Below are 144,179 nucleotides of genomic sequence, written 5' to 3' on the forward strand. Positions count from 1 at the left end.
GCTATAATAAATAATTAGCAACCTATTAATTACAAAAAGTCTTAATTATGCCTAGAGCAACCAGAGCATTTTCATACATTTCAAATCCTTTTTGTTACTGTATGTGAAGTCATTAAGAAAAGCCTCTGGTTTTCCAGTTTGGTAACAAATGGCTTTTTTTTTCTGATGCATAATTAATAGAAACTAATGATGACTATGTAGCTCTTCCAGAGTTTTTAAAGGCAAATCTATATTGGCCTACAGTTAACATGCAAATTCATCCAACAAGCAACACAAAATGTATTGTAGTCATCATTCATTGTTATCAACATTCAAGAAGATCTAGTCAGCAGTACATCTCTCCTATGTCGGAAACACATTATAACATGGTCACAACTGAAGTCAGAGCACACCTGGTAAGATACCCCCTTCCTAATTCATCCTCAACTTCCAGCACAACACATGAACAATAGCAATTAATACTGTGGTACAAAGGTAAATACAGACAAGAGTTTGGTGTGCTAGCATACAGAGTTTTAAAAACAGTGACAAACGAACCCAAACATCTTGCCCTGTTCTCTCTCCTTTCCCTTGGTGAGACTGGAATTCTCACAGTCTTACTTAAAACATTCAATTTGGGGAACTGAGTCCAATGATCGTAGCACTGAAATTATTCCCGTGGAGGGAAATTTGGCCACAAGGGGACGCCATACCTATCTGAGAGAGGGCACTCTGGGGACCACCCTGCTGTGCAAATACTGGCTTGTGATTAATAGCCTTGAAGGAAAATTTGATTTTTCCCCATATTTAGCTTTATCCCAAGGAGTAGCATGGTGGCATATTGTGGCTCAAATTTTATTTTATTATTTTTGGTTGGATAAGTGAAATGTGTGCCTCCATCACCATCACTCTTAATTCTTCCTCCATCACGTAAGACACTTGTTAAGATAAGAAAGATATTCTACTAAAGCTGACGGTGATTGAGAGTCATTCAGTATTCAAAGTTCCTAAAGAATCGTTGGTTCTCTGAAAGGGATAAAAAAGTAGGAAAGGCTTTTGTTCAAACTCTTGCTAGTAAACAATTACTTCAACTGATACAATGGCTACGTGACATCAAAGTACTATAAATTATCAAAACTATCGTACAGAAAAATTACAAATTCATTGCAAAATACATTACACTGCTACCATTAAGAAAAAAGTGCTTTTTGTTTTCCTTTCTTTTTTTTCTTTCTTTTTTTTTTTTTTTTTTTTTTGCCAGAAAAGTATTCTTTCAATATAGAAAATCCTATGCGTTACCCTGCATGTGGCTAGGATATATCGTAACGGAGTTTGTACTGAGTCCTTCTGATTTGCTGGATGAAGGGCTGAAAAATATAATAATGACTTATTAAAGCCTTGTTCCAAATGATCACGCCAGCTGTCGGTGGAGAGATGCCTATTTAAGACACAAGAAGATGCCCTGGTCTGTTGAACCCTGCCTGTCATCACATTGTCCCACCAATCAGCTGGGTAGAGTCTACAAGACTCTTTCATGTTCCTCATGTTCTCCTGAATTATTCTTATGTCCTCATCTAGCGCTTCCACTGAATCCTTTGCTCAGTGATGTCTGTATTGTCTCATGAGGGGAACGATGCAAGATGGCGGACCTGCCAGTTTCAAGAATGGATGTCCAAGGAGTTCCTGGGCTGTGGCTCTTTGTGAGGGTTCCCTCACCAGCATCAGGTCTAGGAATCCCCGGAGCACTGAAGAAACCTGTGAGAACACAAGATTCCATTCTGAGGACTAACACAGAAATGCAACTAGTTCCCCTAGAGTGGTTTCCCAGCCAATTTCCAGTAAGGTCATTCTATCAAACAACATTGAATTCTAGAAAGTCAGCTTAAGAAGATAGAAGTTATGTAAGCAAAAAGCAGGTACTGCCTTTATTAACATAAGATGTTTTCTTTACCTTCTTCAGGTTTGAAATAATATGAGCAAATGACATGGCAATAAAGAATGACAATCTGCTGACTAAAATGAATAATAATAGAAATAACAGCATTATGAAGTGCTTACTATTTATAAGGACTGGTCACACACATATGATGAAATGTGGTACAAACATGGAATAGTTTTATTTTTCTAACTGCAACCATCTAGGCTTTGTGGACTCCCCCTTCTTGAAGACAAATAAGCTTCTGTAGGGTTACCTGACACAGATAACATGTTTTTCTGTAATTCATTATAATTCACTTTTTGAAGTATATCTTACATACATTCCAATGTATAAATATGACGTGTATGTTTTACAGTAGTATTTTTCTATATATTTACACCTAATTACTCTCCAGCCCCACCAAAATACAGACCATTTCTACCACTCCAGGGGCTGACCTCCGGCCCCCTTCCTGTTAATACCCATCTCCCTGAAAAGGATTACCACTCTCCTGACTTCTAATAGCATGAATTAACATTGCCTCTTTTGTCCTTTATAGAAATGGAGTCATATACCATCAAGTCTCCTCTTTCACCCTCTTTCACTGGTTTCTTTCACTCAACATTGCATCTGTGGGATTCATCCTGATGTATGTGGTAAAAGCTTTCTCCTTTTCATGAATGCTGTGTAACATTCACTGTTAAATTGTACCACATATTATTTATCCATTTGGAAAACAACCTTGGGCAGTGTCTAATCTTTGACCATTAGGATTAAGGCTGCTCTTCTACATGACATTGAAGAATATCACACCATTCTTTTTGGATGTGGGACTCTTTTGATGTCACGCTATTTTAGCCATTTTTAATTGTGTAAACTTATTCCAATTTGGCCAAGGTTTTAACCTCCTGTTCGTTTCAAACAGTCTCCTGGTTGTTTTTTGCTTGTTTGTTTGTTTTGCAAGTTCACACAACTATAGGGGTGATTCAATTGGGAGCTCTTCTCTAAGACTTCGGTGTGGGGGAAGAGGGTAATACTGCCCTAAAAGGCAGCCTTACTTCCTCTCAGTGCCATGAGGCAGAGGGCAGGGGAGGTGTGTGTCTGGGTCAGTGTTATATCATCTCGTGGGAATGGTCCCTCCCAGCAAGCCCTGTCCCTCCACCCGCACCGGCAGCTACCAGAGTGGTAGTTTTTGTTTTTCTTTATTTTTAAAAAAGTTTATTTATTTATTTTGAGAGAGAGAAAATGTAAGTGGTGGAGGAACAGAGAGTGTAGGGAGAGAAAGAATCCCAAATGATCCCCACTATCAGCTCAGAGTTGAATGCGAGGCTCGAACCCATGAACTGCAAGATCATGACTTGAGCCGAAGTCGGGTGCTTAATCTACTGAGCCACCTAGGTGCCCCAGACTGGTGGTTCTTTGACTCAGCATCATTTTTTTCTGAGCTTGACCCTACCTGGCAATCCTTAGGAAACAGGAAAGATCCTACTTGGTCCCTTAACCATGCCCTTCATGGCCCGTATGATCCAGTCCCTGCCCACCTCTCTGACATGTCTTGTCTTCCTCCTTTCTCTGGCTCACTTTGGTCAGCCACGGAATCTTTCCATTTTGGCATAAGGCCTTTGCACCTGTTGTTCCCTCTGCCTCAGACATTTTTCTCCCAGATCTTTGCATATCTTGCTCCGTCTTGCCATTCATATTCCAGTTCAGTTAATCTGTCCTCAGAAAGGGATTCTTTCACCCTTCAACCTAAACAAGCTCTGAATCCTCTCTCCTGCATACTCCACTGCATTACAGTGTTTTATTTGCTTGATAGCATATACACTGTCTGAAATGAATTTTGTTCCTTCATTTGTTTATAGTTTACCACCTGACTCCCCAACTAGAACACAAACTCTATGAGACTCAGGAAATCTGAGGTCTTGAGCTACAATATCCCCAGTAATTAGGACAGTCCCCAGTATGTCACAGGTGCTCAGAGAGGGAGTTCTTGTGGAGTGCCCGATTTACTCTTCTAGCCAACCCTACAAAAGAGGAGCCAACTGTATCCCATTTTACAGATAGACTTCAGAGATGGAGAGGCTAAGTACCTAGCCCAGTGAGTGAACAGGAAGAGCAGAGATTTGAATCCAAATGATTCGAATTCCAAAGTTCATGCCCATAAACCAGGATCTACTCCTGGGGAGGATAGGCAAGTCTTTGAAACTACAGAGAGAATGGAGAAGCTAAGAATGACTTTGAACTTCAGCAACACATACTGTTTCTCACCTTGTGTAGGTCCTTTACTCTTGGAGGTAAACTGTCCCGAATCCTCCGCATTGCCTGGAGGGGGGGCTCATTGAAATAGGGGGGCTCGCCATCAATCATTTCTATCACCATGATTCCGAGGGACCAGATATCCACCTGTTAGGGACAATCCAATGGTTATCTCAGGCCAGGAGAACATTCTGAAATTCTGGATGTGTCTAGGGGACCCAACAGATTCATACCCATTTATAAATTAATGTGGTATTTGTAAACTCTCAAAATTTACAACACAGATTTATAAACTGAACTGTTGAGTTATAAAGTTTTTGCTAATGGTCTTCATTTCTTTCTAAATGTGACTTCAGTGAAGATTCTGTCATTTAGGTACACATGAATATGTTAACATTCTGGACCTCAGGAGTCCAGAACTTTTTTTTTTTTTTTTTTACTGTTAACTTTGGTGTTTACAGGCCTATCAGGACAGATGAGGAAAACACCCAAAGTTTTATACTATGAATGTAGAGAAGAAAGTTGCATTTAAAACCATAAAAAAGGGAAGCTGACATATTCATAACAAACTGCAAAAAGCTACTTTACACAACACGATATTTGCTGATCCTTTTATTAATTTGATTTTTAAAAACAGTTCTTCTTTCTCTACTTTGGAGTTATTCCCTTTGCATTTTATCATTTTGAAGCAGCATGCATAACACTCTGCTTTGTAAAAACATTTTCAGGGAATGGAGAAAAGAAAAGGAAGGGATGACAAGCAATTCTTTCTGAGTAAAGAATGGGAAGTCAGGACAACGAGAAGCCATCGCTGTGCTATAAATTCCCAGTTACAGCCACTTCCCTGTTACAGCCTCATTATACCTCTTATCAGTTAGCTGCATTCCTGTTATAACCCTTGCTGTAATCTTCACTGAGAATTTATGCTCTTGGGACCACAGTGATAAAAACAAGTACTCATTCAAGGGCGAGCAAACAAGGAAAGAGAGCAGAGTCTGCCTTCACTTCTGCCAATATCCTTAGTTCACTGGTCCATGCTGCCTCTTCATGCTTCTCCTCTCTTAGAATCACCTTCTGCACCATAATGTGTGGAAATGTTGTGTGCCTGGCCGGAACGAACTCTTTGTTTCCCTGTGTGTAGACTTGTGTGTCTCAGAGCTTCACTCATGCTACTCCCTCCCTAGAAGGCTTTTCCTCCACTCCTTCTGGCCCCTTATTTTCACATTTCCAAACCTTGTCCCTTAATAGATTAAGAGAAATTGTTTCTTTTCCAAGGGAAACAGAAATTGTGCCATATTTTAAAATGTTATAATATTCATACGTAATTTTTTTCTCTGGGAAAACATTTGTTCTCTGTCCCTCTATGACACCTGCTCATCTGTGCATCTCTGGCTACTTTTCAAGTTGTACTGCCTTGCTTTGAGTGTGCCTGCCACAGAGGATGCGATTGGAGTTTGTGTGATCTACCTCCCTCACCCTCAGTGTCTGTTTAGGACCTCAATAAATGCCCCTGGGTCAATGTTGTGGTGATTTCGTCAGTGACAGCTAGTCCCCTTCCTGCCACAACCTCCTCTGTGACAAGTCTAGTGAATGGGGTCAAAGGTGGAGTCCAAAGTCATCACCCTGATCTGTGGTCATTAACTCTCCCAGAACCACTGAATCCCTAAGCCTGCTGTCCTGCCACTCCCAAACAATGACTGTCACCCCCTTACCTCTGTCCCATAAGGTAGCCTAGAAATCACCTCAGGTGCCATCCAGTAAGGAGTGCCAACCAGTGATTTCCTCTTCGGCACCTCTTTAGAAACTTGAGCACAGAAACCAAAGTCAGATAGCTTTATCTGAAAAGGAAAGGAATATAACAAGGTAACAATCTAATAATACCAGTTTCCAGATGGAGAAAGAGAATTTCAAATTCAAAACAAAATAGTCTCATGAACAGGCCTTGGAAATATGGGAGGTGGTCAGACCCTTTTATTGAAAAGGCACGAACCATTTTAATGGAAAAACCTCTCATGGCTCCACCATGACTTGCAAATGTGAAACCAGAAAAATTTACAAATTACACTCCAGACAACACATTTGTTAAAATTCAAACACACAACTCTAATACTTAATATACAGATGATGGCTTAGTGTTAAGTGAATTGCTATTCTTCACGTGAGTTTTGTACAAACTGCTGGAATTTAGGTTGTTTTGCATTGAACATATTTAGATTTCCAAGTACCATGAGATGATTAAAATCGTCAACCCCATTTCTATATTTGAATTAATGCAAGGCCCCATTTCTATAGAATGCTGAATATTGGCTCTTATTTTTGTTTTCCTTTTTTTCTCATCACAAATTGAATTTGCCAATGTGAACATCAGTGCAGGTAGAAATATGGGTATAGAAACTGGATGTTAGCACTTGTACTAAGGCTTTAAGGTGGTCATCCTAATGACCCAACCAACATATATATATATATATATATATATATATATATATATATATATATATATATTTACCTTAGATGTCATTAAAAAAAAGCCCTGAGAACTCTTGCACAAAGCTTTCAAGATTACTCTTAAGAACATACTGCACCATTAGGCACCCTGCAGGTGTGTATACTTCAGAGAACCAGGATTCAGTTCATTTGTGGGGGCCATGATTCCTGCTCATGATGACTTGATCTGAACTTCAGATGGCCTTACTGAAGAGGACTGCCACTTAGGGCTGCTGGTGATGACAGAATACACGCAAAGAAAACAATGGTTCAGAATGGGCATTTAAAATAAAAATTCTCATAGATTAAAGGTATAGTCTCTATGGCACAAATTCTCCCTTAATTCTCTTTAGAACTCCCTGAATTGTTTCAACCCTTTTCCCTGGCTGTCTCTCTGCTGCCTATGCCTTAAAGACTGGGCTTCCTAGGGTTCAGGTCTTAACCCTCATCTCTTCTCTCTGTATATGCTCTTGCTGGGTACTTTTCTTCCTCCCATGCTTAATTAAGATCTCTTTCTCCTCCCTTCTAAACCTAGATTTCCATCGAATATATGTTTCCACATGGAGTTATATGCAGGGTATAAGGTCTGTGTCTAGAGTTTTTTTCTTGTGGATGCCCAGTTGTTCCAGTACCATTTGTTGAAAAGACCATCTTTGGTCCATTGTATTGCTTTTGTTCCCTTGTCAAAGATCAGCTGACTCTATGTGGGTCTATTTCTGGGCTAATTGGTTCCACTGGCCCATTTGTCTATTCTTTTGCCAATAACACTGTCTCAATGACTACAGCTTTCTAGTAAGGCTTAAAGTCAGGCAGTGGTAGTCTTGCATGACTTTGCTCTTCTTCTTTAATAAGCGTTGGCTAGTGTGATGGTATTTTGCCTCTCCACACACACTTTAGAATCAGCTTGTCAATATCTACAAAATAATTTGCTTGGATTTTGACTGGGATTGCATTGAATCTATAGATTGAGTTGGGAAGAAATGACATTTTGGCAATACTGAGTCTTCCTATCCATGAACATGGAGTATCTCTACATTTATTTAGTCCTTTGATTTCATTTGTCACTGTTTTCGTATATTCCCTCATATAAATTGAGTATACATTTTGCTAGACTTATACCTAAATGTTTAATCTTAGGGTGTTAGTGTAAATGGCACTGTGTTAATTTCCAATTCCTCTTGTTCATTACTAGCACATAGCAAAATGATGTAATTCTGTTTAAAACCATATATCCTGCAACCTTGTAATAGTTTTAGTTTTTCTTTTCAATTCTTTTGGATTTTATACATAGATGATCATGTCATCTATGAAGAAAGACAGTTTTATTTCTTTCTTCCCAGTATGTATAACTTTTATTGTTCTTTTTTTTTTTTAAATTACTGCATATGCTAGTATATCTAGTATGATGTTGAAAAGGAGAGGTGAAGGAGAACATCTCTGCCTACTTCCTAATCTTAGTGGGTAAGTATATTCAATTTTTAAGCATATTTCAAGGCCCTGGTCACTTCTCACTTCCTCCAGATTTTTTCTCAGAAGCCCATATTGATCTCTCTCCTCTCCAGATGTGAGAGAATTTAGCACTCACTCAATCTTGAACTATTTTCTGATGCTGATTTTGTCCCTCTAACTAGAGATGACAGTCCTCAGAGGCAACGGTTCTACCTCTTAATTGTGAAGCCTCACTGTGTTCCTTAAAAGCTGGGAAAACAGTAGGTAACAAAAAAACACATGTTACTAGATTGATTTATTTTATAATGACATACACATATATGATAGCAGATCATGTGGTAGCGGACACATTGGTACTCTTTCTGAAACCACTATTGACTTACTGAAGACAGCTGTTACTAGCATCAAAGTTGGAACACAGATGAAGTGGGAGTAATGTTTCAGAAATTATTGGGGCCTTTTTCTATTTCCTTGTTCATGATCTCCTCTCTAATCAGGCCAAGGTTAGTGTTGGTATGGTTTGGGGTGGGAAGAGATTGAAATGCTTCAGATGGAATGCTATCCAAAGCTGGTTTAATGGAGAGATGATTTTTCTCCACTGCTTTGGCATATCAAGCATCAAACCCATATGAGTCAGATCATAGACTTCCCATGTGGTATAAAGAGAGACCTGTGGCCATAGTAGCTGGTCCATAATCCTTGCTGCCCTATTGTAAAAGGAATCTACAATTCAGAGAAGTGAAAATCCTATAGTCCAATCCTTTTTAGCCTGGGATTATTTGCAGAAGAAGACAAAGAGCAGTGATTTGATTATGGCAGGTCCCAATTTATTATATATCACTTCCATCACCCAAGCAGATGGTGGTGGCCTTCAGAAATATCTAAGTAGCATACACCACCAAACAAACAAGGGAGAGGAGAAGCCACATGTATCTGTGTTCAGAGGTAGTGTTCAAAATATTTAATAACCAGAATCATCTAGATCAATTGGAATCTAGACATAAAGTTGAGCTGTGTCCTGGAGTTATCTTAGGGCTTTACTATCTTTAATGAGGCATGGGCATCCCAGTAAAGGGCTGTCATAATGGGGGATACTCCAATGACTTGAAACAGTGGCTATTAACTAACAAGCATGAAAATATTGCAATATTTTAATATGGGTATAGACATAGTAGTGAATACTGGCTGAACATCAACCTTGGCTCTGCTCAACGTGGCCCCCGTGGAGAGATGGCACAACAGAGTGGATGGCAGAGAACCTGAGGCAATGCTTCTGGCTTCCATGGTCTTGGTCTACTGTGCAGGGGCCCAGAGCTCCTGCAGATCTCAGTGAGGGAATGAGGAAGTGGTTGACATGAGAAGCTTCAGGATGGCTTTCAAGACTTGAAGAAAGAGGCTGGATTTGTGAAATGCTGCAGAAGACACCTTCCTGAAAAATCCAGTAGCTGTGTGACCTGTTAATCATCAGTAGTCACCAGTCTTGGTAGAAGAAGCCAGTTATGCCAAGGCAGGGACCAGAATGGAACAAAATGGGTCTAATATCCTTTACTTTGAATTCCCATAAGCCACATTTGTCCCTTATTCTCCCAGACTCTTTGAGAAAGAGGGGGGTAGGAAGTGGTAAGATGGAGTAGATGGTGGCCAAATCTGAAAGACTGAGGTTCTAAGGTATCAGCTGAAACTTATAATAATGTGGTTGAACTTTGACAGACAATGTTTAAATTATTTAAGCAGGCTAAATTTAATGGACTGAATTAAAAGTCTTTTTTATTTTCTTTTCTTTTCATCAATGGAGCTTTGTGAAGAAGTGCAGATCAGTTTTAAGAAGCAGAGAAATTAGGGGCACCTGTGTGGCTCAGTTGGTTAGGTCTCTCTTGATCTTGGCTCAGGTCATGATCTCACGGTTCATGGGATTGAGCCCTGTGTCAGGCTCTGCCCTGACAGTGCAGAGCCTGCTTGGGATTCTCTCTCTCAAAAATAAATAAGCATTTAAAAAAAAAGAAGCAGAGAAACTATAATTGATGGCGCATGCATGTGTGGTTATTTCCAAAGCTTTGGCGTGAATAAATTTGCAATCCTACTATACAGACAGTGGAGGAGGAACAATTTTGCCAAAGCATTTTTTTTGCCTGTAGATTTTAAAAAATATGAATTAAGGAGGTGAATGTATCAGCATTTTGGTATTGGCAGCTTTTAATACCTCTAATGTGGCTTTCTTCTTCTAGACATAAAAAAAAACCCCAAAACTGCCAGACTAATAATTATCTCGGCAATATGTAAGGTGAGAAACTGAAACTCAACACTAGGAAGCTAGGCCTGTTCCTCTGTTGAAGTGCAACTGATTTTACATGATTTTTTTTACTCATCCAAGGACATAAAAGAGATAATTCTCTAAAAGAACATAATTGCACACAACATTCTTCCAAATAAATCTGAAAGTAGATAATGGGAACTTAAGTAATGAGTATAATAAAGTACTGTAGGGAGATCTTCAAAGCAAATCACACAGACTCTAAGCTGAGCCTTATTTGAGATAGAACTGTACAGAATGGTGTATTAGGAAACACTCTGTCTCACTAATGCAGTTAGGCTAAGAGACTTGTAGCTAGAACATGGCCAACCCCTAAAAAAAGGAGGAGATGCAGCCTGTTCCCCATGGGCCAGACAAGAAACCAGAGCTCAGAGCTCAAAGTTGCTCTTTAAAGTTGACATCTTGTTCATCTCAGTGTGCCCTGGCTAGGAATCAGGGGCTGCATAAAAACATGAGTGGTGGCTGGGGGGAGAGTCTATCTACAAGATAGCTACAGGTTTAAAAGAGAAGGTAAAACCCTCATTTTGTAAATTGCATACACTCTAAAGAATTCATGCATCTGCTCTAGGTTTTGCTAAGGCAAACAGATGGATGCTTTTTGTGCCTGGTTCCTGGGTTCTTCCTATAAGGCAATGGTACTCAAAATGTGTAGCATCAACATCCCCTGGGAACTTGGGAGAGATTCAGGATCTTGGGTATCATCCAGTCTGGCTGAATCAGAATCTCTGGGGTGGGGACCCAAGAATTTGGTTTTTGGCCAAGGTTTTATGCTCGCTAAGGTTTGAGAACTTCTGTTTTAAGAAGAACAATGGCGCAGGGACAAAGGAACAGAGAAGGGTAACAGAAGGGGCCAGATGGATGAAGGTGTCTCCAGCTTCTTCAACTCCTCAACCAGAGAGGAGAGGGAGGCCATCACAGCAGCTAAGGTGGACCAGTATAGTGGCCTCAGCCGGCTCCTCTGCCATTTGACTAAGTGGGACAGGGTGGGAGCTTGCCCAAGACTGTACAACGGTATTAGAGGAGGACTCAGACCCAGTCTCCTGACTTGTCAGGCTGTGTTTCCTATGTAGGAAAAGCCACCTCTGTGGAGTAGCAGGGGAGAGAGAGCACACAGAGCCTGGGTATATCTCAGAGACTATGGGAAATGAATGAATTTATGCAAGGTATGGAACATGTTCCCATCTTTCTTCATTTAGAAAGAGCTTCTTGGAGATAATCTTCAGGTCTTCTAATTGTTAAAATTCCAGTTATTTGAGAGACAAAAACACTCAAATGCCTAAGGGGGCCAGGCAAATTATCAATGAATTTAATGGGTTGGGTGGAGACCATGGAAAACTAGGGGTACATGCCTCTGGTGAAGAGACACTGACTTCCAGATGATTGTCAGGGCATAGTACAGGGGGTGTGGAATAGTCACAGGCCCTTGTTGACATCTATGGCCACTTTTCTACCCTTTACCCTCATTTTAAATCCTGTGAAAGAGAGGGTACAAACACATTACATTATCTCTGGAGGCTGGATTAGTTCAGCCCTTGCCCCCTCTGAGCACATTGTGAGACAAGGATTCAGTGCAAGTCATTTATTGGGGAGACATAGGAAACACTGGTAGTGAAACGGAGATATATAGCAGGGAAGGGAAGGCAGTCAGTCAAAGGTTAGTTACCACTGTGGGAACTAGAGCTCATTCCTGATGAGGAAGTCTGGGAGACCACAGAACATGTGCCTCAGAGCTAGTCCACACAAAGACAAGAGAGCTGGGTATTTCTACAGCAACTCCCATCACTTAATCCTGGGCTGCTCCTAGGGAACGTGAATGTTAATTCTCTGGAATTTCTAGCCTTCTGTGTACTGGGAGAACAGACTGCAGTAGCTGGAGAAAGTCCCCAGAAAAAGGGATGCCAGTGATGGCACTGGGAGGTAGAACTAGTGAGCACTGAAAGACGGAGTCTGGTGAAGATATGGGTGTGGCACCAACAGCATTCTCCAAGGTGCTATTCACCCTCATCACACCATCGCCATTACTGCCATGTGTGAATTCAGGCAAAGTGTTGTCAGATACTTAGATTTTTTCAAATGTTTATTTATTTTGAAAGAGAGAGTGCCTGAGAGCAGGGGAGGGCAGAGAGAGGGAGAGAGAGAGAGAATCCCAAGCAGACTCTATGCTGTCAGCACACAGCCCAACTGGGGGCTCGATCCCATCAACTGTGAGCTCAGGATCTGAGCCAAAATCAAGAGTCGGATGCTTAACTGACTGAGCCACCCAGGTACCCCAGATACTTAGATTTTTTATTTTTTTATTTTTTATTAAAAAATTTTTTTTCAGTGTTTATTTTTGAGAGACAGAGAGAGACAGAGCATGAGTGGGGAAGGGGCAGAGAGAGAGGGAGACACAGAATTCAAAGCAGGCTCCAGGCTCTTAGCTGTCAGCACAGAGCCCAACACAGGGCTCGAACCCACGAACCGTGAGATCATGACCTGGGCCGAAGTCGGTCGCCCAACTGACTGAGCCACCCAGGTGCCCCAAAGATACTTAGATTTTTTAAAGGAAGACAGGAATCTGAAATTTTATGTGAAACATCCTGATTCGTGAATTGTGGCAATCAAACTTTAGTTAAAAAAAAAAAGGGCCATAAAAATCACCGTGTATGTCCCTTTTCAATATAGGCACTTGGCTTAATAGATCATGGGTTTGAATGCCATTCTAGCCAATGAATTTGGTAAAAGTTAAATCATTCAGTGTCTAGTGGCTCCTAAGTATCATCTCTCAAATGTAAGTCTTGGGCCAAAGAAAGATCATAGATGAATTTAATTAAAAAGGGGGTATCATCCTCTCTGAGCATCTACCTTGTACCTGGTTTTCTTTGACCAGTTTTACACAGATTACTTCATGTAATTCTTGCAACTGCTCTATTCATTTTCCTTTTCAAACACCAAATACCACCCCCCCACTTCCCCCTGCTAAATGCGAATTAGTGACTCACTAGACATTATTTCTGCCACAGAAAAACAGCGAACAGTTTAACTTTGATAGCAAATCATTCCCTTCTAGTCTTGGAAGAGGCCAGAAAGGATTTATCCTTTTAAAAGAAACCTGAGCAATTCATTGTCTCTTCTAGATTTTTTATTTTGAAATAATTCTAGATTCATCAGAAGTTGCAAATAAATGTGCACACAGTCTTCCCTCCTGCTGGCATCTTATACAACTGTAGTATAATATCAACACAAAGAAAGTGGTATTGGTACAGTCCATAGAGCTTGCTAGGATGTAATCATTTGTACATGAACTCATTTATGTATGTAGTGTATGAGTGTGTGTAAACACTTTGCAACTGAATCATATTGTAGGCTTGAGTAACAACCCCCACACTCAAGGTACCCAACTGTACTGTCACCATAAGACTCCTTGTGCTGCCCCTTTACAATCGCCCTGTAGTCCCTCACCCCTGCAACCACTAAGCTGTTGTGCATCTCTATAATTATGTTATTTCACAAATGTAATATACATGGAATTATGCAGCATGTATCTTTTTGAGATTGGCTTTCTCCCCCCCCCCCCCCCCACTTAGCACAATTTCCTTGAGGTTCATCCAAGCTCTTACATGTATCACTCATTCATTCCTGTTTCTTTTTGCTGAGTGGTATTCCATGGTATAGACAAATCACCATCTGTTTGACCATTCACTCTGTGAAGGACACTTGGGTTGTTTCTAGTTCTGGATTTTTATAAATAAAACTGCTATAAACGTTTGTGTGGAAATTTCTGTGTGAAAATAAGTTTCCATTTTTTTTCTGGAATATATGCCTAAGAATGCAATTGCATGGAAAGTCCATTTTTAGTTTTGAAAGGAACTGTTTTCCAGAGTGTCTACTATTTCACATTCCCATAAGTGGTATTATCACTATTTTTCATTTTAGCCATTCTTCTAGGTATTAAATGGCATATCCTAGTTTTAATTTGTACTTCTCTAAGGGTTAATGATGCTGCACATCTCCCACCAAGAAGAAAACTCAGTATACAGCTTATGTGACAATGTTTTCCAGAAAAAGCCAACAATAATATCCCCCAGCCCATGAGCTCTTCTGACCATATAACTCGATCCTCCTCCCACTGGAGAGGGTTTTACATTCCCTCCTCCTGAGCTGGAAGGCCTGTAGCTGCAGGAGAAGTGGCCTTCGGGGACTTTGAGGCTGGGTCATAAAAATTCCACGTGCTTCCATCTTGTTTTTTTGGAGTCCAGCCTCCATGCTGTAAGGAAGGCCACCCAGAGAGGTCACATTGTAGGTGTTCCAGTTGATGGCTCAGCTGAGTGCCCAGCCACCAGCCAGCCCTGACTACCTGACATGTAAGTGAGGAAGACTTCTAGATGCAGTGTCTCACCACGAGTCAGGGCAGTCCTGGCTAGTAGAGCCCAGCCAACCGCCAGAGCCATGTAAAAACACTGAAGTGACTTTCAAGACCCTAAGCATTGGAGTGATTTGTTACAACAACAATAAGTAAATGAGAATGTTTTCTCCACTGCAAAACTTCATGCTCTAATAAATTAGTATGAAACAAATTAGTACAAAATTTTCTTGGAGTAGCCACACTCTATCCTGATTCTTATTCTTTTTTCAAAAATTTTAAGTAATTTATTTATTTATTTTGAGAGAAAGAGTGCACATGAGCAAGCCGGGAAGGGACAGAGAGAAAGGAAGAGACAGTGCAAGTGGGACAGAGGCAGAGAGAGGAAAAGAGAGAATCCCAATAGGCTCTGTGCTGTTCCAATCCCCTGAACTCATGAGATCATGACCTGAGCCAAAATCAAAAGTCAGATGCTCAACCAAGTGAGCCACCCAGGTACCCCTTGGCTCTCATTCTTAAAAAAAAATTCCTTTCTCTACGGAAACTGAAGAAGCCCACTAAAGTCAATATGGTGTGTGTGTTGTCCTGAGGTGTGAATGAGCACACTCTGGGCAACATGGCCAAGAGCCACAATATCCACTCCACATGCTGCTTGTTGCCTCTTCTGGAACACTCTCACCCTGACAGCCATTGCACCTACTCCCTCAGTCTCTGCTGTAGCATCATCACTTCAGGGGGACTTCTATGACCCCACACCTCTATCACTTTCCACCATATCCTTTGCTTAAATTAATTATCGAAAACTTAGTGCTTATCACCGCCTGCCTGGAGATGATTTTATTTGTGGATTTATCCTACCCCCATGTCCCAAATAAGCTAATGAAAGTAGCAGTTTTGCTTTGTTCACCTGTAGGACCTAGAACTCCCCTGGCACAGAGCAGATATTCAGTGAGTATTTGTGGAAGGAGGGAGCGAGCAAACCAGTAAGACTAAAAGCACTTACCATGTGCCAGCCCCCATGAACACTTTGCTGGGTACATGGAAATGCAGGACATGTTTGAAGCATAGGTCCACCCTCAAGAATGACACTGAATGATTTAATAACCTTTTGTACATTGTGGGGAGGGGAGATCTTTAAGCTGCTTTAAATGAATTATCTTAGTCTCATGTCTGATTTTGACATCTGACATGTACTTGTAGCAAGGAAGTCTTTGTCAGCAGTCTCCAGAAATAAGGGGCAAAAGCCTGGCTTGAAACGGCCCAGCTTTTTCTTTTTCTTTTTTTCTGTAAGCACCAGTCCTGAGGGCCAAGCTGTGGACCAGTTCAGTGCTTTGTAAATTGTGTTCTGAGGTCATGGAACCTCGCATAAGTACTTTCCTGAGTCCGGCCAGGGGAAGGTCCCAACCCATTTCCCATAGCACCCTGTCTGGGAGAATGTGCAACATGGCCACATACCTTTCCTCTCCTTGAACCCACATCCCTTTGCAATGTGACTCTGCATCTTCTCTCATCAACAGGTAGAGTCTACTTCCCTATCCCACGCATCTAGGCTTGACTGTATGACTTATTTTGCCCATAGGGACATTAGCAAACAAGATATAAGCAGAGGGTTCAAAAGTGTGCATTGAAGCTTGCCTCCCTTGCTCCTGCTGGGAATCTTGTCATAGACACCATGGAAATAAGCCTGTGATAGTCTGCTGGGAGATGCAGGACACATGGCAAGTGCCGGTCGAAGGAGTGAGGCCATCAGCAGCAGGCTGGCCACAGAAGCAAGAGTGAGCTCAGCTGATGCCACATGGAGCAGAGACAAGCTGTTCCAGCAGAGGGCAGCTCAAATGCTGACCCAGAACTGTGAGCGAATACATGGTTGTCTTTTTAAGCCACTAAGTGCAGAGTGGTTTGTTACGTAGCAAAAGCTGACTAAGGCCTACTCCCATATCCTCTTAAAAAAAAAATTATGGGGCACCTGAGTGGTGCAGTAGGTTAAGCGTCGGACTCTTGATCTCAGTTCAGTTCAGATCATGATCTCACGTTTCATGAGTTCAAGACTGGTATAGGGGCTCTGTGCTGATGGTGCGGAACCTGCTTGGAATTCTGTCTCTCCTGCTTAGGTGCTCTCTCTCTCTCTCTCTCCCTCACAATAAATCAATAAAAACTTAAAAAAAATTCAGCCAGAGTAATGCAAAAAGCAATACTTAAAACCGCCCATTAAAAAATAATTCCAAGTTTGCAAGTATGCTATACAGGGAAATGTGGGGGAAAATGGGAAATGGTATTAAGGGTGATCTCTTTCTGTCCTTTTTACTTTTCTGAATTTCCTGAATTTTCCACAATAGAATTGACAATCTCTTCAAAACAAGAGATTTCAAAACAATCTTTTCCCTTGAGAAAAGCCAAAGTGCTTCGGCAGTTTCTTCTGGCTGCCCTCTGATCATTCTTGGGCAATTCTAATGCAACATGAACATTTTCCACATGGCTGAGGTTTTAAAAGACAGGTATATTAAAGGGACAGCTGGCTCCCTACATGCCATGGCCATTACCTCTGGGGGGAGTTTCAGGGAGGTTAAAAGGGTCTAGATGATGAAAATCTATGCTTCAAAACTCTTCCATCTAACTAAGACTGTCTTGAAACGTCAACTCATTCATCCCCTGGCTATTGTACTGTATATCCTTTTGTAACCCAGCATGGTTGATGAGTTTCAGCAGAATCCCTTGAGCAGACTGTAGTAATGGGAAATGCAGAACTCTGGGCCTGGGGATAAGCTAGTGTGATGGATATCTTTTGTTTGCCTTTCCAGATCTATTCTTCTCCCTTCTCTGAGCCCTGGGAGGCCAACCTGTGTTGACCTTACTGATGGCTTCTGATTGGGTTCAGCCAATGAGGAGAACCCATAAGGGACCAGAAGGAAGGAATGAAGTAAGGTTGGGCATTTATCCTCCCAGCTCTGATCATGCAGATTTACCATGGTCTGTCTTCCACCAAAGATCAGAGTTCCTGCCAGGCATCCCACTTCAGACAACAATGTTTATTTTCAGATTCCAGTAGCCAGTTTCCTGTCTCACTTCCTCAGGCAGGGGGTAGTAAGAGTGGCACTCCATTCTAGAGTACCACACTAATCCTCATGTTCTCTTCCTTATGACTTGTCTACATCTGCCGACACGGTTATTAAACTCGCCTCAAGTTGTCTGCTGGAGTTTGTCTCGTATTTCCCTCAGGAACTCGGAGAGATATTACAGACATGCACAACCCCACAACGAGGGTGGACAAATCCCCAGAAAAGTCCTCTCTTCTCCCCCAACAAAAATAAGAACAAAGAAGAAAAAGAAATTTTCATAGTTTCTATTACTTCCTACACTCATTGTTAAAGGGGAAAGTCATCCATCAAATTCAGATCACAGAGAATTCTGACTAACAGGATGACACAGAGAATAGTAATTTCCTTTTGGCGAGCCTTCTGGGAAGGGCAGTGGGTGACTTGTGAGCAAGGAAACTTAGAATTATGAGAAAGTATTCTTCGGAGGAGAATGCCCATGACAGACAAAGTGACAAGGTAAACCATGGAGAGGCCAAATATGAAATCTTACCCGGCCATCACTTGTCAGGAGGATGGAGTCACTTTTTATGTCCCTGTGAATCACTCCTTGATTGTGAAGGTAGGAAAGAGCTCTCAGAACTGACAGACAGACGGTGGCTATCTGTTCTTCATTCATTCTAGAAAGGAAATAACACTTAAGGAGTGAAGACAGTTTTAAGAACATCTTTGAAATGATCAAGAGAGGCAGTTCCCTTGGTTCTATTGTACCAGTCCATGCTCTCCAGCCCATGTCTGGAAAATCTACAGGCAAGTACAAAGAAATCTTAGAATGTGACTCCCAGAACCTAAGGCTTGGCACTGATATTGACAAGGACCAAATATAAGCCAAAGGAAAGAGACCCCCCCTACTGCTGGCTTTTGGGTCATTAATGCAAATGTACTTCCTTAGACTCTCATGGGTAATTCCTTAGGTATTGTACAAACCTCCAGAGTCCTACAGAGAGAGTGTACTGAATAGAGCCAACGTTTCAAGTATGCCCGTTAGGTGACCTTGACCAAGCCCTTTTAACTTCCTTGGGTCTCTTTTTTTCTTCATCTTGGAAATGGGGACATCTATGGTTCTCTTCAAGGCTGTACTCAGACAACACAGTCTTTGGATCTCAAAGATGCCCTAGCACTAGCCCTGTCTCTAGGGGCTAGAGATTCCTGTTGCTCTAGGTCCTTCCATCAAGAAGAAAACTGGCCTTAGTTAGTTACTAATAACTGTGAATGGATGACACTTGAACAAATGGATCATGGGTATGGGAAAGGCAAGCACAGCACTGGATAGGGGCTCCCACATGTCATCGCTGCACCCTTCCGAAGAAAGGTTCTGGTTTCAGAGGAGATTGAGGTCAAGTAACCTGCGTTAGGTGTCACACAGCTAAGAAACTGACCAGACCATGATTCTAACCCCACTTGTTTTTGAGTTCAGACCCATGCATTTCCACTGTCCCCATGGCATCACGCTGACATTGCAACTCATATGAATGGCTTTCAGCTACTGAAGAACCTAAGTGGGAAGAATTATTTGAATAGCAGGGGCTTCTTGGTACCCTCAAAATGACGCAGGGAGGTATCTGCCTAACTCATCTGGGTATAAAACTTCCTTCCTGTCACACACAGAGTGAGGCCTAGACCAGATAGCAAATGTGGAAAGAGCTCCTAAAACAAACCGCCATACAAAAAGAGAACACTGTCAGGAGAGATAGAGGGTGTGACTGACCAGAGCCCAAATTTAAGGACTGACTTGAAAAATAATCCCGAGTAACTCTTAGCTCAGCAGGACAAGGAAATGGATGACCCTGAATTTGTGTCAGTCTTGTTGATGCCAGCAAACCCTGAGTAAAATTAGGATTCAAAGTAAAATCCAAAGAGATGACCAATTGGGAGAATGTTGAGCATATAAAGTGGATGGGTACCCCTTCTCTTCAAAGAGACTTCTTCCAGTAATGCATCAGTCTGTTACAAAGGCAGGCAAGAAGAAATGGTCTTGTCTGGGAGAGTGGAAACCTACAACTTCTGTGTTCTCAGTTTTGTATGAGTGGGCTAGTTGTTGCGCTTTATTGTTTTCAGATGACAACTCTCCCATCTGCCCACAGCAGAGCCCTCAGAGGTCTAGAGCATCATCAGCAGGGATAAGCTCAAATATACCTTAAAAATAATTCAAAAGCAACAATCACCTTCTCTAGTAAAATTCATTCTTCTTGGATTCCATGGGATTCGAGTTATTTGAAGCAGGCATAAAGATTACTTACAGGTCAACTACAACAAAAATTAATCAAATCTGAGCCCCTATCACTGACTGAAAAATCACCTTTAACTGGCATATGTGACAAATGCTCCTGATTCTGAATTCAGTGGCTTTGAAATTTTTGTACAGGATCCACTGTAGAAAGATTGTGCTTTCCTACTCTTGCAGGAAGGAAGCCTGAATTGGGATAAAGATGCCTCAGTTCTGTAGTCAATTCCAAACTCAAATCTTGGCTCTGTTTTGAAGAGGTGTGTGGTTTGAAAGATTACATGAGTTAATGTATGAAGTGCTTGGCACTTCCTTTTGCCTTCTAGAAAAATCAGTAGGATGTAATTTAACAAGATGCTAGGTAAGGCCAAAACTTTGGCATGCATAGGAAATTCCTGAGATTCTGCATTTCTAACAAGCCTCTAGGTGATATTATGCTGTGATTCTCCAGACCACACTTTGAGTAGCAAGGGGTTAGATATTTAACTAATCAGTCAATCATTCAATCATTTATTGAATATCTTGTATAGGAAACTCTTTGAATGATTTAAGGATTAAAGTCTAAATTCAGGATTAAAAGGATTTCAAGTTCTAAATATTCAGTGTTCCTTGACATACAACTTCTCCCTGCTCTCTGGAGCTACTCCACTTTCAATGGAATATTATTGACAAACTGGATGGAGAGAATAGGAGAACATAATGGATTCCAGAGAGGCTAGCTCTTAAGTGGATCCCACTGACACACAATAAAAACTGAAAAAAAAAATCCCAAAAAACAAAAAAAACAAAAAAAAAAACACCCACCTTGACAAAGAGAGGGCTCTAGAGAGACATGCATAGCTATCTGAAGCTCTCCAGGACAAGAAAAAAAAGTTCTCTCCTTTGGACATATTCTTATTAATTTAGACATAAGTCACATTTGCCTTATGCTTAGGTTTCTTCAGTATATTTTTTTTCTACAAGTTAAGATGATCTTATGTATTTTTTGGGTGGTTGTGTCCAATGGCTATACCAACAGAGATCTGCCATCTGAAATGTTGGTGATAAACGTTCTGTGTCTTCCCTCATGTTCTTTTGTTTTTACATAGTCTACTACAGACCCAGAGCTGTAGGGGGTCACAATAACACATCATTTGATTTTAGTGGAGAAACAGCAGCATATTCTACCCCTCACAGGGCCTCCCAATACCTTCTTGCTATTTTGCTTCCCACCTATTGTTCACTTGGATTCACTTATGATGTAGGCACCGTCAGCTAACATTCAATGCCTCTCCTTCTTTAAAATCATCCCCTAATACTTTGGAGTTTTATTTACTACCAAGAACAAATTTAAGTTTCCCAAATGTAATGTGTTTTTTCAAAAAATAGGTCTGTTCCTTAGTCCCTTGCTTCCCCAAGGCAGTCCATGAATGAGGAGAATTGGTGTCATCTGGGAGCTTGTTAGAAGACAGTATCATGCCCCTTCCTATTGAATCGAGATCTGCATTTTACTAAGACCCACAGGCACTTTGCATGCACATTAAAATTTGAGGAACACTGTCTTAGCACACACTCTGCCTCAAAGCCCTTTTCCCCCTATTTGCCTTCCTAGAAAACTCTTGTGCATCTCTCAAAACTCATCTTGGTTATCACCTTATATTGGGAATCTTTCTTTACTCTCCCTGTTAGAGATATTCAGGTATTCTTCTTTGCTACTTGTATACATCTTTCTAATTCTGCACAGGTATTATAATGTATTTATTTCTAATCTGTGACTTCCTTGATGGAATATCTTTGAGACTTAATCCTTTGTATTTTTGTATCCCCAGCACTCAGGAAACAGCTTGGCACATCAAAGGTGATCAATAAACACTTAATGAAATGACCACAACTGATACATCAGGGAAACAAGGAGCAGAGGTAACAATGACAATTAACCATTGTTACTTGCAAGACTATTTAAAAATAGAATTGAAGAATTTCTATTATGTAGGTTTCTTATTATGACATAAAACTCTGACTAATTTCCCACCTGCCTCCTCCTAACCCAAGTACCTTTGGTGGCATGAACACATAGCGATAGCATGGCAACTCATAATAAAATTAAGTTTTTTTAAAAAAATATGTAGGAATGGTAAATTCTATTATTTGGCACCAGAGCCCATTCTCAGCAGCTTTCTGATTTTAAATCATTGGGTATTAATGAATTTCTGGAGCGCAAGGAGAATAGAATGTTAATTGAATGAATGAACTACATACATGATATTACAATAGGCACTTAGGGAACATAAATAAAAAGGGTCACCCTATTCCCTGACTTCCAAGGGCTCACAATTTATAGAGTTCATAGAGATAGCCATTGAAGACTTACCCTGGAGTAGATAATAAGCACTTGGAATTTTTTGTCTGGATAATGAAGAGACATACCTGGTATGAGTGACAATGTCTGTCAAGGCACCGCCTTCTAGAAATTCCATGACCACCCAGAGCTCGTCGCCAACAAGGTAGCTGTTATACATGTCAACCACGTTGTCATGGTGGTAATCCCGCATTATCACAACCTGGGCAAATGGAAAGATGCTTTTTGACTTGTGACGGTGAAATTTGGCTTTCTGTTCTCTTGTGGCCACATCTGTGCTGTGAGTACAATTGATTAAGAAATACTGATTTGGGGGGAGATTTATTCAGGAGTCTACTATAGACAAAAAGACAGCATTGAAGGTAGCTAGTAGCAATAGAAAGGAATCAAGTTAGTAAATTCAGAGAAAATGGCAGAGCACCCAGGCACTGGGTTTGGGGATAATAAGAGTGAAACAGGCAGAACCCTGGCAAGATTTGTACTCATAAGAGGGAGTTTTGTTGACTGTTCTGGGGGGAGGCTATTAACAGGGGGGACAGGATTCTAAGAGTCTCCTTCAGACTACTCTACTATTGGTTAACCTGGCAAAAGCATCACCAACTCTAAATTATAAATGAGTGAATGATAAGTAGGTCTCACAAGTGAATGAAGTAAACAGTAGGTGTGGGGCCACATGAGGCTAACTTAACATCTTGGGAGAAGATCTGGGTTGAGTGTGAGAGAGGTTTGGGCTAAATACTAATGACAGGTCTTGAGGGTAAAAGCAAATATGACTCAGGCACATAAAAGGCTAACTTGGGGGCGCCTGGGTGGCGCAGTCGGTTAAGCGTCCGACTTCAGCCAGGTCACGATCTCGCGGTCCGGGAGTTCGAGCCCCGCGTCAGGCTTTGGGCTGATGGCTCAGAGCCTGGAGCCCATTTCCGATTCTGTGTCTCCCTCTCTCTCTGCCCCTCCCCCGTTCGTGCTCTGTCTCTCTCTGTCCCAAAAATAAATAAACGTTGAAAAAAAAATAAAAAAAAAATAAAAAAAAAATAAAAGGCTAACTTGAACTTGCTTACTGGGGAGAGTGTCCAAGAATTGCTGCCCTGTGGCTGCTTCTGGTGACATTTTCAGAATTAGTGCTGAATAATAAATTACAAAGTTATCTATGTTATATTGCTCTGTCTGCTCTAGCACTGTGATTTGGAAATAAGTTCCAGAAATCAGCATTGTGGAAGTGACAAACTGAAGCCCACCCACCTGGTGTTCTCTATGAAATGTGGAACACAGGAAAACATGAACCCATGGGGGCTGAAGACATGTGGAGGCCAAAGACATGTGGAGGCCACTGATGGCCTCACATGAGCCTCCATAGAAGAGGAATCCAAAGTCACATGTGATTGTATTTTTATAATGTCTGTTAGGTGATATGGGTGGTATATCCTTTGCTAGAGACTGACATATTATCTAACATTGGAATCCTGACTTGCTATCTTTAAGACTTAAATTTTCCATCCACAAAAGCTTATCTCTCTTCCCTAAGCTCTCATAAAATCAATCGATGAATATTACTACAGAACATTTTGTGTCCTTAGACACAGGAACTCATGTTTTTCCACCTCTGTGCATTTTAGAGCTCTCAAGTGTAAAAGGGGGATGAAGAAGTGGAAAATATTTGAAACAAACACATAGAAAAAGGTTAATTCCTTAACATATCAATAGTTCTTACTTATCAATAAGACAAATGCTACCACCCTTATTGAAGACTGTGCAAAGGACATATGGTTTAATGAAGAAATAAAAATGGCCTATTAACACATAAAGATAAATTCAGCCTCACTAGTAATAATAGTGTTAATTAAAGCAAGAAGATTTATTTATCTCTATCAGATTAACAGAGATCACATGACAGTATCCAGTGCTGGTAAGGATGACATAAGACTATATCAGTGAGGGCCCTCATTGTTACAAACTTTCTGTAAGTCAATACTTTATATTACTTTCTCTAAAGAGAAAAAATATAGAAATATTGAAATATTAAAGTAGCTATTTCTTGGTTGTGAGATTATGGGACATTTTCTGTATTTTCCACAGGAAGAATTCATTATTACTATAGTTAGGAAAACATACCTTAAATTTCCCAAAGAGTGATAATCTGTCACTAAGCTGACCTCTGTTTATTGAGATTATTTTTTAAATCTTTAATTAACAAAAAATTTAATGTCTATTTTTGAGAGAGAGAGAGAGAGAGAGAGAAACTGAGAGATGGAGACAGAGCTGTCCAGCATAGAGCCTGATATGGGGCTCGAACTCATGAACCATGAGATCATGGCCTGAGCCAAAGTCAGACACAACCGACTGAGCCACGCAGATGTCCCTGTTTATTGAGATTTTAAGAAAATGGCTATAAAGGGTATATACATGGTATCACCACCATGTGTAAAATGTATATATACATCTACATAGACAGTGTAGCATGAGGCTTTGGAATCTGCTAGAATTCAAATCCCAGATCTATCATTGACCTGCTCTATGACCCTGGGCTAGTCACTTAACCTGAGTCCAGGTTTCCTTGTTGCTATAGCAATAATGTCGGTCTCATAGGGTTGTTGTGCAAATCAGGCCATATCAGTGCTTAGCATAGTGGCTGATTCACATGAAGTACTTTGTAAATGTAGCAGCCATACATGCATAGAAAAAGACCAGAAGGATTATGGGGGCACTATTTTTGTATTTATATTTTCATTGCTTTCTAGTATCCTACACTGTATGTGTAATATTTTTGCACGGGAAATAAATGTTACATAGGAGAGAAATAATGATCTCAACACACCACATACCTCATTAAAGAGGAGTTCTCGTCTCTGTTGCTTGCGGAGGTCCATTTTCTTCACTGCAACTTGTTTCCCTGTGTGTTTCTCAGTTGCGATGCACACAATGCCGGTTGACCCTTCTCCGATTTTGATAAAGTTGTCCAAGTATTCTCTGGGGTCTCCGGGGCTGACCACCAGCTGCAGAGCAGCCCGAAACTGTTCATGGGACACCCTGGAGGGCTGCTGGTCTGAAGAGGAGCCCCAGCTGGGTGGGGGGTAGGTACTGGATGAGATACTCAGAGAGCTCAGATAAGAAGCTGTGGAGATGTACTGTGAACTGGTCTGCAGGGAGGGGTGGTGGTAGAGGGTGGCTTTGTGGTACCCAGATGGGTACTGGTGGCTGCTTGAGGAGTAGCCTGCTTTGCTTTGACTTTGAGGTAGTTTGGCGGGCCCCCTGGGGTAGGTGTCAGACCCTGACAGCGGAGGGCTGAGGACCATCTGTGCTCGATCGTAATCCACCTGGGAAGACAGACACGGATGGAAAATATTCACATGCTAGATCTGAATGCCGCAGTCAGTGAGCCAACCCACAGTTGGCCTGAATGAAGAGTGCCATTATACAACATGGTCGTGGATGACACATACCTTGTGAGGTCCCAGGTTGTCCCTGCTTCCACCATTTACCTACCCTCTACCCCCATCCAGCCTCTTTCTTCCCCTTTCCCTACTAAAATCCCCAGAAGCAGACTATGAGACCTGGATTTGAATATAAATGGTGAGAGGTGATCCCAGGAGTTATGAAGTGAGACAAGGAAGGGGAAAACCAATAAAGGGTGAGTCATAGACTATGATGGTTAATTTTATGAGTTAACTTGGCTAGGCCACGGCATCTGGTTGTTTAGTCAAAAACTAGTCTAGATATTACTGTGAAGGTATTTTTTAGATGTCATTGACATTTAAATGAGTAGATTTTGAGCAAAGCAGACTGCCCTCCATAAAGTGGGTGGGCTGCATCCAATCAGTTGAAGGCTTTAAGTGAAAAGACTAAGGTCATCCACAGAGGACTCATTTTCTCTGTGTGTGTGTGTGTGTGTGCGCGCGTGCACACACACACACACACACACACACACACACACACACACACCCCTACTGGTTCTGTTTCTCTAGTGAACCCTAACAGGCACAGCAAGTTACCAATGAAACAGGGAACCTAATACCACTAGGTAACTCTGCATCCTCAGAGACTATATTAAGCATGTACCTGGAAGTTATCCCATCTGAGGGACAGAGAGCTGGAATATTTATGCACCAGCTCCCTTTAAAACACTGTTTAACATCTGCTTCCATGGATATTAGTTTCCTGGCACTTCTGGCCTGCCATGTTCTGGGCTGGGTAGGCTCCAGTGGGTAGAGAAAGCTCTTAGAACCAGAATTTCTCAATTTTGGTACTATTGATTTTGGGGTCCAGATAACTGTGTGGGCGACTGCCCTGGATATTGCAGGATGTTTAGCAGCATCCCTGGCCTTTACCCACTAGATGCCAGGAGCAGCCTCTTCTGCCAGTCATTACCAGCAAAAATTTCTTGAGATGTTTTCAAATATCCCCAGAATATGGGTAAAATTGTTCTTGGCTGCGAACTACAGCTTTAGACAAAGGAAAGCAGTGTTGGCAGACAGAAGCAATAGGTGATGAAGGGATATGGCTGGGCAACAACTGTACCCACTGCTCCTAGGAGAGGGCTTTCTCCCCCCTCATCTGAACCACACAGAGAGTTTTAGTTAAAATGTGCCTTATCCAATGTGTATTTAGGCCTTGTTTTCTTTTTTGGGAATATAAGATCCCATTTGTCATTAACGGGTGTTAGTCTTCAATGAGATAGGGATAGAAGGCCTTTGTCCATGCTTTTGAACCCATCTACTGGAGGGGGGAATGTACTATCCACACATATAACCTAGCAGATATATGTAAAAGGAAAAATATGGTTCCCTGTGCTAAGCAGCTTTTCAGTATGGACCATAAGGTAAGTACAATGCTCTCATCAAATATGTAGAAATATAATTGAGAGCAGCCAAAATTTGCAGGGCTGTATGTGTGAAAGGAAATTTGGTCATCCATTCTGGCAGAGAACACTTTACTCTGGTAATTAAGGATGGATTGAGGGAACTCAACAGAGGAATATAGGGAGGGAAGACAGAACAAGGGTAGGGGAAGTCACTGAGGGGTTTATATGATACTTGATGTACAGCCAGCAATTGCTCCCTGAGAGGTATCAGGAAGGATCTTTGACCAACCCTGGAATGGCTGAGGTCATGAATATACCACATCATGCCACATTCACCTCCTTGCTCAGGATAGAATGCACTAATTGATCAATGCACTCATATATAATATTCTGATGACAACACAGTGCTGGGTACACAGAAAGCTCTCCAAAAAGATTTTTGATTATACTAACACAGCACCCTAGGAAATCTCTACCACTCTACTGGGATGTACAGGAAATGACACGTATATGCCCCCACCCCCCATCTATCTCAAGGATCTATATCTACTCTAATATATGGATACTGGCTACATGTAACTACTTAATTGAAATCAACAAAAAAAATTAAAATAAAAAATTCAGTTCCTCAGTTACATTATTCAGATACATTTTAAGTGTCCAATAGCCACACATTGGACAGCATGGATATACAACATTTTCACCACTGCAGGAAGTTCTACTGGGTAGTACCTTTCCAAATAAATTCATTGCTCCCATGTAGTACATTCATGAATCCCACTGATTAATCTTTGAGCAACTGTTAGGTGCTAGGCACCATTTTAGGTGCCATGGGAAGGTCCAGCAATAATAAAAATGGATGGTATTTCTGCCCTCTTGGGGTTTACATTCTAGAGGAGACAGGTAATAAACAAGAAAACCAATAAATATACAGTATGCAGTCCAGTATTAATAAAGACATGAAGAAAATAAAACAAGGCAAGGGGCTTGAGATTAATGAGATGCCATCTTGGATGTAATGACCAAGGAAGGCCTCTCTGAGGTGGTGCCATTTGAGCAGTAACCTGGCTGACATGAAGAAATAGGCCCAATGTCTATGTGGGGAGGTTTAGTCTGGGGAGAGGGCACAGCACACACAGAATTCTAAGAAAATACAGGCTTGAGGAACAGCACAGAGGTTCTTCTAGAGTGCAGGGGAGTCATTTTGGAAAGATGGCCAGAAAAGCAGCTAGGAGGGGATCATGTACACCATGGCAAGGGCACTGGCTGTCACTCTGAGTAAGATGGGAACCATTGAAGGTTGCTGAGAAGAGAAACATGAGCTTGATGTTGATCCTGATCTGCACGCTGGAGCAGAAAAGACCTTTGTGGCAAAAGAGGAAACAGGAATGCCTGTTAGCTTATTGTGTGAGTTGAGATTAGATTGGCTATTGTAGTTGGGGTAGTCCCCTCCTACACTGTAGCAGGCTCATCTGTCTGGCCAAAAGAATATAGTGGAAGTGATAGCAAGTGCCTTCCATGACCAAAAAAGATATTGTGGCTCCTCTGCCTTCTCTCTTGGATACCTGTCCTGGTTTTCTCTTGCTGCCATGTCTTGAGGAATTCAATAGAGAGGTCCAAGTGCAAGGTCTCTTGCCAAGAGTCAGAAACTGAGGTCTTCCACCAACAGCCATATGAGCCATCCTAGAAGTGATCGTCTGGTCCTAGTCAAGCTTTCAGATGACTAGACCTGGCTGACATCTTGACTGCAACCTCATGAGAATCTCAAGGCCAGAATCATCCAGCTTAGTAAGTAAGTCACAGAGAAGTGACCCAAAGAAATGGTGTGAGGTAATAAATAAATAGTAATAAATGTTTATTATTTTTTTACATCATTAAGTTTTAGAATAATCTGTTACACAGCAAGAGCTAATTATTACATAGGGGAAACAAAGAATTCCAGCATGGCTGCGTTAAGTTTGGGAGAACCATCAAGCATCTACGCAGAGATGTTGCTTAGGTGACTTAGACATGCTTTGCGTCTAGGAAAGAGATGAAGCTAAGACATGCATCTGAGCATCACTGGCGTTTAGTTGGTATTAAAGCCATGATGTTGTATGTGTAAGAGAAAATCCAAGGACCCCAACATTCAGAGACCAGAAAAGGCAGGAAGATGTTGCATAAAGGAGCGTAGAAGAAGTAGCCAGTAATGTAGGAGAGAAAGTAAGGGACTAGGTGGTCCTGAGTCAAGGTATGAAAACATTTCAAAAAGGAAGAAGTAATGAAGCATGTCAAATGCCATGGAGAACTGAAGTAGGATGGGGCATATTGCTCATTGGATCTGGCAATATGGTGGTCACCTGGAAGACAGCAGGTGTTCCAAGCTCCTGCCTCATCACACATCATCACACACCTATTCCAGAAGTCTGGCAGCAAGAGTTGAACACAGTTGGCTCCTTAAAATTCCTACCATGGCACCATTCTCACTTCTTTTGCACTGTTAATTGGCTCCCAGATGACAGTGCTGGCCTGTGCACATCCAGCAGTGAAGTCTTTCCTAGTCATGAAAACACCAGAATCTACTCAGGTGAGTTCACCACTCAGGCAGCCTTGCACCACCCAGCAGGAACAAGGGTACTGTGAAGCCAGGGCCCCATCCTGGCTGTTCAGCAAGAGAACACATGCTTTTGAGGGACATACTTAGGGTTCAATTCTGACTCTGATGGCTTTAGTCAAATCGCTAAGCCTCTCTGAGCCTCAGTTTTCTCATCTGTAAAATGGGGATCATAAATACCTCCCTCACAGGGTTTTGATGAGGCTAAACCTAGAGCAACCTAATGTCTAAGAAAACAGGCTCTGGGTTCAAAAATGTTTTCTGCCATTTACACATTGTGTGACATGGGGCAAGTTATTTAAACTTATGCACCCCAGTTTTCTCATCGGTAAAATGGGAATTGTGACAATAGTAACTACCTCTTTAGGTCATTGTGAGCTCTGAAGGACTGAATGCACATCAAAGGATTTGAATAGTGACTGGCCAATATACTCTACATGCTGGTATCATTATAGAAAGTCCTTAGCATAGTGGGAATGCAAGAGAAAAGAAATAGTAAAATATTTTTTTAAAAGCCCAGCTAGCACTTATTGAATATAATATACTGGTAGCATATGTATTCCTATACTAATGTATAATGTATCCTCAAAACAATCAGCAAAGATGGTTTTAATTATAATCTACTGAATACTGTATTATAATTAAAATGCTGTATTTGAAATCATGCTGAATTTGTGCTATACTCAGGGAAAACTGGTTTGTTTCTGTGATGTGGGGAGGGGGAATAAAATGTCAGTGTGAATTAAACAGCTGGGTTCTTCCCTTAAATTAAGTTTGAGATTAGCCAGGCCCAGGCTAATTACAAGGCCAGCATGTGAGGGGAAGCGGGGTCTATGACTTTTATTTTTGAAAGTATGTCCTGGGAACTATCACATGGCCTCATCCCGCGGTGTCTTCCATGCAGGCCTGGCTCCTGTACTCTAAGCGAAATTGAATTCATTCCCCACAAGCATGTGTAACTGATCTCTGAAGATATATTAAAAATAAAAATCCAGTAGGAATCGCAAACACTACTCCGTACCACATCAGGCCACTTCTCTCCTTTACCGACTGTCAACAGAATTATCCGAGTCTACTCTTAGCAGCCAACGTGTGGCATAAAGAAAAGGAGGCCTGCCCACACGAATGGGACCATTTCCAGTCAGAGAGGGAAGGCTGAGTTGTTCGCTGGGAGCTAAAGATCTTTGAAATTAGGTCTTTGAGACTAAACCGTGCTACTGTTTTTCATGCCTGCCGGTAAGAGGCACAGACTCAAAAAAAAAAAAAAAAGTGATGGGTGAGGAGCAACCACTCTCACAAGAAACAATTTTTGAATGAAACTCGAGGTGTACCTGTAGAAGGAGAATTGACTGCTTCCAGGGAGAGAACATGTGGTCCTCCCTCCAGGTTTCCATCGGTTCAAGGAGAAGATGACAGACAAACAGCTGACTTTGGGAAGGAGAAGTGAATGTCCTGGCTCAGGGCCACCATGTTGCTGACCTATAGCCTTCAGTTGGGTCATTAACCCACCCAACTGTGGGTTCCATGATGGTATTGCTGGCCTATTTGTGCCAGCCTCATTCTTTTTCACTCTGAGACTCAAGAAAGGGGAAATTTATCCCATTTTATTGTGGATAAAATGGAGCCTCAGGGAGGTGAAACTACTCCCCCAACCCCCGCCACTAGCCATCCAAGGCAAATGGCCCTCCATTCCCTCAAGAGGATTGCACAACCCAGTTCTTCTTCTGCTCAGGTCAGTCTTTCACTCCAAGGGGGAGGATGTCTAGATGTCCCAGGTGCTAGGCACATTGGCACTACAGGCCTGCATTCTTGCCTGTCTTGACATTTCTACCATTACTTGTCACCTCCCCGCTCTGTGTAATCAAGGCTGAGACACTCACTCCTTGAAAGAATGCAGGGGCATGTTAATGGGAGCCAAAGCAGAGCCCCTTCCATTAACCAACTGTTCTTTTAGAAGTCTATCCCTGTAGGAGTGATACATATAAATGTTAATAATAATAATTGACATTTGCTGAGTGGTTTCCATGTGCCAGGGACTGTTTTAAACACTTTATATACATAGATGCATTTAAACCTCAGGTTACACAATGAGATAGGCCCCATAATTGTTCCATTTTACAGATAAGGAGACTGAAACACAGTGAGTTCAAGCAGCTTATGCAAAGGTCTGAAAGCTATTTAGAAGTAGAGTTGGTTGGGGCGCCTGGGTGGCTTAGTCCGTTAAGTGTCTGACGTTGGCTCAGGTCACAATCTTGCGGTTTGTGAGTTCAAGCCCTGTGTAGGGCTCTGTGCCGATAGCTCAGAGCCTGGAGCCTGCTTCGGATTCTGTGTCTCCCTCTCTCCTTGCCCCTCCCCTACTCTCTCTTCTCTCTCTGTCTTTCAAAAATAAACAAACATTAAAATAAAAAAAGTAGAGGTGGGATTCAAATTCAGATAATGTCACTTTAGAACTTGGGCCTTTGATATGTTGTCAGAGATACCTTTCAGTGATAAAAAGGTAGACATGGTCAGAGCAGAGGTGGGCATGGTGTGGAAAGACAACTACAGAGCAAAAGCATGGTTAAAGTGTTTCACCAGGGGCTCAGATGTCTGGGAGGCCAGGAGCAGAATGCTAGAAATACAAGGGCCAGAAAATGATGAATGATAATACCTGGGGTGGTGAGGGAGGTGAAGATAAATTAAGTTTTTTTTTTTTTTGAAGTGTTGGCTTAGAGAAATCAGCTCAAAATACACAGCAAAGAAATAACCATCACAGCAAAATGAGCTGATCATCTATGTACAGAACTCATCACTTTCATTATTGCGTTGGCCAGACCAGAACTTAGTGTTCACCTATAGTAATGTCCTTTCTTTTGCTAAGAAGAAAGCAAGCCCAAGCTTTCTTCTGTAACAAGCCCTCGTGGCCCTCTTACATGGCCCTTAAACTGCTCTAATTATTTCATTGTCTCACTCTAAATAATCTTTCCCATGATACCCTATATTTGGAAGTGGGTGAAAAAATCTGATGAATTTGTTCATGTATATTGTTTTGCACAGACACGTTTGTGCATGTAAGCAAGGCTTTCAAAGGAGTAAAGCTTGACCTGTGTGATCTTTTTCACAACTGATCTACAAATATATATTCTAGAAAAAAAAAGTACATTCAGAGTGTAGTATCTTGAGACGGATATAGATTTTAATCATTTAGTGAAACCACAATGCAGTAGAAGCAGGCCAACGAAAAGTACAGATATTTAACAAGCAAATCCAATGTACCTTTCCAAAACATCTATGTAAGTGGTTCACCTCTGAGGACATTGCAAGGGCACAGGACTAGAAGCAGGGGTGGAAAACAACACCAGAAAGGCTTTCTTCCCACCTCTCCTGAGAGAATGGTCCTGGGATTTTGTGAAAGAGTAACTTCATAGAAATGAGACCATGGTCCACATACTTTTAAGGGGGGGACTTCCAAATGGCAAGATGTAATAAGAGCAGACTAGACCATTTTGCAAATTATCACCGAACCTGCCAAAGTGCTTAGCTGCAGTGCTATGAGACCAGTAATTATCATTGAAAATTGAATACGTTCTGAAAAGGAATTCTCTCTACGGGATTCTTTAAAAACACTAAAAGAACTTATATGCAGTTTTGGTTTGCCTCCTCTTTGAAATGCTTAATAACATGCATTCGTAGTTTAGGTTCCATTTTTTAGTTGCCTTCAAGTATACCACACAAATTAATTCTTAAAGAACTGTGCCCTTTCATGTCTCTATTCAAACTCAATCAAAACATAAGGGCACAAAACAAACAAAAGGCTATATTATAAGGGCATAAATAATCCAGGGCTAACAACTCAGCTGGACTACCCTTCGACAATGAGCACAACGTCTCCAAGGATAGGGTCAGACACAGGCTTGCGATGTATCAAAATTATAAATAATTATAGCAATGAATTCATTTAATCAATCAATTTCACTAGTGGTACGCTGGGGTGGATGGGCATAAAACTCCACACAGCTATCAATTGCTCCGATTACAGCTGGCTGTCAGCCAGAATTCCCCTGATCCATGTTCGTTAAATGCACATTAATCTGAATTTGGCAGTGTAATCAAGGACCTAACTGAACTGTGAAATTGAATTCTGCAGTAGAACATCATTTGACCATTTTATGCCAAGGCTGGAAAAAAAAAAAAAAAAGGTTTGGTGGGGGGAGGGCGGGAGAAAGAAAAGAAGGGAAGAAAAGTCCTGAGGCAGCATCTATATGTTCACCATGGTCTTCCGTACTGGTGACAGGGAGGCTGTGGCTAGTTTGTGCTGGACTGGGTGTGTGTGTGTGTGTGTGTGTGTGTGTGTGTGTCTGTGCCTGCAGAATGGGGACTGCGGAACGCTCAGTGAAAGATGGACAGTGTCTCTTTCCACTTCCCACAGAGCTACAAGGGATGGGAGGCAGCTGGTTCCAGTGCCTGAGTGTGATGCTCCAATACACCTTTGCGGAGTACAATAAAGCAAAGAGACTGCTCCTCTGAAAAATGAAAGAGCCAGACTGGGTGTTGTTTGTTCTACGTAAATCAAATGTGGGATAAAAGTGAATCACAGACCTCTATCATCTGAACAAGGAAAGGACGTCTGAAATTGTCCTTCCTTGACTCAAAGGGAAGTGTAGCAGTAGCAGCCTCGGCTTTGGGAAAGGAGAATGACTGCCCGTAAGAATTCCAGGGAGAATCAGTAACTAGCTTTCTCTGTAGGGACATGTTAGAAGCTGGCAATTAGGGGAAAGGGATTCATTAAATCCTGTGACTTGAATATGTATTTACTCTCATGTATCCCTCTGGTTGTTCTCTGCCACGCCAATTCTCCTTGCCACGAGCAGGAATGGCACTGATGGGAGCTATTCCCCATCTGCCCTCAGGTGGGGGGAGGTTACTGCACCCTAATACAACTCTTGCTTGAAGCAAGACTTCGACAATTGCCCAGCCATGGTCAGTTTCCTCCGATTTACTTATTTCCATTTACAAAATGAAATGGCCCTATTTCATATTTGCCCTGCCTAGATGATGAAGGGACACAGCACACAATATGAGCTGCCATTCAATTTTGGTAAGAGAAGCAAGCATATGCTATCACCGCCAATGAGCAGTGGTCATGAGCAGGTCCTATTTGGAACCTGAAGAATCAAGGTGTCTGCTTAAGGTTCTGATGCAGGGGCCTTGGGAAATAGGTTACCTTCTGGATAGTCAGACACTTGCTGGATTTCCAAACTGCATGTAGCAGGGAGCCATGCACCATATGTGTTTTGCAAGGAGATCTCCCACGCCATGATACTGGATTCCTATTTAGGCATGCAGGCAACTTACACCTCTTATGACATGAAGGAGGAAGAGTCGTGCTTTACCCTGCCTTACAAAATATATGGCAAATGCACACTGAGACAGTGTGGACAAGTGGCTTATGACCTCTACAAGTAGGGAAAGCTTAAGGAAGTGAATAAATCTGTGATCAGCAGGCTTAAGCATACAGGTATTTCAGGCTCTTCCTCCACCTCTGAATTGGTGTCTTCAACCCTCACCCCCTGCCCCCGCCCCCCTTGCTCCTCCAGACACAAAGAATGCATTTTCTGTTCAAGAGCAGATTACTAAGACCTGACACTGGCCACCGCCTGCAGCTACAGGGGTGGGGAGGGGGTGTCTGCACCTCTGGGGATTGGCTCCCTGCTGCAGAATATGGTTCAAGTATGTCAGGGCCTCCAAGACAGCCGGAACACATATTGCCAGGTTAGATGAATTTCATTTTAATTTGCTAATGGCAATCTCACTCATAATTTACTTTGAACCATAGGAATATTCATGGGAAGATATGTCCATTCATATACAAACAACCCCTATAGTCTTCCTGCCAAAGGGACAGGTGTCTGAGATGCTCTGAATCACCCTTTTGGATGTTTTATGAGCCGGAATCAACACCCTATAAGAGCCCATATGTAAAGAAAAAAATCAAAATAATACCCATTGTTATATTAAGCGATTAGCACCTCTCTTTCCTTCCCTCTCTTCCCTTGACCTCTGATTTTTGTTGCAGCTCATAAGAGTTTACCAGCATTCCCATTGCCACAGGATCTCTGAAAGTGTTCAGCTGGAATCCTTAGCAGATAAGAAGCTGAAGTTTTGTTCCTGAACCCTGGCAGAATCTCGGTGTACTAGTGTGTCACAAAGAACAGTGAGTCATTCAATTATTGATGCAGGAAGATGAAGCACACTAGTTCAGCTTTTTCCTTCCAGGTAAAGCAAAGGTACAGCTGAGCAGTGAAAAACCATTGCAGTGGTGACCCCAGATCTGGAGAATCATGCCAGTTTTCTTGCACCCTCTCTCTCCACTCAGAACTCCTTAATATGTCATCTGTTTGGGATGTCCTGGATTGCAGCACTGGTCACTTTGCTGCCCAGTGTAGACCAGATGCTTCGGTTAACATGGAGGGGTTGGCTGGCAAGAACCATCATGACTGGAGATGTAGTTACCTATGATGATTCTTGTTTAAATGCTGCTAAATACTCTGCTCTCTTAACATCTGGCCTCTATGGGGAAGTCTGAGAATTTCATGTCCATCCTACAGAGTAGAGCAATTGGTAAGGTGGCGGGATTGGGGTCCTTCAGCTAGCTCCGTCACTCAGGAGTCGCAGGGCCTTGAGGAAGGCGCATAGCTACTCTGGCCTTCTGTGACCTGCACCTCTAAGGTGAGGGCATCAGTACTTATGAGTCTGTGAGGGCAAAGTCACATGGAACTTGTTCCCAGGTTTTGAAAAAAAATGTAACAGATTACACAGAGAGGATGTTTCTATGGCTGGTGTTAGCAGATATGGAGACATGTTTTCCAACCAAAAATATTCCAGGGAATAAGGGTTAACACTGAGTGCCTGCCATGTGATAACTCCTTTACATTTACTGATCTTTTTTAATCTGTAGAAGAAGTTCAAAGTAGGTATGGAAACACTCTACAGATGAGCGAACTGAGGCACAGACAAGATCATAAAGCCAGTAAGTGCTTAAATCCAGAGAATCGGATTTTAGAATTTGTGTTCTTAAATGTCTTTTGTAATGGGTGAGAACATCTGGACTGTCATTCATAAAAGAGAATAACACCATCACTCAAGGTAGAGTGAGTATATATGAGAGTCTCAAGGATCATTACTTTTTTTTTAATTTTTAAAACATTTATTCATTTTTGAGAGAGGGAGACAAAGAGAGAGAGACAGAGACAGAGACAGAGACAGAGAGAGAGAGAGAGAGAGAGCGCACACTGGGTAGGGCAGAGAGAGAGGGAGACCAGAATCTGAACCAGGATCAAGGCTGGGAGTTGTCAGAACAGAGCCCAACATGGGGCTTGAACACATGAGTCGAACTGCAAGATCATGACCTGAGCCAAAGTTGGATGCTTAACCAACTGAGCCACCCAGGCGCCCCTCAGGGATCGTTACTCTTAATGCCTCTTTTTGACCAGTGATCCCAGTTTTTTGGCCACAAAATCAGTCTGGGTGACACTAAGGAGCTTCTCAGAGGACTTCACCCTACCCTACCCTACCCTACAGAGAGAATAAAGGACAGTTCCCATGTACCCCAAATCCGTCTGTGACTCATCACCCATTTCTCACCAGCAAGGTGTGGGCTGACTATGGCATATCTGAGCCCTGAGGCCTCATATCCATCGTTTTCCTCCTCAGTTTTCTTCTGTGGAAACAGGAATGTTCTGGAATATATCGACTTTGGAGTCAGATGGACCTAATTTTGGATCCTGACTCAGCTGTTTACCTTCATATCCTTGGGAAGTCGATAAAGACTTGGCCTCTGTCTTTCAGCTTTCTCAGGGTAAAAGGGAGATGATCCTGAAGTCTTCCAGAATCGTCATGAGGGCTCAATGGGGGTAATGCTTGCAAAATGCTTGGCACAGCACCTGGAATAAGGTAACCCTTGGCTTCATGTCACAGCTGCCATCTGGTATGCTATACATACAGATACATGTGTGTATTCATAACCAGGCTGCCGCAATTATTAATTTATATAACCCTCACACAACGTGATTGTCCCCATTTTATAGATAGGGAAGTAGAGTTAAGCAATTTACTCACCCAGTTGTAAGTGGTAACGTCAGGACTCAAATCCAGGCAGTCTACCTCCAGAACCTACACCCTTGAATGCCAAAAGGTACTTGACAAATAGTTAGCCTTGAACTGTGCTTCTCAGCTGGGACTGATTTTCCTCCCTGCTGCCCCAGAGGTCATTTGACAGTGTCTGGAAATATTCTGGATGTTACAGGAAGAGATGCCACTGGCACTTAGTGGTAGAAGCCAGGGATGCTGTTAATCATCTTACAGTGACAGCTCCTCCCCTGCAACAAAGAACTATCAGGCCCAGAATGTCCACAGTGTTGAGGCTGAGAAACCCTGCTCCTGAGTGGGACAGTACCGTACAACCCTAGGGCACTTCACTGTTAAAGGTATTCAAAGGAGCTTGGAAGGAGGCAGGTTGAAGGCTTGGTGCCTGCAGAATTCCTGTGCCAGTGGGGATATATCCAAGGTCTAGCAAAGGGGCTGAGCCCGGACAGCTGGATCCCAGCTTGGCTATGAGCTGACCTGGCTATTACCGAGCCTCTCAGAGCCCCAGTTTCCTCATATGTACAAAGCAGGCAAGAATTGCTGTCTTCCGGGACTGTGAGGCTCAACAAGGCAACACATGTGTCTGGCACACGGCAAGTGCTTAGTGAACTGGCAGAAGTGTGATTACACCAGGGGCTTCTCAGAGGCTGGAGCCAGAGCAAGAAATGGATTGCTGGGTCAGCACTGATACATGCGAGCTGGCAGCTGCCTGCTCCCTGGAGAGCCCGGGAATGAGCAAAATCAGAGGCATGGTGACAATACCTTCAGTCAGTTTCCCTCCCTGTAAAGCAGACTTGTCTGCAGGGGAGGGTGGAGGGCATTCTCCCTCCACATCAAGCTTTTTTTTTTTTTTAATTTTTTTAACGTTTATTTATTATTGAGAGACAGAGAGACACAGAGCATGAGCAGGGGAGGGGCCGAGAGATGGAGAGATACAGAATCTGAAGCAGGCTCCAGGCTCTGAGCTGTCAGCACAGAGCCCAACGCGGGGCTCGGACTCACAAACCGTGAGATTATGACCTGAGCCGAAGTTAGATATTTAACCGACTGAGCCACCCAGGCTCCCCTCAAGCTGTTTTTATAGTTGTGTAGTATGAACGGGTTTTTTTTTTTTTTGCTTTATTTACCCCCCAAGGTTTCATCTGCCTTGTGGCAGCCAAAAACATTCAAAAGTAGGGAGACAGATGCTATATCTATAGATTTGTAACATCCTTGATTCCTGTCATGTCAACAGGAAAATTAGGTAGGCAGATAACACTGGAGGAGTTATTTCTGTGAGTTAATGTTAGTATTTTTCCTCCTTTAGGCCAAAATGTAAAACTGGTCTCTCTCTCTCTCTCTCTCTCTCTCTCTCTCTCTCTCTCACATACACACAACTTTCCTCCTCATATTTGCTCTATCTGGAAACCCACACAAATTTTATCCTTTCTCTTATTATTTGAGATATGAACATTACCCACCAGCCTCTAGGACTTTCCATAAGGCAAAGCCAAATTATCTGAGTCGTGATCTCTATTTCTTCCCTCAGCAGGAAATCCAAATGTGATTGGTAGATTTTTAAGAGTACAGTTCTAAAGACACAGGCACCGAAGTCTTTTTAGAGAGATGTTATATTTTTAATCAAGTAAATGTTTTAATTACTAACATGCCTCCCACCACCTACCCTCCCACAAAACCTGCCCGTGAATTTCTCGTGGGTCCCGTGTGACATGGAACAGCAGCTTGCTCCTTCAGAGCCCTTGATTATAAGGGCTGAAAAACTCTTGGTAGAAGTTCCCAAGTGTGAATATGTTGTCTTTTTTTTTTTTCCTGAGCCACAACAGTTTCCTCATTATTTCTGTTACAGATATATCTTTTCTGAGCCACAATAGTTTTCTGCATTGTTTCTTACACTGTTACTGGGTTTAACAAAACCAGATTTCATAGTAGGTCTGCTTTGCTTTATAATTGGAAGTCTGCAGGAAGAAGGACCCAGCAAGGAATGAAGCAAATTATCCCTTCCCTCCATCCTCTTCCTACTCCTCTACCTAGCTGAGACTTCTGGCGGCCACTGGGGCCCCTCATGGGTTTTAGTGGCAAATGCAATTAATCCCCTGAAATCACCTATGCCCTCATAAGGGGAAGAATATGGGACTAGGAAAAACACCAGACCTGGATTTTGTCCTTGTTTTGCAACCAACTAATTATGAAACCTTAAGTATGCCACATGACACTCTGGACCTCAGTTTTTCCTCCTGTGAAATGGGTGGGCAGGCTGTTGGGGGTTATATTAAATCCCAAATGCCTCTAGGATTAGGTTAATGAGAAAAATGAATGAAGTGGACTGAGAAGGGCCTCTCTCCTCTAATGGGTCAGCCTTTGCTTCCAGCCAGTTCCATTTCCAATGCTATGTGAAAATTGTGCCCAGGCATGTCAGATCATCCCATTTTTTTTTTTTAAAGAGAAGGCTGAAACCCAGAAGTTGAAGATACTAAATGAAATATCTTGATTTTTCAGAAGCTGGAGATGACTATTTTGTGGACCCAACAGGTCAATGGGCCAAATATGGCCCCAGGGCTGAATGGTTATTGTCTCTGGACAAAGCTTTTTCTACGACCTTGACACAAACAGCTTCCTACCATAAGTGTGCAACTACAGCACACATGCACAAATCACATTTGACCCTAAACAGCCGAAGCGGTCCTGAGAAAGGAGAACAAAGCTGGATATTTCAAACTATATTACAAAGTTATAGACATCAAAATGTATGGTATTGGCATAAAAGCAGACTCATAGCTCAAAGGAACAGACCAGAGACCAGAAATAAACCCACAAATATACAGTCCATCAAATTTCAGCAAAGGAGCCAAGAATATACAAATGCAGAAAGGATAGTGTTTTCAATAAATGGTGCTGGGAAAATTGGACAGCCACATGTAAAAGAATGAAACTGGGTCCCTATCTTACTCTATACATAACAACTCAAAACATTAAAGACTTGAATGTAAGACCTGAAACCATAAAACTCCTAGAAGAAAAAGAGGGGGGTAATTTCTTGGCATTGGTTTTGGCATGATTTTTTGTATTTGACACCAAAAGGCAACAAAAGCAAAAATAAACAAGTGGGACTACATCAAAATAAAAAGATTCTGCACAGCAAAGGGAAACATCAACAAAATGAAAATGCACCTATGGAATGGGAGAAAATATTTGCAAACCACATATCTGATAAGAGGTTAAAAAATATAGAAGGAAGTCATTCAACTCCATAGCAAAAAAAAAAAAAAAAAAAAAAATCCCAAATAACCCAATCAAAAAATGGACAAAGGACCTGAATACACTTTTTTCTAAAGAAGATACACAAATGGTCAACAGGTACATGGAAAGAAAGGTTCTAAACATCACTCATCATAAGAAAAAATCTAAACCACAATGAGATATCACCTCACACCTGTGAGAATGGTTATTAAATTAAAATTTAACTCTAAAATAAACTTTATTAAAAACTTACCATGTAATCCTGATTATTTTTTTCCTTTTCTATAGATCCATGTAAACTTTGTTAGAATATAGGAACCACTGTAATTACTCTATCTAATGGTTTATGATCATATGCTCCTTAATAGAGGACAGTACAATATGAGCAGACTACTTATTAGTAGTATATCAGGACATCTTTCAAATAAATATTTTTTTGTCTTTTAATCAGAAACCCTGTAGGGGATCTCCAAAGACTTGGATTTTAATGAATAAATGTGCCTTGCCCTACATCCTCTGCCCTTGGGGCTCGTGGATAGAAATCAGGTAGGGTTTTGATATGGACTCTCACTTAAAAGGTGAAGCATCACATTAGATCTCTGTGAGAAGCTCATGTTAGCACCACCTTTGTGGGGTGCCTGCACATAAGGAGGAAGGAGGCAGTGAACATAACATTACCTTTGGAATGCACATTGTGGGCTCAGACAGGCGAGGGTAGGTGTAGGAGTTGTACGAGTGTCCTTGGGGGTGGGTTTTAAATGCACTTGCTCCGAAGGGCATCATTGGTTCCTGGAGCCCCGAACCTGACCTGGACCTTTGCCGCATGGTGGGCTGAGGGCTGGTCTGATTCAAGTATGATGACTTTGGCCTCCTATCATAGTCATCTAGGCTGGGTCCCCACTCGCTTTCGCTGAACACCAGACTCTCCTTGGAACACCCGCTGGTCCCCGCAGTTCTAGAAGGCGTGAATTGGAATGGATAATCTAGAGGGGAACTGCTTGAGGCTCTCTGGTACTCCCACTTGAGCTCATTGTATTCACTTGGTTTGCTCAGTGAGTCCAAGTGTGTGTGATAATCAACGGGAAATCTGGCAATATCGGATTTCAAAGGCTTCATCTCAGAATAGTAGGCTTCCCCGTGTTTGGTCTTTGTGACATGCCCATTTTGCTTGGCAGCATGGCTGCCTTTATAAAACGGATCCAGGTCATCACCATAGAGACTCTTTTCTCGATACTTCTCAGTGCTGTAGTCAGCAGTGGTATCGGACTCGCTGGAATACTGCGAGAAGGTGATGAAGCCATTTTCTTCCCGATGGCCTTGACCGTAGCTGGAGGCTCCCTGGTCTGGGGTGGGCGGGCTTTCTTTCCTTAGGGAGTTGGAGCGAGTCACAGAGATGTTGTCGAAGTCCTCCAGCAGGCCGTTGATGGAGGTTTCTTTGCACGGTTTATTTCCTCTAACGATTGTCTGGGAACAGTAAAGGGAATGCCATTTAAAGAAATCATTTCATGCTTTCAAACTGATATTGCAATCCCACCCCTACTCCACTGAGGAAAAAAGACCCCAGGAATATCCCCTAAAAAGTGATAAAAATTGATCGTTTCAGTGGTGAAATAAGTCAAATATTATATAACCTTAATTGCAAATTTGCGTTTACCTATCTCAATAGAGATACAATTAAACATCAAAAAGCCATTTAGAAGACTAAGCAATCACTGTCTTATTTACTAGTTAGGGGAAACCTCCTCCCTGGTTCCTCTCCTTAAATAATAAGCCCTAACCATCTAATGATAAGCTGATTATAATTTTAAGTCTATAACTGGTTTTAAAAAGCATATTATTTCTTACATTCATTATTCATATTATTTGCAAAACGAGTAAGTATTGTCACTTGAGTATTAACATACCCAGGAATGGGCGCACATTTTTTTTACCCTTTTACAGAATTCAGAAAAATTGGAGTTACTAGATTTTATAGAAAAGGAAGGCATTTTCTGAACTACACTGAACAGCTTGAAGATCACTTATGAGATTTTATATGTGATCACCTGTGATATTTTCATTAAGCATCTAACTGTAATGCTTGCTAGAGCCACACTTCTGTATCACCATGGCTGAGGTCTGGATGGCTTAGTAGTTGATGTGGTTGTTGTACTTGAACCTTAGTGACAAACTGCCGAGCCCAAATGTTCCCCTTAACGAACCTAAATAACACCAGAATACCAGGAACAGAAAGAAATCACAAACCACTTACAAAGCCAGTCAGCTGTGCCTTGACAATGACAAGGTTTGCAGCAAAATATGATGGGGGTGGATAAAAGAACAAAGAACAAAGTGTTGTGACTTCAGACTTCCAGAATTTTAGGAGAAAAATACCTTTGAGCAAGTAGCAAAGGAGTTCAAAATCATCTCAGTATAATAGAGGATTTCAAACTAGAGGCAAAACTCAAATTTGTCCTAGAACATATGATTTATAGATCAGTGAAAGACAAGGTTTTCTTTTTTTCCTATCCAATCAGTCCTGGACTAATACTTTTTGTCTATACACCTTTCTTTTAAAGTTTTTTAATTTTTTTTTTAACATTTATTTATTTTTGAGAGACAGAGACAGAGCAAGAGCGGAGGAGGGGCAGAGAGAGAGGAAGACAAAGAATCTGAAGCAGGCTCCAGGCTCTGAGCTGTCATCACAGAGCCCAACGCAGGGCTTGAACCCACAAACTGCGAGATCATGACCTGAGCTGAAGTTGGTTACCCAACCGACTGAGCCACCCAGGCACCCTTAAATAAACTTTTAATTTTGGAATAGTTTTAAATAAACTGAGAAGTTGCAAAGAGCATACACAGAGCTCTCATGTACCCCTTACTGTATTGTTAATATCTTGCACTACTATTAACTAAACTCCATAGTTTATGTGAATGTCACTAGTTTCTTTCCCCAGTATTCCAGGGCCCCATTCATGACACTACAAACTTATTTGTCATGTCTCCTTAGTCTCTTCTGGTCTGTGATAGTTTCTTGGATTTTCCTTGTTTTTGATGACCTTGACAATTTTAACAAGTGGTGCTCAGGGGTTCTGCAGAATGTCCCTCAACTGGGTATGTGTGATGTTTTTCCCAGGGTTAAACTGGGGTTATTGGTTTTGGAGGCGATCACCAATTATATCACATCGTATGCAGGGCGCATACCATTAACATGGCTTCTCCCTGATGATACTGACCTTGGTCACCTGGCCCAGGTAGTGTTTGCCAGGTCTCCACACATAAAGTTACATTCTGCTTCCTTTGCTGCTTTCTCTACTGCACCCTTTGAAGTAAGTCACTCTACCTCCTTGAGAGGTATGTCTACATAAAGTACATGGAATTCTTCTGCACAGATTTGCATACTCTTATTCATTCATTCATTCATTCATTCATTATGTTCATTTATTTTTGAGAGGAGGAGGAGAGAGAGAGAGAGAGAGGGAGAGAGAGAACGTGTGCATGCAAGTGCCTGTATTCATGCACAAGTGGGGGAGGGGCAGAAAGAGAGGGAGACACAGAATCTGAAGCAGGCTCCAGGCTCTGAGCTGTCAGCACAGAGCTGATGCGGGGCTCGAACTCACGGACCGTGAGATCATGACCTGAGCTGAAGTCAGACTCTTAACTGACTGAGCCACCTAGGCACCCCCCCACCCAGTTCTTTTTAAATCACTGAATAGTCTTCCATTATATGGAATGTTATGGTTATTTGTGGAGGAGGGGTATAAATGGGTTGATTGCCCAAATAGGTGATGTTCTGTTTGAGGATTTCTCAGAGAGAAAAAGAACCATGTATCACATATACATCAGAACCTTTTCTCAGAGTAACAACATCTATGCTGACCCCAATGGATGAACTGAAGAAATAATACCTTTGAACAGAGAAGGGGAAGTAGCTGGGAAGAGGAAAGGAGGAAATGGACATCTTTTGATACATTTAGTATGAATGCTAGCTAACTCATCTTCAAAAATATCAAGCCCATTTGAGTAGCTTTCTAGTGCATTTCAGTTGTATCTTACCTGTTTATTATTATTTCTCTCATTTGCTCAAAGTGCGTTCTCTCTCTCTATATATATATATCTATATATCTATATATATAGAGAGAGAAAGATATATATATATCTTTATATCTATCTATCTATCTATCTATCTATCTAAGAAAGATATATATCTATATATATAGAGAGAGAGAGAGAACGAGAATGAGTGGGGAAGAGAGACTGATAATCTTAAGTAGGCTCCACACTCTGCATGGAGCCCCACATGGAGCTCGACCCCATGACCCTGGGACCATGACCTGAGCTGAAATCAAGAGTCGGATGCTCAGCCGACCGAGCCACCCAGGCACCCCCTCAAGGTGCTCCTTAAAACCCTTTTAGACATATATACTCTTATTTTCTGTGGATTTAAACAATTGGCCTCTCCTCTTCAATAATGTTTTGTACAAATTTTTAAGAAAACAGTATTAATTTGTTTATATCACAGTGGATAAAGTCTTTTCAGCCAGCATTCTAGACAGAAATTATACTCTTGCACATTCCTATTCTCTATCAACAATTAGCAGATTACTTAATGAAATGTTCTCAGTAATTCATGGTCTTCCCCAAAAGTAGCTTCCTGGTATTTCCAATCCTGGGCATCTGTGTTGACTGATGTATAACATGAATAAAGACTGTAAGGTATGCCAAGGTCTTCAAGTAACTTCTCAGTTACTGGACCTGCTTGGATAATCCTTTAGCAAAAATGTTATCAAGACTTTCTGTGAGCTTGACAAATAATAGTTAACTATATTAGAATTTTTCATGGTCAGTGTTATCTTTGGGTATATACTGCAGGGAAAAAAAACTTCTCTAAATTCTATCCATCTTAAACAATATTTCAGTCAATCTTTCTTGTCTGCCTTCACACCTCCCATCTCTGAATACATGAAATATTCAACTCTGGGACCACAGAATCACTTCCAGTTTTTTAATGTTGGAAGGAATCTAGAGGGCAGCTAGGTAGGCATCCTCCTTCCTTTACTGAGTACCACTAAAACTCAGAGCTGACTTTGCCCACTGATATATAACAGACCTGGGATTCAAACTCCAAACCTCTCCCTTCCAGTTTAGCATGCTCTCAGTCTCTCTCTCTCAAACCGAAGTATGGCTGACACACAATGAATGTTATATTACTTTCAGGTCAGTCTAGCTCTCTTTCCAAGGTACTCTTCAGACTCATTTGAATAAAATAGCACCAGCTGGCAATGCAAAGGTTTGGTGTGTGACATAATCCATCAACAATGGGTTAATAAAGTGCACATTTTCTATTGTGCACTCCATCCCTCTAGCGATAAATTGTTCAGTTTACAGCACATGGACAATTGCAGGTTCTGGTCTCAATTTCACCCACATTTGTTATGTGATTTACTTTCATCCTTCTTTCATTACCCATTCTCCAATTTATAAAAAGGATACTATCACTTGATATTGATACTGATTGATACCCAGGAATCGTAGAGGCTGATGGAGGGAGGGGTTACATAGAAGTTTTGAAACATACTAATGTATGCACTTCCTTCATGTGGACACAAACTTGTAAATCTGAAACAAGTTAGGAATATTAAACACAACTCCTAAATGAAGGCAAGTTAAAATGTGAAGATTATATAGTAAAGAAAAGATCAGAGAAGAACAGACTAAAACTCTTGGAAAGTTTTCAGGGAGGGGAGAATTGTGAGCTAGGTCCAGGAGGAAATAATAGATATACTTGGATGGTGACAAAAAAAAAAAAAGAGGTAATTACCAGCTCATCACTTACTAAATGATTGAGACACAGAGATGATCAGAATATGTTAACATGCCACCATCTTTGGGGCTATGTGGATAATTATGGTAACAGAAGAAAGCATTCCCCACTCATATCAAATCAGCATTTCAATCACTTGTCCTTTGGAATTTATATCCAGAGAACTTGTTAGTTTATCTTCAGCAAATTAATAAATGGCTACGATGGGGCTGAACTATCAGTTTTAGAAATTCACTACCAAGACACAGATATTTATAAGGGGGGAAAAATCCTTCCCTGTGTGATTCTTTTGTGATCAGAGCATTGTTGAGTACCTCCTTTGAAACTGCTCAATCCTTTAAATCTTCCAGTTTTCCAACTAAAATTTTCCAATTTCATTTATGAGCTGAATGGGCAGACGTGAAACTCAGTCACTTGGTTTCTGAGGAATACTGAGAGAAATGAATTTAGATGTCACAAAGAGGCACCCATCTATGTGTCTATCATCTATCAATGTATCCATCCAACTGGCTATCTATCCACCCACCCATCCATACAATAACATCAAAAGCTATAATGGAGATCTGTAATATGTCTATATCCATACTATCTGCAAATATTTTTTTAAATGACTAAGTGATAACATAATGAAGGCCTGTTTGGGAGAGAGCCCTTTCTTTCCCTCATTAGTTGTGCTATAAATATACTACATTTGGAAAATGAAAAACCAAACAATCATAAACACCTATTTCACAATTTTGTCCCCCAAGTAAGTTAATTTAGATTTTTTATGGGAGATTAGAGGGTCACTGTTTTAAGACATGAATTAATCTGTGACCTCAGAATTGGGAAGTCTGCTGTTTCTGTGCACTTATCACTGCATACCCAAAGACATGTTCAGTTCAGATGCAGAATTATAGCAGTAAACTCAATAAACAGAATTCTACATACTTGTTGATGTGGAAGGAGAAATATATGGTTATGAGATAACTACTATTTAGAAGAAAAAATAAAGACTATCATTGAATAAGAAACACTTTTAAAAAACAATGTAGTTTTTTATCCTAGTTTTGAATCAGGCTTACAGCATTTATCAACTGTGTGATAGTGGGCAAGTTACCTAACCTTTAAAAGCCATGGTTTCTTAATCCATAAAATGGCAAGAATAAATCTTTGTCTCATTGGGTTAATGTGATTTAATACAATAATGTGTAAAACAGCTGGCATGATTCCTGGCATACAGGAAGCACTAATAAATGGTAGTTATTTAACTATTTTATAAGTTAATTTTTCTTTAAAATTAGGTTGATAATAAAGAAAAGAAGAAAGATGTAAACAATGGAATAAATCAATCTCAGCCTTATGCAATGGAAGGAAAAGAATTGATGTTTTAGACTTTTAAAAACAATTATTAGGGGGAGCCTGGGTGGTTAGTGTCTGACTTCAGCTTGGGTCATGATCTTGTGGTCCATGGGTTTGAGCCCCGTGTCGGGCTATGTGCTGACAGCTCAGAACCTGGAGCCTGCTTCAGCTTCTGTCTCCCTCTCTCTCTCTCTCTCTCCTTCCCCTGCTCTCACTCAAAAATAAACATTAATAAAATTTTTAAAAATGATTATTAGTAACCTTAGATGCAAAATACAAATTTCCTGAGTTTAAAGATATATCTTCAGCTAATTACAATTGTTATATATTTCAAAGAAATATTCCTTATTAGATATAAAAAATGGAATACTTTCAAAACATGATCAGCACTCTACTGTAATCCTTCTTAAAGATGTAATATCTGAGTCCTAAAAATTAACAAAATTAGACTTCCTATTATTTACACTGAAAGATACATACGGAAAAGGAAGATTAATAGAAATACAGTAAAATATTGACAGTGGTCATCTCTAGGTGGGGAGATTAAGTGTGACATAGATTTTAAACCCGCACTTGTCAAATCTTAATGTGCACACAAATCACCTGAGGATCCTGTTAGAGGGAGAGCCTGATTCAATAGGTCTGAAGAGGGGTCTGGGATTCCGCATCTTGAATGGGCTCCCAGGCAGTGATAATCCTGCTGGTCTGCTGTTCACACTGTGTACTCAATGGGGTTAGTGCATTTTCCATATTTTCTACAACTAGGGTACTTTTATAATAAAACATATTAGACTGACATATATTTTTCAGTATAATACGATCCAGGACTTTATATATATATATATGTGTGTGTGTGTGTGTGTATGGCACTAAATATATATTTTATTAAATATATAGTATAATGTTAAATTTGTATTTTATATCTATATAACATATATCTGTATACATATATATAGTATTACACATATATGTATTGTGTTAAAATTATTTGATGTTACAGTTGGCTGCTGGGAGCTACACTGTTCAATGTTTTCCCATTCTCTACAAAGGTGAAATATTTCCTATGTTTAACCAAAATGAATACTTTGAAAGATTTCACTATTTTGGCACACCTGCTTCTATAGCATCCTGATCTTATTATGAGGCTATAAATCTCAGAGTTATTGATGAATAAAACTCGAGTACTATGGAAGTGAAGGTGTGGTTGCAGACATTTGCAAAGAAGAAAATTTCATCTATATCAAAAACAAAACAAAAACCCAAAGACACTATAATAACAGGCTATAGAAGACACAGTCTTTTCTTAGATCTCCTTTTTAACATTTGGAGATGTTTACAGATGGTGTAACTGTATTACTCTTAAAGGAGCACATGCTTTTCTCTCAGTGAAAACTAGTCGGTGTTAAAAAGCAAGGGCTTGCAAAATGTAAATATCTGTTAGAAATAAACTGTTGACCTGTCTAAAAAGAATAGAAAAAAAGAAGGGTTTGGTAACCTTATTTAATCAGGAAGACCAGTGAAACTAGAACTGAGGTAATATTTGTTTCCCTAACACAGGTTTCACTTCAAGGAATCATAACACCAAAGCAACAATAGTGAAATCCAAACATGCAAAATTTTACAACATGGTTTAACCAGGCTTCAAAATGTAAGAACTTCTATTTATGGCTGTCAGTATCTGATGTTTATTAAAGCAAGATTGTGCAGTTTTAGAGATCAATAATATAACGGCAAGAGTATCGCTGAACTTCATGCTGCAGAACAGCCAGGCATTAAAAATCAATGCAACCCAACCTATTTGAGTTTGACACCCTGGTTCTCATTGCCTTTCTTTCCATTGTGCCTGGACCAGCTCAGCGTCTGCTCTCTTGTTGACAGCGGCCATATTTCATGGTGCTCCTTCCCCAGGCTGCCGGCCAGTGATAAGCTATAATGGATCTGTCTGTAAGAACAGCTGTCTCCCCTTGTTCTGAGGAAGAGATGAAAAAGTGCCTCTGCTCTCACAGACTGTATTAACCTTGACAATAATGAAGTGTGTAATTAACAGCTTTGCCCTAATAAGACCTTGCCTTTCTTTTTAAAAAACAATGTCTTCTATCCTCTTCAAGAATGCGTTTCATTTTGTCTTTCTGGGTAAACACTTCTCAGGAGGTCAATAAGCTAAACATTCCCATGACTCAAGAACAAACCAAGACTCTCTCAGAAAGTATCTACTTTTAACAATTTATCTGAATTCTCATGCTGTTTTCAGAGAATCAGTTGCCTTGTTTTTATTAAGGAATGTGGTGGCAAACAGCTGTGTATGTAACAACAACAAACGGATCTGACATACTTGAATCCTTATGGCAAGAAATGCTAATTCTCAGCTGGATTTTTATACACCAGAAGACTCAGATCTTCTATTTTCTTTCAATGTAGAAAACACTTTTTTTTTTTGGTAACCACAGGGGGTAGGGCTAATTGAGTAAGTAGGTGGAATTCCATATTCCTGGAAATGTGAGAATAAGGGCAGAACATCTTCAAGGGGCAGCAGGGGTGCAGATTCTTTTAAAAAAAATTTTTAATGTTTATTCATTTTTGAGAGACAGGGAGAGATAGTGTGAACAGGGGAGGGGCAGAGAGAAGGAGACACAGAATTTGAGCCAGGCTCCTGGCTCTATGCTGTCAGCACAGAGCCTGACATGGGGCTCAAATTCACAAACTGAGATCATGATGCTTAACCAAATAAGCCACCCAGCAGGGGTGTGGATTTCTAATCATTAAGATCTTTTCAGTAAATATGTAATGATCATATAGAATACAAATAAGTCAATTCCTTTATTAACTAAACGTTATATTCTGCACAGATTATAATAAAGCCTAGTGTATCTAAGAATGACTTTGTGAATTTAGTAAAAGGCAAGATTCCTCATTAACTGGAAAACAGTCTGTTTGCCATTTTTCTCTACCTCGTTAAACACAGTGAATCTAACACATTTAGTGACCAGTTTCGTACAAGGATAATCCCTAAAGCAGACTTTCCATTTATTGTTAATCTGGCAAAGCAAATGCAATTTATGGCCCTGGTTCTTGCTGCTTAGAATGTAAAGCAGTCATGCTGAAGTCAACTGAAGTCAGTTTGATCAGAGGTGATATAAGTGTTTCATGGATGGGTTTGAAGTCGGTTTGAGACTATGAGTGTTATAGCTGGGAACTTCTCTATTATTTACTTGTGGTGTTCTGGTTTAGAGTGTAGGCAGCAATGAAGTAGGACTATAGAAGTATCTCTGTTCATTGATTTATTCATTTACTGAAACAAAAAATTGTTTCTAAGGGCAGGGAGTACTTCGAGATGAGACAAGTTTCCACCATGTATTTCTTGGGTAGTACATATAAGAATTTAATGTTACTCTTAAACCTCTCATATGCCATATTCACATCTTAGTCTGGGTTCCTCAAAAGCAGATCTGAGGCAAAGGCCCGCACATGAGTAGTTTATTTTGGAAAATGAAGTTAGGAACTGTAAGGGGGTGAAACAGAAAAGGGGAAGCCCATTCAATGGTATGTTATCAAGCTATCTGTGGACAATTGGGGCTCAGCTCTCTTGAAGAGCTGTGAACCTGTCTCAGAACTGGCCACTCAAGGGACTGAGGATGGAAGTGTTCATCCACCTGCTCCCATCTTCTGTGTCAGAATGGCTGAGGGGACTCCCATGTGTGTCCCACAAAGTGGCAGTGAAGAAACTGCCATGTCTGAAAGCAAAGGTAAGTGGTGCAATGGGAGTGAACAGCAGGTTGCCTCAGCAATGGCCGGAGTGAAAAAGGCTGGCCTAAAAGACATGAGATGGGACACAAGAGGCATCAGGCATACCTTTTTTAGACAAAGATTTCACAATAAAAAAATTGAAAATGAAGATGGATGGGGTCCCCTTCTTGTAAACCAACGGGCATGGATACCAGTATGCTTGACTGATGTGGCAGATATTTTAAGTGGCCATCACAATGGGTACTCCCCTTCCATTGTGTAAAGGCATTGCTGCAAAGCTGTTCCCAGCCAGGGACCACATTTACCAGGAGCCTTTGCAACTAGACAGACAATGGGACCAATTCTCACCCATAGAATGGGAGCAGGACGTGATATTTATCCTTTCCAGGCCAATGCCACAGAGAAATGCCTTTTCTTCTCTTTATTTTCCTGTCTGCCAAATGAATGGAGAGGACCTGGCAGGATCCTCTCAGTTGCTAGGGGATGCCAGGGCCACATGGTAGAATCTTCCTTGCTAAATGACCACAGGGGATACCATGCTCTGGTTAGGAAAATCCACACTGGATACTAAGTGAATGATAAATAAACTTCTATTTTGTTGACCTTATTTACTAAGATGTATGGGTTAGTATGTCACAGTAGCTGGAACACCTTAAGTAGTATAATAACAATGATGATGACAGTGAATCTAGAATTAGAAGGCAGACCAGGAATTAAAGAGAGCAGGTAGGGACAGACTTGATCTTGATGTTCCTATCACGTGTGCCCACGCTGACTCTCTATAACTGGCATCAGTCATGAGGCACAGGACATCCACAGCAGCTCCAGGAATACCAAGGGAAGCAATGTCAGTTATGAACCTTAACCTAATTTTCCAAAATAAACTCACATATAAGCCTTGGTCTCAGCTCTGCTTTTGAGGAACCCAGCCTAAGACATGCCTATAGTACACAGAAGGCTTAAAGAACAGTATTAAATTCTTATATGTATATGCACTGAGATTGTCCTGGTAGAAGAAATGACATTGAGCACCTGAGTCCTGAGACAGAGCACTGAAAGCTGTGAATGGAAGTGCTTGTCTCAGCTTGATTTCAGGTATCAACAAGAAGGTGACCATGTCTGAACAAATGTTTTATTTTTCAGTATTTCAGGTTGAGATATAAACCCACACAGGGGAGAGGAAGAAGCACATTCATTAGAGCATATCACAAAACCCAACCTTGTAGTTTGATATTAATCTCTGTGATAGCTTGTGAAATGGGAATAATTACCCCTCCCCCCCTTCTACGTAATGTGACTTTATAGTTCTTCATACTGGAAGCTGGTGAAGACTGTGTCTCCACCCTTGAATAGGAGATGGCCATATGGCTGGCTTAGACAATGGAGAATGGGCTTAAGTGACATTATCAATGCTTAGTCTGGGCTATCAGAAGCCTTGTCAGCTGCTACCCTCTCCATTCCCTGCTTCTTCCAGGTGAACAAGCTTGGGCTGGACCACTGGGAGATCCGAAATGAGCCATCCTAGATCAGCCAGCCCCAATTCACCCATGTGCCCCTTTCCTCCATGATGGCTGGAGCAGGGAGGGGATGTATAAAAGCTAGGAGCTGGGCCCATTTATACTAGAGCAGGTAAAGCAGGCTACGGGAGGAGGAAAGGTCTGTGTGCCTGTGGGCAGGGATGGCAATTCTTAATGTGGCCAGAGAAGAAGGCATTTGTCTGAATAGAATTTCGTGAGAGTTGAGTGATAGGGTGGCAGGCTTCTCTTCACTTGATCTTAGCCAAAAGGACGAGAAGCGATGCGGGCTTCTCTTAAGTGGGGATAATCAGGAAGCCATTCTCCATCTGCTTTTGCCCACAGAAGGATGAGTCAGTACGAAGTACTAACAGGGGCATGGCCAAGGCTTATCTCTGAGTCGCTTTTAGTTTCTTGTGGCTAAAATTATTTGAATTTGGCATAGCTTCATGGTTAGAATTTTGGTTCTACTTACATAGACTATAAGAAAAATCATTCAAAAGTGGGCATTTTGGCAGTTGTGCAGTTTCCTACCGTCACTTAAAAAAATCTTGGGCCATTAGATAACAGGGTGCTGCAGTAAATTTATGTTATCTGTAAGTTGAGGTGTCTGTCTCTTCCTGTTCTAAGATTTGTTCATTCTATCTTTTAAAAGTCTTTAAAAATTCATGTCTTAATAGATCAAGAACTTCAAAAATGTAGCTACAAGAAAATGTAAAATTGAATATTGGTTTGCATTGTATTTCTGTTGGACAGCATTCATCTAGAGCAGGAGATGGCAAGCTATGGTCTGTGGGCCAAATCCAGCCTGTTTTTGTAAATAAGTTTTACTGGAACACAGTCACATGTATGTGCTTATGTACAGCACGTGGCTGCTTTGGGGCCACAATAGGCAGAGTTGAGGAGTTGTGACAAAAACCACGTAGCCCGTGACCCTTCACAGAGAAAGTCTGCTGACTCTTGATCTAGAGTGTCACCAGTTGTCCCAGCTCCTTTTTGGGGGAAAAACTGTTGTAGTATTTGATTCATGGGCTAAAGAAAGAGGTAGCAGGAGGGAGAGAGGGAGAAAGGGAGAGAGAGGGAGGGCAGGAAGGAGGGAGAAAGAAAGGGAGAGAGAGAGAGAGAGAGAGAGAGAGAGAGAGAGAGAGAGAGAGAAAAGAAGGGAGGAGGGAAGAGAGGAGGGAAAGGAGGAGGGAAGGGAGGAAGGAAGGAATGAAGGGAGAAAGGAAGGGAGGAGGGAAGTAAGGGAGAAAGAAGGAAGGGAGGAGGGAAGGGAAGAAGGAAGGGGGAAAGAAAGGGAAGAAGCAAGGAAGGGAGGAAGAGAGGAAGGAGGGAGGAAGGAAGAAAGGGAAGAAGGAGAAGAAGAGGGAAGGGAGGAGGGAAGGGAGGAAGGAAGGAAGGAAAGAAGGAAGGGAGGAGGGAATGGAAGAAGGAAGGAAGAGGGGAAGGAAAGAAGGGAGGAAGAGAGGAGGGAAGGGAAGAAGGAAGGGAAGAAGGAAGGAAGGAAGGAAGGAAGGAAGGAAGGAAAGAATAAAGGAAGGAAGGGAGGGAGGAAGGGAAGAAGGAAGGAAGGGAGGAAGGAAGAGAGGAGGGAAGGGAGGAAGGAAGGAAGGAAGGGAGGGAAGGAGGGAGGAAGGGAAGAAGGAAGAGAGGAGGGAAGGGAAGAAAGAAGGGAGGAAGGAAGAGGGGAGGGAAGGGAGGAAGTGAGAAAGAAAGGAAGGGAGGGAGAAAGAGAGGAAGGGAGGGAGAAAGAGAGGAAGGGAGGGAGAAAGAGAGGATGGGAGGGAGAAAGAAAGGAAGGGAGGGAGAAAGGAAGGGAGGAGGGGAGGAAGGGAGGAAGGGAGGAAGGAAGGAAGGAAGAAAGGAAGGGAGGAGGGAAGGGAGAAAGGAAGGAAGGAAGGAAGGAACGAAGGAAGAAAGGAAGGGAGGAGGGAAGGGAGAAAGGAAGGAAGGAAGGAAGGAAGGAGGGAGGGAAGGGAGGAAGGGAGGGAGGGAGGGAGGGAGGGAGAAAGGAGGAGAAAGAAAGCCTCTTGGTGAGTTGAGTATTTCTATTTGTCAGTGGTATAGGGTCACTTGGCACCAGAAAAGCACTTGGTTCATTTATAATCTGCAATTCTACGGCAGAAGGGTACATGAAACACAGGTCTTCCACTTCTGAAGCAATTTTATTTGTGAGTCAAGCCAACTGACTAGAATAAGAGATCGTATCCTGTTCTCAAAGGAATTTTCAAGCAGCAGCAATCAGAGATGCGAGCTGCTCGGGTTCTTGTTCAGTGTTAGGCGTCACAGACATGATGGCATAAACAAAAGCTCAGCACCCTCCACGGAGGATGTGAACTTTAAATTATTTGTGGGATCAATGAAATGGCTGCCAATATTCCACGAATGGGTTTAAGAGAGCTTCTAGTCACTAACATTGACCTCAACACTGTGTGCCAAGAGAATTACAGGTGTTTCCCCCATACTTCACCCTCACAAGACCCTGGGATAGATGACAATATTACCTCTTTGCAAAAAGAAGGGAAATGAGGCTCAGAGAGGCCAAGCAACTTGCCCAGTATCACTCAGCTGGTAGTATCAATGCCTCCCAAAATACGTGAAAACCACAGCACAGCCCATCAGCATCCTCAACTTGAACCTCTGAGGGTGTGGGAAAGGAAGCACGGCACACAGGAACAAGCTCCACCCAGTCTGTGACACAATGAGAGGAATGTAAGCACATCCCAGGACAAGGTCATGTTAAATATTTCCAGGAAGGAAAGAGGTTTAAAACTCAGGATTATGGGAACTGGGGAAAAACAAATTGATTGCTCTTTGGAATGGTTAGCCTTTACAGCAACTTCAAAATTCCATCACTGCAACAAAGGAAACATCTTCTCACCTTGCATTTGGTCAAGATTCTGACATTTAAAATTTAATAGCTAACAAAATGTGTAGTCTACACATCAGTTGCTACCCTACCCTTGTAAAAACACCAACTAGTTACATGATTCGTGAAAAATTGGGCATATGCAACGCCAAATGTCAAAATTTTTTGCTTGCCTATAGATGATATAAAGATGTACAAAGCATATTTATTTTTTCCATTTAATAATTATTTATTGATGGTATTGCCCCCACAGACCTCACATTCAAACAAGGGAGGGGGTGGACATTAAAAAAGCTTAATAAGTCAATACAGTTCACCTTTACTTAACATTCTATTTCCAGAGACATCTGTCTTCCCTTCTACTAGATCTCCAAGGGCATATTTATTTTAAATTTGGTCAACAAAATTTTACCTTTCAGTGTCCAAAACTCAAATTTTTTTCCACCTGACATTTTAAACAATTTTAATAAACATTAAAATGATCTCTTCAAGGCATGATAAATGTTAAGAAACTTGTTAATCTGGAAATAAAACTGCTAAGCACTTAAATAACATTTTAGAGTACAAAGTTGGTATTGTAATTATGTACTTATATTTCAGAGATGGATTGGCCTTGGATGCCAAGAAAAAATTATGCTTCTGTGGGGAAAAAAGTGGAGAAAATCTGGGCTCTAAATGTTCCAAAAGTTTCAGAAACACTGAACTTCAAAGTCCATTAAATATTAAGGTCAGCTTTACCAAACATTCCTAGCTATTAGTCATTCATTTCTCTTCAGTGATTGAAGTCAGAATGATGATGATTACCTCCAGGGGAAGATGTTCACTGGGAAGAGGCCCAAGTGAATTTGGTGGGTGATGAAAATGTTCCATCTTCATCTGGGTCATGGTCCCATGAATACATACATATGTAAAATATTGCAAGCTGTATAATAATGATCTTGTATGTAAATTATTCTTTTGTTAAAATACATTGGGGTGGCACAAAAGCAAATGATTGCTTGTCTTGTCCAGAAAATATGTAGCATCCTGAGGGCAGCCTCTGCAAAAGTGGGACAGTGGATATATCCCAGTATCAGTGTTTGCCAGGTGTTGGCAGGTAGGGTCAATATGGGCTACAACGTGGATGAATTACGGAGTTTAAGTTGGAAGGCAATTAATAAAGAAGGGGGCTGACAGGGAAGCATAATGCAGTAGCATTGGAAGACTGGAGGTCCAAGGGAAGAAGAAGAAATCTTGTGGGGACTAAATGGGTGACTTTGTGTGGGTGACTGAGTCAGAGAGGAGGCGAATCTGATTAAAGGTATCTTTGATATCACTGCAGGGGTACCTGGGTAGCTCAGTCAGTTAAGCATCTGACTCTTGATTTTGGCTCAGGTCATGGTCTCATTGTTGGATTGAGCCCTGAGTCAGGCTCCATGCTGGTAGCTTGGGATTCTCTCTCTACCCCTCACCAGCTTGAGCATGTGCACATGCTTTCTCTTTCTCAAAATAAAATAAGCTTTAAAAAGTTAAAAAAAAAATTTGGGGGGGGGGGATGCCTGGGTGGCTCAATGGGTTAAGCTTCCAGTTTCGGCTCAGGTCACGATCTCACGGTTTCTGAGTTTGAGCCCTGCATCAGGCACTGTTCTGACAATTCAGAGCCTGGAGCCTGCTTCAGATTCTGCCTCCCTCCCTCTGCTCCTCCCCTACTGGCACTCTCTCTCTCTCTCTCCCTCTCTCAAAAAAATAAAAAAATTAAAAAAAAATAAAAAACAACTTAAAAAAAGATATGAGACTGCGCACTGAATATTCTACTAACTTAGCAAATACCAAAGAAACAATGCTATCACAAGTTGGGAGGCTGTTTTCATCCTTAATTTCTTTACCTTTCCAATTAGTGGAGTCTAGTGCTGCTCTCCCTGCTTACTTGGCTCCCCCAGAGAAACCTGGAAGTCTGTGAGGCTCTCTTTATGCACAGCAGAGGTGCTAAGTCATTTCTTTGATTTATATAAGCTACATACAGGATAAAATCATGTGGTTTCTCCTTTCTTTTGCAAAATGCGATCACTTGTTCCCCAAAGATACCCATCTATCCATGCAACCATCCTTCCGTCTATTCAAGATAGAAGAGTGTTCCCGTTGAAAAGCTTTTATGTCTTTGAAATTCAATAACAGGTTTAAGAATGCACCAGGAGGTTTTCTAACAGCTAAGTCAGTGACAGGTTCCTCTTTACCTGGCAGCTTCAAATGCAGTGGCTCTCAGCCATAGCTGCACACTGGTCACCTGGGGGAGCCTGTGAGCATTTATGAAGCCAAGGCCTCTTCCCCACACCAATTACATCGCTGGTGGTTGTTCCAGGTGTCAGTAATTTCTAAAGCTCCCCAGGTGAGTCCAATATGCAGCCAAGTTTGGGAATGGCACTACTAGTAGACCTTGTCCCCTTGCTACTCAGAGTGCGGCTTGGACCAGCAGCCTACGACACACCGGAAAGCCTGTGGGGACTGCAGATTCTCAGCCCCCTCAGCCAGAACCTCAGAATCAGAATTTGCATCTTAACAAAGACTCCAGGGAATTCATGTAGACACTCATCTGAACAGCACTGGTAGACCATGTGCCTGAGGTCCCCTTTTCATGACTCAAATGATTTCAATTCAACAGAGATTTTGAAGGTCAGCCAATTGTGTGAGAAATACACACATACACACATAGACATATACACACACATCTAAATATGCAAAGATCTATAGATATATATTCTCAAAAGAAAAAATACTCTGTAGTCCAGATTAAACTCCAGATTAATAGGGTCATTTCTTTGTTTTATATTTAAAAAAAGAAAAGATGGGGCACCTGGGTGGCACAGTCGGTTAAGCGTCCGACTTCAGCCAGGTCACGATCTCGCGGTCCGGGAGTTCGAGCCCCACGTCAGGCTCTGGGCTGATGGCTCAGAGCCTGGAGCCTGTTTCCGATTCTGTGTCTCCCTCTCTCTCTGCCCCTCCCCCGTTCATGCTCTGTCTCTCTCTGTCCCAAAAATAAATAAACGTTGAAAAAAAAAGAAAAGAAAAGAAAAGAAAAGAGAAGGAAGAAAGAAAGAAAGAAAGAAAGAAAGAAAGAAAGAAAGAAAGAAAGAAAGAAAGAAAGAAAGAAAGAAAGAAAGAAAGAAAGAAAAGAAACTGCTCCCAAACAGAAAGGGGAAAACGACTGGGGCGTACCACAAAGGGCAGCGCTGGGGTATCACGTTCCTAGAACCTGTTTTATGACTTTAATGTTAGAGCACATTTATCCCATTAAGTCTTCAAACAAACCCTGAGGGAACATTTAAGGCTAGAATGCAGGAGTCTGAAGAGTTCATTGGATAATCTTGTTCACTCATTTGAGGATATTAACAGAACAGCAAGAGCCCTTGCGCCAGCACAAAGAGATAATCATCCACCTTTCTCCCCTAAGTGGGATGCCAGCTCCCAGGACAAGTTGAAAGGGATTTTACAACTCCCCTTCCCTAAGTATAACTTAGATAAGGCTGGGGACACACACACACACACACACACACACACACACCCCACAAGAGACTCAAACAACATCTCTCCATTTTCCATCAATCACGTTTCACATTATGAACAGATTTAACAAAAAGACACTCAAGAAGCATGAGATCCAGTCCTGCTTTTGCCCTAGGAACTTTCTTGAAGACACGCTTCACTAATGTCATTCCGTGTCCCCACAGAAAGACCTCATGAAACTTTTATTTACAAATAAGAGTTAGAAAGCTTTGTTTTCCTGCAGGAAAGACACTCTCCTACTCCCCTTTCCTATGGATAAAAACTAAAATTTTTTTAATGTTTATTTTTGAGACAATGTGAGTGGGGTAGGGGCAGAGAGAGAGAGAGGGAAAATCAGAATCTGAAGCAGGCTCCAGGCTCTGAGTTGTCGGCGCACAGCCTGACACGGGGTTCAAATCCACGAACCACGAGATCATGACCTGAGCCAAAGTTGGACGCTTAACCTACTCAGCCACCCACGTGCCCCACAAGTAAAAACTTTGTTAACTACTGGATTCCCAGGAGGCTTGAAATAAAATCAAATTTATAGTTTAACTATTATTATGTTCATGTGTGAGCTTTGCACATTTGTGTTTTTTTCATTGTCTTTTCTCTCTTCCATGATTTATATTTTTCTGGGTCGTTAATCTTTTACTGTATGTATAATTTGCAGAATTTTTATTAAGCGGGGTTTCATTGTGTCTTAGTGCCAATCCTTTTTTGGCAACAAAGTAGCTTTTTAAAAACACTCCTCCCAATCACCAGTTCTAGTGTTTAACCTTCCTTTCTTACAAAAACACATTTAAATAATTCTCAACAATTTATAAGTCACTTAACCCTACCCAGGACACTGGAGCAAGGTCGTCAGTTAGGGTCTTCTGAAGGTTGTTTTTACTCATTAGGAAAAACTAGCCTCTTGCACAGAAGGAAAATGTAATAAAAAGCTGCCATTAGAGGTGGCTCGAGGAGCTTTCAAAAAACCCAAGAACAAACAGGTGAGAGTCTCTGAGGTGAAGCCCAGGCATCAGCATTTTTAAACCTTTCCCAGGTGATTCCAAGGAACAGCCAACATCGAAAACCAGGGTCCCCAGGGAATGTTTAACTTCTACCATTAATGCAAATGCCCTGGGCAGCAAGTTAATTTGCATACTCTAATTCAGCAGGTCTGGCATGGGGCACAGTACTCTGAATTTTTCTTTTTCTTTTTTAAGTTAAATGTTTATGGAGAGAGAGAGAGACTGCAAGCACATGCGCATGAAGCAGAGGAGGGGTGGAGAGAGAGAATTCCAAGCAGGCTCTGTGCTGATGCAGGGCTCAATGAGATCATGACCTGAGCTGAAATCCAGAGTCAGATGCTTAACCGACTGAGGAACCCAGGTGTCCCAAGATGCTGAATTTCTAATAAGCTCTCAGGTAAGGCTGCTGGTCTGCAGAACACCCTTTAATTGAAAGGTCCCAAAGAATAAAATCAAATTCCTTGGGTGGTTGAGCTGGGGTTTGCATACTTCAAGGGGATCACTAGATCATAGAGCACTGGATTGTGAGTTCAGCAACCTGGGATCTAGTCCAAGTTTTGTTGTTGGCAACTCTGAAGGCTTCATCAAACCCCTTTCCCTTGCTAGGTCTATGGTTCCTGTCCCTACTGATATGATCTGCCTGGGTCCCTTGAGCCTCCAAAATTCTATTGTCTTGAAGACTCTATGTCTTAGCTTCTCTGAAAAGTTACAGCTCCCACAGAGCACTAAATCTGCCAAGTAGCTGGCTTGATTGGAAAAATAATCTGAGAAGTACTCAATGCCTGAGAGAGAATATTCTGGGCACTAAGTGGAGTTTGTGTATACTTCTCCTATACTTTTAAATCTCTAGAACCAGCACTGCCCCGCTCCTGTAAACAACTTCTAGATTAGATACATGAGCCTATCTTAACATAAACCATTTGGTGTCCTGACAGAGTTCTCTATTAACAATGTCAAACTGTGGTATGTTGATGCAAAAAAGTTGCCAGTTTTCCTCTCCTGTCTGTATCCAGGTCATCTGTGGTGAAACTCTGCACCTCCTCCCATCGGGAGATCATGGCCATTTCAGTTCCCTCTGACACTGGCTTTGACCACATGACTTGCTCTGGCCAACACAATGCAGCCAAAGTGAGGCTGTACCTATTCCAGCCTACCGTTTCTAGAGACTGGGCAGTTCTGGACCCTGCCCAGTTGCCTGAGCTAGCTTAGGGGAATGATGAGAGACTTGAGGAGCAGAGACAAGCGATCCCAGCTGAAGCCATCCTAGCCGAGGCAGCCCCCAGCCCCCTCAGCAGCTGACTGTAGACCCATGAGTGAGCCCAGACAAGACTAGAAGAACTGCCAGCTGAGCACAGCCAAATTGCCAACTTGCAGAATTGTGAGAGACAAATGCTTATTGTTTTCAGCTCTTTAAAAAAATACTGTGATAAAACAGAACATAAATTTACCTTTTAACTATGTGAGAGTGTGTATAATGCAGTGGCATTGGGTACAAACTGCTGTGCAACCATCATCACCATGCATTTCCAGAACTTTTTTCATCATCCCAAACAGAAACTGTACCTGTTAAAAAATACTGCCCCCTCCCCCCACCCAGGTCCTGGTAACTTCTAATCTACTTTCTGTGTCTATGGACTTGCCTATTCCTGGTCCCTCATATAAGTGGAATCATACAATATATGTCCTTTTGTGTCTGGCTTATTTCACCCAGCGTGTTTTCAAGGCTCATCCACGTTGTAGCCTGTGTCAGAATTTCCTTCCTTTTTAAGGCTGAATAATATTCCATGTATACACCACATTTTGTTTATCCATCACCTGTTGGCTATTATGAATCATGCTGCTGTTAACACTGGTGGACAAGTATCTATTTGAGTCCCTGCTTTAACATTTATTCATTTTTGAGAGACAGAGTATAAGCAGGGGAGGGGCAGAGAAAGAGGGAAACACGGAATCCGAAGCAGGGTCCAGGCTCTGAGCTGTCAGCAAAGAGCCTGACACAGGGCTCAGACCCACGAACCACGAGATCATGACCTGAGCTGAAGTCGGATGCTTAACCGACTGAGCCACCCAGGCGCCCCTATTTGAGTCACTGCTGTCAATTCTTTTGGGTAATACTGATAAGTAGAATTGTTGGATTGTATGGTAAGTCTTATGTTTAACTAGCAAGAAACCACCTAATTGTTTCCCACAGCACCTGCACCATCTTGCATTCCCACCAGCAAGGCATGAAGGTTCCAATTTCTACATATCCTTGAAATAGTTATTTTCCATAGAAAAATATTTAGCTATCTACACCTATGTATACTTAATATATATCCTAATGAGTGTGTAGGAGTATCTCAATGTGATTTTTAATTTGCATTTCCCCAGGGACCAGTGATATTGAGCATTTTTTTTCCAAGCACTTATTGGCCATTTGTATATCTTCCTTGGAGAATATCTACTCAAGTCCTTTGCCCACTATTTAGTTTAGTTGTTTGTTTCTGAGCTGTGGAAGTTCTTCATATATTCTGGATGTTAATACTTTATAAGACATTTGATTTGCAAATATCTTCTCCTACACTGTGGCTTGTGTTTTCACTTTTTTGATAGTCTTTTAATGCACAAGTTTTAAATTGTGACAACGTCCAATTTACTGATTTTTTTTCTTTTGATGCCTGTGCTTTTGGTTCATATCCAAGAAATCATTACTAAATCCATGTCAAGAAGTTTTTCTATGTTTCTTTCCAAGTGTTTTATAGTTTTGTTTTGTTTAGCTCTTATGTTTACGTCTTCGATTCACTTTGAGTTAATTTCTGTATGTAGTACAAGGTAAGGATCAAACCTCATTCTTCTGTATGTGGATATCCAGCTCTTCCAACACCATTTGTGGAAAATTTTGTCCTTTCTCCAATGTATGGTCTTGGCACCCTTTCAAAAATCATTTGAATGTGATATATGTGAGGGTATGCTCTTGCACTCTACATTCTGTTCCACTGGTCTAGACATTTATCATTATGCCATTACCATACAGCTGGCTTTGGTTTTTTAATGTTGTTTTGTAGTAAGTTTTGAGAAAAGAACATGTGAGTCCTCCGACTTTGTTGTTTTGAAGAATCTTTTGGCTATTCGGGGTCCCCTGAGACTCCACATGAATTTTAGGATGCAGTTTTGTCTATTTCTACAAACAAGTGCCATTGAGATTTTGATGGGGAGTGCTCTGGACCTGTAGATAGCTTTGAGAATTACTGCCATCTTAACAGTACTTCAATCCACCAACACAGATGTCTTTCCATTTATTTAATTTCTTTCAGCAATTTTTTTTGGTAGTTTTGTGTTTTAAGCTCTTTAGCTTCAGAGTGCTTTGTTATATACAACCATATTTGTGATAACAGATGGCTGATCTTTTATTGGTATTAGTTCATGTCAATGACTCTAACCCTATGGGTTTCTCCATTGGCTAGAAAGCTCCCAGCAAGGGATTAACCTTCCTCATTTGCAAAACAGGTTGTCGGGGAAACCACTTCTTCCTTGTCCTGTTTCCACGGAGGGTCTTCCATTGGAATGATGCTTTTGTTCTCTCTTGCCTCCCCCACTCACTTGTCTGGATATGACTTATCTGATGGGGGAGATTGGAGAAGGGTAAGGGCACATGCCTGGCTTGAGGACCCTTCTCCTCCTTTTTCTGGACAGTCTTTCTGTCTGTATGGCTTGTGCATCCTGCTACTTACACGGGGCAAGGACCCAGAACTTCAGTCAGCAGTCTCACTCTGATCCAGTGCTGGCTGATGATGAGTGTGTGCAAGTGATTCCTCCTACTAGCAGGCTGGGTCAATATCAGCTCTGCAGAGCTCTCCCTCATATTTAAGCTGCAAGGCGAGGTGGCGGAGCATATTGTCAGAGGTCTCATTAGTAAATGGGGCTTCATAATCACAAAGCTAATATCTAGATTGCAGTCTATCTTTCCTGCAGGCTAAATACAAGGGAGAGTCTGCAAAGACATACTCTAACCTCATGTGCAAGTATAATAATTTGGATTGGTTCTGGAAGTGAGAGAAGGCATAGCAGGAGCATTTAGGAATTAGGGGAAGGAGGTGTTGCTGGTGTGATGGCAGAGGGAGGACATCAGGAGAGGAAAAGGGTCCAAAATGGAAAGTGTGGATTCATTAAGTTACCCTTTATTTTTTATTTTTTAAATATTTATTTTTTTGAGAGAGAGCAAGTAGGGGAGGGGAGCAGAAGGAGAAAGAGAATCTTAAGCAGACTCCATGCTCAGTGCAGAGCCCAACGTGGGGCTCAATCCCATGACCCTGGGATCATGACCTGAGTCAAAATCAAGAGTCAGATGCTCAACTGACTGAGCCACCCAGGTGCCCTAAGTTACTTTTTTTTTTTTTTTTTGATCTCTCACTATGTGCTACTCTCTATCTCTTGGTTTTTTTTTTTAATTTTTCTTTTTAGTGTTTATTTATTTTTGAGAGAGAGAGAGAGAGAGAGACAGAGTGCAAGCAGGAGAGGGGCAGAGAGAGAGGGAGACACAGAATCTGAAGCAGGCTCCAGGCTCTGAGATGTCAGAACAGAGCCCAAGGCAGGGCTCGAACTCATGAACCATGAGATCATGACCTGAGCCAAAGTCGGAGTCTCAACCGACTGAGCCACCCAGGTGCCCCATCTATCTCTTGGTTTTAATCTTTCCAACAGCCCTGGGAGGAAAATGTAAATTAAGCCTCACTTTACAAATGAGAAAACTTACATGATTTTCAAGGTCTATAGCTTGTTAATGGTCATAGTAGACTGAAGTATTATTTCAACTCTTCGCCTCCTCCCTGTAATGATTTATATCACACCCTTTGCATGTGCCTTTTTAGCTCCACCCAAGTGGAGTATGTGCAGTATACATTCCTGATCCATCGACTTTGGGCTGGGCCATGTGTCTTACCTTGGCCATTGGAATGTTAGTGAATGGACACAAGCAGAGGCTTTTATGTGCTTGCCTGGTTTAGTTTGGTTCCTTGAGTTCTTGCCACCTTCCCTGAGAAAAACCTAATCTGGGTAGTTGCTTACCCAAGAATCATGCCAAGAGGCATCCAGAGTAAACTTGAACCAAACCTAAAACCAGAATCAGCTGCGCTGAAGCTTGAAGTAGAGTGACCCCATCAACCTGCACACACCCGTGAACAAGAAAAATATTTGCTGTTATCAGCCATTACCTTTGGGGGTTGTTTGCTATACAACATTTTTATAACCAGACTTGACTAATAAAGTTGTGAAGTGAGGATTAAATTCCAAGAATGTCTGAATTCATAGCTGTTGCTTGTAACTTCTCATATACAATCTAGGGAACACCACTGCCATGGCTAGCCCATCTGTATTCAGGGGAAGCAGAGCCTTCTGGTGTCTGGGATAAGACTAGTACAGATGCCCACCTGCCATGCATTAGTCATCTTTATGGACAGAGCTTCAGGCTGATCTGGCACTCAGGTCTTAAGAATCTAAAGTTCCTTTTGCAGTTCGTTCTATTGTTACTGTTTTGTACTGTAGGACTTTCCACGCTAGATTAGTAGCTAGTAAAAAGCTTGGTGTACATGCAACATTTCACAGAGCTGAGATGCAGAGCTGCTCCAAATCAGTCAAACATGACAACAGCATCTGAGCAAAATGCAGAAAAGACCCTCTTTGTCAAGCAAACTTGGGTTTCCTCTTAGGGAATAATCTGAACTGAATCCAAGATTCCAATTCTTCATCTTGCCTGAATGTATATGTCATGGAGTGTTTGCAGGCAAAAATATCCATTTACTTACTCTACTCTTTAACCAGAAAACAACACAAAACACAAAAGGCAACAAACAAAACAAAAATAACATGCGTCATCAGTCATGCATTTTCGTTCCTATTCCTCTGAGTCACAGATGGTTGAGACAGAGGTGGCTTTGATGCGAAAGCCAAGTTGATTGATTTTGCCCCATTTTGTCTTGGCACAGAACCCAGGAAGCTGGGTGGGACCACTCTGACACAGAAGCATCGAAGAGCACAGCAAGCTGGTAGGTTCGGTGGCCTGGAGTGGAAAGATCGTAGATGTCTCTAGACAGAAAAGCATCCCAATTGCCTACGAGCTACCTGTGCAATGACACAATGGCTTTCTGGGTAAAGGGAGCTCTCAGGGAACCAGGCAACCTTTGGCCTCTCGCGGGAAGTGCCTCATGACTGAGAGGGAGTACCCATTAGCAGCAGGCAGCTTTACCTGGGGGTGGGGGGGGGGGTGGGGGGAGGAGGGAGTGATCCATCTTCTCAATCTCTGTCAACTCCACCTTATCTGTCTTTTCCCCCTATTTCTGAGACTCTCTTCTACTTATGCCTCCTCATTCCCCAAAGGCTTCAAGCTCTGCCCTACTTTCATCAGAGAATCAGCACATCCTGGCACCTAAGGGTTTTGGCCTCTCCCTGGCTGGTGTCCAACTCACACAGGGCTTCTGCCCAAAAGGAAAATTCAGGACTGTGATTTCACATTGTTCTTCTTGGCCAAGCTAATGCACATCCTACAGATGAGTCAGTCCAAACTGTCTGGATCCACACTCAATGACTGCAGCTTCCTGTTTCCCAACAGCTTCTGGATTCAAGTTGTTTTTCTAGATCTATGGATCACATTATGGTGCTTTTGATGTGCTACACACCGTCTGAAGTTCTGTTTTTCTCTGTGTATTTCATCTTCATAACAACTCCATGAGGTCTGTCCTAGCATTAATCCCCACTTTACAGATGTGGAAACTGAGGCCTGAGCCAGGAAGTAGAAAGCTGTGTGTCTGAACCCACCTGGCTACAGATACCACCTCTTAGCACAGTCCCATTGCTAACATTAAAATCATGCTGTCTCATGGGAGTTGTGTTAAAGGCTTTATATAGACTTTCAAATCTAATCCACTCAGTAACCCTATAATGTTGGCAGAATTATCATCCACATAGGACATGAGGAAACTGAGGTGTGGAGAGGGTTAAGAGACTCAGTCAAACTCACACAGCTACTTTCAGTGGGGCAATCAAGGCGTGAAGCTCAGAGGACAGTCAAGTAGTCCAAGAACATGAGGTGGAAGATCCTGGGATGGATCTGAACTGACCATTGAGCCTCAGTGTTTTCTATGTGGGACAAGGTGTTCAGATACCCCTGGATCCCAAGCAATGTCTTTCTATTTGATTTTCAGTATCATGTTCAAAACCAGAAGAAAAATATTGTAAATACCAAATATCTTCTCTGCGAAACCTGACAGGGTATTTTTTTAAGAGAAATATGTGTATAATGCATACATATTCCCAAATGAAAACAAGATGCATAGGCGGAAGTCTAAAGTGAATTAATTTCTAGGAAGCTGCTGAAACACTTTTGAATCATTGAGATTAAATCTGCTTTGCCGGACAAGCCCACCTCCACTGTGTTCTATTACCGGTGGGAGAGTGGTCCTGACAACTCTAATAAATTAAACTGTCCAGCTGCTGCTCCTTCGTCTGATGCCACTGCTAACCGACACAAGAATAAAAGAGGAGAAAGGGAAAACTCTAGTAATGGCGGATATTCGGGGCAATGATGGATAAAGCAAAGCTGCTGCACATTTCAGAAAGGAATGATTCCTCTTCACTGAGTGACTCCCATTATCTGAAAGTATGAACTCTCTCCCTTCCCCAGGATGGGAGAAAGGCTTGTCTCTGTAGCCAGACACTAGGCTTTGTGTAACAGGATACTGGCAACCTCCTGAGATAAGGGTAGGGGTCCGGGGGAGGGGTGGGGAGTGGTGCATGGGAGGCAGTGGATTACATACACTTTGTAGTCTCTCCAGGAGTGAAAAGATGCCTGCCATCACTTCCCCTGGCCTAGGCTGGTCGCTCTCATTTGCCAGCTGACTCGTCAGTCTTCAGGCCAAACCTGATGAGGTTACCCACTGAACGAACCAAATAAAGAGATTACCCACAGTTGGAGTCCATTTGTGTGGCCCTAAGCAACTGGGGTGGGGCATCACCTCCAGAGCCACCACAGTTTAATCCTATGCAGGTGCCCGTACATCCAAACTGCGAGCAAAGCAGAAGCATGAAAACCTTGGTATTTTCCAGGCAAAGACACCAACAGGGACTGAACAGGCAAACCATTCCTTTCCTCCCATGGGGTGGGTGTTTATGGTGAGGGATTGTACTGGGCAAATGAATTTATAATCTTGAGCTCTGAGACCGATGCTCAGCCATCAGCAGTCAAAACCATTAGAGGTATAGATATCAGGGCTTTTGTGCATTCGGCCCCTGCACATGCTTTAATGAAAGATTTTATAGTGGCAAAACAAGAACACATTAAAAATGGCTAATTTGGGCAGATTTTCTATTCTAAGGTTTTGAAAACTGTGGCCCATATCTTAACTTGTGGATCTTTAACACAGGGAGCAATATCTTCATGTTTAAAATTCAAATGAATACTCAAAAATTCTCCCCAATGAAGTAGAAACACCGATAGGATGGATGGATAACACTTTCAAAGCCCACCCACAGACGGTTTGTAATCAGCAAGTGACAGTGGAAGAAGTAAAATGCAGAATGGTGATTTTCTCCTGAGGTAGACAAGCATAGTAGGTTTTTTGTTTGTTTTAAATTAGACCTAGGTATTGTTTTGTAAGGACCACACACCAGATTTCAAGAAGACTGAAGGCTGCCCCCTGGTGTCGGAAATAGATAAAAGCAACTGCAGCTATTTAAAGTGCTTTTTTAAAAACATTTTTTAATAATTTTTTTAATATGAAATTTATTGTCAAATTGGTTTCCATACAACTGGCACCTTAGTAACGTATCTTGGTTGTTAGGCTGAAATTACTGTACCCAAAACTTACTGTGTACGCTGGGCTAACGAAGCCAACCACTGTTTTTGCATTGAATCTATTCAGAACCAGACTGGCCACTACAGAGATTATCAAAGGAATAGAAGAATTAGTGTGTGCCTCCAAGATAATCAAACTATTATTAAACACTTCCCTCATATGCTGCCCCAGGTACACTTTGAAGATGGCTTAGCAGACAGGTTCTGTGCTATAAGTTATCTCTGCTGTATTTTCTGGCTTTCTCAAACAAAATTGCTGGGCATGGGGTGGGGGTGGGGTGGTGCTGTTGGGCCATTCCCTGACCAGAGAGCCAGCTGGCGTGGTGCAGTATGTTTGCAGCATTCTTCCTTAGAATCATGTTTCCTATATCTAAATGAATGTATTACAGCCTGATATTTGAATTACAAATAAATTATATTTATAAGGTGCTGGCATACTTATAACACCCTAAGGTATTTCTTTTCTTTTTGTACATTCCACTTTGGTCTTCATAGCAGATGCTGTTGATAGATAATCTCTTGGATCCGTGTGGATCTCTTTTACTGTTCCCATGTGTCCCTTCCCTGGCTCCTGTGTGCTTTGCTTATTGCTAACGGCCAATTCCTGTAAGTTATCTTTGAAGGACTGCTCCAGCACTGCTGGGGCTGCTCTGCCTGCATAGACAGACCCGAGTGGAGCCTGGGCGTTCCACCCTGGGCGTTCTACCTTGTTTGTAGTGTGGTCCTCAGGCAGCCTGCTTGTTGTGGGACCCTGAAGCCCAGCTCCTTGCCTCAAGTGGGAATAAACTCTGAGGAGTGATCTATGCTCCAGAACTCCCCATGGGATTGGGCTGAGGCTGGGAATTTGCTATTAACTGCCTGATGCAGGGCTCCTTTCTTCCTTCTCTCTGCCTGTTTCTTTCACCCCCTTGCCACTTTTTCCTGGGAGCACTTTCTTGGAAAATCCTTTTCATAAGAAATCTTTGCCTTAAGGTCTTTTTCCAGGCAACCCCATCTGAGACAGCCCTGTTCTCTGCAAATTCTTTAAACAAGTGTGAACAATGTCATTCTGCTATGCCCCATCCCTCAACCAACTCCTCAGGCAAAAGCTGTCTGGTCCATTATGGAAAATGCCTCTCAGTGGTATGTGTTAATTAAACTCTGGCTCAGTCGGTTAAGCTAAGTGTCTGACTTCTGCTCAGGTCATGATCTCACGGTTCATGAGTTCGAGCCCCCCATTGGGCTCTGTGCTCACAGCTTAGAGCCTAGAGCCTGCTTTGGACTCTGTGTCTCCCTCTCTCTCTGCTCCCTCCCACTTGCTCTCTGTCTCTCTCTCTCTCCCCAAAATAAAAATTTAAAAAATTTTAAAAACAACCCTAAAGCACAATGAACAGTGAAAATCCAAATCCAAAGTTGTCACTGAGGCCCGACCTCTGGGCTCTGATGGCCTCCCTGCCCTCAGCTCCTGGTATCTCACTGTGCCGCAGGCCAGCTGCCTCTCTGAGCACACCCCACCTTAACACCTGTCACCCTGCCTGGAAACCACATTTCCCAGCTAGTGTCAGACCTGTGTCTTCACCCCATTCCCATCTCCACTGAAATGTCACCTTATACCATCCTGCCTATTACCCTCCCTGTCACTTTCTGTCCCATTCTTTGCTTTATTTTTCCTCTTGGCACTTACCATCTGTCCCTCACTAAAATATAAACTCCACAAAACTAGGAACTTTATTTTACATACCATTCGATCCCCATCACCTAGAATAGCGGTCAGCAAACTTTTTCTGTAAATGTCCCAAATAGTTAAGTATTTTGGCTTTGTGGGCCATATAGTCTTTGTGGCAATTCCTCAACTATGGCCCTTAGCACTAAGGTAGCGACAGAGCATATGTAAATGAACGAGTGAGGTTATGTTCCAACAAAACTTTGTTTACAAAAACCAGACTTCCAGTTTCTGGCCTAGCATGTAAGAAACTTGGAAGTGGCCACTCCATCCTAATAACAAGTAAAAAGCAGAACAAGCTGAAAAATCAACAACTCTTCTTAGCTCTGTCAGAGAAGCGAGGCCCCATGGCAGACTACTGCCCCGAAGTTGTAAAAACAGGCAGATACAGAGAATCACAACTTACCAGAGCAGAAACCTCTGCCAAACCAGGAAGACCTGCACTTGAGAAATTCCTGGAGGCTCAGGATAGAGAAGTCTGAGAGTTAAAAACTTCATGAGGACCCAGCCATAGGTGGGGGCTCCCCACTTTGTGTTTCACCTCTAGGAACTCAGTCTGGCTCTCACAGTGAATAAGAGAAAAACGCCCTGGTGCTTCCAGCAGGAGGTGGGGGGACAGGAGCCATTCTGAAATATGCCAGAGCATTCTTCTTAACAAGGCTTGCCCTCAAGCAAACTGATTGTGTAGCAGAGCCCAAATTCTGGAGTTTTGTTTTCTTTCCAAAGCCCAAAATTTAAGGAAGGAATAGTATCAACTCTTTACAATCTTTTCTGGATAACAGAAGCAAAGAGAATACTTCCTGACCCGTTCTATGAGACTGGCATTGCTCTAATACTGAAAAACAGACAATGATATCATAGGGAAAGAAAACCATATATCACTATCTCTCATGAGCATAGATGCAAAAATCCTCAAGAATATATTAGCAAATGGAATCCAACAGTGTATAAAAAGAATTATACACCATGACCACAAGTTTATCCCAAGTATAAAGATCAATTACTGTAATCCATCACATCAACAGGTTAAAGAAGAAAAATCCCATGATCATATCAACAGATGCAGAAAAAGAATTTGGCAAGATCTAACCTCTGTTCATAATAAAAACTCTCAGCAAACTAGGAATATGGGGAACTTCCTCAACATGATAAAGAAGGTCTACAGAAAATCTAAAGTGAACTTCTTACTTAATAGTGAGAAAATAAAAGCTTTTCTGCTGAGATCAGAAAGAAGGCAAGGATGTTCCTTCTTAATACTCCTGTTCAGTACCTTTTTTTAATGTTTATGTATTTATTTCAAGAGAAAGAGTGAGCAAGAGAACACATACTAGGAGGGGAGGGGCCAAGATAGAGGAGGAGAATCTCAAGCATGCTCCACATCAGTGCAAAGCTTGATGTGGGGCTTGAGCTCATGAACCGTGAGATCATGACCTGAGATGAAATCAAGAGTTGGACACTGAAGTGACTGAGCCTCCAGGTGCCTCACTCCTGCTCAATATCTTACCGGAAGTTCCCAGCTAAGAAAAGGAAATAACAGGTACACTGATTGGGAAGGAAGAAATAAAACTGTCCTTCTTCACACATGACATGATTATTTATGCAGAAAATCCAAAAGAATCAACAATAAAAAAAAAACTCCTGGCATAAGTGATTGCAGTAAAGTTGCAGGATATAAGGTTGATAAACCAAAGTCAGTCACTTTCCTATATGTCAGCAATAGACAAATGGAATTTAAGGTTAAATATACAATGTCATTTACACTGGCATCCTGTAATGTGAAATACTTAGGTGTAAATCTAACCAAATATGCAGTAGATCTATAGGAGGAAAACTCTGATTAAAAAAAAAAAAAAAAAAGAACAAATGGAGAAACATTCCATGTTCATGGGTGGGAAAACTCAATAGTCAAGATGACAATTCTTCCCAACTTGATCTATAGATTCATCCCAAACAAAATTACCCCAGCAAGTTATTTTGTGGATATTGACAAATTGCTTCTAAAGTTTATATAGAGGGACAAAAAGCAGACTAGTCAACACAATTTGCAGGAGGAGAACAAAGTCGGAGGGCTGGCAATGCCCGACTTCAAGACTTATTGTAAAGCTACAGTAATCAAATCAGTGGAGTGTTGGCAAAATAACTGATAAATACATCAATGGAACAGAATAGAGATCCCAGAAATAGGCACCTACAAATACAGTCGACTGATCTTTAACAAAAGACAATATAATAAAGCAAAGACAGTCACGTCAGCAAGTAGCACTGAAATAATTGGATAGGCACATGCCAAAAAAAAAAAAAAAAAAAAAGAATCTAGACATAGACCTTACACTCTTAACAAAAATTAATTCAAAAGGTATCACAGACCTAACCGTAAAGTGCAAAACTATGAAATTCCTAGCAGGTAAATAAGGAAACCTTAGATGACCTTGAGTGTAAAGATGACTTTTAGACATAACACCAAAGGCACTACTGATGAAAGAAATAATTGATGAGCTGGGCTTTGTTAAAATTAAAAACCTCTGCTCTATGAAAGACACTGTCAAGAGAATGAGAAGACAAGCCACAGAACAGGAGAAAATATTGGCAAAGACACATCTGATAAAGAACTGTTAGCTAAAACATACACACACACAAAAAACACCCTCTTAAAATTCACCAAGAAAACAACCCAATTAAAAAATGGGTCACAGATCTTAAGAGAAACCTTAGCAAAGAAGATACCTATAGACAGATAGCAAAGAAGCATATGAAAAGATGAGTAATATCACATATTATTAGGGAATTGCAAATTAAAACAATGAGATATGCACCTATGAGAATGAAAAAAAAAAGTCCAAAACACTGACATCACCAAATACTGGTGAGGATATAGAGCAACAAGGACTCTCTCATTCATCTCCGGTGGGAATGCTAGATAGTACAGCTACTTTGAAAGACAGTTGGGTGGGTTTCCTACAGAACTAAACATACTTTTTTATAATTTTTTTTAACGTTTATTTATTTTTGAGACAGAGAGAGACAGAGCATGAACGGGGGAGGGGCAGAGAGAGAGGGAGACACAGAATCGGAAGCAGGCTCCAGGCTCTGAGCTGTCAGCACAAAGCACGACACGGGGCTCAAACTCACGGACCGTGAGATCATGACCTGAGCCGAAGTTGGGACGCTTAACCGACCAAGCCACCCAGGCGCCCCAACTAAACATACTTTTACGTGACCCAGCAACTGCACTCTTTAATATTTACCCAAATGAGTTGAAAACGTATGTCTACACGAAATGTGCACGTGAGTATTTATAGTGCTTTGATTCTACAATTACCAAAACCTGGAATCAACAATGATGGACTTCATCAGGTGAGTGGATAAACAGGTATGTGTCAGCAATGGAGTATTATTCAGTCCCCAAAAGAAATGAGCTATCAAACCATTACAGAGGAACTGTAAATGCACATTACTGATGAAAGGAGGCAGTTTGAAAAGGCTACATACTATTCCAACTATGTGACATTCTGGAAGGACTAAAAGGGTCAGTGGTTGCCAGAGGTTGGGGAAGAGGAGAGAAGGAAGAGGTAGAACAGAGAGAATTTTAGGGAGTTGAAACTATCCTAGAGGATACAGAAATGATGGACGCATGTCACTGTACGTTTGTCAAAATCCACAGAATCTACAACACCAAGTGTGGACCTAATGTAAACTATGGATTTCAGGTGTTGACAGTGTGTCAGTGCAGGTTTATGGATGGGAACAAAGGTACCACTCTGGTGGGGGATGCTGATAGTTGGGGAAACTGCGTGTATGTAAGGGGAGCAGGATGTAGAGAAATCTCTGTTCCTTCTTCTCAGGTTTGCTGTGAACCTAAAAATGCTGGAAAAAAAAAAGGTCTATTCTATTAAACAATGACAACAACACCCCCCCCCCCCACACACACACACTCCCGCCAAATGGATGGCAGGTGAGATTCAGCCAGTAAGTTATAGTGTTGACTCCCAGCATAGGTCCTCTGTTAAGTGAAAAAAAACCAAAGTGTGTTCCAATTACTGTCGCATAAAAACAACTGCTTTATTTCGCTTATAATCATGTGGGTCAGGAATTTGGCAGGGGGAGGAGGGGTGGGAGGGGCTAGGCAGTTGCCTGTCATTGCAGTCAGTGGTTGCAAGGTTGGCTGGGCCAACCAAGATGCTCCCTTACATGGCTGGCTCACTCACCATGCAAGCAATGTTGAAAGTATATTCAACTATAACTTCACCTGAAGCAGGGGTGGGTAGGTAGGGAAAGAAATGTGTATTTATCAAGGACAAACTGAGGCAAGCATCATGCTGGCACCTTACACAGGTCAGCCCCCAATATCTTTTGAAGTATGCACGCACCAGAGCTCCCACATTACAGTGGGAGGCAGAGTGGGATTAAGGGACTAGCCCAAATATTATGGGCAGTAAGTGGCAGATTCTGATGCCAAAGCCAGATTGGATTGCCGGATGCTCATCCTTCCAGACCCGTTTATGTTCCTGTGAACACAGCAAGGGAAGCAGCATGTTGGGAAGGGAATCTGAGTTCTCTCTGGCTAAAACCATTGTGTCCTCTGCGATGGTGCTTAAGCTTTAACCTGCACATGCATCGCCTGGACATCTTGTTCAAACACAGATTCTGATTCAGGAGGTCTTGGGTGGCCCTGAGAGTCTGCATCTAATTAGCCAGGGATGTGGAAGCTGCTGGCCTGTGACCTGCACCGTGGAAAGCTAGGCTCTGGGACACAAGACAGTGATTGGCTGGGGTGCATGAAAAGCAGGTCTCCTTCCTTAGGAGTCTGATAACCTTAGCTTTCTGTGGGCAGAAAGAACCTAAGGATAGAAATCCGGGGTGGGTGGGAGGTGGAGGTAAAACACTGTTGAATTCCTGAGCAGTCTGTTGCTCATTGCCAGTAAGAATGGGAGTTAGGGGCACCTGGGTGGCTCAGGTCATGATCTCATGGTTCATTCATGAGTTTGAGCCCCGCATCAGACTCTCTGCTGTTAGCACAAAGCCCGCTTATGATCCTCTGTCCCTCTCCCCTACCCGTGCTCTCTTTCTCTCAAAAACAAACAAACAAACAAACAAAAGAATGGGGAGTTAGAAATTGCGATTTTCCTTTGCGAAGTCCTGTCTTTTCAATCCTTCACTTTGGTCTTCCTGGAGTTGTGTAAAAATAGAGGTAACTGCAAAATGCTGGACTAGGGCAGTTGTGTGTGATTCAGGCACAGCAAGGCTGGGAGGCACAACTGAGTTCAGAAAAAGGCCAACTCATAAATCAAAAGAGAGATCATACCAATTATTCCAAGTGAGTTGATGGGATAACATTTGCTTATCTCAGTACAGCACTGGCTTCCCTAATTAAATGCAAATTCGACTGCCTTTGTAAGTGGAAACACTGACAAGTTTCAATATGTCTATATCTGATGTAACAACATAAAAGGCTGCAAGGTGCCACCCAGCCACTGCTGTATCCAGTTAATTCGGAGCGTGAGGCTGTACAAACTCTTCAGGGCCACTAGGTGGCACCTTTGCCTTTTTTTTCTTTTTCCCTTTTCTTGACAAAGCCAGAATTTAAAGCTGGAATCCAGGGAAAGAAACGTGTTAGTTTAGTGGTTCTTTGAGAACTCTGGGGACTGGGCTCTGGGAATTTGTAGCTGAAGTGATTCTTCCCTGGTGACTTTTCCATGTGGTTGGCTGATGTGCTGTCATGGGCTGCCTTGAGAAACAGCGGACACAGTTAAAGCTTTAATTGAAGAATGAAGAGGTTGCGATTTACTCAATTTGCAGCAATGAGTCTAGGACTCAACAATCCTGACTCTTGTTTCATTGGTTTCTCTACCAAATCAGGGAAAACAAAAAATAAAAAAGTTAGATAAGTTTTACTGTCAATCATCTGAAACAACTAAACCCTAAATTGTGTCCTGAAATTCAAGATACACAATGGAAGAAAATGTTGAAGCTATCAAAAGAAATTATGCAACTGTTTAACCTGCAACGAGGCTAATATTAATATAACAAAAAATAAACCTTTTAGAAGTACGAGCAAGATGGGTAGGCTTGTAAAGTGGCCCCAATTCCAGTAGATGGCAGCATACTCTAAGAAACATACAACTCTAGTTGCCAACATCCAGAGTAAAGCAGGTAAAACAAATACAGCTTTAACAGAGGAGGTAAGTGCTTAATGTATAAAGTTTAACGTTACTTTATGTACATATATTAAAAAAAATCAGGTACCTCCCAAACGTTATCAGACTACTACATTATAATCAGATTGGAGAAACTGTTCTATTCCATGCGGCTGCAGTGTTTTCTTTGTTGAGATCCCCTGCCCAGTGTTATTGCTGAGGCATATGTTAATACATATGACAAACTATTATGGGCTGGAATGTATCAATTCAGTCATCAAATATTTATTGAGCACCTGCTTGGTGACAGGCACATTTCTGAAAGTGGAATGTACAAGCAGATTAAACAAAGCTTAGATAAATGAATATATTTATAACATAGCATATGTTTCAGGACTGAAGGTTTTGAGCGGAGATAAGGAAGGAGGGCCCTATTCTTTATTGCTGCTTTACTGTTGGTAGACCAGATAGGAAAACAGAAAAAGAAGTTTGGAAGAAAAAAAATTCATGGTTGTATTCAATCTTAGGGACCATAGGTGTGATCCAGGACACGACAAGAGAGAAGTGAACAACGAACTCCATTCTTTTCTAACTTCTTTTTGGAGGAGACACAGCCACCAAACTGCAGCCTCAGTTCTCGTATCTGACACCCCCTTTCCCCTCCTGTCAATACTCTTCCTTCTCAGACACTAAATTCCCAGATAGACTTCTCCACTCCAGTCCCTCCTGGCTTTGCTCCTACCCCATCTGCTGTGTCTGGGTACCTTTTATGTGTGCAGTTGGGTCAATATGGGAACCTTCCTAATGATAAAGATCTCACTCGTTTCCCAGATGACACCTTCCATTGCTAGGGAATACACACTGTTTCCAAGTCCCGCTCAGCAGAGGGTGCAGTACTGAGGCCTCTTGGTGCTTTCTCCACTTAGCTCTCTCTTCTGGTTCCTCCTCCTCCCAGGGGATTCCTAGAGGATCCTGAATTCCCCGCCTATAGGGCAGCCACTGAGTGAGTGAAGAAAGCCATCATGTGCCGCCCTCTCTGGGTCTTTGATGGGAGTTATCAGCTGTCAAACTGCCTCCACTCTAGATTCTCCGTCATCTTGACCACCTTTCTTCGGACACACTTGTTAAACACTGTCCAAGGAGGAAACAGAAGGAAACTGACGCTATTACAGCACAGCCAACATGGCGGTAGGTTTTGTGGTGACACCTGTGTGGGTACTGAGAGCAGAAATGTGAACTAGGACTCACTGCCATTCTACCATACCCTTTATTTGCCTCTTTACAACACACTACACTTATGTCTCTGGGCCACATTAATAATTATTTCCCCTCTGGAGTAAATAATTCAAGCCTGAGTTAGTCACTGCTGTGTTCTCAGCATGTAGCACTGGGCTTGGTCCCTGGCAGCATTTGTTGAAACAAAGTGACTTGAAATAGAAGAAGGTTCGTTTGAATACAGGACTCTTCAGAAGGATTGCTGAAGGTACATGGAGTATTCTGGAATCATGATGATCCAAACACTGTTCCCCTCCTCTCCATGTTCAGTGCCAGGCTATTTCTCTCCACCAAATGACCTGTGGGACTGTGGGCAGCTGGACATTAGCAAGACTTGGGTGCTGAGGACATCTGAATAGAGAAAGCTGGTGGGCTTGTTTCTCGTGGGCTGGGAGAGAGCCTGAGGTCTGGCTGTGTATGAGTGGAAAACAGGGAGAGATCTCAGGAAGAACATGGCCCACAGCAACATGTGGACCCAGAGGAAGGTGGACTTTGTCAGGCTCTAAAGAGCTGATACACACTGAAATATGCAGTTTCTGCCCTTGAGGCTGGGGGAGCACAAAGAGACTGTGGGAGAAGAGAGGGGCTTTCTCTAGGTGTCTCAGTGGGGATCTCTCAGACTGCCTGCATCTGACCATTAGTTCACTTTGCCTGCCTCTAATGGTGGACTACTGCCACTTGGAAAGAAAACAGCCAGACCTGGGAATCATTGAACTGGAGCCTGAGAGAGAGAGAGAGAGAGAGAGAGAGAGAGAGAGAGAGATTGAGTGTAAAAAATATATATTCCCAACTAAGGGGATCCAGCAGCCAGAGAGAGAAGATATTCACTCACAGCAAATTAAACTCATATCCAGCAAAACAGAGCAACTGTGAAAGACAGATAACAAGTTACATACAACATGCCAGAGCATCTTCAATGACCCAAGTATGGCACAAAGGATGCATCTGCACAATTCAACGTGTGGACTGAAGAAGAGAATGATCAGCTGCTGAAAACAGAGCCTAACAAGTGGAAGAAACATCTCAAAAACTGTGCAAAAGCACAAAGAAATGAGAATCATGAGATAAAGAGATAATCTGCAAAGTAACAGCAGTGTCCAACGAATAAAAAGGAACTGATGGAGGACATAATTTAACAAATAGAGGATTATTTCCTTGAGCTAAAGAAAGATCTGAGTATGCACATTAAATGGGTTTACTAAGTTCAAGGCAGGACTGATTAAAAAAAAAGATACATCTCAGCATTTCCTTGAAATTCCTTAACTCTAATAATAGCTTACATACTTCTAGGAAAGGAAAAACAATGACAATGTCATTGGGCTTATTTGCTAAAAACCTTAAGTTTACAGAGCATAGAATAGACACTGGGTACCTGACCATATCCCCTTTACCAGGGGCTGAGTGCTGGTGGCTAACAGCAACTTGCTGCCCACTTTTTCTAGGAACATACTGGAAAGGGGTTCATAGCCTCACCCAGCAGAGCCTGGGAGGTTATAACCCTCTTTGGGGTGCCTGCAGCCAACAACTGATTGGTAAGTGGGAGTAAGGTCAGAGTTCTTACTCCAAGATGAGATAACCCTGAGATGAGATGAGTGTGAGTTGTTCACACTGCAGAGCTCTTGTGGAGCTGGGCTGAGGCTGGACCCTGGCAGATGCCATGTTTTGCCCAGCTCTTCCTTCTGTCCTGTCCTGCTTCCTTTATTGTCACAGATTCCTCCTAAGAGCTCCCCTTCAATTAATCCACTTGTGCAATAATCCCATCTCAGGTTCTAGGGAACCTGACCTGAGAGAAAAGACCTGAGAAACCCATATTCAACCAAGATGTAGTTCACTTAGCAGCAAAACCCAGACCAAATCTATAGATGATCTTATGTTAGAATTAAAAAAGCAATACAGGGGCACTTGGCTGGCTCATTTGGAAGAGCAAGTGACTCTTAATCTCGGGGTCATGAGTTCAAGCCCCACGATGGGTGTAGAGATCACTTAAACAAACTTTAAAAAAAAAAAGAAAGAAAAACATCCATATACTGATTTTAGAGATAATACTAAAGTCAAGATTCTATCCAACAATAAATTATCTAGATCTAGCTTATTCTATTTGGTAGCCACTAGCCATATATGGCCATTTAAACTTAAATTTAAATTACAATTGAATTAAAATTAAAAATTTAATTCCTGGGCTATACTTGCCAGATTTCCAGAGCTTACTATCTCTAGGTTACTAGTGGATACTCTACTGGAAAGCACATATATGGAACATCTCCGTGATCACAGAAAGTTCTACTGGATAGCACTAATCCAGAACATGCCTCAAGATGAGATAAACATGAGGAGGAGAGGAAAAACTTAAGCAAAACACTCAGTGTCTCTATCTCTGTAGGTGTCTCTCTATGTATTAATTCTGAATGGATAAAGACAACTGTCTAGGCATGGTATATAGCAAAATTGCTAAATAAAAAATCCTGAATTAATGTAAGGGAAAGCCTAATAATAGTTTAGTGCTGGAAATGTAAAATAAGTTCACCAAAATTTGAGAGTTTTGGAGGTGTTAGAGAAAGAAAGGCATCCATAAGGAGTGGATAAGAGGAAGAAGGGGAATGGATGAAAGTTTTCTAAATACCTTGTTTTATTGGAGTGGGAGATAGGGACGAAATACAGCATCTTTCAGGGGGACACCATGAGTGTCATTGGGGGAATTAGTAGGGATTTTGTTTCGAAAATGTAATAAGGAGGGAGGTATCTGATTCCAAAAGCAGAGAAATGGGGAGATCCATTAATGAAATAGAAAAATGCAAACTCTAAGTTAACAAATGAAAAACAACATGAATAAATGGGCAATAGAACAAGGAAAAGGAGAAAATAACAATGCACACTAATTAAAACACGAATATGGAAGAAATAAAATGAAATACATAAATCATGATATTAAATATAAATGTACTGAGTTCTTCTGATAAATGACAGATTTCATGAAGACAAAACGACATAAAACCAAATAACTATGCAGTTTGCAAGAAAATGCTTACCCACGCACAAAGTAAAATACAGTGTTAGACAAAGATATGAGATAAGCATCAACAACAAAAAAATCAGTTTTGGAAATATCAGTATCAGGCAAGAGGTCATTTAACCAAACAAACTCTTAAAAATGCAAAAAGAAATCTTGTAACAGACACAACGGGAAAGACAGGAAACCAACAGAAAAAGTGGCCAAGGATTTGAATATGCAATTGGCGGACTCAGTAGTTAAACAGTGAACAGTGACATGAAGAGATGATCAAACATATTAGCAATCAGAGAAAAGAACTAAAAACTACAATAACACACTTCTTGGAGCTGTAAACACTAGAAAGGCTTATATTGCTAAGGGTTGGTAAGAGTGTAAGGAGATGCATGCTCCTGTGCTTTACTGGTGGGGTGCACTGGTACCACCATTCTGGAGAGCCATCTGGCAGTACTCGCTCAATTTTAGGGTTTATACACCAATGACCCAACAATGTCACCCTAGGGTGACAGCATGCCTGGTCTACAGTCAAGGAAATTTTTAGTTCAAAGCTGCATCTGAGGTCCAACATTAGAGAAAAAATGATTACAAGGAAAACATTATAAGTCACAATCCCAGGGGCGCCTGGGTGGCTCAGTTAGTTGAGCATCCGACTTTTGATTTCAGCTCAGATCATGATCTGCACTGTGTGTGGAGCCTGCTTAAGATTCTCTTTCTCCCTCCGTCCCTCTCCCCCCACTTGCATGCTCTCAAAAAGGAAAAATAAAAAATAAAATCACAATCCTAGAGAGGGACTTCTATCTCTCTCAGAATTTGGCAGAGATAGAGAAGTTTTGCTATAAAAAGAAATAAGGCATAGAAGAATTGCATCGGGAAATTCAACTTGGTCCAATCCTAGAAGAATTTCAGCCACCGCTGGTTATCAGTATCTCAGTCTCGGACATACACATCTCACATCTCAGCAAGCACCAGCAGAGAGTCTAGCTTGCTGAACAAATAAATGCTGAATACCTGACAAAGGTATTGTCGGGGTAAAGAAATTAGAAAACAATAGAATCTGAACACCTGGAAGATGTTTACAGGGAGGTTTACAGGTCTTCCGGCAATGCTTAATACAGGGTGGATATATTGTAGAGATAAAGCAAACAGAGTTTCGTCCAAGTTACCTGTTTTCTTGAAATTAAGGGCTGTTTTCTCCCCCTCCCATCCCCATCTTGTGATACACTATTAAGGCTGCTCTACCCTCAGCAACTACCATCCATCTCAAACGGCAAAGCTGCCTGGAAAGGCGCTGGCATCCCAGGAGCTGGGTGGAAGTATGTTCCGGCTCTGCCACTGGAGAGGTGTGTCACCTTCGGAAAATCTCTTGTGTTCTTGAGCCCCAGCTACCCAGTCTGTAATACAAGGATAACAATGCCTATCTTTGCATAGTAAGGCTCAGGTTATGTCATGTCCATCCAAATAAATTAGTACTATTAGCCCCAGCCCTGCACCCCAGCGTTTGTACTCTACAGAGAAAACTGAACTGTGAACCTGTTCCCTGCAAATTTGGAAGAAGCACACATAACCCTACAGGCACACTGGTTTGTGGACAACTGAACATAAAGTAATTGTGGGCCTTTCATTTCTACAGGTAACCTTTCCTGAGGCTTAAAAAAAAGGGGGGGGGGATTATTTCTACTGTCCCCTCCCCCAACTTCTACTACCACAAATCACCTCTGTTATCACCTCCACCTCCACTACCACCTTCAGTTTGCAGAGAACCCTCTTAATTTTCAAGTTCTTTCTTGTTTGACTCCATCCACATAACAACCTACAAGTCAGGAAGATGCAGTTTGGAGCTGAGGGAATGTTAATGCAGCACAGGGAAGGGATGTCTTCTTAAGTGAAGAGCTAATTCTAAACCTGAATCCTGGTCTAAAAATCTATGCCAAAGAGAGAAGCAAAATGCGTGAGTAGCCCACTGATGTCTCTCCTTGCAGAACCAAACTCACCGATGGGGTAGGAGACAGTTCTGAGCTCAGTTATCAAAAGTCAGAACTTTTGGAATTTTACAATTATTTTTATGTGTCTGCATTTTTTTTTCTGGGTTCTAGGCTAAGTTCTCTCCGGTTGTTGCAAATTTACAAAGTCTTGTCAATTCCTTGGCTTTATTTTTATTCACTAACTTGGAAATGCGAAGCATAGCTGATGGGTTAAACAATGTTTCCTGTTATAGGCTCATTGTTCCTAAAGCTGAACCACTGACAAAACCATGAGAATCATAGGATTTGAAAGGTGGAAAATCAAAGCATTCAAGACTGCAGGTGCTACCAGCTAATTGGGCTAATTGGGCTCTGATTCTGCAAGGTGAGAATTTAACAGACCAACTGGCTATGGGTAGGAACTATGTGTTCAGAAATTCTCCCTTCACATAGAAAAATGGAACTTCTTACACTTTTGAGGACAATGAACTTATCAATAGCAAGCAAACTAGCAATCAAGATAAATTTCCAACAAGAGAAACATTTTAAATCATAATATGTCTGTCCTAAGGTGCCACTAAAAATAATGTTGCAGAAAACATAATGTTAGTTTCATGGTTCCCAAACTGTATGCCAAGATACCCCAGATGACTGCCATGAACTCACAGGGTGGGACAGGATATTTTAAATTTTTGAAGAAAACAGCAATATGTAATCTGTCAGATTCCTTGTACATCACCAGCTCAAAGGTCATTCATTTCTACATTTTATTCCCCTCTATGTCTTTTGATGACATCACTGAATGTAAAGCTGCGTATTTGGCAGTTTCCAAGACAAAAAGGTAAGTTATGTGTGAAAATCAATGTGGAACAAGAAATGAAGGTGTGGTATCCAACCTGGTTCCATGGTTGAAGAAGTCATATGTGTTTTAGGAATTACACAAAAAAATTATAATCTCGAATTTATATGTGTTACTTAATACGTTGTTTGGATTGAACTGCTTAATAAATGGAACGGATATTTCTTTTTGCCTAGGGGGCGCTGTGACAAAATTGCTGACACGTGATGGGTGCTGTGAACAAAGTTTGGAAAGGGATGCAGTAGGTTAAAAAAGTTTAATAAAAACTGCAAAGACATTGCAATCAGTCTTGCTCTTCCTAGAGAGAGAGAGAGAGAGACAGAGAGAGAGAGAGTGTGTGTGTGTGTGTGTGTGTTAAATGGAGAAAAAATGCATCAAAATTAAACAGTGGGCAGTGGAGATATACTAGGTCTTCCTTCTCCATAGTTTCTGTATTTACTAATGTAAATAGCTATTACTCTCCTATGCTGAAAAAAATTAAAGCAGGTTATTAAAAATGATTCCCTGGGGCTTCTGGATGGCTCAGTTGGTTAAGCGTCTGACTTTTGATTTCAGCTCAGGTCATGATGTCTCATGGTTGGTGAGATGGAGCCCCGAGTTGGGCTCTATGCTGATAGCACAGAGCTTGCTTGGGGTTCTCTCTCTCCCTCCCTCTCTGCCCTTCCCCCACTGTGCGTGCATGTGCATGTTCTTTCTCAAAAAGAAAGAAAGAAGGAAGGAAGGAAGGAAGGAAGGAAGGAAAGAAGGAAGGAAGGAAGGAAGGAAGGAAGGAAGGAAAGAAAGAAAGAAAGAAAGAAAGAAAGAAAGAAAGATAGATAGATGACTTCCCAAAGAAGCACATATGCTTCTAGGAATAAAAATTTCTGTTAAATATACCAGAGAATGGCATTTTGGGAGAAGGTTTTACTGCACTCTGTTAACTTCTCCAGCTTCCTGCTCCACAAATTTGGGATCTAGCTTTAGGACACTGAGATTCTGAAGAAACCTATTTCTACCTGCATCTCTCTTTGGTGCTGTTTTAAAAAGGCTCATGTCCCACCCCTGCAGCCTTTAGGAAGTGAACTTGGGTTGGGGTTTTCATAGGTGACAGCGGCCCAGAAGCTGATAAGTCTAACAATGACACCATAACTGACTGGATGGGGAGGCAGGGTTTCTCAATGTCAGATGCTGCTGCCAGGACACCCATATTTCTTCTCCTGCTTCATGGAGAAAAGAATGGCCTGCAGCATCCTTCAGGTTCTATGTGAAAGATATCACTGGAAGCACGCCTTGAGGAAATTCACCCGTGAAAGCACCCATGAGTGGAAAGAGATATGGATTGTTTTGCTGTTACAACTGACCAACACCTGAGAACTCACCTTTTCTGTACCTTAGAGAGTTAGCTGTAACACTAAGATATACACAAGTCTTTGTTTTATTAACTATGAGGGGAAAACAAACAACACATTGTTGTCCTCTGAAAAAGGGCAATTCTCCTCACACTCTAGTTGAGATAATTGAGTTTGCTTCACTTTATAGACTTCTAATATTTTAAATCAATTAGATTGTTAAATCCTCACATTAAACTGATGAGGTGGTGCTATTATATTCACTTTTAACAGACGAGGAAACAGAAGCACACAGATTTGAGGAACTTGTGCAAGGCCAAATATTTGGAATTGGCCCAACCAAGATTTTAGAATTATTTGGAAAGTCTGGCTCCAGAGGGCTCTTAAGGAAGACACCGTCACTTCCTCTTTGTAAAGTTATTTCCTTAATCTAGGGGTATCCTTCCCTTAGGCATGACTACGTGACTGTACTCTTTGAAAACACAAGATTATACCTTCCTTAAATTTTCTGGGAAGTAGAGCCATTCTGTTCTCAAAGCATTCATAAAAGCTTTTATATATTCTACTGTTATATATTAAGTGTTCTATATTCTTCTTTAAAATTATATTTTGTCTTTACTAATGTGACTCCCCTACTCTATTGTGTAGTGACCAAACACTGTTTTTCTCTAGAGCTTCAGTGCCTAGAACAAAGTAGGTACACAATAAATACCTGATTAAAAAAAGAAAACTGATGTTGGAGACCAGTTGCCATTGGTGTTGTCCCTTTATGTCCTCAGCCCACCTTGAAGGTCACCTGCAGACATTTCCTGTCCATGCTGAACATTTCCTGAGTCCTTCTACCTGAAGGCATTCTCTGGCTGCTAAGGAATGCCTGATCAAATGTGGGGCAGGCTGGGTCTTGCCAGGGAATTAACTCCTGGGAGCAACACACAATCATTGAGGAATTAAAGTTGGTACATAGATATGCTTCAAATTCCTTGATGGGGCACTTCTAATGTGTGTTCTACAAATGCTCAGGCCATCCCTGGAGGACTGAGCCCCAGGTACCCACACAGCATGTTACCTGTTCATTAACCCCCTTTCTTGACTTTTCTTTTTTAGTGGTCCAAGTATTCCATTCCCTCAGAGCCACAAGGAAACAAATTCTGCCAACAACCTATATTGGCATTGAAGCAGACACTTCCCCAACTGAGCCCCTGGGTGGCCCAACTGACATTTTGATCTCAGTCCTATGAGATCCTGAGAGAGGATCCAGCTAAGCTGTGCCCAGCTCCTGACCTATGAAAACTGTCAGAATATTAATCAATGTGTCCTTTTAAGCTGTTGAGTTTATGGGAACTTGTTACACTGCAATACAAAACTAATACAGATTTTGGTACTTGAAGTGGGGCACTGCTGTAACAAATACCTAAAAACCTGGGTATTAGTTTGCTTGGGCTGCCATGATGCAAGAACCACAGATGAGGTGACTTAAACAACAGAAACATATTTCTAACAGTTCTGGAAGCTGGAGACCCAAAAGCAAGGTGTTGGCAGGGTATTCTAAAGCCTCTCTCTTTGGCTTGCAGGTGGCCACAGTCTACGTTCTCAAGTGGCCTTCCCACTATGTCTGAGTGCCCCCAGGTTTCTTCCTCTCTTTACAAGGAGACCAGTCTTATTAGATTAGGGCCCACCCTTATGGCCTCATTTTACCCTTAATTACCTCCTGAAAGGCCCCATCTCCAAATGCAGTCACAGTGGCAGTTAGGGCTTTGACATGTGGATTTTGGAAGGACACAAATTAGTCTCTAACAGCATAAAGGTTTTGTAACCAGAAAGTGAGTAGAGGTTGGAGGAACCTTGAGGAATATGGTAGAGAAAGTCTCAAATGTCATGAACTGACTCTTAGTAGAAATCTGGACTTTGAAGATGTTGATGACTAGGGCAAGTGAAAAACATTACTGGAAACGGGAGGGAGGAGGATCCTTGCTATGTAGTGGCAGAAAGTATGGCAAAATCATCTTCTGAAGTTATCTGGAAAGCAGAAGCTGTAAGTGATAAACTTGGTGACAGATTGAAGGAGATTTCCAAGGAAAGTGTGAAAGGTGCTGCCTGATGTCTTCTTTATACTTACAAGAAGAAATGCAAGAGGAAAGAACTTAAAAAAAAAAAAAAAGGAACCAGAATCTCAGGACTTAAAAGGTTCTGAGCCTCTGTAGACAGCAAAGATGCAAAAATGCAGAGACGGACTCTCAGAAAAGGCTGAAATGTGACCATACAACTCTGTTACAAACTCAGAAAAATCAAAGGTCAGAATATGCAATCACACAAAGGACTTTTTAACGTTTATTTTGAGAGACAGAGACAGCGCCAGATGGAGGGCCCTAACCTGAGTTCATGACCAGAGCCAAAATCAAGAGTCAGATGCTTACACATGGGAACCACGCCGGTGCCCCCACAAAGGGCTTTTTAGAGAAGTTAAGGGTATGGCCCACAGACCTTCTCAATCAAACCAGAGAATCTTTAGGGAGCTTAAGGGCACTGTCCCTCAGTCATCCTAGCAAGAGGCCAAAGTACAGGAGGGTTTATCTTAAAAATATCTGTAGACATAGGGGCACCTGGGTGGCTCAGTTGGTTGAGCATCTGACTTTCGGTCAGGTCACAATCTTGCAGTTAGTGAGTTCAAGCCCCACATCAGGCTTGCTGCTATCAGCCTGTCAGCACAGAGCCTACTTCAGATCTTCTGTCGCCCTCTCTGCCCCTTCCCCTGCTTGCGCTCTCTCAAAAATAAATAAACGTGAAAAAATATCTATGGATATAGCTTTTTCTGATGGACTGAACCACAGTGAAATCCATAAAGGGTCTACAAAGTTCTTGAGAAATTGTTTCAATGAAAATACTGCTAGCTCAGACCAAGGGGGCAGAGATGACAGAAAACAAAAGGAGGCTTTCAGACTCCCTGAATTCTACTGGCTTGATAAAATTGTTTTGCTTAAACACAGGCTTTTGTGATGAATAAGGGCAGAACCAGTGGGTGGAGTCCAAGCCACAGAGGATTAATCCTAAACCTTAAAACCTAATCAAGGAACTCCCAATCTTTGCCAGGCTGGATTTCAGAACAGCTTTGGACCAGTGATGACTTCTTAACTTTTATTTCCCCTGTTTTGAATGTCTACAGCTATTATCCTAGGCCACCATCATAAGCTGGGAGGGGAGGTTGGCGAGCAGATTCATGTCTGTTTAGTTTCAAGCATCTGCACCTGGAGAGGCATCCAGTCCTAGCAGCTGTACTTAATAGATTACACCCAAGTGCTTTATCCACACCTGCTCCCATTCTAACTTTGAGATGACACTCTAATGGGCAACGACTTTGAGAACCAGGGCTGGGGTGAATGCATTAAGCATGTGGGAGGGATATTGGGGACCAAAGTGGATGAGTCCCAGGGTGGACTCTGCCCCCCCCCAATGATTCCAGCCCCTTGGTGCTCATGCCATGAGTGTGGACAGGACCTGTGACTTGCTTCTAACCAACAGGACATGGCAAAGGTGATCGCATGTCACTTCCACAGCTGTACTAGATTATAGGGCAAAGATGATGGGATGTCACTCCCATGGTGATGTGACATGATATGGAAACAATGATGGGATACAGCCTCATGACTATGTTAGGATACACACATAAGACTGCTCTCCTTGAAGAAGCAGGCTGCTGTAAGTTCTACAAACACAAGGAGATGATTTTTGCCAACAGCTTAAATGCGCTTGGAAGTAGATTCTTCCTGAGTTAAGCCTCCAGATGGCAATGAAGCCCTGCTGACCTCTGGACTGCAGCCTTGTAAGAGCTGGAGCAGATAACCCAGTTAAGTCATGCCTTAGACTCCAGACACAGAAACTGAGGTCTGTTCTTTTAGGGCATTATGTTTGTAGTAATTTGTTATGCAATAATGGAAAACTAATACAAAGATTCTCCACAAGTAATGGACTGTGTGATGACAAAAAACTTAGACTCGTATCATCCTGGGTACAGCTTTTTTGGTTGAAATTTTAACCTTATACATAACAGGAGTAGCATCCAGTTAGTTGGATAATGGTGTGCTTAGAAATGATCAAAGTATTGATACACTGCTTTATTACTCATTTAAACAGAGTCAGCAATATAATTGTTTTATTTAAAATTACTTAACAGAATGATAAAGATTATAGGATTTGGCAGTGTCCCCAAAGAAGCCTGCAGCTGCCATTTTAGTGCCCCAATTTCTACAAGATGCTAAATGAGAGATGAAATTAAAGTTTTCAAGTTCCAAGCGTGTGTGGGAGTCACAGAGAGCCACATGCTTTTTCTTTCTTTTTCTTTTGATTTAGAAGGATTATTTTCAGTTAGGTCACCCCTGCCAGGAGAGAAGAGCTGGGGCAAATAAGGCATTCCTGAGAATATCATCTCCCTTTATATAGAATTTTCCAGTTATCAAAGCACAGCCATTCTCATCTGATGAGTTCAGCCGTCAGCAGTTGAGAGCAGATCACTCAGTGGGAAACCAACAGAAGTCTGGAGAGAGGCTTGCAATTGAAGGGTTCATGGCTTGACCTCAGGCATGATCAGCCCATGGAGTGGTGAGGCTGTCCCAGAGACAGCGTGAGGAGCACACGTCTGGATGTGTACTCATTTGCGTCTTAGTGCATACTTGCACTGACATTTCCTGTTCAAATATTCTGCCTAATTCACCTGAGAAGACTAGTGGATTACACCCAAAATAAAAGACTCTGCAAAGCATATGCAGTGCTCTGCAACTAGAAAATAAAGTCACGTGCCAATAATAAGAAATCACATTGAGGCAGGCATTTAAATGATATCCTTTCAGATTCTGGAGGGAGGGCTAATTTGTGGGCTACAGCTAGGTGCTTGAATCAGAAGCACCCCTTTTACTCAGAAACAGTATCTGACATCTAGCACTAACCTGCTGTGACCTTGGGAAAAATTTATTTACCTAACCGGAGTCTCAGCTATATCATCTGTTAGATGAAAAGGAAGGATGAGGTAAGTAGAAAGGAATTTTTTGACTTAGCATCATTTATGCATGCAACGCTTGTTCATGCCCGAACACACACCGTTATAATCAGGAGGCAGGGTGGTACAGTGGTTACAGCATGGGTTTTGTTTTTTGGTTTTTTTTTTTTTTTTTTTTTTTTTTGAGAGAGAGAGAGAGAGCTGAATGGTCAGAGAGAGAGAATCCCAAGCTGGCTCCTCACCATCAATGTGAAGCCCAATGCAGGGCTCAAACTTAGGAACCGTGAAATCATGACCTGAGCCAACATTGGATGCTTAACCGACTGAGCCACCCAGGCGCCACACAGTATAGGTTTTGAGTCAGAGGTTTAGGGTTTGAAACTGGGCCTCTTCCAGTTGCTGGCTGTGGGACCTTAGCAAGTTCTTTACCCTTCATAAGCCTTGCTTTCCTCACCTAAAATAGAAAATATCCCCCATTTGAAAAGCTGTGATGAAGGTTGAGACAGTGTTATGTCAGTTGTCTAGTAATGCTGTGTAACAAACCACTGCACGCTTAGTGTTGCACAATGTGCCTGGGGCTGGAGCAATGCTTTAAGCTGTAGAGATGCAAGATGTCCAGGGTGATTCTGCTCCATATGCTCCTAACTCTTCTGGATTCTCCCAGCTGCCTGAGGCGTGTTTTTCTAATGGTGATGGCAAAAACACAGAGGCAAATCTCAGCTGTACATTGCAAGCCTTTGTTCACATTACCCGACTGGCCAAGGCAAGTTACATAGGAAAGTCCAAAATCAAGGGGTGGGGAAGTAGTCAGTCCTCCATGAGGCTATGGCAAGAGGAATGAAGAACTGAGTTGAATAATTCAGCCCAGCACAGATGGGAAGCTCTTCTGTAGGCTGGGCTTGATCAGAGCCATGATTGATCACTGACATCTCTGATTATGGTTTTTGTTTGTTTGTTTGTTTGTTTGTTTTTTCCCAACCTTCTCGATGCCAATCAATCTTTCTGTGTTACTTGAAGCACAGAAACTAGAAAATTACTAGAAAAACTAGAAAATTACTCTGGCTCAAAAATACCACCATTCTCCTCACCTGTCTGACACTGCAATAGAAGCTTCTCTCTTTGGAATTATTGTCTTTTTCCTGTGGTCCTCCTATCAATAGCAAATACTTTGGAGGTAGGGAGGTATACAAAGTAATCATTAACCCATTAGGAAAGAAGGGCAGAGGATGAAGAGAGAAATGGTATGGGAGTATGGGGCAAAAGAATGCTGCTGGGTCTTTGATATTAGATCTGGGTACAACTTAGAAATGGGGTAAATTTGAACAAATTGATCAACCATGGTCTTCTCCAAGGAAGAGGTTATTCTCCCCAGCCTTTTAGGGAGTCCAAAACCTTGGCCTACATTCTGAAGCACTGGTTTTAGGAATGAACTCAGCATTTCCACTTTAACAACCTCCTCTGACTTCCCAAGTGAGGGAGAAGAAATGCTCACCTCTCATACTGAATGTGTGTAGGATTCTCTAACACTTGGGCAGTGATGGGGGAGGGGGAGATATGAAGGGTGTGGAGCCCCCCCCCCCATTCCTCAGGTCTCCTTGATGCTTCCTCCACACGTTCTTGCCTTCCCATGATTTCCAGCCCTGTCAAACTTGCGCCTGAATCTAGACTCTCCCCAATTCCTTTAATCCAGGCCAGGTAATGTCCCACCCATCCCAGCCTATGGTCTGGCCCTCATCTTCTCTTTCTCCCTAAACCCTTTTCAACCCAGACTCCCAAACTGGAAGGCTTCACCCACCAACTACCCAGAAATCTACCTGTTAACAAGGACGAGGCTCAGCACCCACTTGGAGCAGAGCATGAGCTTCTTCATCTATATAACTGGTTCCTTCATCTACACAACTGGATTAAAACTATTTAGTGGTTATGGGATCACCAAAAAATAGTATTAAAGATTTTTTACTCTTCACAACACTCTCCAATGTTTAGTAACAATATTCTGGGTTTGGGTCAGGCCTGTTTCCTATGATATTTCTACATAATCCACAGATTACTACAGGTTTGATGCCTGCTTTGCCTCACACCAGCATCTGCTCTGGGACTAGTACTGGGTTCAAACAATCCTTGAGGTGGACACAGAACCCGTGCCTATATCCTGTCAATGTGTGGGAGCTGTTCTATCTCCTCTCTGGAGTCAGAGGAGGAGACCACGGTCACTGCAGGGATGCTGGCAAAGGCATTTTCATCTGTGAGAGGAGCCATTCAGACACAGACCTGTCAGTTAGTCATAGATTACTTCCCAATACAACCAATATTGACAATCACTTAGTACATGGTACATTCCTATTCGTGTTTATCTTCGTCTTGAGGGTGACTATGGATACTAAACTCTTGACAGGGAGTGACTGTGAGCATTCCTTCATGAGGTCTTCATGGTCCAATCTTCACTTGGAGCCTAGAATCCATCTCCCAAGTTCCAGGATCATGGACTAGGAAAGCCCAGTTATTTTGTGCTTGCTTCAGTGAGTTGCAGGTGTGGGATCCTCTCATTTGTGGTTACAGAACTGCCACCCTGGGTGTCAGGATGAACAGCCAAGAGGCCTGGAGGAGGAGTGTGTCTAATATTCTGCCCTCCTCAAAAGGGAGGAAGGGGTGATACCCGCAGTGATAACCTTCCTGTGATGGTTCCCTCTCCCCTGAAAACATCAGCCTTTGTTATTTGTGAAGTAACAACTAGGCCATCTGAGTTTAAGGCTGCCCCACCTTTGAAAGGCAATGTTAAGGCAGTTTAAATAAAACACTGCAGGGAAAGAAGAAAGACGGTACTTATAAGTGGTTGATGACAGTTTTTACTTTTTTAACTTTCGGGGGCGTGGGTGTGTCTGTGTCTGTGCCTGTGCGTGTGTGCGTGTGCATTCGTGTATCCGTGCATGGAGTGGGGAGGGGCAGGTGTGGGACACATCAAACACTAATTTCATTGATAAAAGCAAAAACTGCTTTCAGAAGCTTCCAGATATGATTGGATTATAGAAATGAAGGTATACAATACATCTGGCTTTGGTTTTGGCTTGGTCTATTCCTTTGGAACAAAGGTTACCTTGTGCCCAAGTCTAGTCTCCTGAATTTAGGCAAGTGAGAGAATTTAGGGGCCAGTGTGATGTTTCTCTTCCATAGTCTCTGCGGCCATGGGAAGTTAAGAAGGCATACTAAAAATTGGAGGAGGAATTCCAGAACACTATAGGCACCAAAACAATGGTTACCCTCACTGGTTTTGCAAGTGTGGAAACACCAGTGATAACTTCAGCAGAGGATTAACAACCCCTTTCTCCTCATGACTGTGTTGGTTTCAGTCAACTCAACAGACACTGCTGTACATCTTTTCGGGGGTGTTTTTGACGAGAGGTTTTAAAATACCAGTTATCTGCCCAACAGACTGCCTTTTATAATTAGATTTTCCTTCTCAAAAAACTTAGTCTTTAGAACACACACCCTATTTCTTCTGTAAGAATGTTTGTCAACATCACGTAGTCAGAAGGACTCCCTGAATCTCAACTCTTCATGCCTATTTAACTAATAATACCCCTAAAACCTGCTGGATGGCATATCAAAACAATAGAGTTGGCACAGTTTAAATTGGATCTGACCTTTAAATGAATCGATTCATTTCATAATAGAACAATTTCTTGATCCGCAACTTGAGTCCCTTGTGCATGGGGGGTTAACTAATGGCAAAGTCCTGCCTGTGGCTGATGAAAGCCACCCATCCAGACCCTCTTACCCATCTGACCACATCTCCTGCTCCTCTCCCCGACCCACTCTGCTCTAGCCCCACAGTCAGCTGTTTGTCCTTTATAGTCTCCATACCTTTTCCTACCACAGGGTCTTTGCACTGGTTTTTCCTTCCATCTGTGAATTTCTCCCCCTCCTGGGGATTCTCCGGTTCTCTTGTCACCTTCCCAGAAGGACTCTACTCAAGGACTCCAAAAAGCTTCCCCATACCCTCAGTTGCTTTATCTTATTATGTTTTATATTCTTCACATTTACTGCTCCTGAAGCTGTTGTTTGCTTATTTTTAAATGATCATTGTCTGTCTTCCTGTGAGAATTCAAGGTCCCCAGAACAGGCACCTGGCACTCTTTGTTCACAACAGCAACCCCTGACCCAGAACAACACCACGCACACAGTGAGCATTCAATAAATGGATGAATGAATGAAATTAATATAAAAAAATTTTTTGTATCCTGTGGGTTTTAATGATATAGATCTTAGAACTGGCTCTGAGTTAACAAACAAGGTTTGGCAACCCTGTGCATATTCTTAACAATGCCATGATCAATATTTTTATATTAGGCTAAGTGTTAGTTTAACAACACATTCAATTACCTTATTATATTTTATGTGTTTTTACTGTTGTTTATGTGCATTTATTTTAAGTGTTTATGGTTGAAGCAGCCAAGAAAAATTAACATACCCCACCTCTGATTTTCTTGAAATATTTGAGAGATTGTGACAAATTAATATATAACTGTATAAGGTACTATGATTTACAGAATTAATTTAATAATAAGGGATATTTTACTAAAAAAACTGCTTAACAGATCTGTAATTTTATCACATTATTGACCTAAAGTAAAACAACGGAATGCATTCTTCTCCACATGCTAAAGCTCTTAGACAATTAGGATCTGGCCATGTAAGCTTGCAAGAGAAATATTAGCAGCTTCATTGTATGGTAAGGAGACTTCTGTTCAAAGAAGTAGGCAAACCACTTATCTAAAGCCATGCAGTTTATGAATCGGCAGACGCCGGACCTCGATTCCAGTGTGCTGGCTCCCTTCCATTTCTAAGTGCCCAGCTGGGTGAACACCAAGGTACTGAATTTCAGGTTGTAAGAAAGGCGCTTCTATGTTCAATAGTATATTTCAGGGGCGCCTGGGTGGCGCAGTCGGTTGAGCGTCCGACTTCAGCCAGGTCACGATCTCGCGGTCTGGGAGTTCGAGCCCCGCATCAGGCTCTGGGCTGATGGCTCAGAGCCTGGAGCCTGTTTCCGATTCTGTGTCTCCCTCTCTCTCTGCCCCTCCCCCATTCATGCTCTGTCTCTCTCTGTCCCAAAAATAAAATAAACGTTGAAAAAAAAATAGTATATTTCAGTAGAAACAGATCTAAAAGGAGGAAGATGTATAGCCACAAGGACTTAAGAAGAAAATTATGAGGAATCCATGAGCTTTAAGAGGGCACCCAGTGGAAAACATCGGGATGAAAATAGAAGGGCAGGAGCCACTCAGCCCAGCTGGAAGGTGTGTGAGGCTTTCATGTTATAAGACATTAAATAGGCATGGGAGCCAAAAGGTCATGATGGGGCAGTCCTCAGCTCTCAGAATTTCTGCGAGTCATTTCAGCTAAGAGCATAACAACCACCTGATACACACTTTAAACCCCTTGGTGACAACTCTCAAAAGGTGGAGGTGGTACTCAAAGAAAACATCCCTCCAAACTTAATTCTGACCAATGAGGAATTGCACATCAGCCACATTGAAATGAGAAGGATCTTTGGGAGAAACTCTTCCCCTGGGTCAAAAGGAAATAAATGCCAGAAAATGTCAGAGAGTTGTCTTGTACTTCAAGAAAGTTGATTACAAACATTTTCAAGGAAATGATGAAGCCCACAGAAATGCAACTAAGAAGGATGATGTGGCTCTAAACACGTAGATCCTGAATGCAAAACTGTGAATCATGAAAACAGAGAGAGGATAGAGAGTCACAGAGTAATTACAATGGAAGCATTCTTTGATGAGCTTTTTACATAAGCTCTGCTAGGGGAGAATACAAAATGGTGCCACAAGTCCTCAAGAACGGAGTGGCCACACATGAGCATTTACCTCTCTTGATTTTTCCCTGTTTCTGAGAGTAGGGCAGTTTTTGATGTGATGGTCGGGGTTGGGGGGGAGGCGGTTAATGAGCAAGGAGAGCCTCAGCTCTGGAAGACTGGAAGACTAGAAAACACTGAAGATGACAAAGATGAAGCAGACCCAGAGAATTTTGCTTTGGTATTCTCTGTGATTCTTCAAACTTAAAAGATACAAAAAAAAAAAAAAAAAAAAAAAAAAAAAAAAAAAAAAAAAAACTGCCAGAAAGGATTGAAAGATGAATTAGAGAAGGAGATGGTGAGTAAGGATGCAGGGATTTTCAATGATGCCACAAGTCTCAGTTTAGACAAATTATATTCTGTGACACTGAAAGGGATGGAGTATTACATTCAATGATCTCTGAGACAATTGTACAGACTAGAAGATTATCAGCCAGCTAGAGAAGACAAAAATCTCTATTTTCCCCAACCCGCCCCCCCCCCCCCCCGCCACCTAAAAAGTATTGGTAGTGTGTGAGGAGCAAGTTGTAGAAGCCACAGATAATCAAATTTGATATCAGCCCAAACATAGTGGCTCTCAATCTTTTTGCCCTCAAGAACCTTTTATAATTATTAAGGGCATACCACAAAATACTTTGGTTTATGTTGTATCTAGTAACATTTATTGTATTTGAAATTAAAACTGAGAAACATTTAAAACTTAAGAGGGGCGCCTGGGTGGCTGAGCTGGTTAGGCATTTGACTCTTGGTTTAGCCTCAAGGACATGATCTCATGGTTTGTTAAGATTGAGCCCCATGTCAGGCTCTGCACTGCCAGCATAGAGAGCCTGCTTGGGATTCTGTGCCTCCCTTTCTTGCTGCCCCTCCCCCACTTTCTCTCTGCCCCTCAAAATAACTAAATAAGTAAATAACATTAAAGAAAACAAAACAAAACAAACAAAAACTTAAGAATACAAGCACAAAGTGTGCCTGGGTGGCTCAGTCAGTTAAGCGTCTGACTCCTGGGTTCGGCTCAGGTCATGATCTCACAGTCTCATGAGTTCGGGCCCTATGTCAAGGCTCTGTGCTGACAGCGTAGAGCCTGCTTGGGATTCTCTCCCTCTCCCTCTGCCCCTCCCCCACTTACGCTGTCTCTGTCTCTCTCAAAATAAATAAACTTAAAAAAAATAAAAGAATACAAAGCACCAATCCATTAGGCATCAGACCCAGTGATGTCAAGACGTATCACATAGCTTCTGGGAAACTCCACTGTACATTTTGGAGAGAATGAGAGCAGAAAATGCATATGATCTCTTAGCATTAGGAAAACAGGTTTGATCCTGCAGACTCCCTCAGAGAGAGAAGTTCTGGATCATACTCTGAGAACTGTTACACAAAAATTTCTCACCATGTCCCCAAGGAGATACAAATATAGATGCTCATAACAACATTACTTATAAATAGCAAATACTTGCCAATATCCTTTAGTAGAGAAATGGGTAAACTATAAAAAAAAACCCTCTAATTTCTAAATAAACTCATTTTCTGCCTATCAATATGATTTACAGCAAAACAATGTTGTAAAAAAAAAACAACTTGGAGAATATTCTATCCAGTATGACATCATTAAATAAAATTCCAATATGCCGTGGAACACCTGGGTAGCTCAGTAGGTTGAGCGTCAGACTTTTGATTTTGGCTCAGGTCATGATCCCAGGGTTAAGCCCCATATCGGGCTCTTCACTGAGCATGGAGCCTGCTTTAGATTCTCTCACCCCAGGGGTGCCTGGGTGGCTCAGTCGTTAAGTGTCTGACTTCAGCTCAGGTCGTGATCTCTGTTTGTGAGTTCAAGTCCCGCATCAGGCTCTGTGCTGACAGTTCAGAGCCTGGAGCCTGTTTCAGGTTCTGTGTCTCCCTCTCTCTATGCCCCTCCCCCACTCATGCTCGTTCTGTTTCTCTTTCTGCCTCAAAAATAAATATTAAAAAAAAAAAGATTCTCTCACCCCATCTGTCCCTCTCCCCTGCTTGTGTACTCTCTAAAATACATATATATATTTAGAAATAATAGTATTATTTGCCATATATATATATACATATATATATATGGCAAATAATACTATTATTTCTTTTTTTTAAAAAAAATTTTTTTTTGTTTAACGTTTATTTATTTTTGGGACAGAGAGAGACAGAGCATGAACTGGGGAGGGGCAGAGAGAGAGGGAGACACAGAATCGGAAGCAGGCTCCAGGCTCTGAGCCACCAGCCCAGAGCCTGATGTGGGGCTCGAACTCACGGACCGCGAGATCATGACCTGAGCTGAAGTCGGATGCTTAACCGACTGAGACACCCAGGCGCCCCTATTTCTAAAGCCCTACTTGAAACTGAAAACCAATATGAAGCAAGTATTAAAATATGCTATCTGTTCATTTTAAATAGAGGATACAAAGGCTTTTTAATATTATCCTCTGTATTTTTTTTTCCAGCATCTTTCAAATGATTTCCAGGCTGTTACCAAGAGTGGTCATTAAGTTCTAACTTCAGGCCACCTAAAATAATGGTTCTTAAAGTGTATCCCACCCCCCCCCCCCACTCATCAGTAGCATCAGCCGCATCTGAGGGCTTTGTTAGACCCACAAATCACAAGGCCCACCCCAGACCTCCTGAATCTGCATCTCTAGGTTGGGGCTAGGGAATCTGGGTTATGGCAAGCCACTCAGGAGATTCTGATGAAAGCCCCAGTTTGAGAACCAGAGTGCAAGAACAATGTGATCATTCAACCTGCCACTTAAATAAATGCATCTAATTCAGCAGAAATTTTGGTAACATTGCTTATGATGCTTTGTGGACAAAATGACATTAGACATAAAAAGGAATTTCTCAAAGACACTTACCAAATGTCCTAAAAGGATCCCCCATATCTCTGGGGGTTCAGATTTTCTTCGTTTGTCTACGTGCCTTTGGCTTGAGTACATGAACTTTAACTTTTGACACAAATCTGAGCTAACCTGTGGCTTCTGGTTACATTTCTGACCATTTGGACATCCTGGTCAGCATAAACTTTGATCGATTACACCTTATGTGGATGAATTCCTTTATAATTACCTAAATCAAAGTTCTTAAAGTGCGGTTTCCAGACCAGCAACATCAGCAACACCTGGAAACTTATTAGAAATGCAAAATTCTGACCCCATCCCAGTTCTGCTGAATCAGAAACTTGGGGGATGGACCCAGCAATCTGTGTTTTAGCAAGCCCTCCAGGTGACTTTGACAGGCTATAGTTTGAGATACACTGACATCAATAAATCTACACAGAAGAAGAGCGTCCTGGCAAGAGTGATATGCAATTTAAAGAAGGTTCCGAATAGGAAAGGCTGAAACACTAATCAGAGAATTAATCGCAATGGCGAATCTCCATTCAGAACCAGCCTGCCTAAAGCTTACTGAAGTGCTACACACTTCTTCCATTTACTGCTTTCGTGTGGTGATCTCTTATTTTTCTTTGTCCCCTTTAAAGGACAGCCTGAAAAAATTAGAATTGTTTGGTCTACTTAAATAACTTTGCCAAAATGGCTTTATCAGCACAATTCTTTTCACTCCTTTCTGTCAATTCCTGCATAGCTTATTTCGAGGATTGTTCTGACTTCTGAGATAGATTCTGCATGATTCATAATATGTTAAAACTATGGAAGATTCCTCCAGAGAAGGCATTTCCAAAAAGTAGATCATACAAACCACGTGGCATACTTTGGCCCCTTGAACGCTTTTCTGATTCTAGAGATGCTATGGAGTCAGCAGGATTCTCTCAGACCAATATTGTCCAACACGTGTCGACAGCACTGACTTCACTAACAGGATCTGGAGGAGAGGATCAATCCATAGCAGTTGGTGAAAGTATCAAGTAGAGATTTATCGGGTGTCCTTCAGTTCAAAATGTTTGATTAACTCCACTCTTTCTGGGGAAAATTCTACCTAGCTGATTACTGTTTTGTTATTCCTTGTCCATTCTTATTTTCTTTCTCACAGGCAAAACTGTGCCTGAGGTCCAATTTGCATAATTCAGGCCTGGGTCTCTACTGGAGATATATTTTCCCGTCATCTTGCAGTTTGCATTTAAGTGCCTATAACAAATATTATAATTTCATACAAACTGGAGGCTCACTCATGGGCATCAGGGCTAGAAAGCCCATAGAGTGAGTAAGTGAATCATGAGGCCCAGAAGTTCAGCAGTTAGGAAACCTTGGTCCAACTCTTAGCGGAGCTGGCAAATTCTGTCAGAGAGGTTAATGGGCTAGCCCATCTGAGAAATGGAATAAATGAACTAGAAGTCCTGTTAAGTCCTACCTTCACCAAGCATGGTGGATTATCACTGAGATAGGAACCTCCTCCTTCACTGCCAGCCAGGCCCTGCTAGGACCCAGATGAACTAAAAACCACAGTGTGTAGATAATACTCTGTCCTTACTCAATAATAGACACACTCTCTAATAAGACAATGCATGTCCTGGGCCTTTAGCTAGGATGTTTTTAAGACTCTGTCTCCTTCTAGCTTGTTCCTCATCAAATAATAATGACACTCAATAACTGTTTCACTGGGGCGCTTTTCCTTCACCATGAGGCTCAATGGCAGAAAATTTTTCTGGGCACAGTGCACATTCCATTGTTTGGGTTTTATAAAAACTTGGGATAGGAGAAAAATAATAAAAAGAAAGAGCAAATTCTTTCACTCCATTATTTACTCATTAGTTAAGCATTAGCCTTCTCTTAGGGAGAAAATCATGTTCAGTAGTAGGATATGGCCTAATATCAAGCCGTAGAGTTGGTTAATTGGTCACTTTCTTTTTAAAATTTATTTACTTTTATTTTTTCAAGTAGGCTTCACACCCAGTGTGGAGCACAATGCAAGGCTTGAACTCATGACCCTGAGATCAAGACCTGAGCTGAGACCAAAAGTCAGACACTTAACCAACTGAGCCACCCAGGCGCCCCCTTTTTTATTTATATGTTTATTTATTTATTTGGTTAATTTCTATTAAATACCAGTCAATATCTCTTTTAAATGGGAGGTTCCTTTTTGTCCCCAAAGATGTATCTTCTCCAATATCCACCTTTTGAATATTTTACATTTTAGCTGGCCTAAAAGGTTTCTAAATCTTAATGAGAAAATCGAATTCACAAAATTCAGGATTAGAAGACTCTGTATTTATCTTTGGGTGGGACAGACCTACCCATTCAATACCAGAACAGAATGACCAAGACTGTGTGCACATGATGGAATGACAATTCTACTTTACTTAGCTCAGGTGGTATGTTGTAAGAATTTCCTGTAACTTATCAGCCAGGCCTCTTTCTCTGCATCCTTTAAAAATGCATCCACTTGTTTTGCCTAATCACTAACACACAATGTACTCAATATTCATCTTTACACAGAAGAGGCTACTTCATGCAGCTCAGATGTCTGCTAATACAATGAACAAGAGACCTATTGCATAACATGATGATAAACTTCAATGATGTTTAACTCCCATAGGGAGCTTTTGGACATTTTTTTAGTGGTCTACGGAATTCTTATTCTGAGATGCAGAAGGAAACAGCAATGACTGAATTTCCTTTGTAGCCTCTTGACATTTTGAAATTACTGTGTCTCCTTTCTGCTTTAATGCAATTATCTTCATGAACATACCTTGCCAAAAATCTACTAGCCACTTCTTTAAGGTAAATTATATTGTATTCTGGGACTCAAATGATTCATTCTTATTTGAAACAGCTCTCTCTTAGACAATGAAGACAAATATGAATATATATGTATATAAACATGATTATATATAAAAGATACATATATGTGTGGACATGTATGTTTATGTGTGTATGTGTATATACATACATATGAATCATTTATTATTGTTAAAATCTGTTAGTGCTATATTTGATATGCAAGTTAAACATTCTAAAGGGCAAATTCAAAACACCTAAAGGTTGCCTATTTCATCAGAGGTTACTGACCACACTTACCAGAGGGGGTAGATAATATTCTTCAGTATGAAGACTAGCAAACACCATTTTATTTATTTATTTTTATTTAAAAATTTTTTTAAGAGAGAGAGAGAGAGAGAGAGAGAGAGAGACAGACAGTGTGTGAGTGGGGGAGGGCAGAGAGAGAGGGAGACTGAACTCCCTGAAGCAGGCTCCAGGCTCCATGCTGTCAGCACAGAGCCGACGCAGGGCTTGAACTCACCAACTGTGAGATCATGACCTGAGCTGAAGTCGGACACTTCACCCAGGCATCCCAACACACACCATTTTTAAGTAGAAATAAGACTTGTATATTTTGTGATTGCATTTTATGTGTTTGATTAAAAAAAATCTCACATCTGAAAGTTGCAGTTCCTTTTCATGTGCTGCAATTTACAATAAGTGGTGAACATTATAATCACTGAAGAGTAAGTGTGGATAATCAGCAGATACTTAAAAACAAATACATGATTTAGGCATTTTCTAGCTTGCCTGTAAATATGGTACACTGCATTAAATGAGAACATGCTTCTTAAGCCAACATAAAGACAGAATCCTCACCATACCTTCATAGGAGCCAGCTGGATGGGTGTGATGCAGGAAGGGTCTACCATGGGCTTCCGCCTGTTGGCCGTGTCTGCTAACAGGCTGTGCCACTGCTGCGGGAGGCCCGTGAATTTCTGTTCTTGCGGATCAAATCCAGTGTGAACCCTGTGTTCAAAGTTGGATGGACCAGATATTTCAATCTTTTTCTTTTTCTTTCCGAACATGATGCAAAGACCTGGGAAATGCAAACAGAAAAGAGATAATGTTTGTATCTCGCCAGCAGAAGATGATAGGAAAACTATCCATTCGCAGTTCTGTCTTTTCGATTATTCCTCTAGGTATCAGCAGCAAAAGATGAAAGTTGGATTTTCAGGGGGTGTAGATATTTCACTCATGATTTGTTTTCTCCTTGCACTTGCCATGTGGAATATACAGTTCCCTGCCCAACTGATTTTGGATTTGGCCATGTGAACTGCCTTGATATGCACTGTGCAGCAGTCCGGTGTGGAGGCACTCTGAGTAGAAGAGTAGAAGGCACTCAGAGTAGAAGGCACTCTGTGTTTCTACTTTCCTCCTTGTGCTTCTGGTGGGTGATACTCCCTCAGCCTGCATCCTGGAAGGAGAGATGCATGAAGCAGATCCAAATCCAACCTCCAGTCTGAAGCCGTGCCCAGCTGAGCCACAGGTGACTCATGAGTAAGAAATCAAGGCTTATAATTAAGCCACTAAAATTCTGAACTTGTTATGTGGTATTAGCAAAGCAGAAGTTGACTAGCACACAGGGAGAAGCATCTCAAAATTTGGTGTGCACTTGAAATCTCAAACCTCTGTATGGACAAATATATGTTTATACATGAAAAATGAGGTTAGTAATCACATTCACCATATAAAATTATTATTAGGATTAAACTAGTAAACATTGGTAAAACACTCTGAAAAGTCCCTGGCACAAAGTAAGTGCTACAAATATAAATAGATCTCTGAACAAATAGAGAAGAAAGTTGACTGGCATTGCCTGCAGAGAAAGGAGCTGGGGAGACAAAGCAGGGAGAAAGACCCATTTTTTCACTGTATATTATGTTTAGAACTTCGTAGCATGTATGTTGCCTATTTGAAACAATGTAGTTTACCTAATTAAAATATACCTTGTGACCAGGATACCTCTAGAAAATATTTAAAATAGTCACTGTGTGCTTTATGGTACCGAAAACATGTCAGACAACCTGGGTTTGAATCCCAGGTAGGTCGCCTATTCACTATGATCGTAGGTAACTGCTTTTCCATCTCTCAGTTTTTTGTGAATAGGACCATCATGATCATTTGGGGAACCCTGAAAACAGTGTTGCAGGCATTATAAATGATGATGGTTTGGCTTCAACGTTGCTTTGTTGGGAAAGCCTTCCCTCAGCCTTTAGGCTTGAATAGGTGAGTTATACATTCATATAGCTCCATGTACATATTCTTCCCAGCATTTACCCACTTGCTATCAATTAATTAGGTGCAATGGTGTGCCTGGTGTCTTTTTTTCCCTACCAGACATAGTAGGGAAATATCTGGTAATATCCACCAGAGAAGGGGTACTATCGGCTTGTTCACTACTGCATGCAGTACCTGCTCAAGAAATATCTGCTCACAGACTAAAATCATGAGCACAGTACATTTATTCAGTGAATGACACCTGGGGTAAGAGCACCAAAGGTGTTAACATCTTCCCTTGCTCTCCCCCTCCCCCTCCCTCGCCTTTACCTTCCATTAAAATGTGTTTCTTCTCTTAACCAGTTATCCCTGCTTGGGAAACAGGGTCTTCCTGGTGCCTTCAAGTTTTCCCAAGTTCCTATTCCATCCTCTACCCGGGTGTTGGGCCGCCATAACAAAATACCCGAGACTGGCTAGCTTAAACAACAGACGTTTATTCTTCACAGTTCTGGAGTCTGGAAGTCCAAGATCAAGGCTCTGGCAGATTCGGTGTCTAGTGAGAACGGACTTCCTGCATGGCTGTCTTTTTGCTGGAACCTCACATGTTGGTAGAGAAAAAGGAGCTCTCTCTGTCCTCTTCTAACAATGGCACTAATTCTCCATTCATGAGATTCCACCCTCATGAGCTAGTCCTCTCCCAAAGGCCACACCACTTCCTAATGAGCTCACCTCGAGGGTTAGGAGTTCAACCTACGGGTTTTGGAGGGACACATTTAGACCACAGCACTGGATATGTATTCTCTTGACAGTGATCAGATTATTCACAGCCTTAACTCCCTAGACTCTATTAAAACCTATTTTCCCATCCATCGTGGTTGTTACTTAAGACTAATTGGGAAACTAATATAAAGGGATAAAGAAAAATCAATGAAAGATAAGGGCTGAAAACACCTTGATGTGTTGTTTCTTTTGGAGAGCATAGCACAACTTAAAAAATTCTTTAAGTACCTTACTAAAGTGGGTTAATAAATACAGGTCGGCTGACTTTAAACTTTTGAGAATACCCAAGCCAAAATGTAAAGAATTTAAGGAATCCAGTTGTGGTAGACCATTAGAGGAATGGCCCCTGATGTTTCATGCCTCCCAGCGTCCATGTCCTTATGTGGGTCTCTCCCACACTGACTCTGGGCCTGAATATGTAATTTGCTATGGCCAATGGGACAACAGAAACCATGACACAAGCATGAAATGATCTTGGACACTGGGGTTTGCCTTCTTACTGCTCTTGGAACAAACAGCCAGCTTGAGAACAAGTCCAGGTCATCCTGCTGGAGGATGACAGACGGTGTGGTCCAGTCACCCATCAGTGCATCCAATAATCAGCTCTGGTAGCAAAACCACATAACTGACCAGCAGCTATCCACTAAGTGAACCCAGTCAAAACCAGGAGAAGAATCATGCAGCTGAGCTAGACCCAAAGTGCTGACTCACAGAATCAGGGCATAAATAAATGGCTGTTGCTTTAAGCCATTACATAGTGGAGTAAATTTTGCCACAGAAAATACCAATAGCAAAGACCTGCTTATCATCCCATACCTTGTATCTTCAGGTGCCCATCATTTTTCTCTTTCTACTTTAGCTGCTTCAAAGTCTCAAGTAATAACATCCAATGTGGTATTTGTGTTAGCTGTTATACAATTGCATTAACTCAGAGGAACCTTGATTGTGATGTTACCATCTGGTTGGCTGAGGGCCTGGAATGTTTTCAGTGGCCAGGAAATTATGCCAAATATGTAAGTGGGTCTATATACTACCTCTCAGTATTATATCGTGAAAATAAAAATACATTTGAAAATATAATTTGGTCATGTGTTGGTGGAGTCCACTTGACATTTGAATAAACTTTATGACTATTTTTTTTTAAAACAAGGTAGCAATTATCTTAGAAAAATCACTTAAGGAGAGTTATTTTGCATGAATTCATACATGAACTAGCACTGAAAATGCTAGGTCAAATATTTTTAGAATCAGAATAGAAATGTTTTACTATTCCCTTCCTATTTGTGAATGTCCCAGTGGTTGCCATGCCACTCATATGAAAATATAAAAAAGAAGATATCAATGAACTAATACTGTTCTTGTTCTAAAATAAGGCAGTTGTCCTGTGCTTGAATTAATTTACCTACAATGTATCCTGTGATACTACATAACTGTAATTTACATGGTTATACAGTTCTACACTTCTAGTAATTTTGAGCTAAAGAGTTACAGAGGAAGAAACTAGACAGGAAAATTTAAAAGTTCTACATTTTCAAGCAATGTTTCCCTAAATGTAGAGAGAGCATCACCATGAGGTACAGTGATATTTCATTAGTGATGGCCATTACTCTGGTAGCAATGAGGAAACTCACACTCAGGTGAAGTAGTCCTGATGCTTTTTACACCATGAAAGAGAGAGATACATGGTAGGGGGCCCTCCTAAAATCCATGATCTGCTTGGAATGGTTTCTTCTCTTGGATATGTCCATGATCTGTCTGTACCTGGCATAGTGCTCAAGGTTCACCTTTTCTATCTCACTTAGAACTCACAATAGCCCTATTTTGGTGGCAGGGGGTGATGGGGTGTTCCAAGACCACCCTCAGGTTTGATTGGCTAGGAGAACTCACAGAACTTAGCACACACTCACACTCCAGCTGTGATTTATTACAGTGAACATATGCAAAGCATCATCAGCAAAGGGAAAAAGGCACATGGGCAAAGTCTGGAGGAAACCAGGCATAGGCTTCCTGGCATTCTCTCTCAGTGGACTCACATAGGACGCGATTAATTCCTCCAGCACTGAATGGTTTCAATACGTGAAAAATGTTGTTGACCAGATAAACTTATGATACACTCAGTGCCTGAAGGTTTTATTCAGTATAGGTCACATAAGTACCCTTTGCTTGGCCCATGCCAAAATTTTAGAATCCAGAAGGAATTCAGGGGTTCAGCATAAACAATATTATTTGCATAAACAATTTAGGCACAGTGAATCATTCTTATCAGGGAAAGGTGGGACCCCTCCTAAAATCCAAGCTTCCATATGCAACCTTACAAATCAGCTTTTCTAAGATACGTGGTCTCACACATTAACTCTTCTCTGCACAGGAGGTGTTATTATCATATCTCTATGGAGGAAACAGAAGCTCAGAAGTCAGAAAATGGCAAGTCTGGAGAATCAGAACCTCAAAACACGTGCTTTGAATCACTAGAAAAGCAACACTGCCCTGCACTAGCTTTCTTTATCAGACATGTTCACCCCTGCGATTTTTAGGAAACTTGTTCCCCTAGAGATATGCATTAGTGGGGAAGGTGGGCTCTAATAAGGTAACTGAGATTTTGGAGATTTTGGGGTTCTGCCATGTCTCTCCAGAAAGACCCTTTTTCTGACTGAGCTGAACTCTGTCACTGAGTAAGTAAGGTCAAAGGGCTGCTGGGAACCTGGACAACCCCTCAGGTAGAAAAAAGACCCCTGCTGTTCAGCATCTATGTGAATCAAGGGCATGGAATACCTTGACCTGCTCCTGAGTTCCAGCAGACCTACTTCCAGAACGATTTGGTAGAGACTATTCAGCACAGAAAATTTTGCTACAGGTTTTTAAATCAGGCATTTCAAGACTTATTGCTAATGTTTCCTAATTCATTTCGTTACTAAACAGGCATGTGAGCACTCACCTGCTAGTCTGACTAAGGGTTACCAAAAGTGTGTTCCTGGGAACATCAGGTTTCTGAAAGGTGAAAAATTTAGAGGATGGAAGGTTGGTTCCTCGGGTAGGTAAATCTGGGAAACAATGGATTATATAAATTTCCTTTGTGGGACTTCTCAAGGTCTTTATTATGCTACTGTGTAGTTACATTCCTAGAGAAAGAGGGTAAACAGACCCCCGAATCCCTGTTTCCAAAAGTTTCTTGCAAAACTCAGAGCAAATACTGCTTTGATGGATGGTTTTGGTCACCACATGTTCTTGTATGGAAGTTATCCTGGAAGAAACTGAAGGAAATTCAAATCCCCAGACTCTAACACAACAGTCTGACAGCTTCACTGTCATCTCAGCCCTTAAGCTGCTTTTAGCAAGACCCCAGCTGTTGGCCCCAGCTTGGGGTGTTGTCCTGCTTTATACGTATGCCTAGTCTCAAAGCTCTTGTAGGTAGCATCTCCCCATTTGGGCCTATTAGCTGGGATAATGAGTAGAGATTCAAAGGACTGGCAAGCAAGAGAAGGGCATCTGGGATCAGTTGTGTCAGGCTGCCTGGTATGGTTGGCACAGCACCTTACCAGGGACAAGAAAATGCTACTTGAAGTATATTTATATTGGGCTAATTGTGCCAGACACTGTTTTACACGTATAAACTCACGCATCCTCCTCACAATAATTTGTGTCGTAAGGGCTGTTATTATTCCCTCCATATAGATAAGGAAACTGAGTCTCAGGGAGATGAAGGAGTGCCCAAGTTCACCCAGGTAGGAAGAAACTGAAATGATATGCAAGCCCAGGCAATTCACATCCTAGGAACAGGCTCCTACACTTGCTGTCTTGAATATCAGAGCAGTCCCCACTGCTCTGTGGGATCACTGTGACCCTGGCAGCCTGTGACCCTGGCGGCCTGAGATAGAGTCTTCCTCTCTAAGTGCACATAATTCCAGATTTGCCTAGCTTCTGGAATAGTTGGAATTACTAAATAAGAAGGCATTGGAAGAAGCCATTTGAAAACATCAGCAACAGTAATACTGGATAACACGAAATGAATATTTCCTGGAATCGGACATTGTCTAGGCTAAGTGGAATAGCCATTCTCTTATATTCTGACAGTTTTGTGAGGTATTTATTTTACAAGTGCAGGGATTTAAACTCAGGGAAGTTAAATCACATAGTTAGTTACCCATGGTACCATGGTTACCAAGTGCCAGGAATGGAGTGAAACCCAAATCTACCTCATTTCAGACTTGGCTCTTAAGGGGCCATGTTTGACTGTCTGGTTGCAAAGTCCTATTCCATTTTCAGTACGCAATTAGGAGTCAATTTTAGGCAACACCAATAATTGTGTATCTGGAACTAGCACTAGCACTAGCCTGGGTGCATAGGCAAGCTGGGGAACTCACTCAAGCTCTGTGTGACATCACAAAGTAGCAGGGAATTTGGAGATAAACAGAAAAATACATGTCACCTTGCAAGATGTACATTCTTTACAAAATAAATTATTTATAATTTTTTAATGTTTACTTTTTTTTGAGAGAGAGAGAGAGAGAGAGAGAAAGAGAGAGACAGACAGACAGCATGGACGGTGGGGCAGAGAGACAGAGGGAGACACAGAATCTGAAGCAGACTCTAGACTCTGAGCTGTCAGCACAGGGCCCAACATGGGCCTCGAACTCTGAATGGTGAGATCATGACCTGAGCTGAAGTAGGACATTTAATTGACAAAGCCATCCAGGTGCACCAATAAATGATTATTTGTAAAGAACCCATCATAAAAATAAGAGAAAGACATGAAACTTTGGGAAAACCAAAAACTGAAATAGAAAGAAAAGATAATCATAAGATAATTCTTGGCTCATCAGTAAGCAATGACAAAAATCACAAAATATAAGGACCATTTAACATACATAATCAAAAACAGCCCACAAAATTATATTGGGAAAATAAGGGAGGTGGGCAGATTATGTAAGAAAGCTAACTTCTATCTATATAGCAAAAAATAAAAGGAGGGAGATGCCTAAAATTGCTGAAGCTGCATACATATATTTTTGGCTATATATAAAACACTGAGGGGTGCCTGGCTGGCTCAGTCAGTAGAGCATGTGACTCCGTCTCAGGGTTGTTAAGTTCAAACAGCACATTGGGTATAGAGATAACTTAAAAATAAAATCTTTTTAAAAAAACAAAGAAAACAAAGAAACAAAACACAACTGAAAGGAAAAAAAAAAGGTCCAAACTGAAGAAATGTCATGATGGCCTCTGGTAAGCAGAACTTGGAGTTATCATGGGGTATGGTCAGGCAATCATCAGATTTCTCGTGCTCTTTTGTAAACCACATGTGGTATATTTCTTTCCTAAAATATTTTTTTTAATGTTTATTTAGTTTATTGAGAGAAAGAGGGTGTGAGCAGGGAAGGAGCAGAGAGAGAGAGAGACAGAGACAGATAGAATCTGGAGTAGGCTCCAAGCACTCAGCTGTCAGCAGAGAGCCTGATGCAGGGTTTGAACCCACAAATGAGATATGACCTGAGCTGAAGTCTAACGCTTAACCAACTGAGCCACCCAGGCGCCTCAATTTTTAAAAGTATTTTTAAACCAACAGGCAACACTTATTGAAATTAACATGTATCCAAACATATAGAAATAAAATGTTAAAAATCCATCCTTTGGGTTAATGTCCAGAAAAAGAGATTGATTTACATGGGTAACAACCATCTTTTTGTTTTTTGTTTTGTTTTCTACAACCATCATTTTGAAATATCGAGAGTAGTCATTCACAAATGACTGAAGAAGCTGCTATCCTTTGGAAACTACATCAGATGACAGCTTGGTTTTCCAAATGGCACCGGTCCATTCAGATTCTTATCTTGCCTGAGAAATGGCGGTTCATATAGAATGAGTGTTTTGATGTGTTTGAATCATTCATTAATGTGTTTGGCTCACAAGTAGGTTTCTAATCCTGGGCCCTTTCACCTATATTTCTATTGTTCTACATTTCTTGCTAAAGTTTTTGAGTACCAGAAAAGCCTACTTAATTTTGTGGTGGCCATATTCACCAAAAGTGGTGTGCAGCTTAGGAAAGAAACATCTCCTCTGATTGTTGAACAAGTGGATGAGCAGATGGAGACATATAAAGAAACCACATTGGACCTAAACTGGTATCCCTTATTTCTTGCCCCTCTAGGAAGTCTTTTAGGTCATACTGGTTGAAGCTCATGGTATAAGCATTGTATTGCTCAGAGCTCTTCCAAGAATCAGAACCAGTAGGATTTATACAGATGTATGTAAGAGGAGATTTATTATAGGAATTAGCTAATGTGGTAACGTTGGCCAAAATGTCCCATGGTCTGCTGTCTACAAGTTGGACAAAGCTAGTGATATAAATCAGTCTGAGTCCATAGGTATCAGAACCAAGGACTCTTATGATATAAGTCTCAATCTGAAAACATAAGAACCAGTAGGGCCCATGTCCAAGGACAGAAGAGGATGTCTCAGCTCAAGCAGGGAGGGAGTGAATTCACTCTTCCTTTGCCTTTTGGTTCTTTGAGCCCTCAAAGAATTGCATGATGCCCACCCACCTTGGGGAAGGTCATTTGCTTTATTCAGTTCCCAACTCAAATGCTAATCTCTTCCAGAAACAGCCTCAGAGATACACCCCAAAACAGTTTACCAGCTATCTGGACATCCCTTCCCCAGTCAAGTTTACATATAATATTAAATATCAGAAGCATGTATGGAAGAATTTATAAGAATGTTCTTGTTTAGGTAGAAAATGAAGTGACCTTGCAGGTAGATTTTAAAACTCAACCTGACTTGAGCATGCTAACTGGCCCAGAAAATTGCCACTAACACTTTATTCTCCTGAATATTTTTAGAGCAAAAACTCAGCATCAGGACCATGAATTCTATTTTCAACTTTCTTGCTCAAAGTTTAATTCGCTATACATGCCTGGTAATTTTATTTTTATTTTTATTCTTTTTTGCAACTTCTGCCATTCTTTATTAATTTGTAGAGCTTGAATATTCAGTAATAGTAGTGGTACACTGATGGGGAGCAGCTGTAGTTTCCAAAATGTTGGCATGCTCAGAAGAGGGTTTGAGTGGACTTTGGGCCACAGAATACAAGTTCACGAGGTATTGATTTTATAATGTATTCAAAACTATTAAAAAGATACTTGAGACACATGATAAAACATGGATGAACCTTGAAGACATTATGCTAAGTGAAATAAGCCATACACAAGGGAATACTGTAGGATTCCACTTACATAAGGTAACTAAAGTAGTTAAATTCATAAGGACAAAAAGTAGAATGGTAGTTTCTAGGGGCTGGTATGAGGGAAGAATGGGGACTTATTGTTTTATTATTATTATTATTATTATTATTATTATTATTATTATTATTATTAACTTTAGAAAGAGACAGAGAAAGCAAGCGAACTGGGGAGCTGGAGAGCATGGAGCTTGACATGGGGCTTGATCTCACGACTCTGTGATCATGACCTGAGCCGAAATCAAGAATCAGACACTCAACTGACTGAGACACCCAGGTGCCCCAGGACTTACTGTTTGATAGTGTATAGTTTCATTTGGGGAAGATGAAAACGTTCTGAACATGGATGGAGGTGAAGGTTGCACAATAATGTCCATGTGCTTAATGCCACTGAGCTATATACTCAAAAATGGTTAAAATGGTGAATTTTATGATATGTATATTTTATAACAAAAATAAAAATAAAATACATAAAAAATAATAGCTAATAGTATGAATATGTTCCAAAAGCTTTGACCTTCATGGGGGATGCAGTTAGCAGAAAAGGGTCGTGTTGAAGATGGGGAGGGCTAGGGACAAGATGAGCAGAATGGGAGCCAATCTATTAGACAATCTTTTGTTCATATTCCCCCCACTTACCATCAAAATGGTATTGGTCTAACCTTTGACATTGACAACTACTTGGAGGTACACTTGCAGGCCCTACAGCTGAAGTGAGGAGTCAATATAATTACTGGACTATGAAGGTTTTGAGCCAGACAGACATCTGGATACTTAAAGCCCACAGAATTAAATATGGCACCTTTAATGTACATCTCAAAAGTGGTTCTTTCCTCACTGACTCCCTCATGAAGAGATTTTTCTTTTCTTAGCCTCAATTCTACTTTGAAGAACTTGCAAATGTAATAATGGATACTTAAGTACTTCAGAAATACCTAGCCGTGTTCAGATAATTTAGGTTTAATGACCGGCCTGTCATTGGTAGAAGAAAGATGGCTGTTTGAGAAATTGTATTGCAGAGGGGACGGCACCAACTCCACTATAGCCCTGTCCAGATGCCATTGCTCAGATACACATTTGTCATAGGCTCAGGACAAGGACTAAAAGGCTTTCAGGTATGTTGCTTTTAGGTAAAATATAACATGATTCACACATCTGTGATTCAGGGGAAAACATAAAAAACTTGGGATGGGTTCAATCTAAAAATAAAGTTATTTTCGAAGACAAATTATTATTGCATCTAAAAATATTCTTCCTCAGATTCTTTTATTGTAGTGTCTCTTGGGCATCATGCATGGGACAGTCCCTGTTTTCCACCAGGTGCTTCCCCCTCCAGAAAAACTTCAGAGCATGCTGGCTCAGTAAGATTATTCTTGTACCTGGTCCCCATTTCTACTGCACAGACACCTGTAATCCGGTTTTCCAAGCTTCAAGCCTGCTTTTCTGACCTGAGCCCAAATCCGACTGCATCTGCCTTCTCAACAGCTGGAGCCCCTTTCTTCTCATGTAGAGCTGACTCTGGATTCCAATTTCTACCATGTGCATTTGAACTCAGCCTCCATACCACACTCTTTGTTTCTTATTTGTCCTTTTCTACTGTATGACTCTCTTAGGCACTTCCTACTTATTGAGTTGTTTGGATTTCACCTACTTGCTGGTTCCTTCTACTTGATGGTTCCTTCTCATCCAAGCTTCCCGATTCCATCCTGATTCTGGAATCTGTGGCTGTGGTTGGATTTATCACATTCATGCACCCAACTTCACACTGTCTGGACCCTCAACATTGCAAGACCACTCTGGTCCAGCCCAATTCTTCATGCTGGCTTTAATTCATCCATCTCATTTTTCCGCCACCCAACACAAGGGACTGACAAAAGGCATCCTTTGAGGAAAACATATTTAAATTCTAATCATTTTTACACTGTCCAGAGTGATAACATAATGTTAAAACAGTAGCAAGAGGACTATCATAGTTCATAGAAGAGCATCAACAGAACAGGCACTCAAAAATTGCAGAAAATATGTAAATGTTATGGTCAAAAGCTACTATTTCACCACGGTCTTACTGCAAACCACAAGTTTATTTCCTCCTTATGCCAATGTCTCCAAATATGCAGACATAGCCCAAACTCCTCTCCTAAGCTTCTGATTTATGCAATCCAAATCTCCTCTTGGATTCTTCCCATTATTGACATTTCTGAAACATAAGTCACAAACTTCCTACTTGTTCAACTGGTTCCTTCTACAGATAACTCAATCCTAGTATGCAGCTCCTATGTTACATCAAATTGCTAAAGTTATTCTGGGAATCCATTTTGACTTCCCCTTCCTCTATCATCCTCCACATCCAATCACCACCAATTAGTGTTCATTCCACTCTCCCACTATACGCTACATCTGTACATCTCTCTGAATTCCCACTGCATTAGTTTCCTATTGCTGCTGTAACAAATTGCCACAAACTTAGTATCTTAGACAACACAAATTTATTTCTTATGATTCTTGATGTCAAAAGACTAAAATGAGTCCTACTGGGTGAAAATCAAGGTGTCAGCAGAGCTGTGTTCCTTTCCGGAGGCTCTAAGGAAGAATCCATTTCCTTGCCTTCTCTAGCATCTACAGGCCACCTGCATTCCTTGGTTCTTGGCCCCTTCTTCCATATTCAAAGCCAGAAATATTGAATCTCTCTCTGACTTTTCTTCTTCTACCTGACTCTCCTCTTCTGCCTCACCCTTCCACTTTTAAGAACGCTTGTGACCACACTGGGTCCATCTGGATAATCTCCTTACATTAAGGTCAGTTTATTAGTACCCATAATTCTACTTGCAACCTTAATTCCCTTTTGCAATGTAACCTAACATGTTCATAGGTTTCAGGAATTAGTGCTTGAACATTACTTTGAAATACTACATTCACAGGAAGTTGCACAGTTCGTGTACAGAGATTCTCTGTACCCTTCATCCAGTTTCTTCCCATAGTCACATAATTAAAGTATGACAATAAAACCATGAATTTGACATTGGTGCAATGTGCACCAATAGTAGTATAACATTTTATCACATGTGTAGATTTGTGTAATCACCGGCACAATCAAGATACAGACATGTTCCATCACTACAAAGATTGTCTTCTTGCTACCCTTTTATAATGACCTCTACCCCCTCATCCTTGGCATCCACTACTGTTTTCCATACCCATTAGTTTGTGATTCTGAGATTGTTCTATAAATACAGTGTATGACCATTTGAGATTAGCTTTTTTGTTCTCGATATAATGAGATCCATCCAAATTGTTTTGAGTATCAATAGTTCCTATTGTGGGTAGTATTCCATGATACAGCACACCACAATTTACCTACTGAGGGATAATTTGGTTGTTTCCAGTTTTGGGCTATTATAAGTAAGGCTAGTATAAAAAGTAGTATGCAGGTATTTTGTGGTCCATAAGATTTACTAATTTTTTGAACTGATCATATATTGAGATGACAATATTTTGGATATTTTGAATTAAGTAAAATATATTAAATTTTACTTTTGTGTTTTAAAATATGGTTACTAGATATTTAATATTAAATATGTACCTTGCATCATATTTCTGTTGGAGCATTGTGATAGAGTAACTTTCAGGAGAGTAATATCGTGGCTAGTTGTGATACATGGTTATTAGTGAAGAATGCTCAGATAAGTAAGAATATGGATGGATAAGAAGGTGTAGGTCTTGCCAAGTTGAGACAGAGCATTCCAATAGGAGGAACACCAAGGATAATGGTCTCAAGAGAGAAAAAGACTTGCCTTTTCGAGAAACAGAAGCAGCCCATATGGCCTAAGCAGTACCAGTGGAAGGGGCAAGAGACTGGCCCACCATCTTGAGATAGTCATTGCCTAGATAGCTCCAGATTCTCTAGTTTCTATTTGTATTCCACCTCACTGATGCTAATGCCCAAATAATCTCATCAACTTTCTGAGGGTAACAGGTAGCAAACTGAGGGGATGGGTAGAAAGTATTTTCAAAGTGACTCTTCAGGTGAAACAGTTTCCCAAATAGACATTGGCCCATATATTAATCCTAGCAATACCATTGATGTCTGTTTGTTTAAAACTTACCGGAAATTGTGAGTCGATTAGTTTATCAGTTAGTTTTTGCTGCAATAACAAACCACTCAATGGTTAGTGACTTAACCACTGATTTAGCTTACCATTGGGACTGGAAATCTGTACTGAGCTCAGGTAGGTGGTTCTTCTGGTCTTGCCTGTGCTCCCTCAAGTGTTCTGTGGTCAGCTATGGAATGGATGGAGATCGATTGGCCTGGCATGCCCACATGGACTCTAATCTTTCAGCAGGACAACATGGGCTTGTTATGGTGGTGTCAGTGTTACAAGAGACAGAAGTGAAGCCTTTTGAGACCTAGGCTAGAAATAGGCACATTTTTGGTTTCACTATATCGTACAACAAATGCAAGTCAGAGGTCCAGCTCAGATTCAAGGTACAGGGAAACAGAGTCCATCTCTTTAAGGAAGGAGTTGCAAAGTCACATTACAAAGGATGTGGCGACAGGGAAAGCCAGTGAATTAGGACCAGGCCTGTAATCTATTGCAATTAGTAACAGCACATGCCGGTAAATGTTCAACAATTGGCTCTGGGAAGCGGCTAGGGAGGTGGGGACACAAGCTCCAACTGTAGTGTCTTGCCCATTTCTAGGGTGCAAATGTTCCCAACCATGGCTGATTTCAAGCCACCAACATGACATTGCTGAACAAGGACTTTTTAAAAGATGCTCACAATTGGCCTCTCTTAGGAGCATGGGCCCAGGTAAGCAAGCTCCAGCATAAATCTGAGAGCTGGCAGTGGAATGCTCCAATTTTTGGCACTCACCTATTCAGGCCAGCACACTAAGGTCTCTGCCCTCTTTTACAAAGGCTACTGTAGGGAGCTACATGTCCTGGCAGCAGGTACAAAGGCCTCCAAATTCCCACACTGATTTTAGAAGTCTTTGAAACAGAAACTACGAGATACACAGTGACTGGTGTCACCATCTAATTCTCAAACTTCCCAGGGGACTGAAAATAGGACGGAGTGTATTTGCACAAGTACATGTGTCTGGCAATAAAAATCAGACCTATAAATTATAATGGGCAACACCATCAAATTTAATAACATTAAAGACTGTTTTCTTTCCTTCAGTCTCCAAGATGATAAAATTTGATGCACTGGAATTTCACACTGAGCAAAAGAACCTTAATAACCTTAAGTAACCTTAATTCTGCTTTATTTAGATTGGTCATATGGGTCATATCAACACATCCCTAATTTTGCTTTTTCTCATCTGAGGGTCATATGCTGACACCATCTCCTGGTGAGAATACAGGCTTTGCCTGGGCAAAGCAATGGGACCTATCTTATTTCCAAAAGTTAGTTATTATCATTCTACCAATTATTTGAAAACCTCACAGAGTTGAGCACCTGCTTGAGGCTATGGAAACAGCAAGTTGGCAAGCTGTCCACTTCTAAAGCTTCTGATCATATAGTTTTACAAATAGAGTACTGGTAAAACAAAACAGAACAAAACAAAACAAAACAAAAACAACCTCTTCCCTGTTGGATAATATGGGTCAAAACATCAAGAAGGGATTTCGCTGGTATGAATAAAGAATAGAACCTCATTAGCACTCCATACTACAAACTTGTATAATTTTAGCCAATATTTAAAAAATCCAAACAATTGGAACTATTGGATATTGCTCTGTATTCAAACAATCCAACATTTTAAATAAGAACTATACTTTTGATGGTATGTCAGCTTTAAACTGAGATTTCCATGCATAGAAACCCTGCCTTAAGGTGTAATCTGTATCTTGTGGCTCTCCTCCTTACATTTGCTTCTCTATTATAGCAAGCATGCCAAAGGGGAAGGCCCAGAATGGGCTTGGTGCATACAGCCCACGTCAGAACTACTAAGAGGTCCAATATAGCAGTAAAAACAATAATTAGCCTGTGAGACCATAACTCCCTTCCAAACCTAAAGATGCCCACTCCTACTGTAAGACCATCCTAGAGTCTCATGCAATGCCTGTCACTTGCAGCTCTCAAACCCCAGAAGAGCTTGAAGACAATGCTGGCAACAAGGTAACTGGTGGGCTAAAGGCTTTCAGAATTCTACAATGAGGCAAGATGCTGCAAGCAAACTGTACAGCAAACTGGCCAAGTGCACAGGAGATGTGATTTGCATTCCAAGCTGACTAAATCTGTTGCAGCGCAAGATGAGCTTAACTTGTCTCTCCATTCTTTCTTCCCTCCATCCACACTCCATCTTTTCTTTGACAAATATTTCATTGAGCACCTACTAATGGTCAGGCACTGTTCTGGGTGTTGAAGACTCAATAGGGAAATGAAGATCCCTGTCACCCTAAGGGGCTCATATTCCTGTTAGGAGAGAAAAACAGCATACATATAAACAGGTAAATTTCTTAGGGTATTAGAAGGTGATAAGACTAGGGGAAGGGAAAAAAGACAGGGAAGGGGGGCTAGTGAGTGGTGGGGTAGGAGCGTAGAAATTTTAAACTGTGTGGTCAGGGAAGAGAAGGGGTCCCCAAGAAGGTGTAGTGTGGGCAAATAACTGAAGGCAGCAAGTGTATAACCATAGGAATATATGGGCAACAGCAGGTACACAGGCCTGGGTATGCAGACATGCCTGGTGGGTTCCTGGAATAGCAAGCTGGCTAGTGAGCAAGGGGACAGAGAGACAGGAACAGGGACAAAGGAGAAGTCAGGTAGCACAGGACAGTGTTCTTCAAGTGTGGTCCCCAGACCATCAGCATCAGTGGGTAGTTTGTAAAAAGTGAAAAATTTGGGGCCCCATTCCAGGCCTCCTGAACCAGCAACTCTGACAGGGTGGGACCCATGTGACAGTATCTTATCAAGCTCTCCAGAGAATGTCTGAGGCACACTCAAGTTTGAGAAGCAGCAACTTAAGGCATCAGCTGTCACTCCCAGACTTTGGTTTGTGATAGTTATTGTTTTTTATTTTTTCCTCTGAGTGGGATGACAGATGATTTGAATGTTTGGTGACTTTATTTGAAGCAATATTTGATTTGGACTAAGATGTGATCATCTGGCTCAATGTCACTCCTCATCAGGGAAATACAAATCAGAACCACACTGACATACCATCTCACAGCGGTCAGAGTGGCTAAAATGAACAAATCAGGAAACTGCAGATGCTGGTGAGGATGTGGAGAAAATGGAACCCTCTTGCACTGTTGGTGAGAATGCAAACTGGTGCAGCCACTCTGGAAAACAGTGTGGAGGTTCCTCAAAAAATTAAAAATAGATCTACCCTATGACCCAGCAATAGCACTGCTAGGAATTTACCCAAGGGATACAGGAGTGCTGATGCATAGGGGCACTTGTACCCCGAAGTTTATAGCAGCACTTTCAACAATAGCCAAATCACGGAAAGAGCCTAAATGTCCATCAACTGATTAGTGGATAAAGCAGATGTGGTTTATATCGGGGCGCCTGGGTGGCTCAGGTTGATCGTCCAACTTCAGTTCAAGTCATGATCTCATGATCTGTGAGTTCGAGCCCCGCGTTGGGCTCTGCGCTGACAGCTCAGAGCCTGGAGCCTGCTTCAGATTCTGTGTCTCCCTCTCTCTCTGCCCCTCCCCTGCTCATGCTCTGTCTGTCTCTCTGTCAAAAATAAATAAACATTTTAAAAAAATGAAAAAAAAAAAAAGATGTGGTTTCTACACACAATGGAATAGTACTTGGCAATGAGAAAGAATGAAATCATGCCATTTGCAGCAACGTGGATGAAACTGGAAGGTATTATGCTGAGTGAAATCAGTTAGAGAAAGACAGATACCATATGTTTTCACTCATATGTAGATCTTGAGAAACTTAAAAGAAGACCATGGGGGAAGGAAAGGGGGAAAAATAGTTACAGAGAGGGAGGGAGGCAACCCATAAGAGACTCTTAAATACAGAGAACAAACTGAGGGTGGATGAGGGGTGGGGGAGAGGGAAAGTGGGTGATGGGCATTGAGGACGACACTTGTTGTGATGATCACTGGGTATTATAAGTAAGCCAATTTGACAATAAATTATATTTTTAAAAAAGAAATCTTTACCAAACAACATTAAAAAAAAAAAAAGATGTGATTATCTGTTGGAGCGCCTGAGTGGCTCAGTCGGTTAAGCATCCGACTGCAGCTCAGGTCATGAGCTTGTGGCTTGTGGGTTTGAGACCCACATCAGGCTCTGTGCTGACAGCTCAGAGCCTGCAGCCTGCTTTGGATTCTGTATCTCCCTCTCTCTCTGCCCTCCCCTGCTCTTGCTCTTAGATGAATAAATGTTAAAAAAATTTTTTTTAAGATGTGATGATCTGCTTGTATGTGTTCCAGGTATATTCATTTTCTTTGACCACAAAGGACAGAATAGTGGGGAGACGGTCATGTAGGACCTGCCTCCTTAGCATGGCCTCCTTGGGCCTTTTGCCTCTGTGGACAGTGGCTAGTCCTGGAAAAGAGGATGCCTGCCTGATGCCAATACACTGTAATGAAAGACTGGCTTTCTCTGTAGATTTCCTTCACTATGACACTTGAATCACTATAGGAGAGAAAATTGTCTATACATGGTAGTTTAAGATTTAGCATAGTTTGGTTCCTACCTGATGAGGAACCATTTGTTGACACAGCAAAATATTGCAGTGAGGTGTACCATATAGTGGGTATTAAAAGCCACCATATGTCTTGCTATGATCAATCTAAACATACTGGTCAATCTAAACATACTGATACTCAATGTGATTATGGGTGGCTGGTATGGAATGTCAGTACTGTAGAGAAGAGTACCTAAAATGTCAACAGCTGCAACAGTCAAATGCTTCGTAATGTATATGAGTTTCACATGGTCCCCCTTCTGTAATATGGAGTTCACCCTAGGAAGTGTGTGCCCAGCCTGGGACTCCATTCCCAACTCCCTGTATTCAGGTACTGCCACATGATTTGGCCCGGCCAATAGGACATGTCCAGAAGTCAAGTCTGTCAATTTCAGCTCAGGGCTTTCATGCCAGCTGGATGCAGGCAGAGATGAAGTGCAAGGAGGTGGTAAAATTTCAAGGTATAAGGAGAATGGGTCCCTGGATTGTTGCATGGACACCCACCTGTTGACCAGAAGTAGCTGCACTGGACTTCAAACAGGAGAAAAATAAACGTCTAATGGGTGAGCTAATGAAATTCTGGGGCTTAGTTATTCTAACAGTGAGCATTACCCCAACATGCATGTCATTTTCTTCTGCTACCAACACTATGCTGTCAGCAAATGGCATTAGTCTCGAATCAAACAGGGAAGAGCTGAGGAATGAAATCAGTGCCTGAGGTCACTAGGCTAGCTGGTGGCAGGTATAGGGCCCATGTAAAACTCTTCCAGCTTTTAATGTATGGTGTTTACATTATATTTCGTGAGTCGGAGTGGCACATAAACATGAAGAAGCAGCAATGGTGATTATGAGCTATTATGCAAAATATCAGTAGTTAACAGTCTAAAGCAGATTGCCAATGTAGTTGTTAATAAAATCATTGCCTATTTTAGAAGACGAGCTCTGTTGTGATATATGACAGTGTTGGAAGTTTTGCTCCTTTAAGCCTATAAATTAATAAAGGCAAAAACATCGCAATGGTACAATCTGCGGTGGTCTGGAGCAATGTTTTGTATTCACCAAATCTTGATTTTGGTGTAGTTATTTTGTGTTCCTATGAAGCAATCCCACAATGCAGTGGCCAGTCGGCCCTGTAAAATAACCTCGAGGAAGGAAATATTGCCAGAAGAGTAACGCCTAATTTCTGCATCTTGAAACTGTGTCTAAAATGTACTTAATGTGAAGTTTCTAGAGAGGGTTATTTAAATTGCATTGTCATTTCCCTCTCTCTGTTATGCATAATAATAACCTTTTGAAATTCAAATCTTTGAAAAAATGCCAAAATGCATTTTCCTCTCAAACTGAATGCTACTGCTTAATTTGGGGAGTTTTGTTGCAGAGAATGGTGGGATTTCTGGCTTTTTTAAATTGGAAGAGGGGCTTATTGTTCCTGCTTTCTATGATGTCAGAATTATAAACTATGTAAACTCAACAAAGAGTGCCCTTCCCTGTGCCAAGATAAGGCAAAATAGGTGAAGGAGATTAAGAAGAAGAAACTTTCAGTTATAAAACAAGCAAGCCATGGGGGTGAAAAGTACAGAAAGAGAACAGAGTCAGTAATACTGTGATAATGTTATATGGTGACAGATGGTGACAACACTTACACCATGGTAAGCACCGAGGAATGTACAGACTTGGCAAATCACTATGTCGTGCACCTGGAACTAATAGAACATTGTATGTCAACTATAATAATAACATTTTTTTTTAAAAAAAAGATGCTCTATAAGCCCAAGTTCAACACCACCACCACCACAAAAGAAAGAAAAGAAAAAGAAAAGAAAAGAAAAGAAAAGAAAAGAAAAGAAAAGAAAAGAAAAAAGAAAAGAAAAGAAAATATAAGGTAGGGCTGTTCTTTGGAGCCCATGTCCAGTAGGCTTTTTTTGAGCCCTCAAGTAGAGATAGGGAATCCAGAATACCCCTGAGAGGGGCAGTTTTCAAATAAATTTTCTCAGTATAAGAGGGGAGCTCTTCAGAATGAAAACATGTAATGCTATTGCTTTATACTTCTACTTTTTGACATACTACTGGCTCTCATGGCCTATTTGCTCAAGAGTGTCAAACCAGAAAGTGCCCATGTAGCCATCAGCAGTAGAATGTATAAATTGTGCCAAGTTCCTATACTGGAATGTTGTAGACCAAGAGAAGGAACTATAGAGAAATACTTAATGAACACCACAAACATAATGTTGACTGAAAAAAAGCTAGATACAAATGAGTGCATGCTTGATCCTACAATAAATATGAGGCTTTACAAATAGGCCAGGCACAGGCAGAAAAGTCCCTCCCATCAAGGTTACATTATGTGACCGAAAGAGCCCCAGAAAACATGTCAGAACTCTGAGACTCAATGATCTCATATTAGCAGGGCTTGGAAGAGACAGCCTGTAGATCCTAACCAAGGTGCAATGCTTTAATCCAAACTGAAAGTTGTCCAGCATTTCCCCTTATCTCTACAAAGGGTTCAGTGCACTAACACCCTCTTTTGTACATGAACAGAGTGATCACAAGAGATTCTTCAACCTCCACTGGTTTCCTACGGTAAATCAGACCTCCAATGATCGTATCCAGCTTTAAAATCCTATGATTCTTTAATGCTTTGGGAATTGGGACTTTGAAAACTAACAAGAGGTGTACAAAAAATGTTTAGGAAATGGCAATATTACAGTATAACCTATCCAGAAACCATCACTTTGGCCAGACAATGAAACTTTGCCAGATATCCTTTCATTGTCATGGAAAAGCATTTCTTTCTTTCTTTTTTTTTTTTCCAAAAGAACCAAGACAGTATTTGCTGTTGCTGTTGTTTGTAATTATTTCTCCCACATTCTTCTATAGTTACCACCCTGTATTCTTAGCAGTACTAAAGGCAATAGTCATGCATGGATGATAGTTATTGTCTTTAAAAAATGGTTCATAGCCTCCAGCTTCACGTTATGTATCATAGCCTCATAAATCTAAGGCTAAAGGATATTTAAAATCAGTAAATATTCACTGAGACAAAGTCCTGACCCATAAATGTCAAATTATTTTACTAAAAAACAGTCTCAAAAAAATAGGCATGGGGAAGCATAGCCTGGCAGGATAGCTTGTGGGGTGTGGAGAAAAATAGTCACCACTGAGTATCCGCTATTCAAAAGTTGAGTTAATTTATCGGGCAACAATTTTGTCTATTCCATGACCAGAAAATTTATTATTTTTTTTAAGTAAGCTCTAACTATGCTCAGTGTGAGGCTCGAACTCATGACCCTGACATCAATAGTTGCATCCTCTACTGACAGAACAAGTCAGGTACCCCTCTATGACCAGCAAATTTAATTGTAGAACTACTCTTAGGAAACAGACATAAAAATGAGCAATTTTCTACAAAGATGTACATCACACTTAAACAAAATTAGAGGCAACTTCAATGTCCATCAGTAAAAAAATGGTTAAACAAATTATAGTTCATTCACATATAGATATGTGTCAGGTAAAAAAAAATCTTATTCTGTAAAAGAAATTGGTATGATATATAACAAAATGTTCATAATGGGGCACCTGGGTGGCTCAGTTGGTTAAGCAACCAACTTCGGCTCAGGTCATGATCTCGCAATTTGTGAGTTTGGGCCTTGCCAGTCGGGCTCTGTGCTGATGACTCAGAGCTGGAGCCTGCTTTGGATTCTGTGTCTCCCTTTCTTCCTCGTGCTCTCTGTCTCTCAAAAATAAATAAATGTTAAAAAAATTTTTTTAAATGTTCATATGAATATCTATGGGTAATTATTTTATTTCTATATGTTCCTAGATTTTCCATATTTTAATTAGTATTTACTACATTAACATTTATACAAAACAATGAATATTGCTTTATTAAAAATAGATTATGGTGAAAAAAATAATTTATCAGGCAACAAATGTGGCCCACAATTAACTGTGGGCATGACTGCTTCTCCCAATAACCTCAGTTCCTGAATGAATATAAATCCCAGGAAATGTAAATGACCAGGAAAAATGGCCAGGATATGGTGGGGAGTCAATGAACACATCAGCAAAAAGGTAATTGGCCACTTGGAAAGTGAACCCATGAACTTTACTAAAGCATAACACTGAGAGTGAGAACACATTTTTGTACATTGTCATTAGTGTCTCGCTCTAACCAATAACCAAGAGCATCTTTTAGAGCTGCATTAGCTGTTTCTGGACATGAGGGCACCATATACTTGATGATGTAATGACCTCCATCCTATTGGGAAAATTTATTGAGATACTGTCAATTTTGCTGATCCTATTTGGGGTTGCTGCAACTAAGACACAGCTACCTAAATGCAGAAATGAAAAGGAATGTCCATTTACATAATGGGCACTCTCCTGGAGAAAATATGCTGGGGTCTTCCTGCAGACCAGCACAGACTCCTCCAGGAGCCTGTCAGTGCCCAACAGCTACCACATACTCAAGAGAAGTTCTTTTTTTGGATTGCATCATCATAAGAGATTTTTTAAAATTAATTAATTAATTTTTAATGTAATCTCCACACTCAATGTGGGGCTCGAACTCATGACCCTGAGATCAAGAGTTGCATGCTCTTCCAACCGAGCCAGCCAGGCACTCCAACTGACATCTTTAATGTATCATGGAATACAAAATCCAACCTGGTGCTAATTGTAGAAGTCAGTGGAAATTTCTTTAACAAAAGGCATTTAGCATAAATTGTAACTATACATGTTGCAATACACTTGTGACACACCTTTTAAGACATACACATAAAGGGCACCTGGCTGGTTCAGTCGGTTAAACGTTCGACTTTGGCTCAGATCACAATCTCCCAGTTCATGTGTTTGAGCCCCACATTGGGCTCTGTGCTGACAGCTCAGAGCCTGGAGACTGCTTTAGATTCTGTGTCTCCCTCTCTCTCTGCCCCTCCCCTGCTCATGCTCTATCTCTATCTCAAAAATAAATAAACATTAAAAAAATAAAGACATGCACAGAAAATATTCAAATGGAAGTCCATATCCATGTTTTAGAGGTAAAAAGTGATTTGGTTACTGGTTTATATTTATTTAAATATATTTAGGATGGTTTCTCCTGAACTCAGATTACTGCTTACATGCTATTTTAAATTTTTTATATATCTATACACATGGAATTGTTAAATATATAACTACTGTCCTTTTAGAAATATCTCAGAGACACAGTTTTCTTTCTTCCATTTTTAGGTGGTTGTCTTATTTTTAAGTGGTTCCCATATGTGGTTTCTTCTATATTTAGATGTAATCACATTAAATGTCTTCCTTTCTCTATTCTCCTGAGACTAGAATTTCTTCTTGGCTATAACCTGAATAAATCCTGTCTTGTGGGTTTGTAAGAAGGTATGTCAAAAAAAAAGGATTCCTTTTTACGCAAAAAAAGGAAGAACTTTATGTATCATCCAAGCACCATCCATGCTGGGGCATCTCTGCCATGGTTTCAGAGGAAAATCGGCCATTTTGGTTTGGTGCCAGAATTGGACCCACAGCTGTTTTCAATTTTGTTTTCTAATTTACCCTAAGAGGGGAAACCCACACCAGTGTATGTTCTTGTAAAGGTAGCTCTGAGTTTAAAATGGACTCTGCTCCTATCACATAACTCCTGATCCTTCCAAGAAAATCAACTATACCTTGCAGAAAGCTAGATTAGAGAAGCTTTGTTCTTAGTCTTTGAATGTCGAATTTGTTGAAGGAAGGACAAACAAAAGAATAAAGGAAAAGAATGAGAGAGGAAGGAAGAACCATACGTTCTTATAGTAGTAATGCCAGAAATGGTCATACATTATGGGTTAATAATTCAGTTTTTGAAGGCAGCCTTGAAACTAATGTGAACATGGATATTTTTTCACTCCATATTTACCCAACATCATTGGAAATGCAACCCATTGATACACTTAACATTTATTGAGTGCCTGATATAGGTCAGTGCTTGTGGTTATTTTATTTAATTTATGCAAAATCCTGGCAAATAATAGACATTCAGTAAATTCTAAAAAGCAGAAGTTAGAAATTTATATCTTCTCTATCCTGAGATTACAATAGTGAGTTTTCTTTCGTCCCCCCCCCCTTCTTTTTTTTTTTAACTCTGTCCACATAAACAGGTAGGAGGCATAAATACAAACAGATGGCTCTTAAACCACAGTCTTCCTTTGATAACTCTTGTTATCAGCTCAGTCTATAAGGATGCAGCAAACACAGTTGCTGCATTAGATAGGGATGGTTATGGAAACATCCATGAGGTCCCTTCTGCTAAGGAGTACAGACTCCAAGAATAATGTTCACTTCCTCTTCTATCTATTCGTTTCCATGCAAAACCATTCCCCACACAAAAGGAAGAATTATATGGACAAGAAAGAATTCTTAACATGGAGGGACAGACACAGAATGTTTTTACTGTGTTTGACATCTTACTGCATTTAAAATGACTACAAAATGCCAGTTGTCCTTCCTGTTATAACAGATGGAAGGAAGCTGACACCTTGTCCTTCATGTTTTTCCATGAAAGGGACTCAAAATGTGTTTATTATCATATTTATTGGAAAAGAGAAAAAGAACTCAAAAGAAATGAACCTCTCAAATCTCTTCCCTTAAATAAAAGAAATAACATTTTTTTTTTTAATTTTTTTTTCAACGTTTATTTATTTTTGGGACAGAGAGAGACAGAGCATGAACGGGGGAGGGGCAGAGAGAGAGGGAGACACAGAATCGGAAACAGGCTCCAGGCTCTGAGCCATCAGCCCAGAGCCTGACACGGGGCTCGAACTCACGGACCGCGAGATCGTGACCTGGCTGAAGTCGGACGCTTAACCGACTGCGCCACCCAGGCGCCCCAAGAAATAACATTTTTAAATGGGCTATTCAGAACCTTCTACAATGATAGATATGTTGGATATATGAGCTGTCAGTGGAGGCTCCATGAGCCACTTGTAGCTTTTGAGCACTGGAAATATGTTCATGCAACCAAGGAAGTGAGCTTTTAATTTACTTATTTTTAAGTTTGTTGAGAGAGGGAGAGAGAGAGAGAGAGAGAGAGAGAGCGCTTGCACACACGTACATGCGAGCAGAGAAAGGGCAGAGAGGGAGGGAGAGAGAGGATCCCAAGTAGTCTCCATGCTGTCAGCGTAGAGCCCAACATGGGGCTCAATCTCATGAATCATGAGATCGTGACCTGAGCTGAAATCAAGAGTCAGACACTTAACCAACTGGGCAACCCAGGCACCCCTAATTATATTTAATTTTAATTAATTCTATAATATTTCAAAAGCTACATGTGTCTATTAACACACTGGACAGTATATCCCTGATGACTGGGACTTTATAGGTTATTTTAGGGGAGGTTAACAGTGCCAATAATTCCCTTATAATGTATCTGACTGATTTAATTGCTGTTTTTCTGCCTTCTAACTTCTCCAAGTATCTGTTGTTACAATAATCAAGTTGAAAATTCCTTTCTAGCTCCTAATTGTCCATCACTATACTGTATGACTGATTTTATTGGACATTTCTTCCCACAGACCCCTTCTGGGCAATTTGCTTCTACTCACAGTTCTACAGAATGGGAGCCTAATTGTTGTATAATCTATGACTTTCCCCAGCGCTCCTGGGGGGCTACTGACCCCAGCTCAGTCCATTTATAAGCTGGCCAATTAATAACTTAAAATCCAGTGAGAAAAGTTAAACTGGGTTCATCAGAGACATGGATTTGGAATCAGAAATCTGGGAGGTTCTACTAGATAGCATGCGAATGGGACCAAAGTAATACAGTATGATTTGTTGTGCTATAGAGGGATCGGTGCAGCATAATGGTACCATGTAAATTGGAATTATGAGTGAAGCAAAGCTCCAAGGAAGCAAAAATGGACCAAGAATGGCACAGTCTGGCTGAAGGAAGAACAGAACTGCCTCATCTTCTGACAGGCAGGACTAGTTCCAAAATCTTTTTTCGCTAGGGTCACTGTTTTCCATATTCCAATTCTAACAAGAACTACTCATCCTTCTCTCCCCCCTCTCCTAGCAAAGCTGAACCTGAGCAAGCTTCTGTTCACTAAGAGACACAGATTTAACACACATGTGTGGATTGAGCCCTTCACCCCACCCCCCACCAAAACAACAAAAACCTGAGATTCCATGGGTCCCATGGTTGAAGAACCTGCATGAATCCTGGAGGAAGAAGACATGTACCTTACAGAGTGGGTTGCCTTTTCTTACATGTCTCTCTTGAGGGTGTTCCTTCACTAGGTATTGCTTCTGAGTAATCTCTGCCATAAGAATATGATTTTGTATTAATGTTGGAAACACTCTTCCTAATTTTTGTTAGTACTTTGACTTTTTTTTTTTTCAACGTTTATTTATTTTTGGGACAGAGAGAGACAGAGCATGAACGGGGGAGGGGCAGAGAGAGAGGGAGACACAGAATCTGAAACAGGCTCCAGGCTCTGAGCCATCAGCCCAGAGCCTGACGCGGGGCTCGAACTCACGGACCGCGAGATCGTGACCTGGCTGAAGTCGGACGCCTAACCGACTGCGCCACCCAGGCGCCCCGTACTTTGACTTTTTTAAGTTTTCGTAGGACCTAATTCTTATAAAGTACTTCTTAGACTGTATTGTCTGTAGGCAGATACTCCATTTTAAGGGACACAAAACAACTAGAGCCAGTATAACTGCTAAGTGACTAGAAACAATATTAAATACACGGACTAAGAAAATCACAGAGGATCTACATTAAAAAAAAATTTTGCCATTGGAATTTTAATTGACTCTGTTATTTGAATATGAGGAAGGTCATGTGGAAGAGGTTAGAACATCCTGGTCTGGCAAAACCTGGCATAATTCTAGTCATCTTAGGTTGGGTTTCCAGAAGCAAAGCCTGAAGACAGGATTTGGATGCTTACAGAGGGACAGTTCTCAGGGAAGCAGCATAGGCAGGACCAGGAGCTGAGCAAGGATGTCTCTGGTCTTAACATAATCCCTCTGGGCAAGGGGGAGCTCTGGAGCATGAGTTGCCTCATAGGCAAAGGGGATCAACATTTTATACTGTTGTGTCAGTCACTGCTTATGAGCGTAGCATCTTGGGTGGAGAAGCTACCACTGGCTGAAGGCAATTCTGCAGAGAAGGCGTCAGCTTTGAGCTGTGGCAGCCAGCAGTCACTGCAGCTCAGGGATGGTACATAGGCCCAGAGAGAGGACCTGGGGATCCATGCAGGGCACTGACCACATCCACCACATGCTTCTTCTTACACAGGAACTCCAGTCCTCAGGAGAAAATGGTACATCTGAAAATTTTAAGTACTGAACTCAGCAAAGGAGTTCCCTCAGATTGAGAATGATCAAGGATATGGAGATCCCGGGAGATTTTTAAGTAGACAGAACTGAATACAAGGGACAAAAAAAAATGAAATACGGAGAGGGCAAGGATCAAAACCGTCCAGCTGAACACCCAAAGCAGCAGAGAGGACACATTTTTCTAAGGCAAGAATGAGAAAATGAGGGGTTATGTAACACTTGGCAGTGACAAAAGATTCAATTTGGAATTAAAAGAGCATTCAGGACCAATGGCACTTAGTGCAAGGCATGACACAGTGGGTGCTTTTAAAGATTTGCTTAATGTTTGAACATAATAATGAATAAATGAATGGATAAAACTCTAAACAGGCTAATAATTAATCATTTCCAATATTCATTTCTTCCTCATTGTGTTTACATTATTCAGTTCACATTTTTTAAATTAAAATGTATCAGAGAAAAGAAGGCTTTTAAAGAAGGAAAGCAAACCATATAAGCCATCCAAAATATTTATGGATAATAAATAAATTAGTCAACGAATGCCATGTGTCTTGCTGCTTATTTTGTTAGTCACAAAGCTATTTGGTGACAACTTGTTATGAGCAATGTTTATTTCCCAATTCTATAACACTTCCTTATAGCACAGGTATAACTGTAAATCAGTAAAGGCATTGAAACAAGTAACTCCTTTAGGCAATATATGAATTAGTGAAATTGGATCAATACACATCTTTTTAATGAATATATAAAATACCACACACAATAGTTTTTAAATTAACTTACTTTTGAAAGGCCTAATCAATTGATTACTGTCTTCCCCTGCCCCAAATAAGAGTATCCAATAGGATCCTTATTCCTCAGAGCTGTGTGAACATTACTGATGTCATTTTTTAACAAGAAAGAAAAGGTGGTGGTTTCCATTTTAGCTTTGCTGGAAAATATGGTTGGGAAAGAGAGGTAGAGGGAGAAAAAGAAATGTGAATTCTGACATTTCTTTTCAGTATGAAAATTCTTTCAAAAGCAACAAATAAAAGAAAGACTTTAGGGGAGTACTGAAAGGGTAGTTCGGTGCATACACAGACATAGGAATACATATATATATGAAACACAGTCTTTTCTTTGATATAAAATCATCCTGATTGGTGATGAATCACTTCCCAGTGGGCAAAAGAAATTGTGTCAATCAACTCTTATAATTTTGTTCACAGTTTTGCATATCGGGTGATATTCAAAATGTTTATATATTTTTATATTTTATATGCTCCATACGTATTTACTTTCAAATGGTGAATTTTATGTATTAAATATATATCTGATATTCTCACAATAAAACGAGAGAAGAGTGGGTCCTAATAGCTGTTGGCTAGTGTTTCAGGGGCACTAACATTTTACCACTAAAGAATATCTAAAGCCAGAGGAAAACAAATACATCTTCCTAGAAGAACTAAGAGCCACATCCTTAGGGGCACACCAAAATTCTAATTTTTTTTTTCTACCTGAGGGGAGGAGGGGCACATTCTCTCGTAACTCACAAAGTAAGAATATTGCCTCTCCCTTGGTAATACATTCTGCATTAATACGAAGCTCAGTTTTTCCTCCGCACTTGAACTCTCCCCTCTGCCCAATCTCACATACTTTGGCATTCTAATGAGATGCATCACATCCATACCCTGCTTTTTGCATTCCAGCCCCAGCATCACTTGCTGGAAGAAAAAGAAGAGCGCTGGGGCTGAGTAGACCCTCAGTGACCTTTGCTTCCTCTTCCTTGTTCCAGTTTGAATGACTGGGAGGTTGGGCCTCCACCCATGCTGCAGGGGGCGGCCCTACACAGGAGTGTATCAGGAGAGGTCTGTATGAACACACTTCTATTTCTAAAACAATGTTGATCACCACAATCCCACCCTTGCCAACATTTACTGGCTCCCAATTGCTTGTAGATAAAAAGTCTAAACTCTTTGGGGCACCTGGGTGGCTCAGTTGGTCAAGTGTCTCTTTTTTTATTTTTATTTTTTTATTTTTATTTTTTAATGTTTATTTATTTTTGAGACAGAGAGAGACAGAGCATGAATGGGGGAGGGTCAGAGAGAAAGGGAGACACAGAATCCGAAACAGGCTCCAGGCTCCAAACTGCCAGCACATGATCATGACCTGAGCCGAAGTCGGCCGCTTAACCGACTGAGCCACCCAGGCGCCCCAAGTGTCTAACTCTTGATTTCCACTCAGGTAATGATTTCACAGTTTGTGAATTTGAGCCCTGTGTCGGGCTCCCTGCTGACAGTGTGGAGCCTATTTTGGATTCTGTCTTTGCCCCTCTCTCTGCCCCTCCCCCACAGGCACACACATGCATGTGCTCTCTCTCTAAACAAATAAATAAACTTAAAAAAATTCTTTAAAAAAGTCTAAACTCTTGAACACCAGACAATTTCTCACCTATGGGTTCTTAACCTAATCCTGAAGGACTGGAGCTTGGATAAGAAAAATTATAATTTTACTGTTATTAACCAATAGAAACAGATTATCTCCTTAAGTTATGCATGTAGCAACAGACCGTAATAGTAATAACAGTACCTGTGACTCTTTCACTTGCTGGAATTACAGCTATTTTCACCTAAGAGTTTCTGCAGTGCCTTGAGATCTGTAAGCTCAATATGATCAAGATCACTCTGAGAAAGGCCCACAGGCCTCACCACATTACCACCCTGTGGCATAAACAAAGGCTAAAACCACATTCCAGTCCAGCTGTTACTGATTCTACCTACTTAATGCTTCCACTATAACAAGATGCATCTTCTTCCCAAAACATTCCATGGTCTTTTCATGACCTCATGTCGAGCTCCTTGCTTGAGATCTTTACTGTTGGAAAATGTACCCTTTAACACTGGTTTGGGGAGAACAAGCTTGATGAAGCCTTCCCTTAAGTTACAAGGCAGAGTTTGAATATGAACCTTTCAGGCTTTCCTTATTTTCAGTTTTTAGTATATTGAGTCTGCATCTGTTTCTACCATTTACACCTCTGTCTTGTAAATACCATGTTTTCTCATCTCCCAATGATTGACATAGCAATTGTCACATTGCAGACCTAGAAAGATGCTAAAGGAATAAAGGAAGGGCTATCTTCCGGGAGATGATGGATTAATAAGGCATTCTAAATAGTCAGGGCACAATAGCAGAGTGATGTGACACGGTGAGGTGACAGAACCCACTTGCCTGCAGTGACAACTTCTGAATCGAGGGCAGTGCTTTCACTTCCCAACATCATTGTTTCTTGATTTTACAATCAAATTACTGACTGATGGCAAATAAAATCCCAGTATAACAAAGCATCTTTTCGTGTTCTAAGCAAGGCTGGTTCCAGGCAAAATTTTTATAGACAAAAGCCTGTCTCTGAAATCTTGATATCCCTTGTCATTCAGCCTTGCCCTTCTTCCACAGGGGCTCCATGTGCCTCTTCCAAGCCCTCAGAGCTCTTCTGACATCCTGGTACATGAATGGAGGACACTCCTTGCAGCATGCAATCCAGGCCTATCCTTCTCAGAGCTCAGAATTCTCTCTACCCTCTTTTTAAAACTCCACCTGTGTGGTTTGTTCAGGCAACCCTGCTCTGAGAGTGTGGATGATGGGTTTCACATCAAGTTTCACTCATCAATGTGACAACTGTTAGTTGAGCACTTGTTGGACACTTCTTATGCGCCAGGTGCCATGCCATGGCCTAGGACACAGAGGCAAAGACAGAATCCCTGTCCTCAGAGTTCCTAGAGGAGATGGCCGATTGCAATTAAGTGGGTTACAACTCTATTAGGGAAGCACAGACAGGGCATTTAGTTTGGGTTCTCACAAACAGACACTTAGATAAGAATTTGAGTCCAAATCTTTTATTTGGGAGGTAATCTCAAGAGGCATGGACATCATGTGTGAGGAAATGATTCAGGAAGTAAAAAGCAGCCAAAAGAGGTGTGTTTGCAAGCAAGTTATGCCAGGAGAAACTGGGGATCCATCCTGAAGAGGATCCCAGGAATCTGGTGGAGAGTGTACCCCAGAGTTGTCCCACCCAAGAGGTAAGGAAGTCATATATTTACGCAACAATTCTCACTGTTTATTGGTTGGGAGCTACTCCTGGCACATTAACTCCCTAGCATTTCCAGCCTGGAATTTATGTTCTTTTCTATATGTGTCACCCATTTTCCTCTCTATGCTTCAATCTGGGGATTTTCTATTGACCTATATTCTTAGTTCTATCTTCTATTTCATCTGTTAAATTAAACGTAAACCCATTTATTGAGCTGTTAATTTTGGTCATCATAGTTTTGAGTCACGTGATCTTCAGTTGAGTCTTCCAACAGATTTCAGTTCTCTGAAAATGCTATCCACTGGATTATCTTTGTTCTTGAACACATTAGTCACTGCCATGTTAAAGTCCATCTAAAACAGCACCAATGATGGTGGATATATTTCTATTACCTGTTTTGTTCCTTCATTTTTTAGTAATTTGATCCCATTCTTAGCATTTCTGGAAAATTTTTTATTAAATGCTTGGCAGTGGATAAGAAAATGGTAATAATTTGAAGCTCTGGCTGATATTTTCTTCTTACAATGAACTATTACTTTTTTATGGTAAGTAGTTACAACAGGGAAGAAAAAGTAAGTTCTGTCTGGCACTGAGCTTGTTCTAAGCTGGTTTCAGAGTGTATGCTCAGTAGCTAGTCTGTAACTATCTGCCTCATTCCTGGGCTGGAGTCCTCCTGTTTATCAGGGCTGTCCCTGGAGCTCCTATTTCATTGGTCAAGCCCCAAGAAACTGGGGACAGTTAAAAGCTCCCAGATGGCTAACCTCCTAGATATGCCTTCTGCTGGGTTTCATAGTTTCTCAGCTTTGAGCCATTATTCTAAATGATCTGAGAGAGAAATAGGGGGAGAAGAAATCCAGGCACATTTTATAATTGTATTATTTGAGCTTCATTAGTATCCTATGAAACATACAGCATTACTCCTATGTTCCAGATGAAAAGACTGAATGAAGCACAGAGACATGAAATAACAGGACATGGTCACACAGCTTGCAAGTTAGCGGAATGGAGACTCTGCCCCACTTTGTTACCAAAGCCTTATGCTCAGAAATGTCAAACTTAAACATTAACAAAATTTCCAAGATCAAAGAAAGCTGGTGGCGTTCAATTTTAATAACCAATAGGCATATGGTCTTTTGCCTGGCATACTAACGGCATGTAGTGATAATTTAAACACTTTTTTTTTAATGTTTATTTATTTTTGAGACAGAGAGAGACAGAACATGAACGGGGGAGGGTCAAAGAGAGGGAGACACAGAATGTGAAACAGGCTCCAGGCTCTGAGTTGTCAGCACCAGAGCCCGACGCGGGGCTCGAACTCACGGACCGCGAGATCATGACCTGAGCGAAGTCGGCTGCTCAACCGACTAAGCCACCCAGGCGCCCCTGTAGTGATGATTTAAAATAAATCGTATAGCATATGACTATTTCATGGCTTTTTGTTTGTTTATAGAGTTTTATTACATGCATTCCTTTTAATGGTACATAAGCAAATCAGAGCCAAGGTGGCTGGGCCTGTAAGCAGAATTACTGGTACTGACAGGTTGTGATTGGAAAATCTCAAGCAAGTTTCCCTTACTATAAATATTTTTACCACTGACCTTTTCCTGTGGCTAGAATTCCACTATTAAAATATACCTTGATGGGGCACCTGGGTGGCGCAGTCGGTTGAGCATCCGACTTCAGCCAGGTCACGATCTTGCGGTCCGTGAGTTCCAGCCCCCCGTCAGGCTCTGGGCTGATGGCTCAGAGCCTGGAGCCTGTTTCCGATTCTGTGTCTCCCTCTCTCTGTCCCTCCCCCATTCATGCTCTGTCTCTCTCTGTCCCAAAAATAAATAAACGTTGAAAAAAAAAATTTAAAAAAAATATACCTTGAAAACTTTTTTTTTTCATTTCTGAAAAGGGTAGAATACAAGCTCTTCCATCTAAACGACTAGCAAATCTTGACAAGTTTTGAAATTATGTTCACAGGCACCAGAAAACTACTAAGGCACCCAGAACTTGAGAGACCAGGCTGTCAGAGAGAAGGGAACTACATGAGGTGACATTCTGAGCTTCATTTCCTCTCAAGGCATTTACTCATACAGGAAAATTACACAACCAAAACTTCAAAAGCCATGCACAAAGCAGTGGCCAAAAGTCTGAGATGCCAAAGTGAGATTACAGCAGTCTTCTTAGTCTGGGAAATGAAAACTTCAATACTAGGGCTACAAAAACCTGAGGACCCAAGGTCCTGAGGAAATGGAGAACATATTGAGGTGAGCCCCACAGTCTGGGCCGCCTTGTGTTCTTACACAGATTTAAGAAGGGACGTCTATCGCTATGTCGCCTTAGCAGGAGGAAAAGAGGTGGTTACCATCTTGGGAACAGTTCCTTATTCATTGGAATGATAACATTCTATACATGGAAGGATCCATGATCACAAACCCTAATTGTGTTCAAGCTCTAGCAAGGGGTTTTATGCATTCTATGAAAGCAACTGCAGAGTTAGCATTTACTCTCTTCCAGACGTTAGGGTGCCAGGGTTTAAAACCTCATACTTAAGTAAACTACAATCTCAGGACACTTGGGTAGTAATCGGTTGGCTGACACTCTTTTCTTGAGGGAGTGATGCGATCCTACATTGTTCATTAGAAACCTCCAGAGGCAATTTCACAAACCTACAGAGGAATTCTGCTCAAATATTCCCATGTTCTCTCTCTCAAACTTCTATTTCACCAAAAATATCTCATGCTGTGATTTAGGCTCCTGACTCTGGTTCTGTTCTCAAAAGGAATGGAAACACACATGTCCAAACACTCTGAATAATTATATTTTTACGCAGAGTGAGACCTCAATTAGCCATTCTCTTGGGAATGAATTTTCTATAAACTAACTCATCCGAATTGAAGATACTTTTTATTCTCAGATATCTCAGAAAGTGAAGCTGCTATGTTTGCAGATGCAACATAGTTTCTATTAATGCAGGACCAATGAAGATAAATAATATTTTTAAATGATTTTTACAAGACATTGTGAAACCTGGAGGGGGGGTCCTATCTTCTGCCTCTCTCTTCACCTTTTATTGTACACATGCCCTAGTCTGAGATATGAATTTGTGATGGAAATGGCTTCCTTTTTCTCCTGGGCACCCCATTAAATTACACTTCCCAGCCACCCTGCAGTTAGGTGTGGTCATGTGATTAAGTTCAGATTGATGAAATATAGATAATGATTTATCCCATTTCCAGGCATGGCCCATAAAATTCCCCTGAGCGATTCTCGGCTCTTTTTCCTCATATACTAGCCGAATAAAGAAAGGAGTAGAACAACAAGACAGAAACAGCCTGAGTCCCTGATGGAGCATATGGAAGGCTGCCAAGCAGGACTTCACAGTCCAACATGAAGTGAATGAGAAATACACTTTTATTGTGCCAGGCCATTGGGAATTAGGACATTTTGTTACAGAAGTTAGCCAATTATCATTCTAGAGAAAGAGGAATCAGGATCTGGAGCTTGTTCTTAAGAGCACAGGTACTCTCTGGAAAAGCTTAGATTCAGATTCTGGGTATGCCATTTGCATTAGTCATGTGACTCTGGGAAAACCCTAAGGATTCTGGTTCCTGAATGAGTATGTGGAAGGCTCCTGGGCCAGAACTCCTGTGTTGAGCCAGGAAATGAAGAATAAACAATCTCTTGCATTAAGCCGCCCAGAGTTTTGAAGCTGTTTATTATAGTGATTTACCTAAAATCAGAGAGCAGAAGGTGTTGAAGATATGGAAGTCATCAAGATACAGAAGTCTGCAAAAATGGGCAGCATTAAATGTTTGAAATGTACAGAAAGGAACCTATTGATAATTTGCCAGTTTTCTTTTTCATGAATAATTTGGGCATATTGGTTTGTTATTGCGACATGGTGACCCTCTTTTCCCTGCCCTTTTCTCTCATCCCAGGGATGTTCTTACCGCATTCTGAATGGCTTCTGTTGCTTTCTATAAATAAATCTCTGTTCTCTACCCCCATCAAAAAACTAATGACTAAACTAATTAAACCCATTCATGCAAAGTGTTTCTTCAATCAGGCATTCATATTTTTAAGCCTCTTAGCTTGAAGTACAGAGGTCCCCCTGTTCCAGTAAATAGATGGAAGACTGTGACCAGTAGCTGGCTAGAAGGCAGATCTGATGGCCATGTGGGGCCTTTGAGGTGGGGTTGGAGCATGTCTGCCATGGCAGATACCCCTCACTCTTTGAGGAGCTGCTGTACAGAAGATCTACCCAGATTCTTTTCCTTCTTTTGGGAGCCCCTGCCAACCTCAACCTCTCAGGGTCTACAGACACATGTTCCCACTGCAGCCCCACATTTAATCTCTTTCCTTCTTGAACACAGCTTGGTCCTAATATTTCTAATCTCAATCCAACTCTGTCTTTGCCTTTCTAGAACACTGGCTCCATGCTGATTTTTTTTTTTTTTTAAGAACAATGGATACCCTTAAGGGATTTCCTAGTTGAGTGAACTTCATGTTACTTAAATTCTTGCAGACTCCTGTTTTCTCATCTGACAATGGTTATGGGCTCAACTGTGATCTCCTCAATTCTTATATTTAAGTCTTAATTCCCCATGCCTCAGAGCATGACCTTCTGTGAATAAGGTTGTTACAGATGTGCTTAGTTAAAATAGGGTCATATTAGCATGGGCCAAATCCAATATGACTGGTATCTTTCTACAAAGGGGACAAAAACACACACACATGGAAAACATCAGTAAAAGGAAGAGACCCACAAGCCAAGGAATGCCAAAGACTGCCAACAAACCACCAGAAGCTAAGGGAAAAACATGGGACAGCTTTTTCCCTGAAAGCTCTCAGAAGGGAGCCAATCCTGTGGATACCTTGACCTTGGACACTTCTAGCCTCCAGAACCGAGAGTCAATAAACTTCTATTGTTTAAGGCAGGTAATTTGTGATACATTTTTACATCAACCCTAGCAAACTGATTCAAAATAGATGGTATCTATGTAATTGGGTGGCTTTACAGATTTTAAGAGGTAATACTGAGGGTGCTCACAGCACAGTGTCTAGCCCATAGCAAGTGCTCAATAAATGTCAGCTGATGATGCTACTTCTGCTACTTATTTTCTGATCCTTTCATCTGTCAACTGCATCATCTGTGTTCTAAAGTGCAGCCCCATTCTGCCTGTATTATTTCCACCCCTGCCCTCAAAGTTTCTGATTAAAAAAAAATCTATTATGTTGGAACCCATCTTCTTGATTAGCAAAGCACTGCTACATGCAATGAACAATATTAATTGATCCTTCAGACTTCTTTTCTTTGAGCTAAATGAGCCTTGATTTTTTTTTTCTTAATAGGGCCTAATGCTTTGACTTTCTAATGATCTCTATAGTGTCTAAGAAAGGCTCTCCAAGCTCTTTAGTAAAAGAATCTATAATCTGATGTGGTATCAGCAGGAGCCAAGACTCTAGTGTGATAAGGGGGAATACCATATGGGCTATTTATTCTTTGTGTGCTCAGCCAAATCCAATTATTTGCCCTTCTCTGTGCCCTTTAAGGCTGACCTATGTGGACTATGTGGCCTAGATTCCCTTGGTGACTGGTGTCCAGATGGGTTTGGCCACTGGGGCACCACTGGCAGATGACATGAGGGCAGGAGGAAATGAAGCTTCGGGTCTTTCCTTCTCTCTTCCTGCCTTGGCACTTTGTCTCTGGAAGTAGCTGCCTTGTTCCATAATGACAGAGCCTGGAAAAACACCTGTGGTCCTCATATCTCTTTAAGCCCAGGGACAGAAAAGGCTTCCTGCTGTTCTTAGTCCCTAGGGGCCTCACCATCTTTTGTCTGCTTCCTCAAACCACTGCTTCCACACCTCTGTAGGCATTTCTTGCATTATAGACTCTTCATTTGGACCAACGGGAGTGGTTTCTTTCTTACCTGTACCCTGACTGATGCATTTGTGAAGTTAGATCCTGAGGCGGATGCTGAAACCAGGACTGAGTGCAAGTTTATTTGGGAAGTACTGGGACCACTTTCAAGGAAGTTATATGGGAAGGGGATGATTACAACAGTGTTTGACAGAGGCTCGCTCCTGCCAGCAACTCTGGGAAAGTGTGGAAAACATGCCTCAAAACTGTCTCACCGAGGTCAGTGGGAGGAGAGCTATCACTGGGGGTGTTAATTCACTGGAACCACCAGCTTACCTTGTCCCCAGGCTGTATAGCTTTGCTCAGGATGGAAAAGAGCCTTCAGCCCTAGCACTGCACAAATTGGCAGCTGGGAACCAACTGCAAGGCTCAGAGTATATGGGTGGTGCTCAGAGACCAGCTGTTGCATACATCAAGTCTATGTACTGCCAAGATTCTCATTTTAGGGAAGCTTCAGTCACATTATCCTTCTTGGAATTATCGAATGACACTTTATCATTTTCCATCTCACTTGTAAACTACTCTTCCTCCCCAGCCATGGTTCCTTGTGCTTTTCTGTAGTGGGTTTTATTCTGACACTTCCAATTTTACCTTGTCATTTTGAGTTCTTATTTCCTCCACTGCATTCTAAAAATAATACTTTACATGATTCTCACCATCTAGGGGCTACTCTGGATATAGATCAGGTCAGGGTTTCCCGAGGTTTCATGTTTTTCCAAAGCATAGGGCTAGACATATAAATATATGGTGATTAATTTCAAATGCTGCAAATTCTGGCTCCAGATATTGCCACACGCATTTCTGGGTCACTATGGTGGATTCACGTATCCATTTGTGAGTTACACTGTTATGTCCACCACGCTCCCAGCACTGAGAATGTGTTGAAGGACATTATAGGGTCTTTGTCCTCATGAGTAGTGAGACCAATAAATAGATTGTTGTAGTGGAGCATGACAAGTGCTTAGATGAAGAGAAGACTGGTGTATGTTGTGTGTGTGTGTGTGTGTGTGTGTGTGTGTGTGTGAGAGAGAGAGAGAGAGAGAGAGAGAGAGAGAGAGAGAGAGAGAGAGAGAGAGATTGATTATCTATTCTGGAATTCTGGAATTGAGGGTTGGATCAAAGAAGTCTCTGAACTGAGATGGGGGATAAGTGGATTGAGGATGCTGGGGGTGCAGGGGTGGGACAGGAACTGGAATAAGGATGTTCCAAATATTGAAACAGACACCAAGGTGAGAGAGAGGCTGGTGTTCTGTGGGGAGGTGGAAGTAGTCTAAAACTGGCTACATCACAGCCATGGTAGAAACCAAGGGTAAGGGATGGGTGAAAATGCAGAGTTAGCAGATGGCAGACACTGCTGCTTTTCTATTTCCAAATTAGGTTTCTTCTGAGAGCAAGTGAAATGTCCTACTCAGATTCTCTTCTTCTCCTGTGTGGATTTTGTGTTATTTAAGAGATGACAGAGTTCTCTGAACTTGATCAGCTTCTGCAAAGTGGAGTTGAGACTGTCCAAGGTCTTTAGGAACAGAAGATACCTGTGTGTTCAGTCACTTGGTAACCAACCCTGACTCAGGTCCTCACCATTTCTGTGAGCTGCTCACCTGTCCTAGGGGCACAGGGGCTTCTTCCCTGGTGTGGACAGTATCCTTTTCTGTCCAGTGATGGCCCCTTTCTCTCCGTCTCTCTGCAAAGCCAGAGGCATGCAGAGTCTGGGAAACATTGGTAATTCCTTCCAACAAACAGGGAGGTAGAAACCCACAGAGCTTGCATACAGGATAGGAATGAGGAGTGAGTTAGGGGCACTTAAACATTCTCCTTGCCTCCTTGTAAAAAACCACCCAGCATGGGTGTTAAACGTGTTATCGTATGAAAACAATTTTGCCTGGCAAAAATGAAAGCTGAATTTTAACTCATCATCTTTTTAGCCAGTCCTGCAAAAGTGATGGTTGCCAAGTGATGAGAGTCTCAATTAGGTATAAAGTACAGGTGTGTCAGTGAAGATGCAGCCCCATCACTAGAGGTGTGGGGACAGCATGGATTCAGCCCCATCAGTGCAGAAGTGCCTTCTGAATCATTAGGAAACCGTCCTCTTGCACTACCAAGTTCATTTGCATCAAAGTGATATTTCAAACTGTTCCCAAAGAGCCATGAGCCTTTATTGCCTTTGTTTCTTATAATTAACGTCTGTAGTTGAATATTTCTCTTCTCAGGTACTGCTTCATTTGTTTTGAGTCAGGAGGTGTCCCTGCTCTGTAAACACCCTCCCCTCTGCAGAAGACGTGGGAGGTTGTCTGCCACATAGCACTCCTCAAAACCCTGCTTCAGAAAGAGGAGGAAATCAGGATGCAGGATGAATTCAGCAGTCCTTTGCTTCCTTTCATTCTATGACCAGCCTAATTATCTACTCAGCCAAATACCAATTACCTGTAATCAGTGTTACCGTGAAGTTCAATGGCAGATGGGCACTCAATTGATTTCAAACAGACTTTTAATGGTGTCTCCTCCTCTACCCCTCTTCTCCCTTTGTGTCTATATCTGGCAGTCGAACTCTCTTGGGTTCCCTAATCTCCATTGCAACTTCACCAAACCAACAATTAGTCCTTTCCCCAGCCTTCACGCTTCAAGTGTTTAATGACTTGGAAGCTAGTAATGAAACTTCCAATAAGCAAGAGACATCTTGCAAACTGGCTTGCAGAAAGCGATCGTTGGTAACTCGAATGAGATAAATGGATTATTGAGATTCTAAGTCTTTATCCAAAATGACTTTTTGATCCCTTGCATCTCATAATTGTTACTGTGAGGTTTGAAGTACACTGGAATTTAGGGTGAGAAATAGTTTAAGAGCCAAATCTCTCTTAGTTATCTCTGTGAATTTATGGGTAGACACATATCCATATATGTGAATATATATTGCCCTGTGTAGACATAACTAGAACACATCTGAACTCCTAGGCCATTTCTATGGCTATGTGGTTACTAAACTGACCTGGGGGCTCTAAGAGCTTTCAGGAACCTTCACAGACAGATGCTCAGAGGTAAAATTCTTCTTTGAGGACAAGATTCTCTGTTCTAGATCTTTGAAAAAGCATACCTGACACCACCCTTTCTCCAGTGAGTCAGCCAAAAGATCATACAAATATGTGACTATTTATAAATGACTCTTTTAGGTCAGCTGATAGGAAAACTGTCAGTAGTCTGCCCCTGGTCAGGAAGACAAAGAAAAGCTGTGATCATGGCAGAAGGAATCAAAATGGCAGCCAGAGTCCTGTGGAGGGCAGGCTAACAAAGGCATATCTAAACACTCTCCTAACCCTGTGTAATGCTGGGGATTTATGGTTGTTGCTCAGTACTGTGGATGGCTAATTCCTGAAGAGAAT

At 41.4% G+C, this 144,179-nt stretch overlaps 1 protein-coding gene across 1 annotated transcript; it reads right to left on the reverse strand.

Annotated features, from left to right (window-relative positions):
• Positions 1-1,578: 1,578 nt before the first annotated feature.
• PAK5 (p21 (RAC1) activated kinase 5) lies at positions 1,579-103,645 on the reverse strand. Its single transcript, XM_047853680.1, has 8 exons — positions 103,442-103,645; positions 41,821-42,606; positions 25,213-25,704; positions 22,462-22,595; positions 18,325-18,451; positions 5,866-5,991; positions 4,166-4,300; positions 1,579-1,734 (listed from the first exon to the last, which is right to left on the reverse strand). The coding sequence occupies exons 1-8, from the start codon at positions 103,643-103,645 to the stop codon at positions 1,579-1,581; spliced, it is 2,160 nt and encodes a 719-aa protein (XP_047709636.1).
• Between the last annotated feature and the right edge of the window lie 40,534 nt (positions 103,646-144,179).

The sequence above is a fragment of the Prionailurus viverrinus genome, chromosome A3 (genome assembly GCF_022837055.1).
Source record: "Prionailurus viverrinus isolate Anna chromosome A3, UM_Priviv_1.0, whole genome shotgun sequence".
In the NCBI taxonomy this organism is placed as follows: Eukaryota; Metazoa; Chordata; class Mammalia; order Carnivora; family Felidae; genus Prionailurus; species Prionailurus viverrinus.

Excerpts from the sequence above, each read along its gene's own strand:
- PAK5 (XM_047853680.1), bottom strand. The coding sequence starts at position 103,645 with ATGTTCGGAAAGAAAAAGAAAAAGATTGAAATATCTGGTCCATCCAAC. Across the intron at positions 25,705-41,820 it reads CCACAATGTGCATTCCAAAG|GTGGATTACGATCGAGCACA; the intron begins GTAATGTTATGT and ends CTGTCTTCCCAG. Across the intron at positions 18,452-22,461 it reads GACATTGTCACTCATACCAG|AATGAATGAAGAACAGATAG; the intron begins GTATGTCTCTTC and ends TTTCCTTTCTAG.